General features: G+C 42.5%; 1 protein-coding gene across 2 annotated transcripts; it reads right to left on the bottom strand.

Moving 5' to 3' along the window:
- Positions 1 to 68,542: 68,542 nt before the first annotated feature.
- Positions 68,543 to 119,393, bottom strand: zfand3 (zinc finger, AN1-type domain 3). Of its 2 annotated transcripts, XM_014126162.3 has the most exons (6): positions 118,592 to 119,162; positions 87,188 to 87,228; positions 84,922 to 85,110; positions 79,898 to 79,966; positions 75,553 to 75,723; positions 68,543 to 70,388 (listed from the first exon to the last, which is right to left on the bottom strand). In XM_014126162.3, exons 1-6 carry the CDS (start codon positions 118,651 to 118,653, stop codon positions 70,234 to 70,236), a joined length of 687 nt encoding a protein of 228 aa, XP_013981637.1. In that variant the 5' UTR covers positions 118,654 to 119,162; the 3' UTR covers positions 68,543 to 70,233. The 2 variants fall into 2 exon arrangements, 1 of the variants encoding a protein (XP_013981637.1); XR_014379333.1 differs by lacking the exons at positions 68,543 to 70,388; positions 75,553 to 75,723; positions 79,898 to 79,966; positions 84,922 to 85,110; positions 87,188 to 87,228 and adding an exon at positions 99,746 to 100,396 and having other exon boundaries at positions 118,592 to 119,393.
- Positions 119,394 to 144,179: the final 24,786 nt, after the last annotated feature.

Below are 144,179 nucleotides of genomic sequence, written 5' to 3'. Positions count from 1 at the left end.
TAACAACTTATGCCTCACTGATTACACACTACCTTACTCCATTGTCAATAATAGACTGAATATTTAACAATGGCCACACCTATACGATTACTCTCCTGGAATGTTAATGGCGTAAATCATCCAATTAAGAGGAAGAAGGTCCACAACTACCGTAAGAAGAGCAAGTCATATTTTTGTTTTTTTACAGGAAACAAATGTATCTGCAAAAGAACATGAGAAGTTAGGCAGGATTTGGGGAGGTCAGATTTTTTTCAGTTCCTTTTCATCAAGTTCAGGAGGGGCCTGTATTTTGGTAAACAAAAAACTGCCCTTCCTACCTGATAAGGTTGAGAGTGATGCTGGAGGATGATACATAATTGTCAAAGGTAGAATCTTCTCTGAAGTGATCATTCTAGTTAATCTATATGCTCCAAACCATGATAATTTAACATTTGTTCAATCCCTCTTCCTGAAGCTAAGTAGTACACATGGTGAAATCATCATAGGAGGGAACTTTAATCTGGCCTTGGACCCAAGTTTATACCGATCCTGGCTGGCTCTAGGAAGAGTCTTGGTGGTTCCAAACTTCTTCCATTTAAGAATGATGGAGGCCACAGTATTCTTGGAGACCTTCATTGCTGCACAATTTCTTTGGTACCCTTCCCCAGATCTGTGCCTCGACACAATCCTGTCTCAGAGCTCTACGGACAATTCATTCTACATCATGGCTTGGTTTTTTGCTCTGACATGCACTGTCAAATGTGGGACAGTTGCAGGTGCCTTGCAAAAGTATTCGTCCCCCGTTTGTTGCATTACAACCTGTTATTTAAATATATTTCTATTTGGATTTCATGTAATGGACATACACAAAATAGTCCAAATTGGTGAAATGCAAAAAATAACTTCTTAAAATAAAATAAAAGACTGAAAAGTGGTGCGTGCATATGTATTCACCCCCTTTGCTATGAAGCCCCTAAATAAGATCTGGTGCAACCAATTACCTTCAGAAGTCACATAAGTATTTAAATAAAGTCCCCCTGTGTGCAATCTAAGTGTCACATGATCTGTCACATGATCTCAGTATATGTACACTTGCTCTGAAAGGCCCCAGAGTCTGCAACAACACTAAGCAAGGGGCACCATCAAGCAAGCGGCACCATGAAGACAACTCAAACCTTCAGCTCCCTCCACAGATTTTCTATGGGATTAAGGTCTGGAGACTGGCTAGGCCACTCCAGAACCTTAATGTGCTTCTTCTTGAGCCACTCCTTTGTTGCCTTGGCCGTATGTTTTGGGTCAATGTCATGCTGGAATACCCATCCACAACCAACTTTCAATGCCCTGGCTGAGGGAAGGAGGTTCTCACCCAAGATTTGACGGTACATGGACCCGTCCATCGTCCCTTTGATGCGGTGAAATTGTCCTGTCCCCTTAGCAGAAAAACACCCCCAAAGTATAATGTTTCCACCTCCATGTTTGATGATGGAGATGGTGTTCTTGGGGTCATAGGCAGCATTCCTAATCCTCCAAACACGGTGAGTTGAGTTGATGCCAAAGAGCTCCATTTTGGTCTCATCTAACCACAACACTTTCACCCAGTTGTCCTCTGAATCATTCAGATGTTCATTGGCAAACTTCAGACGGGCATGTATATGTGCTTTCTTGAGCAGGGTGACCTTGCAGGCGCTGCAGGATTTCAGTCCTTCACGGTGTAGTGTGTTACCAATTGTTTTCTTGGTGACTATGGTCCCAGCTGCGTTGAGATCATTGACAAGATCCTCCCGTGTAGTTCTGGGCTGATTCCTCACCGTTCTCATGATCATTGCCACTCCACGAGGTGAGATCTTGCATGGAGCCCCAGGCCAAGGGAGATTGACAGTTCTTTTGTGTTTCTTCCAACTGTTGTCACCTTCTCACCAAGCTGCTTGGCGATGGTCTTGTAGGCCTACAATCTTGTCCCTGACATCCTTGGAGAGCTCTTTGGTCTTGGCCATGGTGGAGAGTTTGGAATCTGATTGATTGCTTCTGTGGACTGTTGCCTTTTATACAGGTAACAAGCTGACATTAGGAGCACTCCCTTTAAGAGTGTGCTCCTAATTTCAGCTCATTACCTGTATAAAAGACACCTGGGAGCCAGAAATCTTTCTGATTGAGAGGGGGTCAAATACATATTTCCCTCATTAAAATGCAAATTAATTTATAACATTTTTGACATGTGTTTTTCTGGATTTTGTTGTTCTTATTCTGTCTCTTACTGTTCAAATAAACCTACCATTAAAATTATAGAATGACCATTTCTTTGTCAGTGGACAAACGTACAAAATCAGTAGGGGATCAAATACTTTTTTCCCTCACTGTACATGTAGATATCGTTAAAGTGACTATGCATATATGATGAACAGAGAGTAGCAGTAGCGTAAAGAGGGGTTGGTGGGTGGCAGGACACAATGCAGATAGACCGGTTAGCCAATGTGCAGGAGCACTGGTTGGTCAGGCCAATTGAGGTAGTATGTACATATGTACATGAATGTATAGTTAAAGTGACTATGCATATATGATAAACAGAGAGTAGCAGCAGGGTAAAAGAGGGGTTGGGGGGGCACACAATGCAAATAGTCCGGGTAGCCATTTGATTACCTGTTCAGGAGTCTTATGGCTTGGGGGTAAAAACTGTTGAGAAGCCTTTTTGTCCTAGACTTGGCACTCCGGTATCGCTTGTCATACGGTTGTAGAGAACAGTCTATGACTGGGGTGGCTGGGGTCTTTGACAATTTTTATGACCTTCCTCTGACACCGCCTGGTGTAGAGGTCCTGGATGGCAGGCATCTTAGCCCCCGTGATGTACTGGGACGTACGCATTACCCTCTGTAGTGCCTGGCAGTCGGAAGGCCGAGCAATTGCCATACCAGGCAGTGATGCAACCAGTCAGGATGCTCTCGATGTTGCAGCTGTAGAACGTTTTGAGGATCTGAGGACCCATGCCAAATCTTTTTAGTTTTCTGAGGGGGAATAGGCTTTGTCGTGCCCTCTTCACGACTGTCTTGGTGTGTTTGGACCATTCTAGTTTGTTGGTTATGTGGACACCAAGGAACTTGAAGCTCTCAACCTGCTCCACTACAGCCCCGTCGATGAGAATGGGGGTGTGCTCGGTCCTCCTTTTCCTGTAGTCCACAATCATCTCCTTAGTTTTGATTATGTTGAGGGATAGGTTGTTATTCTGGCACCACCCGGCCAGGTCTCTGACCTCCTCCCTATAGGCTGTCTCGTCATTGTTGGTGATCAGGCCTACCACTGTGGTGTCATCTGCAAACTTAATGATGGTGTTGGAGTCGTGCCTGGCCATGCAGTCGTGGGTAAACAGGGAGTACAGGAGGGAACTGAGCACGCACCTCTGAGGGGCTCCAGTGTTGAGGATCAGCGTGGCAGATGTGTTGCTAGGCCTAAATAGGAAAATACTGTGTGTGTGATGTTAGCTGTTAACTATTGTCGGGTCTGCCAATCATTGAAATATCGTACTCATGAAAAATACGGCCTAGATAATGGACTTTGGATGAACAATCTTCTTAATTGCCCTTCTTTGCAAAAAAGTAACTGGGTAAAGAAAGAGATTAGGAATTTATGAATGAGAGCCTGATCAAGTGACCTTCATTGAGGACATGAGCTGTGTCGGCCATTAGACTAGTTAACCTCTCTAGGGTCGGCGGGACGAAATCGTCCCACCTACTCAACAGCCAGTTGAATCCTGTGGCGCGTTATTCAAATACCTTAGAAATGCTATTACTTCAATTTTTCAAACATATGACTATTTTACACCATTTTAAAGACAAGACTCTCGTTAATCTAACCACACTGTCCGATTTCAAAAAGGCTTTACAACGAAAGCAAAACATTAGATTATGTCAGCAGAGTACCCAGCCAGAAATAATCAGACACCCATTTTTCAAGCTAGCATATAATGTCACATGAACCCAAACCACAGCTAAATGCAGCACTAACCTTTTATGATCTTCATCAGATGACACACCTAGGACATTATGTTATACAATGCATGCATGTTTTGTTCAATCAAGTTCATATTTATATCAAAAACCAGCTTTTTACATTAGCATGTGACGTTCAGAACTAGCATACCCCCCGCAAACTTCCGGTGAATTTACTAAATTACTCACGATAAATGTTCACAAAAAACATAACAATTATTTTAAGAATTATAGATACAGAACTCCTCTATGCACTCGCTATGTCCGATTTTAAAATAGCTTTTCGGTGAAAGCACATTTTGCAATATTCTCAGTAGATAGCCCGGCATCACAGGGCTAGCTATTTAGACACCCACCAAGTTTAGCACTCACCAAAATCAGATTTACTATGAGAAAAATGTTATTACCTTTGCTGTCTTCGTCAGAATGCACTCCCAGGACTTCTACTTCAATAACAAATGTTGGTTTGGTTCAAAATAATCCATAGTTATGTTCAAATATCCTCTGTTTTGTTCGATGCATTTCGTGACAAAAAAATTCTAAATATTACATTACCGTACTTCGAAGCATGTCAACCGCTGTTTAAAATAAATTTTTATGCAATTTTTCTCGTAAAAAAGCGATAATATTCCGACCGGGAATCTGTGTTTAGGTTCAAAGACGAAAGAAAATAAAAACATGGGGTCGACTCGTGCACGCACCTCAGCCCATTGTCCTCTGATAGAGCACTTGCCAAAAGCGCTAATGTTTTTCAGCCAGTGGCTGGAATTACATCATTCAGCTTTTTCCCGCCTTCTGAGAGCCTATGGGAGCCGTAGGAAGTGTTACGTTACAGCAAAGATCCTACGTTTTCAATAAAAAGAGTCAAGAAGCCCAAGGAATGGTCAGAGAGGGCACTTCCTGTACAGAATCTTCTCAGGTTTTTGCCTGCCATATGAGTTCTGTTATACTCACAGACACCATTCAAACAGTTTTAGAAACTTTAGGGTGTTTTCTATCCAAAGCCAATAATTATATGCATATTCTAGTTTCTGGGTAGTAGTAATAACCAGATTAAATCGGGTACATTTTTTATCCGGCCGTGTAAATACTGCCCCCTACCCCCAACAGGTTAAGTGGATTAGAATAAAAGGAATAAAATGTAAAAAAGTAGAAGTAAAAGTAATACTGGGTGAACTATCCCTTTAACTGCCCCATTTCCTCACACAAGCACATATACACACACAAGGACTAGGTATGAGACTTCAGTTACAATCAAAAAATAAATAAATTACTAGTATTTGGGTGGACTATTACTTAAATGTGCCCATTCCACAGCTAAACATAACACTAAACACTAAAACAGACCGATCAGTAATGCTGCTGTTTATAATGCTATAGGGAAAAAAAGAAAACAAAAGAAAGGGTAGGTAGATTCGGGCTATAATAAAGAGATTATCATGACTTGCAACATTACTGTCATGAGACCTTTTAGCCTATATATGTGCTGACAGGAAATAGTCACATAGCATCATCTAGCGGTTGCTAGTGGAACTACAATGTACTTGACCCAAAGAACGTTAGTTGACACGATATGATGGGCACGCTCATCCGTCTAAGCCTAACACCCCCGGGAGGCAAAGACCGCACCCCAAGAGCAACGAGATTGTCCGCAATGTACACAGCACACCCCCCGGAACCCCGGGCAACGCAAAACTAATGCGCCCTCCAGAAACACAATACTCAATCAGCCCATCCGTACGCTAATCCGAGTAACATGATTATATTCTATGAAGGTTTCATCATTCCGATGTCCCTGGTAAAAAGCAAATAAATAACCAAATCAAAACTTAAATAATGGCGAACTCTTGTTATTGGTTTGACCTAGCATTACAACACATACATACGTTACAACACATAGTAGTTATCATGTTGTGTTGCTACCAAGCTGTGTTATGTGTTGCTGCCATGATATGTTGTCTTATTTCTCTCTTTATGTAGTGTTGTGGTGTCTCTCATGTCATGATGTGTGTTTTGTCCTATATTTGAATTTTATTTTTAATCCCAGCCCACGTCCCCGCAGGAGGCCTTTTGGTAGGCCGTTATTGTAAATAAGAATTTGTCCTTAACTGACTTGCTTAGTTAACCTGTTATGGCTAGGGGGCAGTATTTTCACAGCCGGATAAAAAACGTACCCGATTTAATCTGATTATTACTCCTGCCCAGAAACTAGAATATGCATATAATTATTAGCTTTGGATAGAAAACACTCCAAAGTTTCTAAAACTGTTTGAATGGTGTCTGTGAGTATAACAGAACTCATTTGGCAGGCCAAAACCTGAGAAGATTCCATGCAGGAAGTGCCCTGTCTGACATTTTCTTGCCCTTCTTGATTATCTCTATCCATTACAGAGGAACTCTGCTCTTACGTGACACTTCCTACGGCTCCCATGGGCTCTCAGAAGGCGGCAAAAAGCTGAATCGTGGCTTTGCAGGCTCTGGCTGAAAAAAAGTAGCGCGTTTGGGTAGTGGCTGGTTACAGTACTGTGAGACTCAGGCGCGAGCCCGCGTCGACCCCATGCCTTGTTTTCTTTCGTCTGTTTACCTAAACGCAGATTCCCGGTCGGAATATTATCGCGTTTTTACGAGAAAAATGGCATAAAAATTGATTTTAAACAGCGGTTGACATGCTTCGAAGTACGGTAATGGGATATTTAGAAATCTTTTGTCACGAATTGCGCCATGCTCGTGACCCTTATTTACACTTCGGATAGTGTCTTGAACGCACGAACAAAACGCCGCTATTTGGATATAACGATGGATTATTTTGAACCAAACCAACATTTGTTATTGAAGTAGCAGTCCTGGGAGTGCATTCTGACGAAGACAACAAAGGTAATCAAACTTTTGTAATAGTAAATCGGAGTTTGGTCAGGGCTAAACTTGGTCGGTGTCTAAATGGCTAGCCGTTATGGCTGGGCTATCTACTGAGAATATTGCAAAATGTGCTTTCACCGAAAAGCTATTTTAAAATCGGACATATCGAGTGCATAGAGGAGTTCTGTATCTATAATTCTTTCAATAATTGTTATTTTTTTTGTGAACGTTTATCGTGAGTAATTTAGTAAATTCACCGGATGTTTGCGGGGGGTATGCTAGTTCTGAACGTCACATGCTAATGTAAAAAAGCTGGTTTTTGATATAAATATGAACTTGATTGAACAAAACATGCATGCATTGTATAACATAATGTCCTAGGGTTGTCATCTGATGAAGATCATCAAAGGTTAGTGCTGCATTTAGCTGTGGTTTTGTTTTTTGTGACATTATATGCTAGCTTCAAAAATGGGTGTCTGATTATTTCTGGCTGGGTACTCTGCTGACATAATCTAATGTTTTGCTTTCGCTGTAAAGCCTTTTTGAAATCGGACAGTGTGGTTAGATTAACGAGAGTCTTGTCTTTAAAATGCTGTAAAATAGTCATATGTTTGAAAAATGGAAGTTTTCGGATTTTAGAGGAGTTTGTATTTCGCGCCACGCCCATCATTGGATATTGGAGCAGGTGTTCCGCTAGCGGAACGTCTAGATGTAAGAGGTTAAACAAATGTTAAATAAAAATAAATACCTCATTAATGTTTTAACATGCGTACTTAGCTTAGATTGTTGCCTAGTAGTATCAATTCATATCTCACTGAAACTGATAAAACTTTGCAACTTGTGAAGAGGTGGACACTTACCCAAATAGTATGTGGCTTTTGTGGGGGGAAAGTAGGGAAAAGCCAGTAGAGCAATGTTACCCAGAGTCAATAAGTCCAATTGGGAAGACGTGCCATAACCAGTTCTTGTTTTCCAACTAAAATGTTTCCTGTTACCCAGTGAACCAGCCAAATGTGGCAGTAAAAAGCACAAATCCAGTGTAACCCAGAGTTTAGTTGAAAATAAGTTCTATGCAGTCTTTGTTTTTTCAGTGATAATGCTCCTAGTTAGTGGTCTAGACAAATGTGTGCTGTCGAACACTCTATAATCCAAAGACACCGAGACTTTGGTTTTCTAATGGCAGCATTTCCAGTATGCTAGCAAGCTAGGTAAATGTTCCGTTTTCACCACTCATCCTGTTGCTGATCAGTTTTCTCCATCCTCTCGGCTACTTTGCCGGCCTCCTCTGGGTCTAGCTTATTTTCCTCCATGCCAGATTCGGAGAGGGGCCAGGTAGAGCAGCACATATTCAATGTGTTTGTCTCTCAGGATCCTCTTCATCTCGTTGAAAAGCCTCCTTTTTAGCTGTGCCTCCAGTGTGTAGTCCGGGAAAAAAACAAATGATATTGTCGTAGAATTCAATGTTGTCGAGCAAGCTCGAGTACCTTTTCCTTATCTTGGTATCTCAAGAACTGCATAACCACCGCTCTCGGTGTCTCATGCAAGCGCGGATTGCGGGCCAGGGTTCTGTGGGCTCTCTGGATGCCATTAGGACATTTTCAGGCCAAAACAAGTCCACTATAAACATTTAAAATAGTTTGGTTGACCATTTACACTCCAAATCTTCTCTCGCCACTGTCATTAGACTTCAGTGCACCTTTTGACATCATCGATCATAGTCTGGAAAAACATATGTGGTATGGCTTTACACCCCTGCTATATTGTGGATAAAGATTTACCTGTCTAACAGAACACATAGGGAGTTCTTTAACCCCTGGTCGGGCTCGGGACGGACATCCAGCGAAAAATCCTATCGCCATTAGCATAACAAAATTTAATATATATTTTTTTCAAATATAGGACTATGTTATATCGTTTTATAGATACACCTCTCCTGAATCGAACCACGTTGTCCGATTTCAAAAAGGCTTTACAGCAAAACGTTAGAGGAGTATATTGTAAAAGTAGCCACATAGCCATTTTCTGACCAACCACATGCATCACAAATAACCAAAAAACAGCTAAATTCAGCACTAACCTTTGACAATCTTCATCAGATGACACTCCTAGGACATCATGTTACACAATACATGCATTCTTTTGTTCGATAAAGTTCATATTTATATATAAAAACAGCATTTTACATCGGCGCGTGACGTTGACTAACTAGTTTCCCTCAAATGCATCCGGTGAAACAGCGCTACAATTTACTAAATTACTATTCGAAAACATTTTTAAAATGTAATATTGTCATTCTAAGATTTATAGATGAATATCTCTTGAAAGCACCTGTAATGCCAGATTTAAAAATAACTTTACTGGGTAATCACACTTTGCGATAAAAGGGGATGCGATACTCAGAAAAATAGGCTACCGTTACAGGTCAACGCCATCTTGGAACAATCGCATATCAAATCTACTCTTGTATACTATTGTCAATAATCCCTTACCTTTGATTATCTTCCTCAGAAAGTACTTCCAGGAATCCCAGGTCCACAACAAATGTATTTTCGTTCGAAAAAGTTAATCCTTTACGTCCCAATAGCTTGCGCGTTCTGAAGGCTGCTCCAAAACTTCCGTCGGCTGCGGGACTCCTCTTTCAATAAAATGCATTTTTTTTAAATGTAGGTTCGTTCAAACATGTCAAACGTTGTATAACATAAATCTTTAGGGCCTTTTTCAACCAGAGCTCCAATAAGATTCAAGGGGGACGATTGCATTGTCTTTCAAAACGTTTCGAAAGGGGAGGGTAGCCAGTGGCGCCGGCGTCATAATAGTGATGGCCCTCCTCATGTGACCACTTTCCACAGCGTCTCATTCAGTCAGTTTTCACAGTAGGAGACTCAAACCACTTTGTAAAGACTGGGGACATCTAGTGGAAGCAATAGGAAGTGCTCAATGAACCATTGCTCACTGTGTGATTAGTAGGCAAAGTGATGAAGTTGAGTCCGCAATTCAGAATTTCAGAATTCCACATCCTGTTACGATCGGTCTCGGGGTTTTGACTGCCATATGAGTTTTGTTATACTCACAGACACCATTCAAACAGTTTTAGAAACTTTAGGGTGTTTTCTATCCACAAGTATTAATTATATGCATATCCTAGCTTCTGAGTTTGAGTAGGAGGCCGTTTAAAATGGGCACGAATCTTTTTCAAAAATCGCTGTAGCGCCCCCTATCCTAGGCGACCGTCAAGAGGTTAATGGAAGCCTATCCAACATAATCCAGGTAGAATCAGAAATTTCCCAGGGCAGCTGTCAAGGCCCTTTACTTTTTCAATCTTTACTAATGACATGCTACTGGCTTTGAGTAAAGCCAATGTGTCTATGTATGCGGATGACACAACACTATACACGTCAGCTACTACAGTGACTGAAATGACTGCAACACTTAACAAAGAGCTGCAATTAGTTTCAGAATGGGTGGCAAGGAATAAGTTACTCCTAAATATTTTAAAAACAAAAGCATTTACTAAACTCTAAACCTAAATCTTGTAATGAATGATTTTGAAATTGAGCAAGTTGAGGTGTCTGTCATGGTCAACACATAGTGATACAACAGTAGCTAAGATGGGGAGAAGTCTGTCTATAATAAAGCGCTGCTCTGCCTTCTTAACAGCAATATCAACAAGGCAGGTCCTACTCTTCAGTCGTGTGGTCAGGTGCCACAGAGGGGCTTAGGAAAATTGCAATTGCCTCAGAACAGGGCAGCACGCCTGGCCCTTAAACGTACACAGAAAGCTAACATTAATAATATGCATGTCAATCTTTCCTGGCTCAAAGTGTAGGAGAGATTTATTTCATCACTACTTATATTTGTGAGAGGTATTGACATGTTGAATGCACCGAGCTGTCTGTTTGAACTAATCGAACACCCATGCATACCCCACAAGACATGCCACCAGAGGTCTCTTCAGTCCTCAAGTCCAGAACAGACATTGGGAGGCACACTGTACTACATTCCACATCAAGTAACTCATGCAAGCAGCAAAATTAGATAAAGAAAACAGATAAAAATACACCTTATGGAACAGCGGGGACTGTGAAGCAAAGACACATGCATACAAACACATGATAACATACCCACACGTACACATGGATGTTGTGTTGTAGATATGTGGTGGTAGAGTATTGGCCTGAGGGTTCACACTTAATGTGTTGTGAAATCTGTGAATGTTGTTGTTTTTTTAATTAAATTGTCAAGGCAGCAGCTAATGGGTATCCATAATAAAGACAAATACAAAAATTGTGCAGTTCAGCATCCTGCTTCTCCCGGCCAGGTCAGTCAGCGAGGCCTTTAGCTTCTGTATTTCTGGGTCTGTGATTCGAGGGTTCCCTCCAACTTCACTATTCTCTCATCTATACGACTCAGGTCTGCACCCATGTCATCTTGTCACGCCTATAGCATTAGTTCTGTTTTTGAGGGACTTCAGTGTAATTGTCAGACCTTCAATCTTTTCAGATATGCCTTTGTTTCCATCGTTAATTGCTGCCATGAGCTCAGCTGAGCTATAGTTTTGTTCTTTGGCTAAATGACGAGGCAGCAATGTTGGTTGGCGATGTTGTTTTTTTCAGGGGGGTTAGAACGGCAACTTTTAGTTTAGATATTCTTTGTTTGTTCAGCTCTTGGTCTTAACTTAGTCAACATCAGATGATAACTATGGTACTCGTATGTCTTTTAAAGTGATTATTATTTCGTAGTTTTTCAGCATTATTTGTTTTAAAAGTAAATAAAACTGAACTGTGTTAAGATGCGTCCTTCTCCTAGCCTGACATCACGTGACCCTATAAGTAAATAAAGGTAAAAAAAATGTTTAAATTAATAATGGTGGAAACAAATGTAACAGCCATTTTGAAGCAAATGGGGACAACAGACTGGGATATGGAGAAGTTAAATATGTCCATAAAACACTCCAGCCAGCTGGTCTGCACATGCTCTGAAGACGTAGCTTGGGATGCCGTCTGGACCAGCATCCCTGCGAGGGTTAAGACACTTAAATGACTTACTCATATCGGCCACAAAGAACAAGAGCACACAGTCCTTGGGGGCCTGCGTTGGCCGCTCAATGTTTTCCTCAAAGTGGGCGAAGAGGATGTTTAGCTCGTTCAGTAGTGGGGTGTCAGTGTTCGCAATGTGGCTGGCTGACCCTTTATAATCAGTGATTGTCTGGAGTCCCTGCCACATATGTACAGTGGTTTCCAAACTTGACGTTGGGCCCCCATGTGGGGTCCCCTGAGAAATTCTGTACAACTCTTATCAAACAAGTTGGGAACTTAAAAAAATAAGATGTTTTAACAGGAACATCTCCACGTGGCCTATCTTCATTATATAGGCCTAATGGGCACATGAACCGTTAGCGGGACACCTACGACAACATCCGGTGAAATTGCAGAGCGCGAAATTCAAAATACAAAAATCATAATATTAAACATTCATGAAAATACAAGTGTCTTACATCATTTAAAAGCTTAACTTCTTGTTAATTCAACCGCGTTATCAGATTTCAAAAAGGCTTTACGGTGAAAGCATACCATGCAATTATCTGAGGACAGCGCCCCACATCAAAATACTTTTTCAACCAGCAGAGGCGTCACAAAATCACAAATAGCGATTAAATAACTTACCTTTGAAGATCTTCCTCTGTTTGCAATCCCAAGGGTTCCAGCTACACAATGAATGGTCGTTTTGTTCGATAAAGTCCTTCTTTATATCTAAAAAAGTATGTTTAGTTAGCGCCAATGATCTCAGTAATCCACTCGTTCAACATGGCAGACAAACGAATCCAAAAAGTTACTTGTTAAGTTCGTCCAAACAAGTCAAACGATGTTTCTAATTAATCCTCAGGTACTCTAATATCTAAATAAACTATAATATTTAAGACGGAGAATAGTATGTTCAATAGGGAAGATAAATAACGAAGAGCGTGCGTCTCATTGACGTGCACAACAAGACTACTTTTCTAATGAGAGACCTTGGAAAAACTACAAGTACTTGTTCATTTTTCAAGAAACAAGCCTGAAACCCTGCCTAAAGACTGGACATATAGTGGAAGCCATAGGAACTGCAATCTGGGTCCTATCTATTTGTATATCCCATAGGCTAGCATTGAAATGGCCTGTGACCTAAAAAATATATTCTGGATGGATTCTCCTTGGGTTTTCTCCAGTCTGTCCAGAAGGACATCATGGTCAACAGTGTTGAATGCAGGTGTCACGCCCTGACCTGAGAGTCTTTTTATGTCTCTATTTAGGTTTGGTCAGGGTGTGATTTGGGTGGGCATCCTATGTCTTTTTTTCTGTTTTTGTATTTCTTTGTTTTGGCCTGGTATGACTCTCAATCAGGGACAGCTGTACTTCGTTGTTGCTGATTGGGAGTCATACTTAGGCAGCCTGTTTTTCCTTTGGGTTTTGTGGGTAGATGTTTTCTGTATAGCTACTTTGCCTTTTGGAACTGTGTAGTCATTGTTTTGTTTATTTTGGTAAGTGTTCACTTTTCTTAACCTGTTATGGCTAGGGGGCAGTATTTTCACGGCTGGATAAAAAACGTACCCGATTTAATCTGGTTACCACTCCTACCCAGTAACTAGAATATGCATATACTTATTACATATGGATAGAAAACACCCTAAAGTTTCTAAAACTGTTTGAATGGTGTCTGTGAGTATAACAGAACTCATTTGGCAGTCAAAAAACTGAGAAGGTTTCATGCAGGAAGTGGCCTGTCTGACAAGGTGTCGTTCTTCTTGTCTCTGTTTATTGAAGAGTGAGGATCTTAGCTGTCCCGTGACACTTCCTACGGCTGCCATAGGGTCTCAGAAGGCGGTAAAAAGCTGAATCGTGGGTTTGCAGGCTCTGGCTGAAAAAAAGTAGCGCGTTTGGGTAGTGGCTGGTTACAGTACTGTGAGACTCATGCTCGTGCACGCGTCGACCGAAAGCTTTGTTTACTTTCCTCTGTTTAGCTAAATGGACATTCCCGGTCGGAATATTATCGCTTTTTTACGAGAAAAATGGCATAAAAATGGATTTTAAACAGCGGTTGACATGCTTCGAAGTACGGTAATGGAATATTTAGATTTTTTTTGTCACGAATTGCGCCATGCGCGCGACCCTTATTTACCCTTTCAGATAGTGTCTGGAACGCACAAACAAAACGCGGCAATTTGGATATAACGATGGATTATTTTGGACCAAACCAACATTTGTTATTGAAGTAGCAGTCCTGGGAGTGCATTCTGACGAAGACAACAAAAGGTAATCAAACTTTTATAATAGTAAATCTGATATTGGTGAGTGCTAAACTTGCCGGGTGTCTAAATAGCTAGCCCTGTGATGCCGGGCTATGTACTTAGAATATTGCAAAATGTGCTTTCACCAAAAAGCTATTTTAAAATCGGACATATCGAGTGCATAGAGGAGTTCTGTATCTATAATTCTTAAAATAATTGTTATGCTTTTTGTGAACGTTTATCGTGAGTAATTTAGTAAATTCTTAGCAAATTCCTCCGGAAGTTTGCGGGGGGTATGCTAGTTCTGAACGTCACATGCTAATGTAAAAAGCTGTTTTTTGATATAAATATGAACTTGATTGAACAAAACATGCATGTATTGTATAACATAATGTCCTAGGTGTGTCATCTGATGAAGATCATCAAAGGTTAGTGCTGCATTTAGCTGTCTTCTGGGTTTTTGTGACATTATATGCTAGCTTGAAAAATGGGTGTCTGATTATTTCTGGCTTGGTACTCTGCTGACATAATCTAATGTTTTGCTTTCGCTGTAAAGCCTTTTTGAAATCGGACAGTGTGGTTAGATAAAGGAGAGTCTTGTCTTTAAAATGCTGTGAAATAGTCATATGTTTGAAAAATTGAAGTTTTTGTATTTTTGAGGAATTTGAAATTCGCGCCACGCCTATCATTGGATATTGGAGCAGGTGTTCCGCTAGCGGAACGTCTAGATGTAAGAGGTTAATATTAAAAAGATGAGCATTCATATTCCCGCTGCGTTTTGATCCTGTGTTCACGACGACCATTACAGATCTACCCACCATAAGAGGACCAAGCAGTGTGGGAACAAGGAGCAGAGGGTTCAGGATTCGTGGACTTGGGAGGAAATTCTGGACGGAAAGGGACCATGGAGACAAGCTGGGGAATATCGCCGCCTGAAAGAGGAACTGGAGGCAGCGAAAGCTGAGAGGCGGCGATATGAGGCAAGGGAGCGCAGCAGGCACGAGAGGCAGCCCCAAAAAATATTTTTTGGGGGGCAAACGAGAAGTAGGCCTGAGTCAGGAAGGAATTCTGAGCCAACGTCCCGTGCTTACAGGAGGCAGCGTAGTACTGGTCAGGCACCGTGTTATGCGGCAGAGCGCACGGTGTCCCCAGTATGCGCTGAGCGCCCGGTGCGCTACATCTCAGCTCCTAACATCTGCCGGGCGAGGGTGGGCATTGAGCCGGGGTTGAGTGTTCCAGCTCAGCGCATCTGGTCTCCAGTGCGCTGTCTCGGTCCAGGTTATCCTGCGCCGGCGCTGCGTACTATGTCTCCGGAGCGCTGGGAGGAATCAGTTCGCCCTGTGCCTGCGCTCCACCCGCGCCGGGCTAGGTTGGTTATTCACCCTGGAAGATGGGTAACAAGCCTACGCACCAGATCTCCAGTGCGACCTCACAGTCCAGTACGCCCTGTTCCCGCTCCTCACACTGGCCCTGAGGTGCGTGTATCCAGTCTGGTACCTCCATTACCAGCCCCATGCATCAGGCTTCCTGTGTCTGCGCCCAGAGCCAGGCCTCCTGCATGTCTCCCCAGCCTGGTGAATCCTGTGCCTGCGCCCAGAGCCAGTACGGAGCCGCCAGAGCCGCCCGCCAGTCCGGAGCCGCCAGAGCCGCCCGCCAGTCCGGAGCCGCCAGAGCCGCCCGCCAGTCCGGAGCCGCCCGCCAGTCCGGAGCCGCCCGCCAGTCTGGCGCCGCCAGGGTCGCCCTCCAGTCCGGGGCCCGCTGCGAGGGTCCCCAGTCCGTGGTCGGCGGCAGGAGATCACGCTCTAGGGGAGCCATTGAAGTGGGGTGAGCCAGTGGTGGAGCGGGGTCTGCGTCCCGCTCTAGAGCATCCACCGCGGAGAAATGCCCACCCAGACCCTCCCCTATAGGTTCAGATTTTGTGGCCGGAGTCCGCACCTTTGGGGGGGGGTACTGTCACGCCCTGACCTGAGAGAGCCTTTTTATGTCTCTATTTAGGTTTGGTCAGGGTGTGATTTCAACCAGTGACTCAATCACTGGTTGAAAACTGTTTTCTGTCCCTCCCAAAAGATAGAATTTGTAGATAATTGGCCCTCTTTCTGGGACTCACTCACAAACAGGACCAAGCCTGGCCTGTTGAGGAGTGACGGACTCCATCCTAGCTGGAGGGGTGCTCTCATCTTATCTACGAACATAGACAGGGCTCTAACTCCCCTAGCTCCACAATGAAATAGGGTGCAGGCCAGGCAGCAGGCTGTTAGCCAGCCTGCCAGCTTAGCGGAGTCTGCCACTATCACAGTCAGTGTAGTCAGCTCAGCTATCCCCATTGAGACCGTGTCTGTGCCTCGATCTAGGTTGGGCAAAATTAAAGATGGCGGTGTTCGCTTTAGCAATCTCACTAGTATAAAGACCTCCTCCATCCCTGCCATTATTGAAAGAGATTGTGATACCTCACATCTCAAAATAGGGCTACTTAATGGTAGATCCCTCACTTCAAAGGCAGTTATAGTCAATGAACTAATCTCTGATCATAATCTTGATGTGATTGGCCTGACTGAAACATGGCTTAAGCCTGATGAATTTACTGTGTTAAATGAGGCCTCACCCCCTGGTTACACTAGTGACCATATCCCCCGCGCATCCAGCAAAGGCGGAGGTGTTGCTAACATTTATGATAGCAAATTTAAATTTACCCCCAAAAAAACAACGACGTTTTTGTCTTTTGAGCTTCTAGTCATGAAATCTATGCAGCCTACTCAACCACTTTTTATAGCTACTGTTTACAGGCCTCCTGGGCCATATGCAGCATTCCTCACTGAGTTCCCTGAATTCCTATCGGACCTTGTAGTCATCGCAGATAATATTCTAATTCTTGGTGACTTTAATATTCACATGTAAAAGTCCACAGACCCACTCCAAAAGGCTTTCGGAGCCATCATCGACTCAGTGGGTTTTGTCCAACATGTCTCTGGACCTACTCACTGCCACAGTCATATACTGGACCTAGTTTTGTCCCATGGAATAAATGTTGTGGATATTAATGTTTTTCCTCATAACCCTGGACTATCGGACCACCATTTTATTACGTTCGCAAAAGCAACAAATAATCTGCTCAGACCCCAACCAAGAAGCATTAAAAGTCGTGCTATAAATTCTCAGACAACCCAAAGATTCCTTGATGCCCTTCCAGACTCCCTCTGCCTACCCAAGGACATCAGAGGACAAAAATCAGTTAACCACCTAACTGAGGAACTCAATTTAACCTTGCGCAATACCCTAGATGCAGTTGCACCCCTAAAAACTAAAAACATTTGTCATTAGAAACTAGCTCCCTGGTATACAGAAAATACACGAGCTCTGAAGCAAGCTTCCAGAAAATTGGAACGGAAATGGCGCCACACCAAACTGGAAGTCTTCCGACTAGCTTGGAAAGACAGTACCGTGCAGTATCGAAGAGCCCTCACTGCTGCTCGATCATCCTATTTTTCCAACTTAATTGAGGAAAATAAGAACAATCTGAAATTTCTTTTTGATACTGTCGCAAAGTTAACTAAAAAGCAGCATTCCCCTAGAGAGCATGGCTCTCAATTCAGCAGTGATGAATTCATTAACTTCTTTGAGGAAAAGATCATGATCATTAGAAAGCTAATTACGGACTCCTCTTTAAATCTGATGTATTCCTCAAAAGCTCCGTTGTCCTGAGTCTGCACAACCCTGCCAGGACCTAGGGTCAAGGGAGACACTAAAGTGCTTTAGTACTATATCTCTTGACACAATGATGAAAATAATCATGGCCTCTAAACCTTCAAGCTGCATACTGGACCCTATTCCAACTAAACTACTGAAAGAGCTGCTTTCTGTGCTTGGCCCTCCTATGTTGAACATAATAAACGGCTCTCTATCCACCGGATGTGTACCAAACTCACTAAAAGTGGCAGTAATAAAGCCTCTCTTGAAAAAGCCAAATCTTGACCCAGAAATTATAAAAAACTATCGGCCTATATCGAATCTTCCATTCCTCTCAAACATTTTAGAAAAAGCTGTTGCGGAGCAACTCACTGCCTTCCTGAAGACAAACAATGTACACGATACGCTTCAGTCTGGTTTTAGACCCCATCATAGCACTGAGACTGCACTTGTGAAGGTGGTAAATTACCTTTTAATGACGTCAGACCGAGGTTCTGCGTCTGTCCTCGTGCTCCTAGATCTTAGTGCTGCTTTTGACACCATCGATCACCACATTCTTTTGGAGAGATTGGAAACCCAAATTGGTCTACGTGGACAAGTTCTGGCCTGGTTTAGGTCTTATCTGTCGGAAAGATATCAGTTTGTCTCTGTGAATGGTTTGTCGTCTGACAAATCAACTGTAAATGTCAGTATTCCTCAAGGTTCCGTTTTAGGACCACAATTGTTTTCACTATATATTTTACCTCTTGGGGATGTCATTCGAAAACATAATGTTAAATTTCACTGCTATGCGGATGACACACAGCTGTACATTTCAATGAAACATGTTGAAGCCCCAAAATTGCCCTCGCTAGAAGCCTGTGTCTCAGACATAAGGAAGTGGATGGCTGCAAACGTTCTACTCTTAAACTCGGACAAAACAGAGATGCTTGTTCTAGGTCCCAAGAAACAAAGAGATCTTCTGTTGAATCTGACAATTAATCTGGATGGTTGTACAGTCGTCTCAAATAAAACTGTGAAGGACCTCGGCGTTACTCTGGACCCTGATCTCTCTTTTGAAGAACATATCAAGACTGTTTCAAGGACAGCTTTTTTCCATCTACGTAACATTGCAAAAATCAGAAACTTTCTGTCCAAAAATGACGCAGAAAAATTAATCCATGCCTTTGTTACTTCTAGGTTGGACTACTGCAATGCTCTACTTTCTGGCTACCCGGATAAAGCACTAAATAAACTTCTGTTAGTGCTAAATACGGCTGCTAGAATCCTGACTAGAACCAAAAAATTGGATCATATTACTCCAGTGCTAGCCTCCCTACACTGGCTTCCTGTTAAGGCAAGGGCTGATTTCAAGGTTTTACTGCTAACCTACAAAGCATTACATGGGCTTGCTCCTACCTATCTTTCCGATTTGGTCCTGCCGTACATACCTACACGTACGCTGCGGTCACAAGACGCGGGCCTCCTAATTGTTCCTAGAATTTCTAAGCAAACAGCTGGAGGCAGGGCTTTCTCCTATAGAGCTCCATTTTTATGGAATAGTCTGCCTACTCATGTGAGAGACGCAGACTCAGTCTCAACCTTTAAGTCTTTACTGAAGACATATCTCTTCAGTAGGTCCTATGATTAAGTGTAGTCTGGCCCAGGGGTGTGAAGGGGAACGGATAGGCTGGAGCAACGAACCGCCCTTGCTGTCTCTGCCTGGCCGGTTTCCCCTCTTTCCACTGGGATTCTCTGCCTCTACCCCTATTACGGGGGCTGAGTCACTGGCTTACTGGTGTTCTTCCATGCCGTCCCTGGGAGGGGTGCGTCACTTGAGTGGGTTGAGTCACTGACGTGGTCTTCCTGTCTGGGTTGGTGCCCCCCCTTGGGCTGTGCCGTGGCGGAGATCTTTGTGGGCTTTACTCGGCCTTGTCCCGGGATGGTATGTTGGTGGTTGGAGATATCCCTCCAGTGGTGTGGAGGCTGTGCTTTGGCAAAGTGGGTGGGGTTATATCCTACCTGTTTGGCCCTGTCCGGGGGTTTCATCGGATGGGGCCACAGTGTCTCCTGACCCCTCCTGTCTCAGCCTCCAGTATTTATGCTGCAGTAGTTCATGTGTCGGGGGGCTAGGGTCAGTCTGTCACATCTGGAGTATTTCTCTTGTCTTTTCCGGTGTCCTGTGATAATTTAAATATGCTCTCTCTAATTCTCTCTTTCTCTTTCTTTCTTTCTCTCTCCAGGAGGACCTGAGCCCTAGGACCATGCCTCAGGACTACCTGGCTTGATGACTCCTTGCTGTCCCCAGTTCACCTGGCTGTGCTGCTGCTCCAACTGTTCTGCCTGCAGCTATGGAACCCTGACCTGTTCACCGGACGTGCTACCTGTCCCAGACCTGCTGGAACCCTGACCTATTCACCGGACATGCTACCTGTCCCAGACATGCTGTTTTCAACTCTCTAGAGACAGCAGGAGCGGTAGAGGTACTCTCAAAGATCGGCTATGAAAAAGCCAACTGGCACTTACACTTGTGTTGCTGACTTGTTGCACCCTCGACAACTACTATGATTATTATTATTTGACAATGCTGGTCATTTATGAACATTTGAACATCTAGGCCATGTGCTGTTATAATCTCCACCCGGCACAGCCAGAAGAGGACTGGCCACCCCTCATAGCCTGGTTCCTCTCTAGGTTTCTTCCTAGGTTTTGGCCTTTCTATGGAGTTTTTCCTAGCCACCGTTCTTCTACACCTGCATTGCTTGCTGTTGGGGTTTCAGGCTGGGTTTCTGTACAGCACTTTGAGATATCAGCTGATGTAAGAAGGGCTATATAAACAAATTTGATTTGATTTGGGTGGGCATTCTATGTCCTTTTTTCTATGTTTTGTTGTTTCTTTGTTTTGGTGTACTTCGTTGTCGCTGATTGGGAGTCATACTTAGGCAGCCTGTTTTTCCTTTGGGTTTTGTGGGTAGATGTTTTCTGTATAGCTTCTTTGCCCTATAGAACTGTGTAGTCGTTGTTTATTTTGGTAAGTGTTCACTTTTCTTAATATCAAAAAGATGAGCATTCATATTCCCGCTGCGTTTTGGTCCTGTGTTCACGACGACCGTTACAGCAGCGCTCCTAGATTACAAGGACAGATAGAGCCAAAACAGCTAAGATCATTTACCACTTTAACTAAAGCTGTCTCTGTGCTGGGCACGAAAACCAGAGATTTTTTTTTAAATACAGTTGGCACTTAACTTTTTTTTTAAACTGTATGAAAACCAATTTCTCCAGAATTTTGCTTAAGAATGGAAGGTTGGAGATTGCTAATTGATAAGAGCTGAATAATCTATTACATTACTTTTCTTCAGAAAGGGTTTCACCATATCAGTTTTTAGTGCAGTGTGGAAAGTGCCTGTGAACAGGGAGTGATTAACAATAGCTTGCACATCTTCAGATATTCAATTAAAAACTGGTTTGAAGAAGGTGATGGGGATAGGATCGAGAATGCAGGTATAAATTGTGATATCACTTTCCTGAGCATGCCTGTGTCAACCAGGGAAAATAACTCCATAGTGCTTTTAAGTGGTAGGCTAGGGCACATATCACCAAACTTCTCAATAGGTCTTGCTTGACTGATACCCAGCCAAATGTTTGCTATCTTATCTCTAACAAAAAACGAGCTGGCGCACACCCAGAGAAAATGATTTTATGTGGAGGTACTGACTAACGGTTAATAAACTATAAGCTATCAAAATAAAGAGTTGCACACTCTAATATATAAACTCCCAATAATATATTGTATAAGTCACCAATGTTTCGGCATGACTGTGCCTTCTCTCTGAAAAATGCTGCAAACGCATCACATTTAGATGTGGAGGAAAGTTCACACAAGTTTCCAGGGGTAGGATTTATCAGGCCATCAATGGTTGAGAAGAGCTCTCTAATTATTCTGATTATTAGTTATCAAGTTAGAAAAATGAGCCCGTCTGGCATTTCTAATTGTCTTGTTATATATGCCAAGTTGCTCTCAGAATATCATAATGGACCTGCAACTTTGACTTTCTCCACTTTCTCTTTAATTGATTTGTTTCTTCACTCATCTAAGTGGGTCTCCATTTGGATGTGGTCTTTTTCAACTTTACTGGAGCTATGGCATCAATGGTTGCCCTTAATTTGCTTTTAAAGTTATCAACTACAAGAGGAAGGCAGAGTAGGTGATGGCGTATTGTTCGTACACTCAGTAAAATCTGTAGCAACTTCAGATGTAAGACAGTGTTTCTTAATACTGTGTTCAGTATTACCCTGTGCTATGGGTAACAAGGTAGTAATAAATCCACGGTGGTGATCAGATAAAGCAACATCAACAATAGAGGATATGTCAATAGAAAGCCCATTGGTAATAACCAGGTCCAGAGTATGGCAACGGTTATGGGTGGGCCGAGTAAGATGTTGGATATTGTCCATAGAGCTCAAAAGATTAATACATTCAACATGAATATTAAAAGCTCCCAACAGAATGTTTTTATCATAGTTCTCAAGCACAATAGACAGTAGTTCAGAAAAATCAGCAAAGAAAGTCTTGGCCTATACAGGGTTATAGCTAGCACTGGTGGCTGACATTTAAACAGTATAGCATGATACTCAAATGACCCAAAGTCGCCAAATGAAATGTCCTTATAGCTGAAAGCATTAGTAAAAATAGAGGCTGTCTCCACACCCTTTTCCCCTTTTCTGATAGAGTTTGAAAAGCTGTAGTCCAGGGGGAGTCTTCAATGAGAGCAGCACTACAGTCTGAAGATAGCCATGCTTCAGTGAGAAACATGCAATCAACTTTGCGCTCAGTAATGAGGTCATTCACAAGAAAGGTTTTACTAGCGATTGCTCTAACATTTAAAAGCTCCATATTCAATGAGTGTGGGCCACTCTGCCCCTGGGGCATCTGCCTCGAGGTAACCAATGTAATAACAACCAAATTATTAACGTTACAACCATGTTTTCTGACAGTCTCCAATCTACCAGAATGGTGGGATATTACAGTTTGTATAAACTCACTAGAAGGTGGAGTTAGAGGAACATAAATTAGGTTTCTCACAATAACCATAGTGCCATTTCTACAGGAGTTGTTATGCTTTCCAAGTCCTCTGACCCTGTCTGTCAGTCTCTAAAACAGTTTGCAATGTTGCTGGAATTAATCCTGGTATCCATGCAGTTAGGGTGAATCCCGTCTCTTTTAAAAAGTGCTGGTTGCTCCCACAGCAAGTCAAAGATGTCACAAAAGGAGTCATTCCTGTCGTTTCATCAGGTACTCGTTTAGGGCAACGAGTCGGCTGAAACGTTCCAAACGGGAGGGGGCCAGAGATAATTATTCTCTTCCCTGTGCTAGCGAGAGTGTTTAAAAACAATTGTAGTCCTCCCTCAGTTCCTCAGATCGCATAAAGCGAAGGTTGTTAAAACCTACGTGAGTGGCGATTTTATCAAAACTGAAGTGGGCAGGAAGGGGCACCTGGGTGACAGTGGACCTTGGTCAGTTCACAGACCATAGGCAGGCCAAAATCTCTTACCATCGAGCTGCCCACAATGATGGTGCTCATGATGGGGAAGGAAGAGGGTGAGCGGGATTCCTCAGGCAGGGGGGGGATGGAGGCTTCGAGCCAGGCTAGGCTGACCATTCGCAACAGTGGATGGTTTTGGAAATCAAGGTAGAAGATGGCCTGAGACCCTTCTGTCTTAAGTCAGCGACCTGTTAAACTGTGGTGGCCGTGGGGGAGGGTGCCACTGGGTAGATCCGTCTCAAGCGGGCCAAAGACGTTTGGTAGCTGGTTCAGATCTTCTTGGATAGATGGGTGGCCAGACTGCCTCCCCGATGTCCTATGCCTTGCGAGTGTCCAGTCTCCCATTGGCTGTAGAATTGAGCTTAACATCTGTCCGTTGGATTGGGACAGATAAACGCCGGCCAACTAATCGACAGCTTTGTTATAGGAGTCATTTATAACTGATATTCGGATTGCCTGGGTTACATCAAGGTCGGTATACTTAGAAAGCAGGTTATACTTTTCTCGCAGGCAAGCGAGCAGCCGGAGGATCTCATTTTTTATGACGACTAGCAGCTAACTGCTACTTAACAGGAATCCGGAACACAAACTTGCAGTCCCAGCTCTAAAGGCTAACCGCGTCGTGGAATCTGTAGCAATAAAAACTTTAGCTATGATTAAAAACTATTTATTCAAAACTATTTCATAAAAACAACAAACCAAGTCTAGACAGTACACTGTTCTGTTGCACGCTCTGATCAAATCAAATCAAATGTATTTATATAGCCCTTCTTACATCAGCTGATATCACAAAGTGCTGTACAGAAACCCAGCCTAAAACCCCAAACAGCAAGCAATGCAGGTGTAGAAGCACGGTGGCTAGGAAAAACTCCTTAGAAAGGCCAAAACCTAGGAAGAAACCTAGAGAGGAACCAGGCTATGAGGGGTGGCCAGTCCTCTTCTGGCTGTGTCGGGTGGAGATTATAACAGCACATGGCCTAGATGTTCAAATGTTCATAAATGACCAGCATTGTCAAATAATAATAATCATAGTAGTTGTCGAGGGTGCAACAAGTAAGTAACACAAGAGTAAGTGTCAGTTGGCTTTTTCATAGCCGATCTTTGAGAGTATCTCTACCCCTCCTGCTGTCTCTAGAGAGTTGAAAACAGCAGGTCTGGGACAGGTAGCACGTCCGGTGAATAGGTCAGGGTTCCAGCAGGTCTGGGACAACAGGTCTGGGAGAGGTAGCACGTCCGGTGAACAGGTCAGGGTTCCATAGCTGCAGGCAGAACAGTTGGAACTGGAGCAGCAGCACGGCCAGGTGCACTGGGGACAGCAAGGAGTCATCAAGCCAGGTAGTCCTGAGGCATGGTCCTAGGGCTCAGGTCCTCCGAGAGAAAGAAAGAAAGAAAGAGAAAGAGAGAATTAGAGAGCATATTTAAATTCACACAGGACACCGGAAAAGACAAGAGAAATACTCCAGATGTGACAGACTGACCCTAGCCCCCCGACACATGAACTACTGCAGCATAAATACTGGAGGCTGAGACAGGAGGGGTCAGGAGACACTGTGGCCCCATCCGATGAAACCCCCGGACAGGGCCTAACAGGTAGGATATAACCCCACCCACGTTGCCAAAGCACAGCCTCCACACCACTGGAGGGATATCTCCAACCACCAACATACCATCCCGGGACAAGGCCGAGTATAGCCCACAACGATCTCCGCCACGGCACAGCCCAAGGGGGGGGGGCGCCAACCCAGACAGGAAGAGCACGTCAGTGACTCAACCCACTCAAGTGACGCACCCCTCCCAGGGACGGCATGGAAGAACACCAGTAAGCCAGTGACTCAGCCCCCGTAATAGGGGTAGAGGTAGAGAATCCCAGTGGAAAGAGGGGAAACCGGCCAGGCAGAGACAGCAAGGGTGGTTCGTTACTCCAGCCTATCCGTTCACCTTCACACCCCTGGGCCAGAATACACTTAATCATAGGACCTACTGAAGAGATATGTCTTCAGTAAAGACTTAAAGGTTGAGACTCAGTCTGCGTCTCTCACATGGGTAGGCAGACTATTCCATAAAAATGGAGCTCTATAGGAGAAAGCCCTGCCTCCAGCTGTTTGCTTAGAAATTCTAGGAACAATTAGGAGGCCCGCGTCTTGTGACCGCAGCGTACGTGTAGGTATGTACGGCAGGACCAAATCGGAAAGATAGGTAGGAATAAGCCCATGTAATGCTTTGTAGGTTAGCAGTAAAACCTTGAAATCAGCCCTTGCCTTAACAGGAAGCCGGAACCTTGAGGAACACCGAAATTTACAGTTGATTTGTCAGAGGACAAACCATTCACAGAGACAAACTGATATCTTTCCGACAGATAAGACCTAAACCAGGCCAGAACTTGTCCACGTAGACCAATTTGGGTTTCCAATCTCTCCAAAAGAATGTGGTGATCGATGGTGTCAAAAGCAGCACTAAGATCTAGGAGCACGAGGACAGACGCAGAACCTCGGTCTGACGTCATTAAAAGGTAATTTACCACCTTCACAAGTGCAGTCTCAGTGCTATGATGGGGTCTAAAACCAGACTGAAGCGTTTCGTGTACATTGTTTGTCTTCAGGAAGGCAGTGAGTTGCTCCGCAACAGCTTTTTCTAAAATGTTTGAGAGGAATGGAAGATTCGATATAGGCCGATAGTTTTTTATAATTTCTGGGTCAAGATTTGGCTTTTTCAAGAGAGGCTTTATTACTGCCACTTTTAGTGAGTTTGGTACACATCCGGTGGATAAAGAGCCGTTTATTATGTTCAACATAGGAGGGCCATGCACAGAAAGCAGCTCTTTCAGTAGTTTAGTTGGAATAGGGTCCCGTATGCAGCTTGAAGGTTTAGAGGCCATGATTATTTTCATCATTGTGTCAAGAGATATAGTACTAAAACACTTTAGTGTCTCCCTTGATCCTAGGTCCTGGCAGGGTTGTGCAGACTCAGGACAACGGAGCTTTGGAGGAATACGCAGATTTAAAGAGGAGTCCGTAATTTGCTTTCTAATGATCATGATCTTTTCCTCAAAGAAGTTCATGAATTCATCACTGCTGAAGTGAGAGCCATCCTCTCCTGGGGAATGGTGCTTTTTAGTTAACATTGCGACAGTATCAAAAAGAAATTTCGGATTGTTCTTATTTTCCTCAATTAAGTTGGAAAAATAGGATGATCGAGCAGCAGTGAGGGCTCTTCGATACTGCACGGTACTGTCTTTCCAAGCTTGTCGGAAGACTTCCAGTTTGGTGTGGCGCCATTTCCGTTCCAATTTTCTGGAAGCTTGCTTCAGAGCTCGTGTATTTTCTGTATACCAGGGAGCAAGTTTCTTATGACAAATGTTTTTAGTTTTTAGGGGTGCAACTGCATCTAGGGTATTGCGCAAGGTTAAATTGAGTTCCTCAGTTAGGTGGTTAACTGATTTTTGTCCTTTGACGTCCTTGGGTAGGCAGAGGGAGTCTGGAAGGGCATCAAGGAATCTTTGGGTTGTCTGAGAATTTATAGCACGACTTTTAATGCTTCTTGGTTGGGGTCTGAGCAGATTATTTGTTGCGATTGCGAACGTAATAAAATGGTGGTCCGATAGTCCAGGGTTATGAGGAAAAACATTAAGATCCACAACATTTATTCCATGGAACAAAACTAGGTCCAGAGTATGACTGTGGCAGTGAGTAGGTCCAGAGACATGTTGGACAAAACCCACTGAGTCGATGATGACTCCGAAAGCCTTTTGGAGTGGGTCTGTGGACTTTTACATGTGAATATTAAAGTCACCAAGAATTAGAATATTATCTGCGATGACTACAAGGTCCGATAGGAATTCAGGGAACTCAGTGAGGAACGCTGCACATGGCCCAGGAGGCCTGTAAACAGTAGCTATAAAAAGTGATTGAGTAGGCTGCATAGATTTCATGACTAGAAGCTCAAAAGACGAAAACGTCGTTGTTGTTTTTTTTGCGGTAAATTTAAATTTGCTATCATAAATGTTAACAACACCTCCGCCTTTGCGGGATGCGCGGGGGATATGGTCACTAGTGTAACCAGGGGGTGAGGCCTCATTTAACACAGTAAATTCATCAGGCTTAAGCCATGTTTCAGTCAGGCCAATCACATCAAGATTATGATCAGAGATTAGTTCATTGACTATAACTGCCTTTGAAGTGAGGGATCTAACATTAAGTAGTCCTATTTTGAGATGTGAGGTATCACAATCTCTCTCAATAATGGCAGGAATTGAGGAGGTCTTTATACTAGTGAGATTGCTAAAGCGAACACCGCCATATTTAATTTTGCCCAACCTAGATCGAGGCACAGATGATTGTTTGAATAAATGACAAAGTCTCTCTCAGTATGAATTTCCACGACACTTTCTACTACATATAATAATACAATTAAGTTCCAGTCATTCCAATAAATGTTATACCCCTTGATCTTCAAGAATAGGACTTGGAAATATGAAAGTATAGATTAGCCAAATTGTTTTACCTGAGCACAACCCCAAAACTAAGGACTTATTTGCCAGTTCTACTCTGTTGTTTATGATTTTATTGTCATGGAGGATGATTGGGCTCATTGATTTGAGTTGAAAAATAAATGCTTCACTCCTGGAATGGCATTCTTTGAGCATTACTGAAAAGTGCTATTTGCTATAGGCCTATTGTTTAACTTTTTGTTGGTGACACTTTGATATCTTGACAATATGCAGCTGTTTAAAGGGCAAATCCACAGATGAAACATTAACAAAGCGTTCTGTTTTGGTAAAAAGCTGGAGAAATGTAATCACTCTCAGATTAATAGACAGAGCTATGACCATCCATGAAATTACAATTATTGTTTTAACTATGTTATGAGGCTATTACAGACCACAAAAGGGAAGCACATCCGAGAGCTGCCCAGTGACACGAGCCTACCAGACGAGCTAAGTTACTTCTATGCTCACTTCGAGGCAAGTAACACTGAAAGATGCATGAGAGCGTCAGATGTTCCGGACAACTGTGTGATCACGCTCTCTGCAGCCGATGTGAGTAAGACCTTTAAACAGGTCAACATTCACAAGGCCGCAGGGCCAGACGGATTACCAGGACACGTACTCTGAGCATGTGCTGGCCAACTGGCAGGTGTCTTCACTGACATCTTCAACCTCTCCCTGTCCGAGTCTGTAATACCAACATGTTTCAAGCAGACCACCATAGTCCCTGTGCCCAAGAACACTAAGGTAACCTGCCTAAATTACTACCGACCCGTAGCACTCACGTCTGTAGCCATGAAGTGCTTTGAAAGGCTGGTCATGGCTCACAACAACACCATTATCCCAGAAACCCTAGACCCACCCCAATTTACATACCATCCCAACAGATCCACAGGTGATGCAATCTCTATTGCACTACACACTTCCCTTTCACACCTGGACAAAAGGAACACCTATGTGAGAATGCTATTCATTGACTACAGCCATAACAAAAGGGGTTGAATATTTATTGACTCAAGACATTTTAGCTTTTCATTTGTAATTCACTTGTAAATGTTTTGAAAATCGTAATTCCACTTTGACATTATGGCGTATTGTGTGTATCCCAGTGACACAAAATCTCAATGTAATTAATTTAAAATTCAGTCTGTAACACAACAAAATGTGGAAAAAGTCAAAGGGTGTCAATACTTTCTGAAGGCACTGTATATGCGACCTGTGGTCACTAATGATTCACTCTGACTCGCCTGTGTGAATAAACGCAAGCGCTCAGCTTATAAAGGCAAAGCCTTATTTGCCAACGAGGCAAACTTGACAGGAAAGACAGAGGAGAAAGCTTATTATTAGCGTCCACCAGTCACATTAGGATATAGCATGCATTTAGTAATGTGGTTTTACCAGTAACTGATGTAAACTTTTGGATTTCACTCATGCTATCACTGTAAACAAATAAATACCTGTTGCAGTAGTTATGCAGCAGTTCTTGCCACCACAGTAATAGTTCATGCTTACCAAACTCACTTCTTACGAGAAACCTTTTCAGTCAGTATTCCTTTTTGAACCTAAACCATTTCCCCCTAATTTTAAACCCAGGTTTTAGAACTTGCACATTTTTGCTACAGACATTTTTCTCATCTGATCCTGTATTCTCTAATGGGGCACTGGTGCAAATCACTCTGTGTTATAACACTTCACTGTGTTCATCTGACATTAAAAAGGCATAATGGTACAATTACAAAAGGGTTTGACAAGGATTCTATTGTCTAATAAATATTATTAGAATTATAATACATATGACACATGCAGCATGCCGCGTGTGCACTACCCCTGAAAGAATTCCACTTGACCAAAGTAATCTGAAAGAAATGTTTAAATGCTAATGCTCTCCCAATGATACAGTTTATTGACAGGTATAACCCACCCCTTGCATTCAGAGTTTTCATTGAGAACAAGCAAATTTCATTCCAAAAACTTTTTTCAATACGATTCAGGTGTTTATGAGAGTGTTTTATTCAGAATTAGCTCTTATTCCTTTAATGGGTATTGTTTTAGGCTGCATATAAAACTGGTCAAGCTAGGGCATAGCCAAAGGGTTGTGTTGTGTAAAATGTAAGCTTCATTAAAAGGAAGGGTATTGCTCACTTGAACATCACCAGCGTCATCGTGACACATCATCAGATAACAATATTCATCATTATTGAAAGATAGATTCTAGAATCAATGGCTATATTGTTCATTTAAACGACCATAAAGCAACTTTCAATTGCATGTTCCTTGCATTTTAGTTACTTTCAGTTGACAGATTGCAATTCAAACGTACAGCGTGTTTTAATGAGGATGACATTTTTTTTCCTGAGATTGACACCAAATTCAAATAAGGATCAGATAACTTTCCCTGACTGACAGCAAGTTCTTATGAGTAATGGAGAACTTTTCCTGAGACTGACTATTTTTTTTGCATCATCCTCATATACATTTTAACTTGTGTTTTCAGAAAAAAACAAACATCTTTATTGTTGATGCATTTTCAACCTAAATTGCAATCAATCAACTGAAAGTAATTCAAACGCAAAGAACAAACAATTGACAGTTGTTTTAGGGTATTTTTTTTTTAAATTCTACTATATAATAATAACATATCCATCAATCAATCTATCGATTTATCGATAATGATAAATATTGTTATCAGATGATGATTCATGCTGGAGATGTTCAAGAGAGCAATATCATGCCTTGTCCTGTGTGGCTCAGTGGGTAAAGCACGGCACTTGCAATGCCAGGGTTGTGGGTTTGATTCCCATGGTGGGCAAATAAGTTGCTCTGGACAAGAGCATCGGCTAAATGACTACAATGTAATGAAGCTTACATTTTTTTAGGGACAGCAGGGCCACGTTCTGTAGCCCGATATTGTCGAACAATGCAGATATTGTCACGACTTCTACCGAAGTCGGCTCCTATCCTTGTTCGGGCGGTGTTCAGCGATCGACGTCACCGGCTTTCTAGCCATCGCCTCTCCATTTTTCATATTTCTATTTGTTTTGTCTTGTTTCCATACACACCTGGTTTTCATTATCTAATCACTGCATGTATTTAGTCCTCTGTTCCCCTCCATGTCTTTGTGTGTAATTGTTTATTGTTATGTGCGATGTTCACGCGCTATACTTTTGTACATGTTCCGCACTTTGATGTCATTTTGTGCCTATTTCTTGACCGGAATAAAAGTGTGCCTGTTAAATCTACTCTGCTCTCCTGCACCTGACTTCGCCTCCCGTACACAGCCATAACAGATATAAATGCCACGAATAGAGTTGACGTGATACATTATTCAGAGAGGGGTGTTTGTTGTCGATAGCATATTTATATCTGAGCATTCCAAAAAGTTACATTCCTGCTCAATACGCCCTTGGTCTATTTGTCGGGTGGGAAATCACGTGTTTGAGATCAGAGGACCACTAGTTCGAGCAAAGTAGCAGGACAAGGACAGTGGAGGAAGTGAAGCTGGTAGCAGCACAGTGACACAGGTTACATATACACACATTTCTTTAGAAAATAAGGAGAGTAATAATTACATGATCATTATGCTTCTACCTTTTGGTGACAGCTGTATTTACTAACAGGCTACTCTTATGTTGAGCTGCTACAAGCTTTGCTTCTTCCACTGTTCCTGTCTCCATACCGGGCTCGAACCAGTGGTACTCCGTTTGCAAACACGCATGACAGCCCGCATGACAGATAGACCAGGAGTGTATTCAGCAGGAAGCAATGTTTTGAAACGTTCAAATAAAAATATGCTATGTAGAACAAACACCCCTCTCTGACATTCAGAATATGGAATCACGGTGCCTCTAGTCGTGTGATCTACATCTGTACATGTAATATTTGACAATACTCAGTTATCGAACGTGGTGAAAGACAGAAAGACAGACGGACTGACAGAGAGAAAGATAGATGTTATTATTCTTCTTCTATCTTAGCATCATGCTCATAATTTATTTGACCATAAAAAATCCTTTAAAAACATCCTGCTGACTCAACTATAACTGACAAGTCCAGATGACACAACTCCCGATAACACAACTCCAGGTGATACAGCTCCAGATGACAAAACTCCTGCTGACTCAACTCTTACTGAGAAAATAGTAAAAAAAAAAATCTTAATCATATCACAATTAACTTTTACCAGTTGAATGTATACACAAATAATACCTTTTGGTATTACCTTTTGGTATTACACATTTGTAGATTTTTTTTATATGCAAATCCTCATTAAATATGCACATATTTGCATATCGCACTAATCCATTTTTATGGACATTGGATGAAGTAATTCTAAATATTTGTTAATACATTTTAGAGTAAGGCTGTAACCTAACAAAATGTGGAAAAAGGCAAGGGGTCTGAATACTTTCCGAAGGCACTGTATGTCTGCATGTCTGTGTGCCTGTTTGCATGTCTGTATGTGTGTCTCTGTGTGTGTTTACAGTCTAATCATTGCGTACATGGGCCTGTATATTACCTCACTGGATATTGCAGTTACATCCCAGCTGCTCATGTTGTCAAAGGAGGTGAGCAACGATAATTATATTATATGTCATGTTCCACTTAGGAGGGAGGGAGAGAGCGAGGGAGTGAGGGAGGGATGCAAACCTCTATTCTATTCTTAGATGCCAACAAAATTCCTCTCCAACTCTCATTAGTGCGGTGTGTCTAATGTGGGGGTTATACTGTATTTCGCAATGAAAACAAAACGTGTAACTCAAGTGGGCTTTTCTGATAGCAGTTTAGGGGGTGGAGGTGGTGGATTCCTGAGGGAAGGCAACGAAACCATCGAGATTTGCTATAGCTAAATACACGCAGTTGCTGTCATTTGTTTTCGCATGGGGGCCAAAGAGCCATTGACTGAAATTGCCTGGGAAGAAAAAAAGGTGAAGGCTGGAATAAGGAATTTCAAGTACCCGTTGTCAACTTGCCCATGGAAACCTAAAAAGCGATTGCTTTTCCCCCATTTTGTATAATTTGATTAACCTCTAAGAACAATGTTCACGACCCTGTGGAAATCAAATTAGCATAATACAAATTCCCTATAAAAATCAGTCAGTTTAAGCTAGAGATAGGGTATATGTTTTTTGCATTGTATGCATCTCAATCCACCACATCTGCCTATGTCGCACTTCCGCATTTGCAGTGAAAGGTGACAGAGCTAGAGCGGTGTTTGTCAGATCATGAGACCCCTTGAAAATCAGTCTTCTCACAAAATCATCTGTAGCGTCCGAATGGAATGGACTCACGAATACAATGGTACTGTCCGTTTTGCTCTACGATCCCCACAAGCATCTTGGGACCCGTCTGAATTTAGTACAGCCGATTTGACAACTTCTGTCTGTAGCGTCCAAACAGTTTTGGCTACACACTAATATGACCCGTTTCCTGATGATTCTTAAATACAGTTGAAGTCGGAAGTTTACATACACTTAGGTTGGAGTCATTAAAACGAATTTTTCAACCACTACACAAATTTCTTGTTAACAAACTACAGCTTTAGCAAGTCGGTTAGGACATCTACTTTGTGCATGACACAAGTAATTTTTCCAACAATTGTTTACAGACAGATTATTTCACTAATAATTAATTGTATCACAATTCCAGTGGGTCAGAAGTTTACATACGTTAAGTTGACTGTGCCTTTAAACAGCTGGGAAAATTCCAGAAAATGATGTCATGGCTTTAGAAGCTTCTAATTGACATCATTTGAGTCCATTGGAGGTGTACCTGTGGATGTATTTCAAGGCCTACCTTCAAACTCAGTGCCTCTTTGCTTGACATCATGAGAAAATCAAAAGAAATCAGCCAAGACCTCAGAAAAATATTGGAGACCTCCACAAGTCTGGTTCATTTTCAGGCAATTTCCAAATGCCTGAAGGTACCACGTTCATCTGTACAAACAATAGTACACAAGTATGAACACCATGGGACCACGCAGCCGTCATACCACTCAGGAAGGAGACGCGTTCTGTGTCCTAGAGATGAACGTACTTTGGTGTGAAAAGTGCATATTAATCCCAGAATAACAGCAAAGGACCCTGTGAAGATGCTGGAGGAAACAGGTACCAAAGTATCTATATCCACAGTAAAATGAGTCCTATATCGACATAACCTGAAAGGCCACTCAGCACTGCTCCAAAACTGCCATAAAATGCCAGACTAGTTTGCAACTGCACATGGGCATAAAGATCGTACTTTTTGGAGAAATGTCCTCTGGTCTGATGAAACAAAAATTGAGCTTTTTGGCCATAATGACCATCGTTATGTTTGGAGGAAAAAGGGGGAAGCTTGCAAGCTGAAGAACACCATCCCAACCGTGAAGCACGGGGGTGGCAGCATTATGTTGTGGGGGTGCTTTGCAGCAGGAGGGACTGGTGCACTTCACAAAATAGATGGCATCACAAGGAAAGAAAATTATGTGGATATTTTGAAGCAACATCTCAAGACGTCAGTCAGGAAGTTAAAGCTTGGTCACAAATGGGTCTTCCAAATGGACAATGACCCCAACCATACTTCCAAAGTTGTGGCAAAATGGCTTAAGGACAACAAAGTCATGGTATTGGAGTGGCCATCACAAAGCCCTGACCTCAATCTTGTAGAAAATGAAAAGGTGTGTGCAAGCAAGGAGGCCTACAAACCTGACTCAGTTACCCCAGCTCTGTCAGGAGGAAGGTGCCAACATTCACCTGGGAAGCTTGTGGAAGGCTACCCAAAACGTTTGACCCAAGTTAAACAATTTAATGTCAATGCTACCAAATACTAATTGAGTGTATGTAAACTTCTGACCCACTGGGAATGTGATGAAAGAAATAAAAGCTGAAAGAAATCATTCTCTTTACTATTATTCTGACATTTGACATTCTTAAAATAAAGTGGTGATCCTAACTGACCTAAGACAGGGAATTTTTTAATTTTTTTATTTTAAATGTCAGGAATTGTGAAAAACTGAGTTTAATTGTATTTGGCTAAGGTAAACTTCCGACTTCAACTGTATTTCTCAGATATAGGACAGACACTTCAGAACAAACTTCCTTTAGATTTTTGGGGGGACTATCTGTTGTTCCATGTTGTGAATCTGTTATTCAATGCGTTTCTATGGGCCTATAGCAGTAAGGCTCAAGAAATGTTTCATCAAATATTTTGGGGGGGATACTTCAAGGGGTCTTAAAATCAAATAGCAAAATTATCCTTGTTTTGACTTTCTTAAAACAATTTGCATGAGTGTATTGCTTGGTGCCAGCTCAAATCTCTCCTCTCACTTATTGTCTGTCCCAATCCCAGTATTTAATTTATGTTTAATTTGCTTCTCGAATGTGGAGCGCATCGGTCCACAGGTAGAATATTGCCTGAGCAAACTGACCTTTTCCTTTCCACAGGCGGTTTCCCCTTTAGAAAAGCAGTTTTTCACTTCAGCCTCTGTTATCATAAGTGTTAGTCTGCTTCCCTGCCCTCTGATCTAGCTTTGTGTGTTGGAGGAGTCTTGCGTCCCAATTGGAGGTAATAGGGTGCCATTTGGGACACTGTCATAGAGTTGAGCAGGCAGGATAAAGGAGGGCGGTCAATGTACTGTATAGCACAGAGGGAAGAAAAGGCTTTCCGAGAACAAAGCTTGGCTGGCAGGTCTCTCTCTCAACAGATTTGTCCCTACTCTTGCTGACTGCATTACCTGGGCAAAGGGGAGAAGGGAGAGGGGGGAACTTATCCATGTCTGCCACTCTCTTCTTTCCCAGGTGCTCCACCTCTTCATCGATCTTTCTTCCTCTCTTTCTGTGTCTCTAAACTCTCTCCATCTCCTCCTTCTTTCGATCTCTCTCTACTTTCTCCCTTTGATATCACCTACTCCTCTCTGTCTTTCTAAGCCTCGCCATCTCTCGCATCCCGCTCTCCTCTGTCCCCACCTTTCTATACCTCTCCCTTTCTCAATCTCAAACCCCCTATCTCACCCATGTCTCTCATCTCAATCTCCCTCCCTCTGACATGCATGTTCTTCACCGTCTTTCTCAACGCTCTCCATCTCTCTCCCTTTCACTCTCTCCACTCTCAGTATTGGAGTCAATTCCCTATTTCTGAGTTTAATTAAATTCATACAATGAATTTGAATTGAAGGAAGGAGAATTTTATTCAAACCGATATAACTAGGACATAAAACATGAGTTTCATTCATTTGACAAATGATTTATCAAAAGGATACGCATACCATTTCAAATATTAGTTTATAACTCAAACAGTACTTTGTCATTAGTTGTTAGATTGTTCCCTTCCATACTGCAGTTTGATCAATGTATTCTGATAATATTACATTTTTGCACTAATCATGGCTCAATAATAACACATTGTGGATGTCGTTGTACACAGGCTTCTCAGTCAAGGTTGCTTTCGATCCAGTCATAATTCTGGAGCATGGGGCAGTCATGGGTGGTTTAAAGGTACAATTTGGCGTTTCTACCTAGCTAGTTGTGCTTGTGTCAAGGTTAGTTGGATAGCTAGAGAGCTAACTATCTTTGGTAGCCAGCAAGGTAGTGCCTCAGAGTCATGGCCACGACACATGGTTTTGTTTTCTTCGCTTTGTCCATCACAACCATGTTGTTGACTTGTGGCTTGTGTGAATTTCAAAGCGTCTCGGCTTGGCATTCAGGCCAAAGAGATGAATTTTGGTTTCATCCTCTAATGTAAAGCACTACAGGTTACACAGACATGTCAATAATGGCTCTTTTCCATGTGGTTACCGTGATTGTGGTTGAAGGATTTCTTCTTACAATTCTTTCAATGTTCACGTTCAGAAACCACCATGAAACAAAGGCACCTCCAGGTTTCAATCACAGTGTATCTGTGCAGTTAAAGTGTTCTTGGGAGTAATGTATTAAATAATTTGAAAGTTCTCACTTGAATTGCCATTTGCAAGAGGGCCTAGACATAATGTGTTCTTTCATGGATGTGCCAAGACTTTTAAAGTCAAGTCATCCTTTTCCTCTCATTTGTCCTGATATCACAAGAAGTGGGATGCAACACAAATTGCAGCCGTTTATCTCAGAGATGCAGTTGAACAGGCACCCACTAATCTTTTTCATGGCTCATACAGGGACTGTTTATATCAAACAATACAGGAGGAGGAATATGTTGATGATGTTGACCCTGGTATAGTGCTGAAAACATGTCTCTTTTTTCTGTCTATAAGCAAAGTATCTTGTCCCTGCCTCCACTATTTTAGAGATTGCAAGTGAAATGAGAACACTACAGAACATATAACATGAGTGTACTATGAGAATGATGTGTCTGATTATGCACAAGACTTGAGATTCATGACAATATTCCTCTTAAATGTTACCACAGAGGTGCCAGGTTGCTTTTCCCATTCAAGCTTATGCCACTATGGAGCCCAAATTAGAACTAACAAAGAGGGCTCTGCCATCCCTTCCGAAGGGTCAGCTTGCCACTGTTATGGAAAATTACATATTGGAGTTGCCACCATTGATGAGGAGGATGTGGAGGCTGGAGCTTTCGTGGTAGTTTTAAGCCTCAAGAGCTGGAGGGACATTGTTGAGAATTTCTAGATTTCCAATCCATTCATTATCCAGCAATATGACAGATTACCATGTCACAACGGCAAGCTAATTTAGTTCTGAGTAGTAAATGCTGCGTTCTGTGCATACTTCTCTACATGGTTGTGCTTTGTTTACTAATCAGTAATCACATATACAATGCATTCGGAAAGTATTCAGACACGTTGACTTTTTCCACATTTTGTTACGTTACAGCATTATTCTAAAATTGATTAAATTGTATTTTTTCCTCATCATTCTACACAAAATACCCCATAATGACAAAGCAAAAGCAGGTTTTTAGAATACATTTGAAATAAGTTACAGGAGAGAGGGTTGGGGTGGAAGAAACAGAACGTTACTGTTGCCCCGCAATAACTATTTTTTTTGCACAGAAATAGGGTCAGAACAACAGAGAGTGGTTTCATCCAGAGACCTTTGAGAGAGCTTTCCAAGATTTGCTGGTAGCGGGGCAGTCAGTCAGGAGTAGGGCTGTAGTGTCACAAAATTTTGTCAGCCGGAGATTGTCAAGCAAATAACTGCCGGTCTCACGGTAATTGACCGTTAATTAACATAAACATATTTAGCATCTCCTGGCTTCCACACATAGCCTACAAGCCACTGATGCTCACCTTTGGAACATGTACATTTTAAAAGTTCTAATAAATCCATGTAATATGTCCATTATTTATTTTAGACAGGTCTAAAGAAGCATGATATGAAGAAAATGTAGTCTATTTCAGAATAACAGAATAGCATACTCTGAGTTGTCCTTATGTTAGGTCCTGATCTGGCTATGGCAAATGGCTGTGGGCTACATTAGTTCCTTTAGCATACAAGATTTGCTTAGAACTCCGTGGCATTTAACAAAGATGAATAAAATAGAAAGGATATTGTCTCCAAAAGATTTGAGGGAGTGCGCACTATTCTGTGTTGAGCGGTTAACAAATAAATAAGTATTCCTATATGCTTAAATATAGAGTTAATGTAACTTTAGTGGTTCTACAAACATTGGGCTATACGTTTAGATTTTTGAATACATTGTAATGCTGCATAATGCGACTGCATGATGTGACTAAGTCGCTTGAAAGGCATGAGCTCTGCTTTGTTTTTTTGTGTAGGCTGTACACACTACATTAGTCACTCATTCACAATTTGACAAGCACTTGATAATGCCTTAATGCACTCTTAAAAAATCCATTCCGTTTGCGTTGTGCCCTTCTCCCTGAGTGATACATGCTCCATCACGTAAACAGGTCTTTCTCACAGGTTACAAGTGAAGACAGACACATCGGGGACACAACTGCACGCATCCTTATCCAATTCCGAGGCGCATATTGAAGATATTGGAAGAATTTACTTTTCGTCAGCCAACAAGATGAGTAGGCCTAACGAACCGCAAAAGCACTAGCCTATGTCAATCTACTATTCCCCATAGGAAAAAGGTCGACCTATTCTATTCTGTGCGAGGAATAAATATTCCAAACATAGTCTGGGACAGTTGTGGGATGCATTAGATTCCAAATTAATACAACCATTAACATTAAAAAAAAAAATTACGCCATGTGGCTGCCGCAACAGATCAGAATGTTTAGCTTAAAATGTTGATAATGTTGATATTTTCTATTAGGCTATTTCTTCACATTGTAAGCGCAGCAATGTGCACATGGTAGTAAGCTACAGTATAAGCGAAAATGTTACATTAGCAGAAAACAGCATTATCAAAAGTGATCGCAAATGCAATTATGCATGTAACGCTTTTATTATAAAGGTGCATTTTTACGGTGAAAAAATTATTCCCCAACTTGAAACTTACGCGCTGCTTATGTATACCAGTTAGGTTCTACACCCCTTGTAAAGTGGATTAATGTGCTTCATTTTAAGAAGTTATTTGGCCACTTAATTGTAACACAAACCTTATTAAAACATATAGGCCTATGGGCTAGGCTACAGTAGGTGAGGTGTGCGACATTGTTTCTCGCCCTTCGAGTGTTCCTTGGGATATCAGCCTCCGCTCTTCCCCGAGCAAGAGGAGGAAGTCAACAATCCCTCTGCCCAGATGTTCATCCACCGCTGTCACCGTACCTGGAAGAGAGCCTGGGCCGCTCTGTTGAAGACCACTTCCAGGTACAGGAAAACAAGCGAATCGCCACCGGACCCCTGCTCCACGCTATCGGCTTGGGTAGAGGGTATGGCTCTCCACCCGGGACCTGCGTCTCCCACAAACTTTCCCCCCATTTCATTGGCCCGTTCCCCATCCCTAGAGTCATTAGCCCCACTGCTGTTTGTCTTTTGTTACCCCGTACCCTCCATATTCACCCTACTTTCCCATGTGTCTAGGATTAAGCCCGTGTCTCACAGCCCTTTGTCTTCTGTTTCGACCATGGGGAAGGGGTTTCCAGTACCTAGTTGACTGGGAGGGTTATGGCCCGGAGGAGAGGTGCTGGTTCCCCGCTAGAGACATCCTGGACCCAGCCCTCATCGCCGACTTCCACCGCCGGCACATTTTTACATTTACATTTTAGTCATTTAGCAGACGCTCTTATCCAGAGTGACTTACAGTAGTGAATGCATACAATTCTTTTTTTTTTTTTTTTTGTACTGGCCCCCCGTGGGAATCGAACCCACAACCCTGGCGTTGCACACACCATGCTGGCGTTGCAAACAGGGCGCCACCTAGAGGGGGGTACTGTCACACCCTGATCTGTTTCACTTGTCTTTGTGATTGTCTCCACCCCCCTCCAGGTTCCGCCCATCTTCCCCATTATCCCCTGTGTATTTATACCTGTGTTCTCTGTTCATCTGTTGCCAGTTTGTCTTGTTTGTCAAGTCAACTTGTGTTTTTGCCTCAGCTCCTGCTAGTCGCAGTCTCTCTTTTTCTCACCCTCCTGGTTTTGACCCTTGCCTGTCCTGACTCTGAGCCCGCCTGCCTGACCACTTTGCCTACCCTGACCCTGAGCCTGCCTGCCATCCGGTACTGTTGCCCCACCTCTGGTTTACTGACCCCTGCCTGCCTTGACCTGTCTATTGCCTGCCCTTGTTGGATTGTTAAACCATTGTTATTTCGACGTTGTCTGCATCTGGGTCTTACCTGATATTTTCTAATGATCAATTAGCCTTTTAAAATTATAAACTTGGATTAGCTAACACAACGTGCCATTGGAACACAGGAGTGAACGTTGCTGATAATGGGCCTCTGTACGCCTATGTAGATATTCCATAAAAAAATCTGCCATTTCAAGCTACAATAGTCATTTACAACAGTAACAAAGTCTACACTGTATTTCTGATCAATTTGTTGTTATTTTAATGGACAAACAAATTGTGCTTTTCTTTAAAAAACAAGGACATTTCTAAGTGACCCCAAACTTTTGAACGGTAGTGTAAGTATTTGGTACCATCAGGACCTAAATGTATTTCATCTCATGACTGCCTGCTAATACGTTTCTCATAACATCAGTCAGTTGGCCAGACCATGGTCTTGACTTATTGGGCAGTTAAAACCTCTCATTAACTGAACTGAATGGCTTTGATTGTTGGTCTTCTGTTTACCTTATGAAACCATTTGCTCGCTCAAATGGAAAGCTCCGGAAACCATATACTGGACCATAGTCCAAAACGCATTTCTTCAAGTGGCTATGGATGTGCATATTTGGTGTGCAATACTGTTTTCCATACAACCTTGGAAAGCTCTCACAGAACTGTTCCAGGTGGAAATTAGCCTCTCCAACTCGCTCCACTGTGATACATCTTGTACATAAGATGATACAGGCAAAATGGGTCCAGCAATCATAATTGGCATCCTGCACAAGTCCCTTAAGTGCAAATAAGGAATAAACGCATGTTAATAAATAAAAAAAATTGTGCATTGAAATGAGAAAATCCTGAAGAGTTTTTAGCTCTGTAGGTGGATTACGTGCATCAATATTCTTCCAGACGGTAAAAAACGGTTTTGCTGTCCCCAGTAAAAGATAATGCATAAGGTCCATTACAGCCATGGCTATTTAAATAACTCAGAGAATATGGACCCAGTTTCAGTCTCTATTGTTTTCCTCGCTGCCTTGATCTTCACCTGTGTCCACATACTCCCTTGCATTTTGTGAACTTCACCCTTACAAAGGGAAGCACAGCCGAGAGCTGCCCAGTGACACGAGCCTACCAGACGAGCTAAACAATTTATATGCTCTGTCACGCCCTGACCTTAGAGAGCCTTTTTTCTCTATTTTGGTTAGGTCAGGGTGTGACTAGGGTGGGTACTCTAGGTTTTTGTATTTCTATGTTAGCCTGGTATGGTATAACATTTTTGACGTGTTTTTCTGGATTTTTTTGTTGTTATTCTGTCTCTCACTGTTCAAATAAACCTACCATTAAAATTATAGACTGATCATTTCTTGTCAGTGGGCAAACGTACAAAATCAGCAGGGGATCAAATACTTTTTCCCCTCACTGTACATGACTTACAGCATGGTCAAGCAAGGTCAATTTCCGACATTTTCGAACTACTAAACAACTATTGATTTAGAACCACGGAGAGTTACCGGAAGTCAAAAAGAAAACAGGATCTGCCTCCACTATTCCAGCATCATCTCAACTTCAATATCATCTAAATCAGTTATGAATAGTCTAATACAGTGACCAAAAACTATTTAGTCCAATCAAGGTAAGCTAAATATTGATGTGGCTGTCCATGGTACTGATTTATGTGTGTGTGTGTGAGCAAGTAGAAAAAACATGTTAACTCACCCTACTTGTAGAGCAACGCCAATGCCATCCTCCTCTTTCATGTTGCTTAAACGGTCAATCACTCTGTCATACAGTACACACTTTTAGTTTGTTGTCCTACCTGGCCAAAATACTTGCTCGCTAGCCTAACTTCCTTTCATTGCAACGGCACATACAGTGCCTTCTGAAAGTATTCAGACCCCTTGACTTTTTCCAAATTTTCTTACATTACAACCTTATTCTAAAATGGATTAAATAACAAAAAATCCTCAGCAATATACACACAATACCCTGTAATGACAAAGTGAAAACATGTTTTTACCAAATTTTGCAAATGTATTAAACTTAAATATTTACACAATTTTCTATGAGACTTGAAATTGAGCTCAGGTGCATCCAGTTTCCATTGATTATCCTTGATGCTTCTACAACTTCATTCTTAAATGGAAAAAGTTTGGAACCACCAAAACTCTTGCTAGAGCTGGCCGCCCAGCCAAACTGAGCAATCGGGGGAGAAGGGCCTTGGTCTGGGAGCTGACCAAGAACCTAATGGTCACGCTGACAGAGCTCTAGAGTTCCTCTGTGGAGATGGGAGAACCTTCCAGAAGGACAACCATCTCTGAAGCACTCCACCAATCAGGCCTTTATGGTAGAGTGGCCAGACGGAAGCCACTCCTCAGTAAAAGGCACATGACAGCTCGCTTGGAGTTTCCCAAATACAGGTGTGCCAAGCTTGTAGCTTCATACCCAAGAAGCCTTGAGGCTGTAATCGCTGCCAAAGGCGCTTCGACAAAGCATATCATATTTCAGTTTTAAATTTTTTTAAATACATATTCACAATTTTTTTTTTTAAAACACTGTTTTTGCTTTGTCATTATGGGGAATGATGTGTAGATTGAGGGGGGAAAACAATTTAATACATTTAACACAATCAAACACTTGTAAAGCGTATAGATGCAGTAGGTTCCTCCCTTGTTTTGCTCCACAAAAAATACTGATGAAAGCCTTCATCTAGTGTAAATGAAAATGCCCCCATAGATGGGTTAGCTGAGCTGGTCACTCAGCTAGCCCAGGAATAGGGAGCTCCATTAGGGAAGAAATACAGAGTGGGAGGTCCAGCACTCACGAGCCACCAGTAAGTCCAAAGAAGATAAGCGATCATCACTAAGAGTCAGCAGGATATGTAGAAAAATGAAGTTTATCATGCAATCATATGTGAAGGAACCTCCTAAATGTAGAGGAGATGGTACAGACAAATGCTCCATTCATGAATGAGAGGAGTTGAAGAGAATATACTTGAGGAGGAAGGGATGTCCTGTTGGGGAAAAATCGGATGAGATGATTAGTCGGTTATCTGGCAAAGCAAAAGACATGGTAAAGATGCATGTACACAATGAGACATCTGTTGATCCTGAAGAGAAACCAGAGATCCTATTCACATTCTGAAACAGAATTTCAGCAAGTTGGCCTACTCATGCGTCCCTTTTGCTGATTTCTACAATACTAAACACCGGAGAGTACCCGGAGAGGCTGTTATGGAGTATTGGGTTCGATTGAACAAGGCTGCAGATATCTCTGACGAGGGCTTTCAGATACGAGGTAAAAAGATTGACAGCTGGGGGCCTCCCGAGTCGCACAGCGGTCTAAGGCACTGCATTGAGGCTTCACTACAGACACGGATTCGATCCTGGGCTATGTCACAGTCGGCCGCAACTGGGAGACCCATGAGGCTGCGTACAATTGGCCCAGCGTTGTCCGGGTAAAGGGAGGGTTTGGCCGGATGGGATGTCCTTGTCCCATCGTGCTCTAGCGATTTCTTGTGGCGGGCCGGTCGCATGCACGCTGACACAGTCGCCAGTTGTACGGTGTTTCCTCCGACACATTGGTGCGGCTGGCTTCCGTGTTAAAGCAAGCAGTGTGTAAAGAAGCAGTACGGCTTGGCAGGGTCACGATTTGGAGGACGCATGACTCTTGACCTTCGCCTCTCCCGCCTCTACCAATTGGATATCATGAAATTGGGGAGAAAAAGGGGGTAAAACGTTTTTTAAAAATGATTGACAGCTCCAACTCAGATGTCCTCATGATTCTTGTAACATACTGCCCTGACCCGAAACTGGCAGCAGTATTCCAATACAATTCTGCTGAGAAATGGACTGCGAGTTAAGTACAGGTGGGAATCTATGAACATGAATGCCGCAGAAAGGCCACCATGTCTCAATCTACCACTGTATCATCAAAGCAAGTAACAGTACATCCCCAGACAACTCCGTTTGAAGGCGGGTCAACACGGATGCGTGCAGTGACACTTCTCTCACATCAAACCCAAGACGGGCAGAGTGCAAGTATCAAGAGACTCATTCACCTGCTTAAGTATGCCTTAGAGAACAGCATACCACCTGTTATGGTTTCACAGACACAGACTGAGGTGTCATCTTTCCCCACCCAGCCCTTCAGCCCTTTACCCAGATCATTGGAAGTCAAATTGTCCAAAACAGGAGGAACACTATGCTAATACCGGCGGTGAGAGACGCCCAACACAGGAGCAGAGAAACCCACCACAGCAGCAACTGTTAAACTGACACGCCCACAGGTGAGGGGGTGGAAATGTGAGTGTTTCACTGTCTGCCCCCCAAAAATTATCTGATGATCTTGAGAAAACACGAGAGTTTGTGCTCCGATCCAAAAGGAGAGAAAATTGTTATGTTAGGTTCACAAGAGGTTGAGGCTTTTTCAGATTTGTTTTACACGTCTGTGTCTGTACAGGGGAAAGTGAAGCTTAAGGGCATGCTTGACACTGGGTCTATGGCATGTACAGAGTGAACATGCTGAGCAGAGACTTTTGGTAGCAGGTTCCCTTCCTCAGCATTATCATCCTCCAAAAGAGTTAGTATTAGTGGGTTTGGGGGGGGAGAAGGCCTCACCAAATTGTTTCTATGACTTGGAGATGCAAATCTATAGGACGGATGTTTTATTGCACACCCTAGTTGTTCCTGGACAGCGCAATGATCTTATCCTGGGATCGAATGCCATTAAGCATCTATTGCATGAGATTAAGGGCACTGATGAATACTGGAAGGTAGTCAACAACATGGATGGCCAGACTCACCAGAGGGTGAGCAGTTTCTACAGATGATGTGTCACAAAGTTGGAAGGGACAGGACGTTGATGGCAAGATTGGGACCGTGAAGCTCACTCAAACTGTGACTCTTTTTCCACAAGACTGAACACTTATTTTTGGGTAAACTTCCTAAAAATGTGGTGTTGTCTCCAGGCAGCACTGTAATAGTCAAGCCTACCAGGTCAATGGTTATTCCCAGAAACATACTTGTGGGTAGAGTTATTACGCCCATGTGGGGAGATGGCTGGGTCCCCTTAAAGGTAGTAAACTGTTCAGATAAACATCTCACTCTAACACGTAACATGAAGCTGGCCGATGTGTCTACATGCTTGAGGTGGGGAAAACTTCAATGGAACAGAAGCAGGATGACAATGGCTACCACAACCTGAAACAAAGACTGTGTTCTAGGATTACAAGACATCAACATTGATGGATACCAAGTGACTTACCAATGGAAGGAGAAGCTTGTGAATGCCATCACAAAATATGAAGACATCTTCTCAAGACATGATCTGGACTGCGGAGAAGCCAGGGGTTATGTTCACCATATCTACTTGTTTGATGACAGACCCTTCTGGCTACCATACAGAAGAGTTCCGCCTGCTCATTACCTGAAGCTGAGAAAGGTATTGACAGATATGGAAGAAGTAGGTCTTATACGCAAGTCGGTTAGTGAGTATGCCTCCCCTTTAGTCATGGTATGGAAGAAAGACGGGAGTCTGAGGTTATGCACTGACTTCAGATGGCTGAATGCGTGAACGGTGAAGGACGCCCATTCCCTTCCTCATTAAGCGGAATGTTTAGAAGCCTTTGGTGGCAGTGCATTTTTTAGCACCATGGACTTGATCTCAGGATTTTATAACATCCCAGTTCATGAAGACAACAAGAAGTACACAGCCTATACCACACCAATGGGACTTTATGAGTACAGTCGCATGCCACAAGGTCTGTGTAACAGTCTGGCCTCTATCATTAGAATGATGTTAATTATATTTAGACACCTATATTTCTCAAATCTCCTTTGTTACCTTGATGACATGTTGGTCTTTGCACACACCAAGGAACTGGCTCTGCAGCGACTTGAAGTTGTGTTTAGCCGTCTACGTGCCATCAACCTCAAACTAAATTAAATAAAATTAAATCACATTATATTGGTCACATACACATGGTTAGCAGATGTTAATGTGAGTGTAGCAAAATGCTTGTGTTTCTAGTTCCGACAATGCAGTAATATCTAACAAGAAATCTAACAAATTCACAACAACTACCGTAAACACACAAATGTAAAGGTATGAATAAGAATATGTACATGTAAATATAGATGACCGATGGCCGTGCGGCATAGGCAAGATTCAGTAGATGACATAGAATACAGTATATACAGTTGAAGTTTGCATACACCTTAGCCAAATACATTTAAACAACATTTTTCACAATTCCTGACATTTAATCCTTGTAAAAATTCCCTGTCTTAGGTCAGTTAGGATCACCACTTTATTTTAAGAATGTGAAATGTCAGAATAATAGTAGAGAGAATGATTTATTTCAGCTTTTATTTCTTTCATCACATTCCCAGTGGGTCAGACGTTTACATACACTCAATTAGTATTTGGTAGCATTGCCTTTAAATTGTTTAACTTGGGTCAAATGTTTCAGATAGCCTTCCACAAGCTTCCCACAATAAGTTGGGTGAATTTTGGCCCATTCCTCCTGACAGAGCTGGGGTAACCGAGTCAGGTTTGTAGGCCTCCTTGCTCACACACTTCACTTCTGCCCACAAATTTTCTATAGGATGGAGGTCAGGGCTTTGCGATGGCCACTCCAATATCTTGACTTTGTTGTCCTTAAGCCATTTTGCTACAACTTTGGAAGTATGCTTGTGGTCATTCTTCATTTGGAAGACCCATTTGCGACCAAGCTTTAACTTCCTGACTGATGCCTTGGGATGTTGCTTCAATATAGCCACATAATGTTCCTTCCTCATGTTGCCATCTATTTTGTGAAGTACACCAGTCACTCCTGCAGCAAAGCACCTCCACAACATGATGCTGCCACCTCCCTGCTTCACGGTTGGGATGGTGTTCTTCGGCTTGTAAGCCTCCCCCTTTTTCCTCCAAACATAATGATGGTCATTATGGCCAAACAGTTCCATTTTTGTTTCATCAGACCAGAGGACATTTCTCCAAAAAGTACGATCTTTGTCCCCACGTGCAGTTGCAAACTGTAGTCTGGCTGTTTTATGGCGGTTTTGGAGCAGTGGCTTCTTCCTAGCTGAGCAGCCTTTCAGGTTATGTCGATATAGGACTCGTTTTACTATGGATATATATATTTGGTCCCTGTTTCCTCCAGCATCTTCACAAGGTACTTTGCTGTTGTTCTGGGATTAATTTGCACTTTTCGCACCAAAGTACGTTAATCTCTAGGAAACAGAACGCATCTCCTTCCTGAGCGGTATGACAGCTGCGTGGTCCCATGGTGTTTATACTTGCGTACTATTGTTTGTACAGATGAACGTGGTACCTTCAGGCGTTTGGAAATTGCTCCCAACGATGAACCAAAATTGTGCAGGTTTACATTTTTTTTCCCGAGGTCTTGGCTGATTTATTTTGATTTTCCCATGATGTCAAGCAAAGAGGCACTGAGTTTGAAGTTAGGCCTTGAAATACATGCACAGGTACACCTCCAATTGACTCAAATGATGTCAATTAGCCTATCAGCAGCCTCTAAAGCCATGACATCATTTTCTGGAATTTTCCAAGCTGTTTAAAAGCACGGTCAATTTAGTGTTTGTAAACGTCTGATCCACTGGAATTGTGATACAGTGAATTATAAGTGAAATAATCTGTCTGTAAACAATTGTTGGAAAAATGACTTGTGTCATGCACAAAGTAGATGTCCTAACCAACTTGCCAAAACTACAGTTTGTTAACAAGACATTTGTGGAGTGGTTGAAAAATGAGATTTAATGACTCCAACCTAAGTGTATGTAAACTTCAGACCTTAACTGTCCATTTGAGATGAGTAATGTAGGATATGTAAACATTATTATAGTGGCATTATTTAAAGTGACTATTGATACCTTTATTAAAGTGGCCAGAGATTTGAGTCTGTATGTTGGCAGCAGCCTCTCTATGTTAGTGATGGCTGTTTAACAGTCTGTTGGCCTTGAGAAAGAAGCTGTTTCTCAGTCTCTCGGTCCCAGCTTTGATGCACCTGTACTGACCTTGCCTTCTGGATGATAGTGGGGTGAACAGGCAATTGCTCGGGTGGTTGTTGTCCTTGATGATCTTTTTGGACTTCCTGTGACATCGGGTGATGTAGATGTCCTGGAGGGCAGGTAGTTTGCCCCCGGTGATGCGTTGTGCAGACCGCACTACCCTCTGGATAGTGCCTTGCGGTTAAGGTTGGTGCAGCTGCCGTACCAGACGGTGTTACAGCCCGACAGGATGCTCTCGATTGCGCATCTGTAAAAGTTTGTCAGTGATTTAGATGACAAGCCAAATTTCTTCAGCCTCCTGAGGTTGAAGAGGCACTGTTGCGCCTTCTTCACCACACTGTCTGTGTGGGTGGACCATTTCAATTTGTCCGTGATGTGTACGCCGAGAAACTTAAAACTTTCCACCTTCTCCACTGTGGTCCCGTCGATGTGGACAGGGGGGTGCCCCCTCTGCTGTTTCCTGAAGTCCACGATCATCTCCTTTGTTTTGTTGACGTTGAGTGAGAGGTTATTTTCCTTGACACCACACTCTGAAGGCCCTCACCTCCTCCCTGTAGGCCGTCTCGTCGTTGTTGGTAATCAAGCCTACCACTGTGGTGTCATCTGCAATCAAGATGGCCAACAACTGTTAATGTATGTGTTTCTATGCTGTATTGTCTAATTGTGTCCATAACATTTTTAACTCTGTCATGTGATGTACTGTAGACGTATAGAACCTATCTAACATGTTGTGTAGCTTAAAGCCAGGGTTGGGGTAAATTCAAACTGAAAGTAGTCCATTCAGAAACTGATTTGAATTCAAACTGAAGTGGGTCTAGGGTGGCCGGTAAGGTGGTGGTGATATGGGGACAGTAGACTGTGATAGGGACTGGTTGAATATGTCCATAAACACACCAGCCAGCTGGTCTGCGCATGCTCTGAGGACGCGGCTTGTGATGCCGTCTGGTTCAGCGGCCTTGTGAGGGTTAACACGTGTAAATATTTTACTAATGTTGGCCACGGAGAAGGAGAGCCCAGAGGCTTTGGTAGCGGGCTGTGTCAGTGGCATTGTATTGTCCTCAAAGCGAGCAAAGAAGTAGTTTAATTTCTCTGTGAGCAAGACGTCGGTGTCCACGGTGGGGTTGTTTATCTTTTTGTAAACCGTGATTGACTGTAGACTCTGCCACATACGTCTCGTGTTTCAGCTGTTGAATTGCAACTCTACTTTGACTTTATACTGACGCTTTGCTTGTTTGATTGCCTTGCGGAGAGAATAGCTACACTGCTTGTATTCGGTCATGTTTACAGTCGCCTTGTCATGTTTAAAAGCGGTGGTTACATTTACATTTTAGACATTTAGCAGACGCTCTTATCCAGAGCGACTTACAGTAGTGAATGCATACATTTGATATATTTTTTTTTTTTGGGTCCCCCGTGGGAATCGAACCCACAACCCTGGCGTTGCAAACACCATGCTCTACCAACTGAGCCACAGAGGAGACTGGTTCGCGTTTTTAGTTCAGAGCGAATGCTGCCATCAATACACAGTTTCTGGTTAAGAAACGTTTTAATAGTCACAGTGGGAACCACATCTCCGATGCACTTGTTAATAAACTCGCTCACCGAGTCAGCATATACATCAATATTATTGTCCGAGGCTATGTGGAACATATCCCAGTCCACGTGATCTGATCGAAGCAATCTTGATGCGTGGAATCCTATTGGTCAGACCAGCGTTGGTTGGACCTGAGCACGGGCGTTTCCTGTTTTACTTTTTGCCTATAGCAAGGGAGCAATGAAATGGAGTCATGATCAGATTTGCCAAATGGAGGACGGGGAGGGCTTTGTATGCATCGCAGAAGTTAGAGTAGCTTGGAACCACCAAGACACTTCCTAGAGCTGGCCGCCTGGCCAAACTGAGCAATCGGGGGAGAAGGGTCTTGGTCAGGGAGGTGACCAAGAACCAATGGTCATTCTGACAGAGCTCCAGAGTTCCTCTGTGGAAATAGGAGAACCTTCCAGAAGGGCAACCATCTCTGCAGCACTCCACCAATCAGGGTTGAATGGTGGAGTGGCCAGACGTCAGCCACTCCTCAGTAAAAAAGCACCTAAAGACTCTCAGACCATGAGAAACAAGATTCTCTGGTCTGATGAAACCAATGTTGAACTCTTTGGCCTGAATGCCAAGCGTCATGTCTGGAGGAAACCCGACACCATCCCTACGGTGAAGCATGTTGGCGGCAGCATCATGCTGTGGGGATGTTTTTCGGCCGCAGGGACTGGAAGACTAGTCAGGATCGAGGGAAAGACGAACAGAGCAAAGTACAGAGAGATCCTGTTCCAGAGCGCTCAGGACCTCAGACTGGGGTGAAGGTTCACCTTCTAACAGGACAACAACCCTAAGCACACAGCCAAGACAACACAGGATTGGCTTCGGGACAAGTCTCTGAATGTCCTCAAGTGGCCCAGCCAGAGCCCGGACTTGAACCCGATCTAACGTCTCTGGAAAGACTTGAAAATAACTGAGCAGCGACACTCCTCATCCAACCTGACAGAGCTTGAGAAGAATGGGAGAAACTTACAGAGAAGAATGGGATAAACTTACCAAATACAGGTATGCCAAGCTTGTACAGGTATGTTCGCTCATACCCCAGGAGTCTTGAGGCTCTAATTGCTGCCAAAGGTGCTTCAACAAAGGACTGAGTAAAGGGTCTAAATACTTATGTAAATGTAATGTTTCCGTTTTTTGTTGTTAATCAATTTGCTAAAATTTTGGAAAAAACTGTTTTTGCTTTGTCATTATTGGGTATTGTGTGTAGATTTTTTTTTATTGAATTCATTTTAGAATGAGGCTGTAACGTAAAAAATGTCGTCAAGTCAATTGGTCTGAATACTTTCCAAATGAATTGTATAGTGTATATCCTCTGCAGCTGTTAATCAATTTGCTAAAATTTCTAAAAAACTGTTTTTGCTTTGTCATTATGGGGTATTGTGTGTTGATTGATAAGGATTTTTTTTTATTCCTTTTAGAATGAGGTTGTAACGTAAAACATGTGGTAAAAGTCAAGGGGTCTGAATACTTTCTGAATGTATTGTATAGTGTACATCCTCTGCAGGTGCACTGCTGCAGCTACTTTGTTGTGCTAGATGCTTGGGCTTTTGTGAAATGGATTCACAGAACTGGTAATACTGCCATGTGACATTTTTTGAACTCATGGGTTGTGTTGTTTAACTGCTTGTGCATCTTTCCCTATGTTTGTTTGTGTTGTTTAACTGCTTGTCCATCTGTCCCTGTGTGATTATGTCTGATCAGATGGGGGGAGGCATTTAGGACTGTTGCCACTGCAGTCCATGGAGTCTGTGGCTTTCCGGATTGGAAAGGGTCGTGATTTGAGGTAGTTTTGAGGAGACTAGGCCTGTAGTGAGGTACATTGTGGAGGCGTCACTTTTACATTTCGAGCATTCTCTACTCATCTTGATGGCGAAATCAGCTAGTTTTGCATAGCTAATTATCTAAGCTAGTTGTTGTGAAGCATGGTGCAAGTGGGTACTGGCCAGACCTGCACGGGCACCAGCAAGTCGCTCTTGCCCAGGTTTGCCCTAGGCTTTTATCACCACTTCTGTGAGAGGGGACCCATGGTAAGAGTGCAGGTATTGGCAGGTACTGGGTATTTGTGAAATGGAATTCTTCCTATGTGAGAAATGGTCCTTTTACTGGTATGTTGATTTAAAAAGGGTGTACACTCAGCACCAAAGAGGGACAGAGCTGCTGCTGTCTTCAATTCCTCTTACCAGCGTGTCTTTTTGAACCAACCACTCCACTTGTTTGTCTATGACTCGTCCAAACAGAACGAGGAGTGCCAGTTTAGGGGCATTGACACCTTTGATGATCCTCCGGACGCTCCGTTTTTATACATATTTCTTATTTGTTGAGACAAATACATGTCGTTTTTTTTTCTCTAAAGACAAACTTATCAATCCAAAGAGGAAAGGCATGAGCGTACGTTTCTTGTGGCTATAAGCTTACAGCTGTTTCATGTGCAGCTGCTCCACGGACAAGGTGGAGTCCTACCACATTTACATTAAAAGACAGAGAACTGCCAAAGCAAACTCAGGTTGTCAAATAATTCTCAGGACAATATCAGATATGAATGATGGACAAAAGAAGCAAAGTCAGACGACAGACCTTCAGGTGACAGATCATCACACAATCTTCTTGGACTGGTGAACTTAAGGGATCGTTTTAAGAGATGGTATAGCAGCTATATGTTTCCGGTTTTCAGTGATACAGTATTTAACCAATACAGTATCCCCTGAAAGCTGGATTTGGGGACTCCACTTAGGCGTTTCTTTTACGTCTGTTACGTTAGGTTACCCCCAACCAATGGTCCAGGTTAGAATTCGGGAAGGGATCTTAGATCTGTGGCAAAGGCATCTTCTACCAAAAGCTATCATACGTCAGCCAAACATTCACTACCATGCAATGCCTTGAATGGTGAAGGTCACATGGCTATTGTGTGCTTTCAAACCGGATCAAGGTGTCCGATACCGTGGATCATTCCAGATAGGGTGTGCCCCCTCCCACCCTGATCATGCTATTTGTTAGCACCCGCTGCATGTAATGTGAGATTACAGCAATTAGGCGCTAACGCTCCGGCAAACAGGAATTTATGTTTTCTATCTGCACATTTTGGTAGATGCCATAGAGCTGGGGTGTCATTACAGGAATTGTATCACTGTGCCGGGTAATGGAATCCGGGGTGGGCTGAGAGATTGTGTTGTCACCTCTTTCTGACAGACGAGCACTGGTTTCCTCACAGACACCATCCCCCACCCCTCCTTCTTGGGGTCCTTGTGAGACCAATTCTGCGGATCATAAAGGGAGAGAGGTGTGTTAGAAGGCTGGGGTGTGTTGGCCTGAGGGGGTTACAAGAAATTGAGTGGAGAGGTGGGGGTGTGTATGTGTGTGCATGCATTTGTGCGTGTGTGATTGGGGCCTAGTTTGGGTGGGCTTTTCCATTTACCCAGGAGCAGCTCCCACAGGAGGTGAGATAGTGACTACACACACACACACACACACACACACACACACACACCACACACACACACAGGAGGGGAAATCAGGTGCGGGCGGGTCATTAATGTTCACAGGTTTTCACAGCAGGATAATGGATAATGGGCTGGTGCGTATGGATGCATTTGTAGGCTGGGACCCCGGGTTTCCATTAACTAGCCCCATCCGTGGCAATATTTATGAGTGTAAAATCACACGGGGAGGGAGAGGCAAACAAGACAAACGTATGTATATCTGCCCTGTCTCCCGCCTGACTGAAGCACCTTTGACCCCCAGTAGTCACTTTTGGGGTCTGTTTAGAAGGCTAGAAACGTAACAAAATGTAAACAGATACATATTTTGTAGAAGAGACGTGATTTTCGGTACAATAGCAGACATGCATTAAGATGGTAGCTTGTTTCTGGTCACAGGTTCAGGAATGGTTAAAAAAATCACAACATGCACTTAACAACACGGACCTACAAATAGCAGTGTTGGACGATTTGGAAAGCCATAGTCAGCTTATGTTTGGTAATGTATTGTTATGTGACTGCGTTATATAAAAGTACCATGTATGTCAAATGTGTATGTAAACTGTGAATGCAAAATGTATGTATGCATATATATAGCAGAAAAGCTGTAAAAAAAAAGAAAAAAAGATATTTGTATATATATTTTTTTTATTATTATTAAATGGTTGCCCCCATTTACTTACCAAAAATGCCTCGTTTTCTAAGTTTGCCGTATTGTACGTTGTTCTCTTTTACGCTTCTTTTGTATCAGCAGTAGCACAGTATTGTATACTTTATTAGAGGCTGGTGGGCGGAGCTATAAGAGGACAGGCTCCTTGTAATGGCTGGAATGGAATATATTGAACGGTATCAAACATATGGAAATCACATGTTCGACTCCGTTCCATTAATTCCATTCATTACAATGTGTCCTAAAGCAGTCTCTTCTGTCCCAGAGACACATTTTTTTCAAAGAGTAATTTGGATTAACTATCTTCTCAAGCTCGTTGGGACTGGCTACTCAGCCTGCATGAGATTCTCTGGCTGTCCTGCTCTCGCTCCAAACTGTTCTATTCAACCAGACCCTCAGAGCTCTGGACACCCAACCAGATGACCTAACTTTCCGCCATCAAGAGAAAAAGAAGGAGAGAGGCGAGAACCGCTGAAAAGCAAACAAACTGCTTTGGCTCGTGCTAAGAGACTGAGAGACAGGAAAATCAATAATGGCAGCCACCCAGACAGCAAAATAAAGGAGGCCTTACAGCAGTGCGTCGCCTGCAAGAACTACAAATTAATAAGTAAATGTTGTTTAGAGAAATATTACCCCTGCAGTGGCTGTGGTGCAGTCGACAGACGTGGAGCTGAAAGACGTGAAAAAGAAGCAGGGCGGGCGGGTGTATTGGGGATGACATACACAGAGTTTCTTTCATTTTGGTTCCTACCAGAATTTGTATTTGTATACCCATAGGGAATTGTGAATCCACATGTATTGTAGCTTACAGATATATAGGAGACACAAGTTTCCCTGCACGCAACACAGGGATATCATACACAGTGTCAGTCATAAATGTGGATACACCTACTAATTCAAGGGTTTTTCTTTATTTTTACTATTTTCTACAATGTAGAAAAAATTGTGAAGACATCAAAACAATGAAATAACACATATGGAATCATGTAGTAACCAAAAAAGTGTTAAACAAATCAAAATACATTTCATCTTTGAGATTCTTCAAAGTAGACACCCTTTACCTTAATGACAGCGTTGCACACTCTTGGCAGTCTCTCAATCAGCTTCACCTGGAGTTCCAACATATGCTTAGCACTTGTTGGCTGCTTTTACTTCCTACTGCGGTCCAACTCAACCCAAACCATCTCAATTTGGTTGAGGTCAGGTAATTGTTAAGGCCAGGTCTTCTGATGCAGCACTCCATCTCCATCACTCTCCTTCTTGGCCAAATAGCCCTTACACAGCCTGGAGGTGTTGGGTCAAATCAAATCTTATTAGTCAAATACACATGGTTAACAAAATGTAAGGCTAGTATAGTGAAATACTTGTGCTTCTAGTTCCAAAGTTATTATCTAACAACCTCTTTTGGCTGGGGGGCACTAGTTTCACGTCCGGATGAAAAGTGTGCCCAAAGTAAACTGCCTGCTACTCAGGCCCAGAAGCTAGGATATGCATATAATTGGTAGATTTGATAGAAAACACTCTAAAGTTTCTAAAACTGTTAAAACTATGTCTGTGAGTATAACAGAACTTATTTGGCAGCCAAAACCCTGAGGACAAACCATCCAGGGAAAGAAAAATTGAAATCACTGTGTTTTCAATTAGATTTATAAGGCACCTGGTTACAGTTCCTATGGCTTCCACTAGATGTCAACAGTCTTTAGAAATTGGTTGAAGTTTTTCTTTTGAGAAATTAAGAAGTACGGCTGTTCAGTATGAGTGTCAAGCCAAGTGGACTCTATTGTGTTTTGCGAGCGACCTGGAGCTCGCTACACGTTGTTTTTATCCGCTATTGAACACAGTATATTCCGCCTTAAATTTTATCGATTATTTACATTTTAGGATAGCTAAGGTTGGATTACAAAAGTTGTTTGAAATGTTTGGACCAAGTTTACAGGTAACTTATTAGATCATTTGTAGTCATGTTGGGCGAGTTGGAACCGGTGTTTTTCTAAATGGACATTTTGGGAATATAAAAAAGGAATTTATCGAACAAAAGGACCATTTGTGATGTTTCTGGGACATTTTGGAGTGCCAACAGAAGAAGATCTTCAAAGGTAAGGCATGAATTATATTGTTATTTCTGACTAACGTGTCGCACCTCCCTGGTTAAAATATGTTTTTCATGCATTTGTATGATCCTCAGATAATCGCATGGTTTGCTTTCACCGTAAAGCCTTTTTGAAATCTGACACGGTGGCTGGATTAACAAGAAGTTAAACTTTATTTTGATGTATTGCACTTGTGATTTTATGAAAGTTAAATATTTCGAATAATTTAATTAGAATTTTTCGCTCTGCATTTTCACAGGATGTTGTCGAAATGTTCTGCAAGCGGAACCCCCAGCCGTAACAGGCTAACAAGTGATGAAAGAATTCCACAACAACTACCTTATACACACAAATACACACAAATCTAAAGGGATTAAGAATAACAATATGGATGAGCGATGACCGAGCGTCATAGGCAAGATGCAATAGATGGTATAAAATACAGCAAATACAGTTGAAGTCGGAAGTTTACATAGACCTTAGCCAAGTACATTTAATCTCAGTTTTTCACAATTCTTGACATTTAATCCTGGTAAAAATTCCCTGTTTTAGGTCAGGTATGACCACCACTTTATTTTAAGAATGTGAAATGTCCGAATAATAGTAGAGAGAACGATTTATTTCAGCTTTTATTTATTTCATCACATTCCCAGTGGGTCAGAAGTTTACATACACTCAATTAGTATTTGGTAGCATTGCCTTTAAATTGCTTAACTTGGGTCAAATGTTTCGGGTAGCCTTCCACAAGCTTCCCACAATAAATTAGGTGAATTTGGGCCCATTCCTCCTGACAGAGCTGGTGTAACTGAGTCAGGTTTGTAGGCCTCCTTGCTCGCACACACTTTTTCAGTTCTGCCCACAAATTTTCTATTGGATTGAGGTCAGGGCTTTGTGATAGCCACTCCAAAACCTTGACTTTGTTGTCCTGAAGCCATTTTGCCACAACTTTGGAAGTATGGTTGGGGTCATTGTTCATTTGGAAGACCCATTCGCGACCAAGCTTTAACTTCCTGACTGATGTCTTGAGATGTTGCTTCAATGTATCCACATCATTTTCCTACCTCATGATGCCATCTATTTTGTGAAGTGCACCAGTCCCTCCTGCAGCAAAGCACCCCCACAACATGATGCTGCCACCCCGTGCTTCACAGTTGGGATGGTGTTCTTTGGCTTGCAAGTCTCCCCTTTTTCCTCCAAACATAACAATGATCATTATGGCCAAACAGTTCTATTATTGTTTCATCAGACCAGAGGACATTTCTCCAAAAAGTACAATATTTGTCCCCATGTGCAGTTGCAAACCGTAGTCTGGCTTTTTGATGGCAATGTTGGAGAACTTTCTTCCTTGCTGTGTGGCCTTTCAGGTTATGTCGATATAGGACTTATTTTACTGTGGATATAGATACTTTTGTACCTGTTTCCTCCAGCATCTTCACAAGGTCCTTTGCGGTTGTTCTGGGATTGATTTGCACTTTTCGCACCAAAGTACGTTCATCTCTAGGAGACAGAACGCGTCTCCTTCCTGAGCGGTATGACGGCTGCGTGGTCCCATGGTGTTTATACTTTATATTTTTCTGAGGTCTTGCTCATTTCTTTAGATTTTTCCCATGATGTCAAGCAAACAGGCACTGAGTTTGAAGGTAGGCCTTGAAATACATCCACAGGTATATCTCCAATTGACTCAAATTATGTTAATTAGCCTATCAGAAGCTTCTATAGCCATGACATCATTTTCTGGAATTTTCCAAGCTGTTTATAGGCACAGTCAACTTAGCGTATGTAAACTTCTGACCCACTGGAATTGTGATACAGTGAATTATAAGTGGAATAATCTGTCTGTAAACAATTGTTGGAAAAATTACTTGTATCATGAACAAAGTAGATTTCCTAACAGACTTGCCAAAACTATAGTTTGTTAACAAGAAATGACTCCAACCTAAGTGTATGTAACCTTCTGACTTCAACTGTACATATGAGATGAGTATGTAAGATATGTAAACATTATTAGTGCAGTTTCTGTACCAGGTGCGGCAGGTAGTGGTTAGAGTGTTGGACTAGTAACCGAAAGGTTGCAAGATCGAATCCCCAAGCTAACAAGGTAAAAATCTGTCGTTCTGCCCCTGAACAAGGCAGTTAACCCACTGTTCCTATGCTGTCATTGAAAATAAGAATTTGTTCTTAACTGACTTGCCTAGTTAAATAAAGGTAAAAAAAAAAAGTGGTGATGCAGCCTGACAGGATGCTCTCAATTGTGCATTTGTAAAAGTTTGTGAGGGTTTTAGTTGACAAGCTACATTTCTTCAGCCTCCTGAGGTTAAAGAGGCGCCACACTGTCCATGTGGGTGAACCATTTCAGTTTGTCCGTGATATGTACGCCGAGGACTTTCCACCTTCTCCACTACTGTCCCGTTGATGTGGATAGGGGGGTGCTCCCTCTGCTGTTTCCTGAAGTCCACGGTCATCTCCTTTGTTTTGTTGACGTTGAGTGAAAAGTTGTTTTCCTGACACCACACTCCGAGTTCACCTCCTCCATGTAGGCTGTCTCGTCGTTGTTGGTAATCAAGCCCACTACTGTTGTGTCGTCTGCAAACTTGATGATTGAGTTGGAGGCGTGCATGGCCACACAGCCATGGGTGAAAAGGGAGTACAGGAGGGGGCTGAGCACGTACCCTTGTGGGGCCCCAGTGTTGAGGATCAGCGAAGTGGCGGCCTGTCAGAAAGTCCAGGTACCAATTGCACAGGGCGGGGTCGAGACCCAGGGCCTCAAGCTTAATGATGCGTTCGGAGGGTACTATGGTGTTGAATGCTGAGCTGTAGTCAGATGGGATTTCGTTTCGCTGCAGAATGCTATGGTAGCCATGCTACCAAGTGTGCCTTGAATTCTAAATAAAATCACAGACATTGCCACCAGCAAAGCACCCTCACATCATTACACCTCCTCCTACATGCTTCATGGTGGGAACCACACATGGAGATCATCCGTTCACCTACTCTGCGTCTCACAAAACCACGGCGGTTGGAACCAAATATATCAAATTTGGACTCATCAGACCAAAGTACAGATTTTCAATGGTCTAATGTCCATTGCTCGTGTTCCTTGGCCCAAGCAAGTCTCTTCTTATTATTTGTGTCCTTTAGTATTGGTTTCTTTGCAGCAATTCGACCATGAAGGCCTGATTCATGCAGTCTCCTCTGAACAGTTGATATTGAGATGTGTCTGTTACTTGAACTCTGTGAAGCATTTATTTGGGCTGCAATTTCTGAGGCTGGTAACTCTAATGAACGTATCCTCTGCAGCAGAGGTAACTCTGGGTCTTCCTTTCCTGTGGTGGTCCTCATGAGAGCCCGTTTCATCATAGTGCTTGATTGTTTTTGCGACTGCACTTGAAGAAACTGTCAAAGTTCTTGAAATTTACTGCATTGACTGACCATGTCTTAAAGTAATGATGGACTGTCGTTTCTCTTTGCTTACTTGAACTGTTCTTGCCATAAGGACTTGGTATTTTACCAAATAGGGCTATCTTCTGTTTGCTACCCCTATCTTGTCACAACACAACGGATTGGCTCAAACACATTAAGAAGGAAAGAAATTCCACAAATTAACTTAACAAGGCACACCTGTTAATTGAAATGCATTCCAGGTAACTACCTCATGAAGCTGGTTGAGAGAATGCCAAGAGTGTTCAAAGCTGTCATCAAGGCAAAGGGTCACTACTTTGAAGAATCTCAAATATATTTTGATTTGTTTAATGCTTTTTTGGTTACTACATGATTCCATGTGTTATTTCATAGTTTTCATGTCTTTACTATTATCCTACAATGTAGAAAATAGTACAAATAAAGAAAAACCCTTGTATGAGTAGGTGTGTCCAAACTTTTGACTGTTACTGCATATATATATTACAGAGAATTATGATTAAAATAGCACAACAGGGTTGTAGTGGTGGGCTTTTAAAGCTTCTACAAGCGTGTGGGCTTGTAAAAGAGCACATTGAGTCTCAGGTCCTCTATACAAAAAGTGTTCACATGCAATTTTCAGTTGTCAAATAATCAATGTATCCCAAAAGGCACAACAAATCTTAAAAGTAGGCACGGAAAACTTCACACACAATTCTACAAGTAGGGATGAATATCAAGTGTCAAAGACTAAAGTGCTCATGCAATAAATAAGGCCTTTGTACTAGGTCCAGGACAATACTAGTATCGCATGGCAAAAATGTTAACACAAAGCAGACCAAACTCTTTGGACCTTTAAAAACCTGTTGTATGTAAAATAGTGTGCTATAGCTTGGAAAATAAATAAATGTGACTCTGGATGACAACATAATATTGTTTGTTTGTAACATTACTGCTGTTTTCCTGAAGAAGTTCCATCCTCTGTGTGTTTTGTTTCCTGTATCGCAATTCTGGTATCATCCCGACCCTACTTTATACATATATACAGTACAACCACAAGACAAGTTGTACTCAGAATACTCACAATGAACACTTTCAAATGAACCGACTGAAATAGGATTGTCAAATGCAGGGACTTTGAGACAGCAGCATTTCTGTCCCTGTTCTTTCCCGGCTCCAGGAAATGCAGCCATTTTAAAGGTCAACTGCACTTCCTGATTTGGCCTGGTTTTTAATCAATGCTCATTTAGAAATGCTAGCGGCCATGACAGAAGGCCAACAAGAGTTGTCTTGGGGGTGGGGTGGATGTGGGTGTGTCTTTGCCATTCACAACAAACAAGGGCTAGCCAGTTCAAGTTTATTGATAGCTACAGTAGCTTACAACAAGCAACAAATATGTCATCAGGTTTGCTTGATTATGTTAGCTAGCAAGGATCAAACATGTCTTCAGGTGTAATGACAGCGATGTTAATCTCCCTCTCACGTTACACGTTAGATAGAGGCTATGCATCTAGCTAGTTATCATAGCGGCATAGCCTATCAAATAATGACATGTAACTAGTTAGCTATAAACAAAATGTAGCTCCTTACCAACAACACACCAGTCGCAGGTTTAACGGTTGACAGCCCAAGTAGAAGCTAGTCGGATTTAATCAATATCCTGAGGGGTATACTACAAAGCAGGATCAATGAGTTAGGCAGCAAACTTTGATAAAAAACTGAACTATTGCTTTTCTGGTTCATTAAGTAAGCTAAACTTATGTGTTTTTTGTTTTTGAGTCAATTAGACCATGCCCATTTCAAGCCAACTCATTGATCCAAAAATTGTTTATACCCCTCTGGCATCTGCCCAAGATTGTTGAATAACTTTATGGAAGTCCATTTTCACTAAAGTATCTATTTCATGAGCAAGGGCAAGTACTAACCACTGTCTGGGGAAGACATTCCAGTGGGTGAGTTTGTTTTGCATGAACCTGTGCGCCGGGTGGGTGGGTTTACTAGTTTTTGACCTAAAGAGAAGTCTCTGCCTGCCCGGTGCAACGGGAAATGCAAAGCGAACTCACCCAGTCTTTTGCCAGAAAACATGGTGCCACTAGGTGTTAATAGGTATAAGGGGACAGGAATTGTTGAATTTTTTTTATCCAAACCCAACCTTAAATTACTCGTTGTGACGCACTCAGGTTCCAAATGCCGTTCAAGACGAGACTGACTTTATGACAAAAAATTATCTTATTTACACTTTGTTTTCAATTTTGACACTAGAATTAATGTTCCTGACTAATATTGATGCGACATAAGCTGTTTTCAAAGGAATGAGTTGTTTTTTAGGGGCAGTCATTCTTTAAGATACCAGTTAGATGTGCTCATCACAATCACACCTGCAATCAATCAACACAAACAGACCAATAGCAAGCTCACAGTTCACAATCTCATGATTACCATAATGAATCTAATAGAGGCACCTCCCTATACATGGTCCATGTCCAAGGCTAATGGCATTGCCATTTTTGTCACTTTTATAAAAAGCAGTGGACACTCAAGTTTGTGCTAGGACACAAGATATTGTTAACTAACCTGAATTCAATGTGAAATAAACCAAACGTTCAGACATGTCACAGCCAGATGGGGCCGACAGAGATGGTTGCCTTGGTTCGAGTCCTTACAAAACTATGCAGTATTTCGTTTTTTTTATGCATTATTTCTTACTTTGTTAACCCAGAAAACTGGACATAAGAGCGATGTCAACTTACCATACGGATACGACTTACCCGAAGCGGATCCTTTGTTCGGAACACCACCCAGGACATTGGATCTAATCCCAGAGCCCGAAACAAAACAACGTCGCCGCAGAAGAGGTAGACGGAGCAGCCTCCTGGTCAGACTTTGAAGGCATGCACACCACCCACCGCTTCTGAGTATATTACTCGCCAATGTCCAGTCTAGACAACAAGGTGGACGGAATTAGGGCATGAGTTGCCTTCCAGAGAGACATCAGAGATTGTAACATTCTCTGTTTCACGGAAACATAGCTCTCTCGGGATTTCTTCATGCGTCGCGCTGACAGAAATAAACATCTCTCTGGGAAGAAGGGCAGGGGTGTATACTTCATGACTAATGACTCATGGTGTAATCATAACAACATACAGGAACTCAAGTCCTTCTGTTAACCTTACCTAGAATTCCTTAAAATCAAATGCCGACCACATTATCTCCCAAGAGAATTCTCTTCAATTATAGTAACAGCGATGTATATCCCCCCGAGCAGATACCACAACAGCCCTCAAGGAACTTCACTGGACTCTATGTAAACTGGAAACCATTTATCCTGAGGCTGCATTTATTGTAGCTGGGGAGTTTAACAAAGCTAATTTGAGAACAAGGCTACCTAAATTTTATCAGCACATTGACTGTAGCACTCGCTCGGGCAATACTAAGGACCACTGCTACTCTAACTTCCATGATGCATACAAGGACTCCATTTTGCTCCTATGTCCTATAGACAGAAACTCAAACAGGATATACCCTTGACTAGAACCATTCAACACTGGTCTGACCAATCGGAAAATCCATGCTTCAAGATTGTTTTGATCACGCGGACTGGGAAATGTGTACGCTGATTCGGTGAGTGAGTTTATAAGGAAGTGCATTGTACCCACTGTGAATAGAACCTTCTTTGCCAGCTTTGAGGAAAATACAGTGCCACCGACACGGCCCGCTACCAAGGACTGCGGCCCCCCCCTCTCCTTCTCCGTGGCCGATGTAAGACATTTAAACACGTTAACCCTCGCAAGGCTGTTGGCCCAGACGGCATCCCTAGCCTTGTCTCAGAGCATGCGCAGACCAGCTGGCTGGTGTGTTTACGGACATATTCAATCGCTCCCTATCCCAGTCTGCTGTACCCACATGTTTCAATATGGCCACCATTATTCCTGTTCCCAAGAAAGCAAAGATAACTGAACTAAATGACTACCACCCCGTAGCACTCACTTCTGTCATCATGAAGTGCTTTGAGAGGCTTGTCAAGGATCATATCACCTCCACCTTAACTGCCACCCTAGACCCACTTCAGTTTGCATATCACCCCAAGAGGTCGATGCAATTGCCATCACACTGCCCTATCCCATCTGGACAAGAGGAATACCTATGTAAGAATGCTGTTCATTGACTACAACTCAGCATTCAACGCCATAGTAACCTCCAAGCTCATCATTAAGCTTGAGGCCCTGGGTCTCAACACCACCCTGTGCAATTGGGTCCTGGACTTTCTGACTGGCCACTCCCAGGTGGTGAAGGTAGGAAACAACATCTCCACTTCGCTGATCATCAACATTGGGGCCCCACAAGGGTGCGTTCTCAGCCCCCTCCTGTACTCCCTGTTCACCCATGACAGCGTGGCAATGCACACCTCCAACTCAATCATCAAGTTTGCAGACGACAAAACAGTAGTGGGCTTGATTACCAACAACAACTAGACAGCCTACAGGGATCGTGGACTTCAGGAAACAGCAGAGGGAGCACCCCCCTGTCCACATCAACGGGACAGTAGTGGAGAAGGTGGAAAGTCCTCGGCGTACACATCACGGACAAACTGAAATGGTCCACCCACACAGACAGTGTGGTGAAGAACCTCAGGAGGCTGAAGAAATTTGGCTTGTCATCTAAAACCCTCAAACTTTTACAGATGCACAACTGACAGCATCCGTTCGGGCTGCATCACCGCCTGGTAAGGCAACTGCACCAGCCTCAACCGCAAGGCTCTCCAGAGGGTAGTGCGGTCTGCACAACGCATCACCGGGGGCAAACTACCTGCCCTCCAGGACATCTTCAGCGCCCGATGTCACAGGAAGGCCAAAAAGATCATCAAGGACAACAACCACCCGAGCCACTGTCTGTTCATCCCGCTACCATCCAGAAGGCAAGGTCAGTACATGTGCACCAAAGCTGGGACCAATAGACTGAAAAACAGCTTATATCTCAAAGACTGTTGAACAGCCATCACTAACACAGAGAAGCTGCTGCCTACATACAGACTCAAATCATTAGCCACTTTAATAAATGGATCACTGGTCACGTAATAATGTTTACATATCTTACAGTATGTACATATGAGATGAGTAATGTATTTTATACCATCTATTGCATCTTGCCTATGCCGCTCGGCCATCGTTCATCCATATTTTTATATGTACATATTCTTATTCCATCCTTTTACATTTCTGTGTATTAGGTAGTTGTTGTGAAATTGTTAGATTACTTGTTAGATATTACTGCACTGCCGGAACTAGAAGCACAAGCATTTCGCTACACTCGCATTAACATCTGCTAACCATGTGTATGTGACCAATAAAATTTGATTTGGTTAACAGTTGGGTTGAAACAAGTCAAAATATTTGAACTTCAATTACTTTTCCAAAATCAAATTAGTCTTTTGTTGAAACAATGCATTCACGCTGAAAATGTTGGTTAAAATAACATGGAAACAATGTAGATTCCACCCGTCTTTGCCCAGTGACAGGCCTACACTTTCCAGTCACGACGAGCTGAAACCTTACCACCTCTGTCACCCATGCCTGCCTGTTTCCCAGACTCTGCAGGAACCCAATCCCGTATTCATCGCTAATGCTTCATTAAAGATTCATTCATTTTAGTGGTTTATTGAGGGCAGTCCAGAAACTGTACTGTCAGCGGCATGGAAAGGTCACAAGAAAAACTGATATTAATAGGTGCACTGGGATTCTTCGGCCATCACCATCGATTTTCTCTTAAATGTGACTAAATATCAACGGGTCTACAGGTGGGAGAGCGGCTTCTATGTAACCTGTGTGGGGGGAAAATAGTTAAAGTAAATTTGGTATGGAGTTTTTGGGCTTTAACTGGAATAGCAGATATTTCCTATCGGTGAAATTGTATGGTCGACAATTTGGTGTATAGATGTTTATGTGTGTTTGAAAATGTCTGTTTATAGGCTACTGTGCCAAAAATGGGATATTGGGCTTCCATACAAGAACCAGTTTCCTGGATTAATATGACCAATTCTGGACCAAGAACTGATTTTTAAAAATCTGTGTCCGTTAAAACTGGCCTACGAGATGCATTACATACAATGTCACAAAATGTTACATCCATGAAACACTTGCTGTCTGTGTCCCAATGGCACCCTATTCCCTACATCGTGCACATATTTTGACCAGTGCCTTATGGTCAAAAGTAGTGTACTATGTAGGCAATAGGGTGCCATTTGGGACACAACACACTTTCAATACTTGGTGCACTGCTAAGGGGCCTTTTAATGCCGTCTCAGATATCAATGCTCGTCTAGTATCGTCGCCATCCTCACAGAATGAAATAAGCAAAAAGCATCTAATGAAACTAAAACAGGTCGACTATGGTTTACACAGATTTTAATAATAGTCCTGAGAGCGTGGCGCTAGCAATGCTAAGGTTGTGGTTTCAATTCCCGCAGGGATCAGACAAACTGTATTCACACACTGTACTTAAAGGGGAAGTTTCCTGGCACAGATTAAGCCTAGTACTGGAAAAAAATGTAAAATCAATGGAGATACTCCATTGAAAATGCTTTTTAGTCCAGGATTAGGTTGAATCTGTGTCCAGGAAACCACCCCGAAATTGCCATAAAGGATTAATATAACAATAGCTGACTAATCATACACTTTGCTGATTGACTGGTTATCACAGACATCATTAGTTCTGAAATGGGCTCAGTGGGTAATAATGTGTTTAAGATGTAACTGAGCCCATGCTTTTGTGATAATTGTTCTGGAATCTAATATAAGTCTAATATGCTTGGGTTTCACTCGCTGCCCGGATATCAGCCCTTCTATTGCATTAGTAAATGAAGACTACTGTGTCCACCTCGAGTCTTAAGGGAACACTTTCGTGTACACCTGGGCAGAACTAGCAATTTGGGGCCTCGTTTTAAAATGCATTGAAGGGCCCCCTTAACTGAAATTATCCCCCGTAAATGAACTGCTATGATTATTATCTGACAATTAAAAATACCTTGTTCATATAAGTGTTTAATTTCTTTGAAGCTGTTAAATCAGTGGCTAACATACATTTTACATTAAACAGTCAGGTTTTAAATTAAGCTGGGGCGCACACTATGAAACATAGCTAAGGCCGCCTGTGTGTACATACACACACTGGCTCTCAAACTCTACAATTTTCTACATTCACTGCCTTAAATTGCACATTCCAAAAACATTTGTGTTCAATTACCTTCTATTAGACCTTCTATTAAACAAAATTGGAGGTTAAATTGTGTGAATGGATTACACTTGCATGGCCGGCCAAGACCCAGCTAAATGACAGGCCTCCTTGTTTGTTGTGCTGCAAATGGATGTCTTTACCCTTAACAGCATTTTATCTTCAAATCCACCTTTACCACTATTGAGCCACTGGCAGCTACAGATCCCATTTCCTAATAACCAACACACAAACTCACAGGCTACTCCCTCTCTCACACACACACACACACACACACACACACACACACACACACACACACACACACACACACACACACACACACACACACACACACACACACACACAGTGGTAGTAACAGTGCTAAGATGTAAGCATGAACAGAAAATCAGCTCTGACGATAATGGATAAGATCAAATGAATGATCTTGATTTCAGATTTCTTGAATCGCTTGATTTAAAATAGAACGGATACCAACCTTAAAAAGAGATAGGGAATAGGGCAGAAAGGTAACTAGGCTGTGTGTAGACAACTGAGCATATCGGTAGGCTAAGCATCTCTTATCCAAATTGGGGATAGTGGAGTACTACAAATTCTGCCCATGTGATGTTGGCTGCTGGCCAATGTTGGCGTTTGTTTGAAGCCACCTTTTGATCATACATAGGTTTTCCTTTTTTCGAAAACACTAATTAGTGGATATGAGGCCCACAAGATAGACGCATCGCTGGCATCAAATACCCACCTTGCCTGTTTGTAAAAATCTCCATACACAAAAGCACGGGGCACCACACACGCAAGCACACGTAAATGCGCACACAAACACACACACGGATACAACAGACAGATTCACACACACACACACACTTAACAAATTATTTTAGTAATTCAGAGCAGCTGCAAGTGGGTATACTGTCGCCAATAAACAGCTATTTACATCACCATAAAACTCTGTTACAGCATGGCACAGAGCCAACAGCACGCACAGTGCCAGCAACGATCAAACACTAAGTAGCAAACTACCTGTTAAATGTGTGAATGTGTGCAGACTGCACACAGACACCATACACACTCGCCGTTGGAATAGGATGTACGCACATTCATACAAGAGCTGACGACATACGCATGTTTGTTCTGAGTTGCATATTTCTACCGAAACGTTCAAGTTGTGCCCCGCTGAACACGGCCCAGTGTTTGTTCATGCTCCTCCCTCCATCCATCTCTCCAGCAGACATGAGACATTGACCACACTACACCTCCTCTCATCCAGTTTATTACTTTATTTTTCAGCACAAAAGGGAACAAAAGAAAACGAAGGCTACAGAATTCTCTTATCCATTTTTTCTTACAAAGTAAAACAAAAAATGCAGCACTATGCTAATGTGTAAGTAAAATAACATTTCAAAAAACAAAGAGGGTTAAATAAGGATTTTTCTTTAAGATACACAATATTATTTTACGACAATTCAATTTCTATTCAATTTTTCCTCCGCGCTCTGCTTGTAGCCCTACAGCCCCACCTATGGCCAGGCCCCAACCCCTCACTCAGTGTTCGCTCTTTGGCAAGAAAGAAAAAGGTAGGTGTGTGGTGTGTGTGTGTGTGTGGTGGGTGTGTGTGTGTGTGTGTGTGTGTGTGTGTGTGTGTGTGTGTGTGTGTGTGTGTGTGTGTGTGTGTGTGTGTGTGTGGCGCGCGTGCGTGTGTGTGTGTGTGCGTGCGCGCGCGAGAGAGAGAGAGAGAGAGAGAGAGCAAGTGAGAAAATCAATACTGTGGAGAAATGAGAATGAAAGAGGGAAGGATTAATGGAGAGTAAGGTGGGTGAGAGCAAGACATGCTGTCTGGAAATGGAATGGAGAGAGTGAAAGGAGAGAGGGAGAAAGACAGTGGTGTGCGTCGGGCAAGGGCAGGAAGAAGAGAATCTGTGAAAGAAAGAGGGCGTTAGAATCCCAACTGAGGTGTCGGGGATGGCATCGAGAGACAGAGGCGTCGCAGAAACATTTCAAACAGTGGGGGCTGATGGGAAATGAAGTCCATGGCTAAGATATTATGGGTTATATCGAGTGAAACCTGAACAACCATGAGCGTCCTACTGAAGAACTTTGTCAAAGTTTCTCCACAAATTCAGCACAGTCCAATGTGTACCAATTGATTTTGCTTAACTGTCCTTGTGCTCTGCGCTCGTGGGCTGAACCGTAAGTAAAAGAGTGTTTGTGTATGTATGTGCGCATGTGAACTGTGCAGGGGGAACCAGATTCCGATAGAGGCACATATAGAGGTCTCGTGAGAGCTCTTTGCTTTTGTGTCCATCTTAGAAGTTTATCCTTGGCCAGCACCCATAGTAGCATGAACATCATGGCCAAAGGAAAACTCAAGGGGTGTGTTTTCCGTCTCCATAGCGACTAAAACTCACTCGGGGAGATGGATTAAATCCCTGACAGACAGACTGTTCCATTTTGAATCCAACCCCCTAACTTGGGGACGATCGGTGCCTGTTGTCTAGAAAGAAAGTTCTCTCTCCCAAGTTACAGAAAATGGCTGCTGTGTCAACAGCAGCAGGCAGGTCAGAAAGGGAGGGGGTAAGGGGAAGGGAGTTGCAATAGTCCAACCCTCCCCTTACTCTCCCCCCTATAAACCCCTCTCATTGGATTCTCCCACAATCTGAGGTGGTGGTGATGATGATAGGGACAGTAGCAATAAGCAGCGGAGGGGTATAGTTTTTTCTGAACAGGGATGTCCCTGATCTGGAGATGGGAGGGGTTAAGGCTGAGAAGCAGAGGTGGGTAAGACATGCTCAAAAGTTATAGGTCAAAATCACAAAACAGTGGAGGGAGAGGGATTCAAGAGATGTCTTAGGATGGTAGGTGCCCCTTAGGTACAGATCTAAGATCAGCTTAACCTCCCTTGCATCATACCCTTAATCACTGGGTTGACTTGAACTAAAAACTTCATCCCACTCTGTGATAATAGTGATAAAATGAGGGGGCTCTGGTCTTTATTATGAGGTTGGCAGACAGGGAAGTTCCAGATAGGTGGCTTTAGCAGTCCTTTGTCAGGGCGCGAAAACTAGAAGTGCTTTGTCTGCTTATTTGAGGTAAGAGCATTGTCACAACAAAAAGGGGCACTGGGGAAAAAAGTGAGTATAAAGTGAGCATTTGTCTCCGTCCCCATTTGCCACCTTTTCCCCGAAGTCTCCACTTACACACTTTCTCACATTGATTAACAACGCAGCCAATGCTTTACACCAATCCTATACTTTTATGAAATCCATGACGGGGTCTGTACAAGTGCACATTTCTGGATAAAGATGAATGATTTAGGACGCAGTCTCTTTCCTCTTCCTCGCTCTCATCGTCGGGGTTGGGGATGGGGGGGGGGGGGGGGGTGTTCAGGAGCACTCCTCACCGATGCGCTGGCATGAGCGACCCACCTTGCGATCCAGCTTGACCATCTTGAGGACGGCCTCTTCGCGCCCGCGCCCCAGGTGGTCGAAGAGGCAGTCGTGTTGCTCGGGCAGCCGGTGGAGCATGCAGAACACATAGCCTGTTGGTGAGAAAGTGATATGTTTTTTACTTTTTATATAGAGCATGAGTTGACACACACCCAAAAATGTTGAAGAGGTGCTGACTATGCTCTTTGCCGAACGGAACGAGTGTGATCGTATACTCCCTTAAAAGACCTTTGCTTGAAAAATGAGAAAAAAGCATTATCAATAGTAATGTTTGTCCATTTTGAGAAGCTGTAGCCAGTATACACTCTCTCAAAATAGTCTGAATTAATCTAACAAGAAATCTGTCATTCATTTTGACATTTTGCACGAATAGATCTTAGTCGCACAATTTTACATCTAAGTAAGATGTTTGGTGAAGCATTTCTCAATGAAAAATGTGCATGAAAATGAGTCGTCTCAGTGAAAGACTTTATTGAAGAATCCATACTGTTGACCAATCACCGTTGAAGGGGCGTAGACTTCGGCTCTGAACTTCGGCTTGCCTCCAGAAAAAATGTGTGCCCAAACAGCCGAAAAAACCCTCACCGAAGTCCAAAAGTAACAAAAACATCACAAAATGTCATCATAATATATGTACAAACTCTACCGAACTGTTTCGGCGGGGAAGCATACACCTTATGGACATTTCCAAACCTAAATACATGTAATGCATTCTTCAACATAGGGGAGTGGTGGAGTGGGGAGAAAATGAGGCAGGAGTAACGTTGTTCTCCTTTTTCAATTGGTTGACAGATGTGTCGTTGCACCAATAGTTAAACTCCCTTACTTTTCTGGCCCTCCCCCAGTATTTTTAGGCATCATTTTGTCCTGTTTGGGAGCATCCTTGTTGTTAGGCTACATATTTTGATAGTAACGGGCAGGAAAGGGGGACAAAGAAGATTAAATGAAGATGTGAATAGATAGAAAGGAGATTAAGAGAGGAGATGGAGAAGGGGAGCAAGGGCGCAGGAGAGTGTACTTTTAAAAATTCTTTCAAAAGTTAAATTGGGCACAGACCACGATCCCAAGTTAGCTAGCTACAGTATAGCGGCAACATTTTCTCTAATACGTCAATACATCCAGATCCAATTCAATAGAACAGAGACAAGCAAATGCATCTCCACATTGTATAGCTTCAACCCCAGCTAATGCAATTGCAGCTAATGCAGCTACCAGGGCTTTGTGGAGGGCTGACACAATGGAGACTCAGTGGGGAGGATCGCTGGTGGTAGTGTCTTCACTGGCAATGATACTCAGGCAGCTTAACTCCTAAGGGCTGATTTGAAATCAGGTATCTTTGACTGACAATGATACTCAGGCTGGAGTGCATTGAAGAAGGTGGGTGTTGTACCTCCTAATGACTGACTCGAGGTCAGTCCTAGCTCCTAAGAATTGATTTGTGATGACATGTTTCAGGTGTAGAGTATTGAAGACAGGCGTTGTAGCTTCTAAGGACTGATTTGAGATTCGGTGTTTGATGTACTCATTGGTGTTCTCGTGAGCACAGAACTGAGAACAGAGTATAATAGCATTAGAATACTTTATTCTCTATACTCTGTTCTCAGTTCTTCAAAGTATTCTAATGCTATTATACTCTGTTCTCAGAGTATAATAGCACACTCCAGCCTGAGTATCATTGTCAGCCAAAGATCCCTGATCTCAAATCAGCCCTTAGGAGCTAAGCTGCCTGAGTATCATTGCCAGTGAAGACACTACCACCAGCGATCCTCCCCATTGTGTCGGCCCTCCACAAAGCCCTGGTAGCTGAAAGGAGTCTCAATAATACAGAGAGCGAGAGCGACTCGTTAGTTACGTTGGGAGTCTTAATGTATTCGTTAATATGCATAATGTTCCTGACAGCGACGAACACTGATTAAAGTCTCAGAGCGACAGCGACCGAAGCGCCCTTTAATTGAAGAGTGGCGGAGGCAATTATTAAGCCATGCACAGGAATGAATAAAGAAAGATGTGGTAGTGTGTGGGGTGGTGTGTTGCTACAGCGGGGCTAGCATGGAGCCGAAGGTAAAGGTGGAAGAGGGAGTGGCTGATAGACGCAAAAGGAGAGTGGGATAGGGGAGAGCGGGGCTTGGTGGGAGTATGAGGAGAAAGAGGTTTGGTGACTAAAGTAACTGATGTGTGTTAACAGTTAACACACAACTTCAAATAGAGCATGGTTAATATAAGATAAAGGGACAAAACTATTGCTATTGTACACAAAAACGTTCACAGCCAAAAACAAAGCACAGCCAATAGATAAACGGATCAAGTGAGGTACTTCTACTGACAAACGGCAGGGAAAACGCTTTCTCGAGTGATAATTTTGCTGTGAAAATGTTGCTAGCTCTAAACAGAAGGTGCCATCAATTTGGCGGCGAAGCATTCAGTCACTAACAGCGAGACGTGTCATTAAGCCATCATTAGAATGACTCGTTGTCATAATAAATAGCAGTGCTTCGCAAGCACCGGCGTTGGCTTCAGTAATGACACATTAAGTAGCCTACAACTACTGCTTTGTGGCTGAAATGATAGGCTTACTAACATGATATGACTTATCAGATATATATATATATAGCTAAGCCTTAAAGAGGTAGCTCATTCAAAGTGATTTAGACTATTGATTTGTACTTGCTGTTGACAACATGAAAATAGGGGTAGTCAACTATGCTAGTGCTAAATATTAGTAAAGTAATCAACACCAAGTTAGTTTAGCTGATTATCTATGTCCATCAAGTTGTCTCTAAGCTGAGGTATGGCCAATCAGAGTTGGGGGTCACTTCCCTTTTAATTCAGTCAATTCAGGACGTGACCTGAAATTCCATTTAACATTTTCTTAATAAAATAAAAAAGTTACGAATATTGGAATTTCAGTTAACTTACTGCAATGAAATGGAATTTACCCCAACCCTGTGGCCTATTTCTTTGAGTGAGGCCTCCGTCTAAATCTATGCCTCCAGGTCTGCAGTTCTAGAAGACGAGGGTAAAGCAACTTATACGTCAGTTCTTAACTCTGACGAGTTGAGCCTTTAAGTATGAAGTTTCATTTTTATGAAAAACAAGTTCATTAGCTCAAAGTAGGTTTCTTAAAACAGTATTACAGTTTTGTGTGTCAAGTACAAAATCTCAGTCCAGTTCTAATGCTCTCGAGGCAAGTAAAGAAAGAGTATCACCTTTTTGTCCCGGAATGAGGCCTAAACAAAAGCAGAAATGTGCTGTTCGATTTGTATTACCACTGAGAAATATCAGCACAGTATATTTGTCAAGTTTGAGTATATACAGTGCATTTGGAAAGTATTCAGACTCCTTGCCTTTTTCCACATTTTGTTACGTTACAGCCTTATACTGAAATGGATTAAATTGTTGCTTTTCCTCAATCTACACACACTTCATAATGACAAAGCAAAAACAGGTTTAGAATTCTTTGCAAATGGATTAAAAACAAAAACACTGAAATATCACATTTACATAAGGATTCCGACCTTTTCCTCAAAACTTTGTTGAAGAACCTTTGGCAGCAATTATAGCCTTGAGTCTCCTTGGGTATGATGCTGCAAGCTAGGCACACCTGTATTTGGCAAGTTTCTCCCATTCTTCTTTGCAGATCCTCTCAAGCTCTGTCAGGTTGGATGGGGAGCGTCGCTTCACAGCTATTTTCACATCTCTCCAGAGATGTTCGATCAGGTTCGAGTATGGGCTCTGGCTGGGCCACTCAAGGACATTCAGAGACTTGTCCTGAAGCAACTCCTGCGTTGTCTCAGCTGTGTGCTTAGGGTCATTGTCCTGTTGGAATGTGAACTTTCACCCCAGTCTGAGGTCCTGAGCGCCCCGAAGCAGGTTTTCATCAATAATCTCTCTGTACATTGCTCTGTTCATCTTTCCCTCGATCTTGACAAGTCTCCCAGTCCCTGCTGCTGAAAAACATCCCCACAGCATGATGCTGCCACCACCATGCTTCACCGTAGGGATGGTGCCAGGTTTCATCCAGATGTGATGCTTGGCATTCAGTTCAAAGAGTTCAATCTTTGATTTATCAGACCAGAGAATCTTGTTTCTCATGGTCTGAGAGTCTTTAGGTGCCTTTTGGCAAACTCCAAGCGGGATGTCATGTGCCTTTTCCAGAGGAGTGGCTTCCGTCTGGTCACGCTACCATAAAGGCCTGATTGGTGGAGTGCTGCAAAGATGGTTGTCCTTCTGGAAGGTTCTCCCATCTCCACAGAGGAACTCTGGAGCGCTGTCAGAGTGACCATTGGGTTCTTGGTCACCTCCCCGGATTCTTGGTCAGGCCCTTTTCCCCGGATTTCTCAGTTTGGCCGAGCAGCCAGCACTAGGAAGAGTCTTGCTGGTTACAAACTTCTTCCATTTAAGAATGGAGGCCACTGTGTTCTTGGGGACCTTCAACGCTGCAGAAATGTTTTGGTGTCATTCCCCAGATCTGTGCCTCGACACAATCCTGTCTCGGAGCTTTATGGACAATTCCTTCAACCTCATGGCTTGGTTTTTGCTCTGACATGCACTGTCAACTGTGGAACCTTATATAGTGGTGTGCCTTTCCAAATCATGTCCAATCAATTGAATTTACCACAGGTGGACTCCATTCAAGTTGTAGAAACATCTCAAGGATGATCAATGGAAACAGAATGCCCAAGCTCAAATTTGAGTTGTATAGCAAAGGGTCTGAATACTTAGGTAAATAAGGTATATTTCTTTATTTTTAATACATTGTCATTATGGGGTATTGTGTGTAGATTGATGAGAAACATGCTTTATTTAATCCATTTTAGAATAAGGCTGTAGCCTATCAAAATGTGGAAAAAGTCAAGGGGTCTGAATACTTTCCGAATGCACTGTACTGTGTGTCAACACAGGAATGTTAGCATACCTGCATTTGTATGAGAACGAGTGTGTGTGAGTGTAAGCATGTATGAGCCTCTGTATTTGCTTGCATGTGTATAAGCGTCCCATATGTCTGTGTAACCTTTATTTTAAATAGGAAAGTCAGTTAAGAACAAATTCTTATTTACAATGACGGCCTACCCCGGACGACACTGGGCCAATTGTGAGACGTCGTATGGGACTCCCAAAACCGTCCGGATGTTATACAGCCTGGATTCGAACCAGGGACTGTAGTGACGCACTGCAAGTCAGTGCAAGAGGCCTTAGACCGCTGAGCCACTCGGGAGACATGTAGGCCTATGTTTTTATGAGTGCATGTGTACTGACCACAGCGGCAGGAGCCCAGCTCTTGCTGTACCAGCTCCAGTTTGGTTTGGCATCGGTGGCAGCGCCGGCTTCTCTTCTGCTTGGGACCCCCGTGGGTAGATAACGACTCCTTAGACCCGGGGCCCACCCGTGCTCTCTTCTCTGGGGATGCGTCACTCTCTGACTCAGAGGCTGCTCGCACACAAAAAGAAAACACACACAAAAAGGCCACACCAATCCATTAATAGTGTGTTTTAATGAAGGGTCGTTTGCGAACAAACGGCTCTTTTTGAACAAATCTTCATGGTGAACGTCAGGAACCTAATCACATCGATGAACGAGATGTTCATTTGGCTCGCTGATTTGCATACTGCTAATTGAGGTCAAAACAAAGTTTTACTGAAGATAAGTTACAAAATAATTATAAGTCTAAGCCTTCGGTGGGTTCTATGCTGACATATGTAATTTTTTAAAGATCGCTAAATGATCCATAGAATGACTATTAGCAATAAAATATTGAATTTGACCTTTACTATAGTCCAGTGAAATGAACATGATTCCATGTGTTATTTCATACTTTTGATGTATTCACTATTATTCTACCATACAGAAAATTAAGAATAACCCTAATATGTACACATATATACACACACACACACAGACAGTTGAAGTCGGAAGTTTACATACACTTAGGTTGGAAACCCTAAGTGGAAACCCCAACACCACTCCACAAATTTCTTGTTAACAAACTATCGTTTTGACAAGTCGGTTAGGACATCTACTTTGTGCATGACACAAGTCATTTTTCCAACAATTGTTTAGACAGATTATTTCACGTATAATTCACTGTATCACAATTCCAGTGGGTCAGAAGTATACATACACTAAATTGACTGTGACTTTAAACAGCTTGGAAAATTCCAGAAAATGATGTCATGGCTTTAGAAGCTTCTGATAGGCTAATTGACATCATTTGAGTGAATTGGAGGTTTATATGTGGATGTATTTCGAGGCCTACCTTCAAACTCAGTGCCTCTTTGCTTGACATCATGGGAAAATCAAAAGAAATCAGCCAAGACCTCAGAAAATAAATTCTAGGCCTCCACAAGTCTGGTTCATCCTTGGGAGCAATTTCCTAACGCCTGAAGGTACCACGTTCATCTGTACAAACAATAGTGCGCAAGTATAAACACCATGGGACCACGCAGCCATCATACCGCTCAGGAAGGAGACGCGTTCTGTCTCCTAGAGATGAACGTACTTTGGTGCGAAAATTGCAAATCTATCCCAGAACAAGAGCAAAGGACCTTGTGAAGATGCTGGAGGAAACAGGTACAAAAGTATCTATATCCACACTAAAACAAGTCCTATATCGACTTAACCTGAAAGGCTGCTCAGCAAGGAAGAAGCCACTGCTCCAAAACCGCCATAAAAATGCCAGACTACTGTTTGCAACTGCACATGGGGACACATGGCCACAGTCAACTTAGTGTATGTAAACTTCTGACCCACTGGAATTGTGATACTGTGAATTAGAAGTTACATAATCTGTCTGTAAACAATTGTTGGAAAAATTACTTGTGTCATGCACAAGGTAGATGTCCTAACCGACTTGCCAAAACGATAGTTTGTTAACAAGAAATTTGTGGAGTGGTGTTGGGGTTTCCACTTAGGGTTTCTAACCTAAGTGTATGTAAACTTCCGACTTCAACTATACATACCCCAACAAGAAGCCATGGATAACAGGCAACACTTGCACTGAGCTAAAGGGTAGAGCTGCCACTTTCAAGGAGCGGGACTCTAACCCGGAAGTTTATAAAAAATCCCGCTATGCCCTCCGACAAACCATCAAACAGGCAAAGCGTCAATACAGGACTAAGATCGAAACGTACTACACCGGCCTGACGCTCGTCAGATGTGGCAGGGCTTGCAAGCTGCCCAATGGCACTAGCCTACCAGACGAGATAAATAACTTCTATGCTCGCATTGAGGCAAGTAACACAAACGTGCATGACAGCATCAGCAGTTCCGGACAACTGTGTGATCACGCTCTCTGCAGCCGAAGTGAGTAAGACCTTTAAACAGGTCAACATTCACAAGGCTGCTGGGCCAGACGGATTACCAGGACGTGTACTCCGAGCATGCGCTGACCAACTGGCAAGGGTCTTCACTGACATTTAACCTCTCCCTGTCTGAGTCTGTAATGACTACCTCTCCCTGCCTAAATGACTACTGACCCATAGCACTCACGTCTGTAGCCATGGAGTGCTTTGAAAGGCTGGTCTTGGCTCACATCAACACCATTATCCCAGAAACCCTAGACTCACTTCAATTTGCATACCACCACAACAGATCCACAGATGATGCAATTTCTATTGCACTCCACACTGCCCTTTCCCAACTGGACAAAAGGAACACCTATGTGAGAATGCTATTCATTGACTACAGCTCAGCGTTCAACACCACAGTGCCCTCAAAGCTCATCACTAAGCTAAGGACCCTGGGACTAAACACCTTCCTCTGTAACTGGATTCTGTACTTGTCAAAGACTCCAGCCACCCTAGTCATAGACTGTTCTCTCTGCTACTGCACGGCAAGCGGTACCGGAGTGCCAAATCCAGGTCCAAGAGGCTTCTTAACAGCGTCTACCCCCAAGCCAGAAGACTCCTGAACAGCTAATCAAATGGCTACCCAGACTATTTGCATTGCCCCATCCTACGCTGCAGCTACTCTCTGTTACCTATGCATAGCCACTTTAACAACCCTACCTGCATGTACATAATTACCTCAATTACCTCAACACCGGTGCCCCCCGCACATTGACACATTGACTCTGTACCGGTACCCCCTGCATATAGCCCTGCTATTGTTATTTACTGCTGCTCTTTAATTATTTGTTATTCTTATCTCTTACTTTTTTAGGGATTTTCTTCAAACTGCATTGTTGTTTAAGGGCTTGTGAGTAAGCATTTCACTGTAAGGTGAAACACTTACTCATGTTGTACTCGGTGCGTGTGACAGATAAAATTTGATTTGAGACGTGTTTGTGCCGTCATGTGCATTAGTAGCACAATTTCAAACCTTTTTACATTCGTTTTTACTTATGTTGACTTTCCCATATTGATTTTAAGTTTCGGCAGACTTTTCTTAGCGGATGTACAATCATCGCAAATTCAATTATGGGGCGTTTCAGGCCCCGAAGTGAACATAACTGTACACTTGCAAACTCGATCAAAAACAAGGGCTGAGGAGCTTACGTTGCGAACTTCCCTTGTTTGGCTAATCGTTTGGACCAACTTCCAAGATGGTGACGGGGATTCCCCCAAGGGCATAAGACGAGGGTAAGTGGACGAGGGTGTCTTTTATGAGTTTGAAATGCAGCCAAGGGCTTGATGATAAGTTGAATCAGGTGTCCTACATCAAATACAAGGAACGGCTGAGGGTCCCCAAGGAGATGTTTGAGAAATGCTGCATTGGGATAATTAAAGCATTTCCCCCATCACATTCTACAACAAAATAACAGACAACAATGATACCCATATACAGTACTTTAGTTAAAATGGCTGCCATTGAAGAAATTAGTCAAGCATCTGCCCAGTAGTCAATTTTAGGTCAGGATTTTTCTCCTCCATCCCAGAGACGTTTCTTTCCTCCCTGGTTCGGCTGTGGAACAAAGATCTTGGCTCGATACATATCTGAGAACTAGGCGAAGTTGACCGGCGAATCTTTGGCATTCACGATCGATTCCTCCGCGCCCGTTATCCTATGGAATCTCTCTGGGTGCACCATGTAAGGAATAAGGTGCAATTTGGAATGCAGAACTCCCTTTGGTATCTCCAGTCTTTCTGCCTTTTTAATGGGTCTTCTTTTTAGCAGCGAGGGTAGAAACATGTGATCTCCAGCAGGGGAAGTGGAGTCCCTTAGTCGTTTAAGTCTCGCTGACAAATGTGTGTGTGCGTGCATGTGTGTCCACTCCTTAATGTCAACCTTAATAAGATAGAAAGGCCAAATATTGCAGCCATATTACATAATACTGGAGAGCCTAAACTATGGTCACTTCACTTACTTTCTCACTGAAATGCGGGTGGTGTTTCAATTGCATGGGGAATATACTTAATGAAAACTACCTAACAAATGTGAGGTAGTCTACTTTCCCCATATCGCCCCTTATTGCTTTCAATTTACAGTCTACCTATCGGGTCAATTAACTCTGCCATTTTGGATCAATTAACAGTGGTTGATTCCAATTCCCTCCGACACCAGTCTCACTCCATTCCGGCTCCGTTAAGTAGAGTTGACAGGCCCGTAGTGGGAACACGGCGCCTGACACGGAAACCTAGTGTTAGGTCCGTCGAGGCGTAGCTACCTGAGTTGCAGGGCCGTTTTGTGGGGGTGGATACTAGTATGCCGTGGGCTGTGTCTGTGCTGGAGACTTCTGGAAGAGAAAGGGAAAAAAGAAGGAAAAGAGAGACTTGTGGTTGGTGCAATCCATCAACTACAAAGAGCAGACTGACAGACATGGAGGGTCAAGGCATGATGCAATCTTGTTATTTTCTGACTATGTGTATGTATATATATATATATATATATATATATATATATATATTTTTTTTTTTTTTTATTATTATTATTTTATTTTTTTCTTCCCCCATGTATTTTTCCGTGGAGGCATTTAATAGACTAATGTTGTTTTGTGGCCCTAGGCATTTTACGTTTGGATAGAGTCACCTATTTAGAAGTGAAACAACACAGTTTTACAGTTCAATTTGTAGAATTGTAGATAATTGTCAGTGTCAGTTATGTGGAGGTGAGGATAGAGTCAAGCGCAGGACACAGAACTGAGTAAAATAACGTACTTTTACTCTCAAAGAAACTCATAAGTCAAAATCCACGCAGGGATAAATAATCCTGACACAAAACAACTAACACGATGACAAGAAAACAATCAGGCACAAAACATAATGAGAACCAGAGGGTTAATATCAAGACATAACAAATGGAAAAAGAGGTAGCTAGAAAGCCGGTGACGATCACCGCCGAACAAGGAGAGGCATCAACTTCGGCGGAAGTCGTGACAATAATTATATAGGCGTAAGGCGGCCAATGCTGAATCTCTGACTTACTCAAACCTTTCTAGACTTCCTGGAACAGCAACTTGGCAGCATTAATCCTTTTCGTGACATATAAATGGTATCCAATGAATGGGATCCAAATTAGCTTTACATTTGGCTTACTTAGCTACCTATGATATATTTTATTTTATTATTTCTCCCCAATTTTGTGGTATCCAATTGGTAGTTACAGTCTTGTCTCATCATTGCAACTCCCGTATGGACTCGGGAGTGGCGAAGGTCGAGAGCCGCGCGGCCTCAAAACACGACCCAACCAAGCCGCACTGCTTCTTGACACAATGACCGCTTAACCCGGAAGCCAGCCACACCAATGTGTTGGAGGAAACACTGTACACCTGGCAACCGTGTCAGCCCGGCCCACCACAGGAGTCACTAGAGCGCAATGGGACAAGGACATCCCTGCCGGCCAAACCCTCCCCTAACCCAGACGACCCTGGGCCAATTGTGCGCCGCTCCATGGGTCTCCCGGTCGCGGCCGGCTGCGACAGAGCCTGGACTCGAACCAGGATCTCTAGTGCCTTAGACCACTGCGCCACTCGGGAGGCCCTAGCCTGATATCTAATCTGCGTCTGACATGTCTTGGTCTTACAGAGGATGAATTGATGTTGAAAAACCAAGAGTCGATATGTGACTGACAAGTCAAGTATCTCACACTAAATCGCTACAGAAATCCGTTTTTTCGTTCATTTAAATGGGTCCCAGTCATGACAGATCGCTAACTTAAAAGGGGACTGTAACCACCTCTTTGTATACATAACCTGGGCAGATCTTCCAGATAGTGGAAGATCTGCCCAGTACTCCAACTGCCTTCCTTTCTCCCACCTCTCTCTCCTATGTATGCCAGGACAGATATAGACTGGTCTGGGCAGCTCCACCGTTGTTGCAGAAAATAGCAGATGTGTCCTTGGCAATAGCAGGCTCCTGGACTAAAGGAGTAAGTGTGTGTGTTTATTAAAGAAAGCAGACTGTGTGTCTGTCTCATGGAAACACGCAAAATCTGTATTAACTGGAGGTCTAGGAACCACAACGTCTCTGACTTTATCGTGCAATCCCGGTTATGTTTTTTAAATGTACTGTGTATATGACTCGTTTCAGGAAACTAAGTGTATGTCGCACTTCACTACTTCACAGGAGCAGCATTTGAACATAAACATTTATTTTTTATCAAAATGCGTTTTTTGGGCTGAAATGCCTTCTGGAACGTTAACTTTCTTGTGCTTTAATAACAAACTTGCATTCCATCCATAAATACGAATACAATTGGTCAATTAGTTGGTTTAGCCACAGAAAAAGTCAGGAACCTTCCCGCTAGCCATGATTGGCTGAGATAATGGGTGGGCTGGACATGCCGAGAGATGAGTTTGGATTGGTCTGCCATGTAGCATGCTTCTGTCTATAACGTGAGCTGTTCAGTACATCTTGACAGTCCTTTTTATCACACTGTTGTTGAAAGATATAACATTAGCCATCAAGAACTACACAAGTTTTGCTACTTTCTATACCACATTGATGCCCTGAATTCAGCAGGTGCTATCGACAGATCAGTTGGAAAAAGTGATGGGCTAATTTCTGCACACGCCACGGTAAGTGTGAACCGGAGTGACTTGACACAACGCTGGCCAAACAGCTACAAACAAAAAGTTAAATGGTTCCAATCTGCCACAAAAGCATTCATCCATGTATACGGGTAGGAATCTAGCTACATTTGCAGATAAGTTTCTAATTTTGTAATTTAAAGCGTACTGTTAGATAACTATCAAACGTTGCTGGCTCGCTAGCTAACGTTAAGTGTATGATCTGTGAAGTAATATGATTCGAATCAGGAATCAATTTACATTGTTAGTTATAGCCTAAGGTTAGCTAGCTAACATTGAAGCTAGTTTGTTAGCTTTAGCTACCTGCAGATTCATACTACAGCTATGACAATGTTTGTACTGGTAGTAGTATGAGTTGGGATTATGCCGGTTCATTGTTTAGCTAGCTAGCTACCTAGCTACATGTCTAAACAAGACTCCACATCGGTCAGATTATTACATGACCCATCAAATTAGCCAAGTGTGTCTGGGTGATTACGGCCATTTCATGAACATGTGTACACGTCTTTACAATAGTGACCCATTCACTTATCTAGATTTGGCTGGGGGTTGGTTACAGCATTTCCTTCACATTACCCATCAACTTAGACAAGTGTGTTGAGTAAATGTCATCAAATAATTATAAAATATTTTATCTGGACACTCTGTTTTTGAATTTCTACTATGCAAGTAACCACTTCACTGTACCGTTTACATGTTCTGTATCCTGTGCATCAATAAACTTCAATTTTATTTGATATAGGGTGGGATTGCCACATAGCCTTACATGTGAATCCTTAAAGATATGGATGGGGCTAAGGCTTAAGAGTACGGAACGCCATTTGGGTCTTTGCATGTAAAAAAAGATCCGTGTCAAATAAGCTTGTTGACCAATCAGGACCTGAATATGACTGCACGTCACATAATAATTTAACGCTTTGATACATTTTTTACGTAGTTACTACACATTAATTACACTATCACTCGTATTTCATATGTCACAACGTTTCATCGATACGTATGCTATGATGCTGGTAAAGTTGTCTCGCATACCTACAGTGCTGGTTATAAAAAAAACTAGCTAGCGCATGGATGCAAACGATGTTCTTCCCCAAAAACATAGCAAAACGACAATCTGTTTCAGTAGCTATAGTTAGCAAGCTAACTATCTAGCTTGGTGTCATCATCTAAAATAACCCTAATTTATATGACAGTTCTTATTTGATCAATGGTGGTCTGACCCATCTATGTGAAGCTACCCACAATAATGATTAGCCACAATAGTGAACTTTGCGGTTAGCCTTCAAAATAAAAGTATGTCATTGACAGTGATGCAAATGAATACAAATAGTATAATTATGGCATAATTGAATAGATCATGCTAAACGCGGTTGGAATGTTATATAAAAATCAACAAAAGACAAGCATTTGTTAATTTGACAAAAATCTGTTGAAATCACACTGGATGTATTAGACTTTAGAATTGCATGAGGGGCATACTTATTTCACTGTACAGCCTTACCTATAGATTGTGGATCAATGACATGGGGTATCAGTCTACTCAGTGACACCCAGAGAACATTAGCGTCGTAGCTCTTATTGTGGGACTCTGAAAGAACTGAATTGAGACACATTTATTGTCAACAATAAAGGAAAAACAACACTGCGTGGATGTTTTGGAGTCTGATAACTCTGAGGAGGATGTTGGGAAAAATATATATTGGGTAGACTGATACCCCATTTCATTGAGCCCCAATCCTTGAGCCCCAATCCTTAGGTAAAGCTGTACAGTGCAACATGAATGTCAATACACTCAATAAGCTGACTGGGGAGGAAATTTCCGTCACAGTCCCGCGATAAGAGCTACAACGCTAATATTTGCGTAATCTTTTCACAGTTGTGTTCTGTGGGTGTCACCGAGTTGACTGATACCCCATTTCATTGCTTCACATTCAAACCTTGTTTGACATAGTCTAAATATGGCATGATTCCACCAATTGTAACCTTTTGCATTACTTTTAAATAGGATTTTATTTTGAAAGCAAACACCAAATTCCAAAATTGTGCCTAATCCTTATTGTGGCTAGCTTCACAACACATAACCTGGTCCAGTCGAGCCTCATGAAGCTAGCTGACTGCTTATAATGCCAGCTTTGGGAAACAGGGTTTAGTAGCTGGCTAGCTATTTATTTTCATGACCTGAAGTTCAATTTCAATAGGCTAACAATAAGTTACTACCGAGCTAATACCAGAAGTTGCAGTCCAACACAACATTCTACAATTAAACGGTGTTATTTTACTTGCCAAATTAAAAGCTTATTTAACGCGTCAACGCGTTATTTGACGTGTATCTTTTTTGACACGCAAAGACCCAAACGGCGTTCCATATAAGAGGGTGTGAATGATGCTGAATGGGTATACAAAGACCTCTCCAGTATGTGTACCAAAACAATCAAGGGTCATTTTCTCAAAAGTTACCAAATTCCAAATCAGAATTACTTCCCCATTGTTCCTCAACTGCAGTGTATGATAAACAATTTTCTAGCTTGGAGTCTCTACTTTTATCCAATGTAAAAAAAAAAAAAATACATTTTCACATAAGACGAATCGAGGCGGTCGATCACATAGGTATATATAAAAAAAAAAAACATTCCAAACTGCAGGACATAGGCTCCTGTCCTTACCATCTTGTTCAGGTAGAGGCGTGGCTTCTGTGTTTCCGAGCAACGGGTCCTCTGAGCTGACAGGCGCTGACGAAAGGGATTGGCTACTGCTGCTGCTTGATTCGCTATAGAAGATGACTGACTGGCTGTTGCTTGAGCTGGGGGCAGGCTCTGGGGCACAGTCCTCGCCTGGCTGCTTCTTCTCAATGTCTGCGGTTATACAAGAGAGTGACTAGCGTGGGTGTGTGTTTGTATGTGTGAGAGATGCTGGATTCCAAAATAACTCCTACCCTCTAGACATTTCATTGTGAAGGGGGAGATTGAAGTGTGTGTGCATGTATGTAAGAGAGTATATGTGTGCGTACTGTATATGCTTACTTAAGCGTGTGTGTATATACATACAGTGCATTCAGGAACGTATTCAAACTCCTTTAATTTCCCCCCCCCAAAACATTGTTACAGCCTTATTCTAAAATTAATTAAATTGTTTCCCCCCCCATCAATCTACACACAATACACCCATAATGACAAAGCAAAAACAGGTTTTTTGAAATGTTTGCAAATTGAAAAAGTGTAATATCACATTTACATAGGTATTTAGACCCTTTGCTCAGTACTTTGTTGAAGCACCTTTGGTAGAGATTACAGCCTCGAGTCATCTTTGGTATGACGCTACAAGCTTGGCACGTGTATTTGAGGAGTTTCTCCCATTCTTTTCTGCAGATGCTCACAAGCTCTGTCAGGTTGGATAGGGAGCGTCGCTGCACAGCCATTTGTTGCTTAGTTAATTGTCCCGTTGGAATGTGAATCTTCGTCCCAGTCTGAGGTCCTGAGTGCTCTGGAGCAGGTTTTCATCAAGGATCGCTCTGTTCATCTTTGCCTCGATCCTGACTAGTCTCCCAGTCCCTGTCGCTGAAAAACATCCCCACTGCATGATGCTGCCACCACCATGCTTCCTCTAGACGTGACATTTGGCATTCAGGCCAAAGAGTTCAATCTTGGTTTCGTCAGACCAGAGAATCTTGTTTGTCATGGTCTGAGAGATGGTTGTCCTCTGTCAGTGACCATCGGGTTTCTTGACCAAGGCCTGACCAAGGCCCTTCTACCCCGATTGCTCAGTTTGTCCAGGCGGCCAGCTCTAGGAAGAGTCTTGGTGGTTCCAAACTTCTTCCATTTAGGAATGATGGAGGCCACTGTGTTCTTAGGGACCTTCAATACTGCAGAATTTATTTGGTACCCTTCCCTAGATATTTTCCTCGACACAATCCTGTCTCGGAGCGCTCACGGACGATTCCTTCGACCTCATGGCTTGGTTTTAGCTCTGACATGCACTGTCAACTGTGGGACCTTATATAGACAGGTGTGTGCCTTTCCAAATCATGTCCAATCAATTGAATTTACCACAGGTGGACTCCAATCAAGTTGTAGAAACATCAAGGATGATCAATGGGAACAGGATCCACCTGAACACAATTTCGAATCTCATTGCAAAGTGTTTGAACACTTATGTAAATAAGGTATTTCAGGTTTGCAAACATTTCTAAAGACCTGTATTCACTTTGACATTATGGACTATTGTGTGTAGATAAGGAATTTTTATTTGATCAATTTTAGTATAAGGCTGCAACATAACAAAATGTGGAAAAAGTCAAGGGGTCTGAATACTTTCCGAATGCAATGTATGCCTCTGTGTATCTCCCCGTGTGTGTGTGTGTGTGTGAGAGTCTGCTTGTTGTGTATGTGTTTGAGAGAGTAGTCGAGAGGTCACACTTAGCCACACACGGCAGGACAGTATGGATCCACTATCCAGCAGTAGGTCTGTGGAGCGTAATGGTGGAGGAGAGAGGGTTTCTCCTCCCTCATCTTCACACAATCCCCCTGTTTACACAGCGTCACTAAAGCCACTCCATGCTGGCCACAGCAGCAGAGCGGGACACCAACTTGTGACAACACAGCAGCAGGGACGTGAACAAACAGATATACGTTCAGTCATGATGGCACTGGCACACACACGTGGGGTACAGGCACGCATACATGCACTCACTCAGGCACTATACCCTCTTACATGCACTCAGACGCCCATGCTCACACTCACACAAACTATACATTTGCATACTCACCTATGCTAACACACACTGCAATTCACATAGTCTCTCCCACGCACGCACACTCTCTCCCCAACACACACAAATCTTTGGTATTGCTGCATGACTCAAAGCCATCTGCTTTAAACTCCCTTAACTCGAGGGGAAAGGGTGTGTCAGGGGAGTTGAGTGGACGCACCTACCCGTAAAACATTTGGAGCAAAGGTTCATGGTTTTGCTGGACCTAAAAAGAAGAGACAATGACAGGTTAGAAAAGGAGATCAGCCCATCACATTATTATTCACAGGACAGGTGTACTTCGGCAAGCCTGATCGCTGCATTCAATATTTTATTTTACTTCATCAGTCTGGCATTCCTCCTTATGGAAACAGTTTGATACTATGTCTGTAACAAAGGAAATTCTTTAAAACTAACTTGTCTGGGATTGGATGGCCTTTAACCAACCAGAGGAGGGCCTAATTCAAAGCACAGTGTTTAGCCACATAGGATTTTGTCCTACACCCACCTGAGAGGATGCTGATTGGACCGGTATTGGACTTATACGTGAAGTGAAACAGAATGGTGAACGCAGAGATCAGGCTGGTTAACCAGGCTGTAATTTTGCATCAATATTGCCTACAATGAAAATGTCCACAAGAGAGACAGCTTGTGGGCCAGTTTTAACATTGGGCAGTGCGGTTTCCTTTATCTGCAGTTAAAAAATGTAAAGTCTTCAGTTCTAAGCAACTTATTTCTCCACATGTAACACGACCACCTAACCAATGCCAAAAAAATTGGCTAGATAAAGACCAAATAAATCGTGCCACATTCAGTATATAAAAATGGACACCCTAAAACAACATAATGTGACAAATAGCCTAAATAAAATAAGTAAATTCTTTCATTGTGTCCAATCCATCATCCTTCACAGTGGACCTGTATGTCCCTTACCTCTGCCAACTTCATAACTTTAATCTACGAAACTTCGCCAGCTAAAGAGGGAGGCTGGCTCGGCTGGTGCTAGCACATGCATAGATCAAATACACCGCTGGAATGCAGATTAAAGTGTTTACATATCCTAAACTTGAACGATTGCTCAGAAAACCAGGTGTTTTAATCAGCATTTGCTTACTTCGAATTTGACCTCACGCCGATTAAGATAAGCAGAGTAAGGAGTTTACATCACTATTGCATAATCTGCCTACTGCCATAATGAGTTTAAAATCGAATTATTACTGTGCATATAAACGTACTCAATGGTGCAGCTGTAGAACTTTGAAGATCTGAGGGCCCATGCCACATCTTTTCAGCCTCCTGAGGAGAAAGACGTGCTGTCGTACCCTTTTCACAATTGTTTGGGTTTGTGTGGACCATGTTCAATTCTTAGTGATGTGGACACTTGATGGTCTTGATCTGCTCCATTACAGCCCCATCAATGTGGTTTCCTGTAGTCCATGATCAGCTCCTTTGTCTTGCTGGCATTGAGGGAGAGGTTGTTATCTTGGCACCACACTGCTAGGTCTGACCACCTCCCTATAAGCTACGTCATCGTCTTTGGTGATCAGTCTTACTATCGTCGTGTCGTCAGCCATGCAGTCATGCCACACAGATGTTGCCTACCTTCACCGCCTGGGGGTGGCCCATCGGAAGTCCAGAATCCAGTTGCAAAGGAAGGGCTTCAGTCCCAGAGTCCTGAGCTTGGTGATGAGCTTGGAAGGGACAATGGGTGTTGAATGCTGAGCTGTCATCAATGAACATAATTCTTACATAGGTATTCCTTTCGTCCAGGTGGGTGACGGCAGTGTGGAGTGCAATAGAGATTGTGTCATCTGTGGATCTGTTGGGGCGGTATGTGAATTGGAGTGGGTCTAGGGTTTCTGGGATAATGGTGTTGATGTGAGCCATGACCAGCCTTTAAAAGCATTTCATGATGTGAGGCAATAATCACTTAGGCAGGTTACCTGGGCGTTCTTGGGCACAGGGACTATGGCAGTCTGCTTGAAATAAGTTGGTCAGGATAGGTTGAAGACACTTGCAAGCTGGTCAGTGCATGCTCTGAGTATATGTCCTGCTATTCGGTCTGGCCCTGTAGTCTTGCGAATGTTCAGCTGTTTAAAAGGTCTTACTCATGGGCCTCCCGAGTGGAGCAGCTGAGGTGCCACTAAAGCCTGGTGTTCGATCCCGGGATGTGTCACAGCCAGCCGTGAACGGGCACCCCATAGGGCGGTGCACAATTGGCCCAGCGCCGTCTGGGTTAAGGGAGGGTTTGATCGGGGGTCTTTCTTTGGCTCATCGTGCTCTAGCGACTCTTTGTGATGGGCTGAGCACCTGCAAATTGACTTCGGTTGTCAGCTGAATGGTGTTTCCTCCGACACATTGGTGCGGCTGGCTTCCGGGTTAAGTAAGCAGTGTGTTAAGAAGCAGTAGTTTGCCTGTCTGAAAAGTAGTTGCATCTTGTGTTTATATTGTTGGTCAGTGTAGAATAGTTTGGATTACTTCCTGACCAATATTGCTGCAACTTTTACCCCCTTCTGGAACGTTGAGGGTTTATCACAGAGATCTTATTTAATTACTAGAGGGGCTAGGGTTTAACCTACATTGAATCGGGTCCCATAGCCCATTTATTGTCCAACTGCAACAGCGCAAATGATAAACAGCCCAAATGACCATTGTTTTTACATGCAGAGCAAAGTATTCTCTCTGCTCACCTTGGCAGTTGAGCTCAATCAAGCCTCAATGTTTCTCTTCCATGGGGAGCAATTTACTCTGTGCCTGGAGTAAAATGCACCTTACCTAGGCTAAGGTTCTTGAACATGGCACCCAAGGCATTGTTGCTCTGTGTTGGCTCATGAAAAGCCTGCTGCGGTGAGGAAGACCTTGCTTGACTGGCAGGCCTATACATTGGACCAGATACCACGCGGAGGGAAATTAATCAACATTGACCGTTAGGCTAGAAAGGTAGGGATTGTTGAGAGGGTGTGACAGCGGCTGTGTGTTTTGTTTTATGGAATTGATGTATCCTAGTTTTAGAGGCTGATACTGTACCTTAGTCTACCACAAACTATCCAGCTAGATAAAAAGAGCAGACATTTATAAAAGGAAAGGCTGTGAATGAATAGGTTGGCATAACATTCTGATGACCACTCTGATAGCACAGCCTCAGACCGTATGTGTGTATTTGTTTCAACTTCTGCTCAACAAAACAGGTGTCGGGATATAACTTGTGTGTGTTGACATTCTCTAAAATCTTAAGCCCCTTCCCTTCCCTCACATTTCTTCATTCTGGAAGGATGAGCTCCTCAGAGCCCTTGGAAGCTTTTATTTTTGCTGCACCTAATTTGGAGGCAAACCAATAAAACATGCTAGGGCTGAATCTTAAACCGAACACTTTGACCACTCGATCATGCGATATGCGTGTTCACCAGTCAATCAAGTCAATCTCCATGGCTAATTGTCGAGTGACCGAGGGCTCCATTGAGCCCTTCAGGCAGCCTCTCTACCAAGTGGGCATCCTGTGTCAACTCGCTGCCCTTGGCAGCAAGTGCTACCCATGAATCTTCATAGTGAATTATGCTACAAGATAGGTTGTGGTAGACTATGCTTGGGAATGGGTTTAGAATATTGGAATATTGACAAAGTGGAAGATAGGATGGAAGTGCGCATCGTCTCAATTCTCTTTTGGCCTGAAACGGTAGCAGACTCGAGTGATCACTATCAATACAGATCAGAAAGTGGCCACTCAATAAAGGGCTCATCGGCCAAGTGTTCAGTTTGAGATTCAGCATAGTAGTCTGCAACTCCAGGCTCCAAAACAACTCAAATCAGTTTAAGCACCTCAGTTTATTTCGTGTGTTTTCTCTACAGTACATTTCACCCCTTAGTGGGGCACACACAGGCCCCCGAAGCACCATTCAGGGCTGCAAAACAAAAACCACCAAAGAATGAAATTGAAACCAAGAGGTCAAATGTTTTTACACCTGGGGGAAACAGAGTGGGGTGACCCACCTGAGTAATGGTAGCAGAAAAGCTACCTGTTGGAATTGCCATTGGAGACCATACTCTGCACCAATAGGCTACTTTGGCATGCACACACACACACTTTATTCTCCCACCACCCATCTTTGATTTGCCTGAAGAAGGTTAACTAACGTGGGCCGCCCGGCTGGCGGAATCTTGATTGGCGCTCTTTGCCGACGCCAGCACTCATAAGCCTTAATTGCGGATGACATTTAACGGGAGATGTCAAATTAATCCCGGTCTCCTGCCTTGTTATACCCCCGGAGTGCTGCCGGCTTGATTGGCATTGAGTGATGGGTTAAAATGAGAGTGAAACTAAGAAAGACAGGGAAAAGGAGCAAGAGCCTTCTTTTCTTCCTTCTCTCTTTTTTCCTCTCAAATTCAAAGTCCGGCTCAGAGGTGTTGCTGTGGTCAGTAAATGTTTTTAACCACAAACCATACCTGGATTAAAATAGGCACAACCTATCAAATACTTAAGCTGTGCTTGATTGAGCTAGCAATAGAGTCAAGGGAATAGCTCAGTCCTAAAAAAGCAAACCCTGCACTCCAGGCAGGCTCAATCAAATGCTCAAACTCCTGGTCTGGTCCAAAACATTTGTTGACTAGCCTAGGCTAAGGCTATTTGACCCCTGAAAATCCATTTAAACCTACCTTAAGGATCTTCCTTTGCCATGGGTGAGCCTAAAACTGGGATCTTAAGCACAACAAATGCATAACATATTGCACAAATTGGATTGGTAACATATTACACAGATTTCAAAATTCTAATATCATACAACTTTCAAAATATATGACACAATGATACATTTGTATGATATCATAACACTGCAAAATGTATAATGTATCACACAAAATGGATGACGTAGTAGGCCTACACATTGGATTACTTCTTACACAAAAAAAGGGGACCACTTTTGGCTTGTGAGAGTTACTTTCAGAACTACTGACTAAAAAGTATACGAGAGTGTCTCTTTAACTAAGAAACTGGCAATGGCTGTAAAAGGCATCACACACATTCAACCTGCTGTTGTGGCACTGAAAACATGAGTTCAGTCTGTGCACTCTATAGCCCTTTGAGAGGCTTGCTAATGATGTTCTGATCAAATAATATTTTCATAGACCTACAGGTGTGGGTTGAATGCATCACTGGCGTCCCATGCTTGTTTGTGTTAGGTTAGTAAATTAATGTGCGTGTGTGTGTTAGATTAATGAGAGTGTGTGTGTACACGTGTTTATCTGTGTTAGATTAGTGCACGTGTTTGTGTGTTAGATTAGTGAGAGAGAATGTGTATGTTTGATGTGTGTGTGGGTCATTAAGCTTCCTCAGTAACCACGTTTCCATCCAACCATTTCATGCAGATTAATTACCTGACGCAGGAAAAAAGACATGACCGGGATGATGGAAACATGAAATGTCGGTACAAGTTTATAAAAAGCTGACAGACATATTTCTTTGTTCGACATGGTGGTATCTTTTTGAGTCTGTAAAATTGATTATGCGGTGGAAAAGCCTTTATGCACAAATATTGATATAATAACCATCATATCGAAGTAAACTTGGAGTCATGTGATGATATGTTGTTTGGTCCACCCACTACGACTTGGGAAAGCATGCAGTTTATTAGGTGACAGATGAAATAAGTTATGATGAACTTCACAGGGTAGTGAATTTGTAAGGTGATGAGCTTGATGCTCCTTTTCAATAAATAGAGGGTCTTATTCTGGTGACATGATGATCGAAGCTTGGCTGCAGTTTGACAAAAACAAATAATATCACTTTAATTAATAATAACCTCATGAAAGTAGCCTGCCTACACTGTATCTATGAGCCGTTGGCTAGAGCACATGTGCCAAGACCAATTGCTATATAACAGTTTTTGTGACAAAACCATATGTAAAGTTGAAAATGCGATGGAAACCCATTTAACTTGTAATTTTCATTCGGTACATGGGAATTTAACGGTAAAACATTATGTGCATTACGTCATCACGCACAGCCATTTATCCGCAAAAAGTCAGATAGAAACATCTCTGGTGTGAAAATATGCAGATTTTTTAATATTGGCATGGAAATCTGTTGCAAGCTGGATGGAAACCTAGCCAGTGTAGCTGGTGCTATCTGGCAAAGCCTATAGCTCCTTTTCATGTCTTTTAAGGCTCTGCAACTGATGACTGAAAAAAAAACACACATTGTAACAGCCATTTCCTTCCTATGTTTCTAGAACCAACTACATTAAAATGGTGTCAGCAGTTCCTGGTCAGCAATACCCCACTATAAAACAACATTGCAGCAACTGACAGATCTAAGAATCACCTTGCATCGTAAATCACTACAATATTATTTGTAGATCAGTCAGTCACAATTTACCCACATTGAATCGAAGATTTGATTCTCTTGAGCACGGTCAATATCTCTGAGAACAAGGCTGTCCCTGACAAAAACAAAAATTTAAGTTGTGTTTTTTCCATATTATATAGACATGTTTGAATAAAATCAACTATACGTAGGTTACTGAGCTTGTCTAATGCTTTAAGCACTGTGATTAAAAATGTACACACAAAATACTGAAGAAAAAGACAGAGATCAATATTGCCTAACCAGAAGAAAAAAAAACATGTTGCCAACCCTCTTCCCGCTGCTGCTGGCCTTTGCTTCTGAAGTTCCCGATCGGCAACCTTTTCCATTTGGAATGTCAAGTTATCCTACCATTTCTACTGATCTGCATGCCAGTATGATTTTCATATGCACATTTATAATAAAAGTCTGCATATCTCAAAATCAATTTCACATGGTTAATAAAAATTATACAAATCTAAAAGTAATTTCTATTGCCATTGCCAATATGTAAAAATAGCATACATAATGCCAACAAATAAAAAAAAAATGCAGCCCGCAGGTAGAAAATACCCTGATAAAAATAAATATGCTACAAATCGCATAGGCTACGCATGGCCTGTCTGCAAGAAACTTGAAACTGTGTATCAACTATTAACTTGGTCCTGCCTGAAGCGGTGCTAACAAACTTGCAACATTGTATAAAATATTCTGGGCCCTCAGTTTCCCATGCCAGTGTGCTCCAGACAGACAGACACAGCTGTAGTCTATTTGCGCAAAGGATAAGAAGTAATCAGGTAGGCCTTTTTTATGACGCTTCGACCTGATCAGAGCATTTTTTCCCCCCTTTCATGCTGAGTGGTTATCAAAAGGGAGATAGCTAGAAATATTTTTCAAATAGGCAACATTGAGGAACTACTGTCATTTTCAATGGATGCAAAAACAGACTTTGTTTATTTGCTCTTTGATGCAAAGAAAAAAAATCCCTTTGAGATGCTCCACAGTGCTCGTGAGTTAAGGCAATCAGAAATAGAATCAGATCCCAAATGGACACATTTATAAGCCTGTATTTGCGTGCAGGCCAGGTAGCCTAGGCCTAATCAGGTGTGTGTCCTTACTCAAGATTTACAGGAGCGCTCCAAACAAAAGACAATTCATAAATTGACAACTCGAAAATAGAATTAAATCTACCCAAACTTTCTCCCAAGTGTAGCCTAGGTTGTGTGCTCTGCAAACAACCTGTCCACTCCTACAATGACAATGGTAAAACTGTAATAATAACAATAATAAATTGAATGCATTTGCAGAAATTACCGTAAGCAAACAAACATTGTAGATTAGAAATTATGGTATTTAACAGTAAATGTAATACTGATGTGCCATCCCTGCGGCCTCTGCAATGGATTAGGCCACTCAAGACAGGTGTGAATCAGACAGGTGTCTCGTGTGCCATAACATTTTCTTTATACAGTTGCCACTGCTGGACCAACAGCCTATCGACCAAACAATCAGTCAACTAAATGGTGTCAGCCCTACTGCGAACAATGCCTAGTCTGTCACCATCGCTCAATAAAGCCACCTCTTTGCTCACCACTTCGTCCTCTTTATACGTCTCCACCTCTCATCCTCCTCCGTTTTGCATCCTTCCTTCACCACCACCCTTTGCTCTCTCCCATGTCACTCAAGTCTCGCCCCCATAGCGACAGAGCCCAGCCTGCCAGTCTACCCCAATCAGAGAGCTCTGTCTCTCGTTCACCATGGCTTGCCATTAGCCCTCGCTGCCTACTTAAAACTCTCAGGGTGTCCTCTCTTCCTGTTTCCCTAATGTCTTAATAAGCATTATTCCTTAACCCCCTTCCACACACGCATGCACAGACATACACCATCCGTACTTCCTGATTGGCCTATGATTATGACGATTACCCGTGATTGCCAAATCACTACGTTGCCGTCAACTCAGTGATTGTTGTTACCTGCGCGCCCCTTCCAAAACAGCATCTATATCGGTTCACTTAGTTGGTTATGGACCCCCTCATTTAGAAATGGGGACAAGGTCGCGGAGACACCCAAAATAATTAGGGTGCGAGTCTGATAGGAGTCTGTCGATCATCACGCCAGGCTAATATGCCTGGAGTGGAGAGCGCTTGACAGTGACGAGCGGAGAACTGTTATCCCAGCAAATAGACTCACCCAGCACAGTCAAGTGACGTAGCCTATTTGTTTCTCCCACCTCTCATTTCTAAAGTACGACACAAGGTCAACTCTACCAGGCGTGAGGTCTAGTAGAACAAACAAAAAGGAGTATCTTAGATTTAGGTAGTGTCGGGTAGGCTACACAATCCAAAAGCAAAGCATGAGCAAAAAACTCAATGATGAAAGTAGGTGGGCTGTGTGGTTCAGCCCACTCAACGGATTACAAAGGGAAACCCAGCCGCGAGCTGCCAAGCAACGCGAGCCTACCAGACAAGTTAAATGGAGTGGGTTAAAAGCTTCAAGTTCATCGGTGTGCACATCAATGACAACTTGAAATGGTCCATCCACACAGACATCGTGGTGAAGAACACAACAGCGCCTCTTCAACATCAGGAGGCTGAAGAAATTCGGCTTGGCCCTGAAGACCCTCAACTTAAGGATGCACCATTGTGCACCCCCCTATCCACAGACGGGACAGTAGTGGAGAAGGTGGAGTTTTAAGTACCTCGGCGGACACATCGCGGACAAACTGAAATGGTCCACCCACACAGACAGCGTGGTGAAAAAGGCGCAACAGCGCCTCTTCAACCTCAGGAGGCTGAAGAAATTTGTCTCGTCACCAGAAACACTCAAACTTTTACAGATGCACAATCGAGAGCATCCTGTCGGGCTGTATCACCGCCTGGTACGGCAACTGCTCCGCCCATGACCGTAAGGCTCTCCAGAGGGTAGTGAGGTCTGCACAACGCATCACCGGGGGCAAACTACCTGCCCTCCAGGACACCTACACCACCCGATGTCACCATCCATCTGGTTTGGGCTTAGTGGGACTATCATTTGTTTTTCAACAGGACAATGACCCAACACACCTCCAGGCTGTGTAAGGCCTATTTGACCAAGGAGAGTGATGGAGTGCTGCATCAGATGACCTGGCCTCCACAATCACCCGACCTCAACCCATTTGAGATGGCTCGGGATGAATTGGACCGCAGAGTGAAAGAAAAGCAGCCAACAAGTGCTCAGCATTTGTGGGAACTCCCAAGTCTGTTGGAAAACCATTCCAGGTTAAGCTGGTTGAGAGAATGCCAAGAGTGTGCAAAGCGGTCATCAAGGCAAAGGGTGGCTACTTTGAAGAATCTAAAATATATTTTGATTTGTTTAGTACTGTTTTGGTTACTACATGAATCCAGGTGTTATTTCATTGTTTTGATATCTTATTCTACAATGTAGAAAATAGTCAAAATAAAGAAGAAACCCTTGAATGAGTAGGTGTGTCAAAACTTTTGACTGGTACTGTCTATATAGTCAATAATTCAGGTTGGACACTGTTGCCTATACCACTAATTTAGTGAGATGGCTAATACTCCAGAACTGGAAAATGGTGGTTTCCCTATCTTATATTAGGTGTGAGATGTGATGTGTTCTCTGAAATTAGAAGAAAAAAAATGTTTAGTACACATGGGAACTCCAAACTGTTTTAAGACTTGGGCTGCGTACCGGTCTTACTTTTAACAGTACACCCGCTGATAGCATTCTTATATTAAAAATAAAATCTGTATTTTGTGGCTGACTTTGAACTTGGTGATGTGCCCATTGATTCTGGGAGAGTGTGGCTTGTGGTTATCTTATGGGCTTGTTTCAACTGGCTTGCCCCTGTGGTGCCTAAGATTTACCGTAAAAATGCAATTAATAGCCCAGACATTTGCTTAAATCACTCTACACAACAGGCGCCTATTCGAGACAGGCTTCTATTTGAGCCATTTCCTTAATGCAGAGCTTTTGCTCATTTGCATAGTTAATTGTTTAAGTCCAGCATTTTAATACATTTCCTGCACTAATGTGTTATCATTTACAAACTGTGCCACACTTCTTTTGTCTTAGTATTCCTTGACAGAATAATTACTCTCCTCTGACATTGCATTTTTGGCAGTTCTTTCGCCACTAGAGAGCGATCGACCGATTTCTAAGGGTCTGTACTCAAAGTTGTTGGCAGCACCCAGTATGGCACCTCTCAGACACACACACAGGTTTTATCTTTTGGAGGGGTTGGGCTAGAAGCAGAAGTCAAATTTCAGTTGGACTTTGTGTGCAGTTGACCAATAAAGCAACCTGATCTTAATGTGCTTGCCAGTTAGCAAGCAGCTCACAGCTGTTAGCAGCCAATGGTTAGCAGTTTCATACTGGAGATAAAAACAGACGATTGGCATTTTTTCAAGTCATTACTGAATTATTTAATGTAACAAATCAAAACATTAAACCTCAAACAATTCATGGCAACCTCGTTAACAATTCCAATAAACCCGGCATTTATTTGAAAAAAGGTGTTTACTGAAATGTGTGCTATTGCCTGGCTATTAAAAAAGGGACAGGCAGCTATTTGAGACACTGAGTAAGTTTACAGTTAAACTTGGTCTATGAATGTAATAGTGGTTCCATTGCTCCACCCCATCCCTCGGCTGTTTGCGGGGTGACCGTTTTACTCTCGTTTGAACTGCAGATATTTAAAGACCCATGCGGTCTTTTTTTTTTTTTTATCATCACTTGTCTAATAAATCATTGTTTCATATATTTAAAAAAAGCAAATATATTTTTTACAATTTATTTCCTGAGCCTCCTTGGGCCGCTGAAATACAATTTGAATACATTTACAGAATCGCCTAGAGCCCACTCCCTTACCATAAAAAAAACCCAAAGGCACATGGTACTCAACCTGTCAGTTTCAGCTGGACACTGAAGTCAGAACTTCCACAGGTGTGTGGGCTAGTTTGTTTTGTTAACAAAACGGCAAACATAATGCATCTTTATTTGCAATATCATTGGTGTAGCGTTTTCAAAAGGTCAGCAGTAGATGCAGATCACTAGAAAACACAGAGGATGCAGGTACATAAGCCTTTTTTCACAGTGGACCATCCTGGCCTATACCCTGCTTGCCATCTATTCATTGCAGAATGCCATGATTATCTACAGGGCAGACTATATGGTATAATCTTCAGTATCAGAAAGTAAACATTTTTACGATATTGACTTTGTGATAATGGAGAGAACTTATTTAAATTACACATTTTTAAATGTTTTCTGTTGTAGAAAGTAAAAAGCCAGACTGCAATGAAAGTGTCATTCTTCATACATTTCTTTGGTAACATAATAAAAAAATAATAGGTTATAATGAAAGTGTAAATCATGGCATGCAAGTTCACTACATGACCAAAAGTACGTGGACACCTGCCCGTTGAACATCTCCTTCCAAAATCATGGGCATTAAGACGAACTTGTTCCCCTTTTGCTGCTATAACAGCCTACACTCTTCTGGAAAGGCTTTCCACTAGATGTTGGAACATTGCTGCAGGGACTTGCTTCCATTCAGCCACAAAAGTATTAGTGAAGTTGGGCACCCAAAATGTGTTCGATGGAGTTGAGGTCAGGGCTCTGTGCAGGTCCGTCAAGTTCTTCAGGGCAGGTAGTGTTCTCCTGGCATCCGCCAAACCCAGATTTGTCCGTCGGACTGCCAGATGGTGAAGTGTAATTCATCACTCCAGAGAACGCATTTCCACTACTGCAGAGTCAAATGGCAGCTAGCTTTACACCACTCCACCACCAACGCTTGGCATTGCTCATGGTGATCTTGTGTGCGGGTGCTCAGCCACAGAAACCCATTTCATGAAGCTCCCGACGAACAGTTCTTGTGCTGACATTGCTTCCAGGGGCAGTTTGGAACTAAGTAGTGAGTGTTGCAACCGAGGAGACTATTTTTTTTTTTTTTTTACACGCTACATCACTCTGCGGTCCCCTTCTGTGAGCTTGTGTAGCCTACTACTTCACTGCTACGCCATTGTTGCTCCTAGACGTTTCCACTTCACAATAACAGCACCTACAGTTGACTGGGACAGCTCTAGCAGGGCTGCCAAGTTGAAAGTCACAGTTCTTCAGTAAGGCCATTCTACTGCCAATATTTCTCTATGGCGATTGCATGGCTGTGACCTCGATTTGATAACTCTGTCAGCAACAGGTATGGCTGAAATAGCCAAAATTCACTCATTTGAAGGGGTGTCCACATACTTCTGTATATATAGTGTCTTTCAAGTTAATAGTTCACATGTGCTCAAGCTCTGGAAGTGGATCATGTGTGAGGAAAACAAATCATGGTGAAAGTAAAGAGGGTGTAGCTAAACAAATCAATTAGCAGGTGTAGAGCAGCAACAGAATAGTCATCGATTGGTTAAAGTACAAAAACTTGTGTTTTTATTTACATTGTCATCACCTGCTTTCTCGAACACCAACATCACTTTACACAACTATAATCTCATCCCATGACAGGAAAGGTGGAAGAGTTAGTATTGTACACAAAATTACACGTAGCTTCTAAACAAGAACTTGCTTGACAGAATCTGATGTGATGGTTGGGAAGAAAATTTACCGGAGAATATATCTCCAGAAAGGTTGGTGACGACTGCCCCTACACAAAGTCATACATTCAATCACAGATGCACCAACCCATTGACAATTCCTACTAAAATAACTGGTTCAACCACTACAGTGAAAAATGTAATATCACTTTTCGTCCCCATAGCAGAACAATCTAGGGTGTATATAAATTACTATCTTTCAGTACATGTAATGGCTAAACAATGCCCTTTGACACTTAGTGGGAATTGTCAATGGACAGGGTCTACTTGTGATTGACTGTATGACCAACAGAAGACATGGTATTAATTACAGGTATCTGGCCTATATGAGCTTTGTTAGTTGGTGCTAGGTCCATCTGTGCCATAGGTCTAGGAACAGAGTAGTGCTGCAGCCTGCGTAGTCCTTTGCATCCACCAGGAGTTCCAGGATGTCAAGAGAACCATACTGGATGGGTTTGGGAGGTCTGCAGAAAGAAATGGACAGAAACAAACCATGAGCTGCAATACATCTCAAACACTTTCATATCCATACTTTACTAGATTGAAACTGAATATTCACTGCCCTCTCACACCTTACCTTTTCATTTATGTGGTGACATAAAAATGGTTATTGCTAAGTGTTAACACAATCAACAGCCAAAGTATATTTTATTTGGGGCTATGACAGTCTATCATTACATATCAGTCAAATAACATTTTATTAGTCGCATGCGCCGAATACAACAGTGAAATGCTTACTTACGAGCCCCTAACCAACAATGCAGTTTCCAAAAATATGGATAAGAATAAGAGATAAAAGTAACAAGTAATTACAATATATACAGGGAGGTGCTGGTACAGAGTCAATGTGTGGGGGCACCGGTTAGTTGAGGTAGTCTGTACATGTAGGTAGAGTTAATTAAAGTGACTGTGCACAGATGACAACAGAGAGTGGCAGTTGTGTGGAAAGGGGGGGGGGGGGGGGCAATGCAAATAGTCTGGGTAGCCATTTGATTATCTGTTCAGGAGACTTATGGCTTGGGAGTAGTAGCTGTTAAGAAGCCTCTTGGACCTAGACTTGACGCTCTGGTACCGCTTGCCATGCGGTAGCAGAGAAAACAGTCTATAACTAGGGTGGCTGGGGTCTTTGACTATTTTTAGGGCCTTCCTCTGACACTGCCTGGTACAGAGGTCCTGGATGACAGGAAGCTTGGCCGTTCGCACTACCCTCTGTAGAGCCTTGCGGTCAGACGCCGAGCAGTTGCCATACCAGGCAGTGATGCAACCAGTCAGGATGCTCTCAGTGGTGCAGCTGTAGAACCTTTTGAGGATCTGAGGACCCACGCTAAATCTTTTTCAGTCTCCTGAGGGGGGAATAGGTTCTGTCGTGCCCGCTTCACGACTGTCATGGTGAGCTTGTATTTCAATCTTAAGGAAGTACGGTTTGAAGTGAAATGATTCATAAAAAAGGTATTGGGAAGTGATAAGAAGATCACCAGGCAATAATTGTGTATGATCTTCTGTGTAGAAAATAACATCATGGTGCCCCCCACCAGTCTGATTATTCCTATTATGCCTGGTCCTGTCCACTCTCTGTTCTAACGAGTCCTGCACAGCTTGTGAGCAGCTTGTGTTCCTGACAATCTTTCAGGAATGGGGTCATAATAGCTTGTAGTTCCAACCATTTAAAAAGTTAGAGCCACATTTGCAGGAGAAAAAAATAAAAAATTAAACTGACTGCATTCTATGACAGGTTCTTCTCGCAACCCCCTTTTCAAAATCAAGCGAACACTTTGAGAAATGCGGTGAGGCAGTCGGGTTGCCTCCCACAATGTAAATCTTCCAGCCTACACTTTCCATGGGGATCCAGTTAGCAAGGTAGCTAACTAGCGTCGACTGCAGGATATTGACTTGACATGGACTAAGGTACATGTACATAATAAAGCAATGTGAGAATCGCAAATATAGCTAAATGTCACATTAGTATCCTAGCTAACTGCCGTCGAAATTAGCTAGCTACCTAGAGGGAAGACGTGTAGCTGGCTATGCGGGGAACATTGTTTACATTGTGGGAGGAAACATCTGCCCAGGCCAGTATTTCCCCTTTACGATTCTGACATTACTTTAGACGTAACATTAGCTAGCTACAAGTACCTAGCTATGGAAATATAATAAATCAGCTCAGTAGCCAACGGTAGCTAGCTATGCTGGTTGCAGTTTGTAGTTAGCTAGCAGCACCACAACATCATCATCATCACCTTTACAGGGCTCGACATTAACACCTGTCCTGGATAAATAAATAAATGTCGGACAAGAATATAGATACATTTCCCTGACTGATTTTGTGTTTCTATTTTCTTTTTCTTTTTTTTTGTCCAAACAATTACTCCGATCAAAATCAGAGGCCAACATTGGAATAATTTAAATATTTTTCCATATACAGCAACAACAAAAAAATGTAAAGGCTACAAAGTGTAGGTGATATGAATATTGGCTACAGCTTTATGTCCAAGCCAAAGATGACACGAGGGAGGTGCCTGATAACGTAGCCAAACAGACTTACATAAATATAGGCTAAACGCCAGTCATGTTTGACAAGTACAATGACGGATAATTAACATTAACGTCTAAAGGCTTGATTCTGTCAACTACTGGAGGCACAGTTTGGTCTTGTTACAATTTGGTCTGAACATACATAGAGTGAAGGTCAGTGGCTGTTGCACACTGCACATCACCAACATTGAAACTGAGCGGAGGTGGTCAGCATTTTGAAAATATAAAAGTAATTTTATGATGCAAGTCTTATCTTGTTTTAAAGAAGCCTAGACAAAATACAACCATAGAAATGTTGAGGGAATTATTTTATTAACACTTAATATGCAATTGAAACCAGCATTTCTCTCATGTTCTACTGGTATTCAAATCAACGTTCTTTATTGACCAGCAGCCAAAGGCATAACCCTAGTCATATTAGTAACACATGCTAGTTGATGCATCTTTAGATCTCCCCTTTTTCTAACTTCTAAAAGGATATTTATCTTGGTCACATGAAACCTGCGCTTTTGAGAATGGTGTTTTCCAGCTAAATGCATTTTGGGACATTCTCGAATAGCCTACAGCCATTTTCAATTTTTTTGAGCTTATAATATGAAACTTCAACATTTTAAGCTAAACAGTGATCTGTTGCATCAGCCTTATAGCTTTTTAAAACAAAATTATGCTGTGGTTGTATACATTTTGGATCTTTCGTCCCAGACTCTGTTATGAACCGAAAATATATACAAAAGTTTTTGGTTGTAATTATAATATTTTATAGGTTACTAAGGGTGGCCAACCATCCTCCAGAATAGCCTAAATAACCCTATCAGTACCGAGATCTCAGAAAGATCTGCTTTTCACTTATCTACATGTCCAGAACTGAAATTTAGCCTCAAAGTATTTTTATTTTCAGGACAACCAGTACACAAAACATCAAAAAAAATAAAAGGTCCACCATAGCAAAATCCTGATAGAAATGGATTTGTAAATGTTTATTTTTTTCACCTTTAATTGAACCAGGTAGGCCAGATGAGAACAAGTTCTCATTTACAACTGCGAACTGGCCAAGATAAATCAAAGCTGTGCGACAGAAACAACAGAGTTACACATGGGATAAAGAAACGTACAGTCAATAACACAATATAAAAATATGTATACAGTGTGGCAAATGAAGTAAGGAGGAAAGGCAATAAATAGACCAATAGTGGCGAAGTACTTACAATTTACACTGGAGTGATATGTGCAGATGAGGATGTGCAAGTAGAAATACTGGTGTGCAAAAGAGCAAAATTTTGGGGGGGGGGAATAATGGGAATGGGGTAGGTAGTTGGTTGGATGGGCTATGTCCAGCTGTAGCGATCAGTAAGCTGCTCTGACAGCTGACGATTAAAGTAAGTGAAGGAGATCTAAGTCTCCAACTTCAGTGATTTTTGCAATTCGTTCCAGTCATTGGCAGCAGAGAACAGGAAGGAAAGGCAGCCGAAAGTGGTGTTGGCTTTGGGGATGACCAGTGAAATATACCTGCTGAGGCGCGTGCTACAGGTGGGTGTTGCTATGGTGACCAGTGAGCTGAGATAAGGCGGAGCTTTACCTAGACATATAGATGAACTGGAGCCAGTGGGTTTGTAAATTACATCGCCGAAGTCAAGGATCGGTAAAATATAGTCAGTTTTACGAGGGTATGTTTGGCAGCAGGAGGCTTTGTTTGTGAAATAGGAAGCCGATTCTAGATTTAACTTTGGATTGGAGATGCTTAATGTGAGTCTGGAAGGAGAGTTTACAGTCTAACCAGACACCTAGGTATTTATAGTTGTCCACATATTCTAAGTCAGAGGGCGGGAGGTCCTGTACAAACATAAACTCACTTCCTTGACAACAGCTCTGCGCTGTTCAGCGAAGCGTAAGAAGTATGAATGCCCTGACTTCTGCAGACGCCGTATCACCGTAAATGCTGCACGGCGGGTGGGTGCATGCAGCGATTGATTGAAGAGCATGCATTTCATTTCAATAGCATTTAAGAGCAGTTGGAGGCCACAGAAGGAGTGTTGTATGGCGTTGAAGCTCGTTTGGAGGTTTGTTAACACAGTGTCCAAAGAAGGGCCAGATGTATACAGAATGGTGTTATCTGCGTAGAGGTGGATCAAAGAATCACCCGCAGCAAGAGCAACATCATTGATATATACAGAGAAAAGAGCCGTCCCGAGAATTGAACCCTGTGGCACCCCCATAGAGACTGCCAGAGGCCCGGACAACAGGCCCTCTGATTTCACACTGAACTCCATCTGAGAAGTAGTTGGTGAACCAGGCGAGGCAGTCATTTAAGAAACTAAGGCTGTTGAGTCTGCCAATAAGAATGTGGTGATTGACAGAGTCGAAAGCCTTGGCCAGGTCGATGAAGACGGCTGCACAGTGCTGCCTTTTATCGATGGCGGTTATGATATCATTTAGGACCTTGAGCGTGACTGAGGTGCACCCGTGACCAGCTCGGAAACCAGATTGCATAGCGGAGAAGGTACGGTGGATTCAAAATGGTCAGTGATCTGTTTGTTCACTTGGCTTTCGAAGACTTTAGAAAAAGGCAGGGCAGGATGGATATAGGTCTGTAACAGTTTGGGTCTAGAGTGTCTCCCCCAATCTTTAGGAATCTCAGACGATACGAAAGAGGTTGAACAGACTAGTAATAGGGGTTGCCACAATGGCGGCGGATAATTTTAGGAAGAGAGGGTACAGATTAGAGGTCGACCGATTAATTGGAATGGCGGATTAATTAGGGCCGATTTCAAGTTTTCATAACAAATCGGTAAATCGGTATTCTTAGCCACCGATTTGCCGATTTAAAAAAATATATATATTATATTATGACCCCATTCCTTTATTTAACTAGGCAAGTCAGTTAAGAACACATTCTTATTTTCAATGAAGGCCTAGGAACGGTGGGTTAACTGCCTTGTTCAGGGGCAGAACGACAGATTTTTACCTTGTCAGCTTGGGGACGCAACCTTACGTTAACTAGCCCAACGCTCTAACCACCTGCTTTACGTTGCCACGGTAAGTTGCTAGCTATCATTAAACTTATCTTATAAAAAAAACAATCAATCATAAACACTAGTTAACTACACGTGGTTGATGATATTACTAGTTTATCTAGCCTGTCCTGCTTTGCATATAATCGATGTGGTGCGCATTCGCAAAAAAGGACTGTCTTTGCTCCGACGTGTACCTAACCATAAACATCAATATCTTTCTTAAAATCAATACACAAGTATATATTTTTTAAAACTGCATATTTAGTTAATATTTCCTGCTAACATGAATTTCTTTTAACTAGGGAAAATGTGTCACTTCTCTTGCAAACAGAGTCAGGGTATATGCAGCAGTTTGGGCCGCCTGGCTTGTTGCGAACTGTGAAGACTATTTCTTCCTAACAAGACAGCAGACTTCGCCAAACGGGGATGATTTAACAAAAGCGCATTTACGAAAAAAAGCACAATCGTTGCACGACTGTACCGAACCATAAACATCAATGCCTTTCTTAAAATCAATACACAGAAGTATATATTTTTAAACCTGCATATTTAGCTAAAAGAAATCCAGGTTAGCAGGCAATATTAACCAGGTGAAATTGTGTCAGTTCTCTTGCGTTCGTTGCACGCAGAACCAGGGTATACAGAATCTGGCTCGTTGCGAACTAATTTGCCAGAATTTTACGGAACTATGAAATAACATTGTAGGTTGTGCGATGTAACAGGAATATTTAGACTTATGGATGCCACCCGTTAGATAAAATACGGAACGGTTCCTTCCGTATGTCACTGAAAGAATAATGTTTTCGAGATGATAGTTTCCCGGATTTGACCATATTAATGACCTAAGGTTTATTATATTATAGTTAAGTCTATGATTTGATAGAGCAGTCTGACTGAGCGGTGGTAGGCAGCAGCAGGCTCGTAATAGTCAAAGATATGGTTTAGAGAGAAATAGTCGACGCGTCATAATTCCTGTAATAACTTGCGGCTGAACTTGAAAGGGGTTCCTTCGTTATTTTACCGTTCATGTCTTCCATAGAGAATGTCTTGATCTACTTCAAATAAGGTCTGTGTTTTGTGCTTAAACTGCCTCGGCGTTTTGATACCCGTGTAAATCTCACTAGGTAACGTTTGTCAACATATTTTCATAAATCCACTCTACAAAAAACATTATCTTCGCTTATATTGATCAGAGTTATATCCTATGGATATCTACACAGTTATAAAATTGGCAAGGTGGTGTAAGCCTAAACCAAACACAGACCTTATTTTAAGTTAATCTAAAAATATCCTATGGAATAAATGAAGGAACCGCTTTTCAGATTTTGCTAGGGTGTCATGGGAATTATGACTCGCACTTTGTTAGTCAATTCTTACCATGCCCATTATTAAAATAGGATTTCCTGCATATGGAAATTACAGTTTTTGTTTACAGCATTCATCACAGGTAACTTAAACTCTATTTTTATTATTCAAACAGTTGAGAGTATTTGTCTCCTAAGCAGCTCTTCAGTATCGTTGTCACATCAGAGCTGTGTGTGTGTGTGTGTGTGTGTGTGTGTGTGTCCACACACACACACTTAAAAAAAATCCTAATAATAATAATAATAATAATAATTAATAAGGCAGATTAAAAATCGGGAGCGGCTTTTTCGGCCTGCAAATAATCGGTATTGAAAAATCATAATCTGTCGACCTCTAGTACAGATTGTCTAGCCCAACTGATTTGTAGGGATCCTGATTTTGAAGCTCTTTCAGAACATCAGATGTCTGGATTTGGGTGAAGGAGAACCGGGGGGGGGGGTACAGAGCTGAAAGAAATGCTTATTAAAATTCAATTATAGTGGATTTAAATCAGTGGTGACAGTGCTTCCTAGTCTCAGTGCAGTGGGCAGCTGGGAGTAGGTACTCTTATTCTACCTGGACTTTAGTGTCCCAAAACTTTTTGAAATTAGTGCTGCAGGATGCAAATTTCTGTTTGAAAAAGCTAGCCTTTGCTTTCCTAACTGACTATGTGTATTGATTCCTGAGTTCCCTGAAAAGTTGCATATCGCGGGGGACTATTCGATGCTAGTGCAGTCCACCACAGGGTGTTTATGTGCTGGTCAATGGTAGTCAAGTCTGGAGTGAACCAAGGGCTATATCTGTTCTTAGTTCTACATTTTTTTGAAAGGGACATGCTTATTTAAGATGGTGAGGAAAGCACTTAATAACCTGTTAGGGCTAGGGGGCAGTATTTGCACGGCTGGATAAAAAAAAATGTACCCGATTTAATCTGGTTACTAATCCTACCCAGTAACTAGAATATGCATATACTTATTATATATGGATAGAAAACACTCTAAAGTTTCTAAAACTGTTTGAATGGTGTCTGTGAGTATAACAGAACTCATTTGGCAGGCAAAACCCTGAGACATTTTCTGACAGGAAGTGGATACCTGATGTGTTGTATTACCTTTAAACCTATGCCATTGAAAAACACAGGGGCTGAGGAATATTTTGGCACTTCCTATTGCTTCCACTAGATGTCACCAGCCTTTACAAAGTGTTTTGAGTCTTCTGGAGGGAGATCTGACCGAACAAGAGCCATGGAACGATGATGGCCCATTAGACACCTGGCGCGCGAGTTCATGTTGGGTACCCTTCGTTCCAATACGCTATAAAAGAGAATGCATTCGTCCACCTTGAATATTATTCATGTTCTGGTTAAAAAAGGCCCTAATGATTTATGCTATACAACGTTTGACATGTTTGAACGAACGTAAATATATTTTTTCCCCTCGTTCATGACGAGAAGTCCGGCTGGCTTAGATCATGTGCTAACAAGACGGAGATTTTTGGACATAAATGATGAGCTTTTTTGAACAAAACTACATTCGTTATGGACCTGTGATACCTGGAAGTGACATCTGATGAAGAGAATCAAAGGTAATGGATTATTTACATAGTATTTTCTATTTTAGATCTCCCCAACATGACGTCTAGTCTGTATCGCAACGCGTATTTTTCTGGGCGCAGTGCCCAGATTATTGCAAAGTGTGATTTCCCAGTAAGGTTATTTTTAAATCTGGCAAGTTGATTGCGTTCAAGAGATGTAAATCTATAATTCTTTAAATGACAATATAATATTTTACCAATGTTTTCTAATTTTAATTATTTAATTTGTGGTACTGACTTGACTGCCGGTTATTGGAGGGAAACGATTTCCTCAACATCAATGCCATAGTAAAACGCTGTTTTTGGATATAAATATGAACTTGATAGAACTAAAAATGCATGCATTGTCTAACATAATGTCCTAGGAGTGTCATCTGATGGAGATTGTAAAAGGTTAGTGCATCATTTTAGCTGGTTTTATGGTTTTGGTGACCCTGTCTTTGAATTGACAAAACATTACACACAACTCTTGTAAATGTACTGTCCTAACATACTCTAAATTTATGCTTTCGCCGTAAAACCTTTTTGAAATCGTAAAACGTGGTTAGATGAAGGAGATGTTTATCTTTCAAAGGGTGTAAAATAGTATGTTTGAAAAATTTGAATTTTGACATTTATTTGGATTCAAATTTGCCGCTCTTGAAATGCACCTGCTGTTGATGGAGTGCACCACGGGTGGGACGCTTGCGTCCCACCTAGCCCATAGAGGTTAAAGAACAACCAGGCATCCTCTACTGACGGGATGAGGTCAATATCCTTCCAGGATACCCGGGCCAGGTCGATTAGAAAGGCCTGCTCGCAGAAGTGTTTTAGGGAGCGTTTGACAGTGATGAGGGGTGGTCGTTTGACCGCGGACCCATAACGGACGCAGGCAATGAGATCCTGGTTGAAGACAGCAGAGGTGTATCTGGAGGACAAGTTGGTCAGGATGATATCTATGAGGGTGTCCATGTTTACGGATTTTGGGTTGTACCTGGTAGGTTTTTTGATAATTTGTGTGAGACTGATCTAGCTTAGATTGTAGGACGGCCGGGGTGTTAAGTATATCCCAATTTTGGTCACCTAGCAGTACGAAATCTGACGATAGATGGGGGGCAATCAATTCACATATGGTGTCCAGGGCACAGCTGGGAGCTGAGGGGGGTCTATAACAAGCGGCAACAGTGAGGGACTTATTTCTGGAGAGATGGATCTTTAAAAGTAGAATCTCGAACTGTTTGGGCATATACCTGGATAGTAAGCCTGCAGAGTTCTGTCAATATCCACAGTAGATTGCAATTCCACCCCCTTTAGCAGTTCTGTCTTGATGGAAAATGTTTTAATTGCGGATGGAAATTTCGGAATTTTTGGTGGCCTTCCTAAGCCAGGATTCAGACACGGTCAGGACATCAGGGTTGGCGGAGTGTGCTAAAGCAGTGAATAAAGCAAAGGGAGGAGGCTTCTGATGTTAACATGCATGAACCTAAGGCTTTTACGGTTACAGAAGTCAACAAAATGAGAGCGCCTGGGGAATGGGAGTAATGTTGGGGGCTGCAGGGCCTGGGTTAACCTCTACATCAAAGGAACAGAGGAGTAGAATGAGGGTACGGCTAAAGGCTATAAGAACTGGTCGTCTAGTGCATTGGGAACAGAGAAAAAAAAGGAGCAGATTTCTGGGCGTGGTAGGATAGATTCAGGGTATAGTGTACAGACAGGGGTATGGTAGAGTGCGGGTACAGTGGGGGTAAACCTAGGCATTGAGTGACGATGAGAGAGGTTGTCTGTCTCGGCACCAGTTAAGCTAGGTGCGGTCTCCGCATATGTGGGGGGGGGGGGACGACAAGGGGGCTATCTGAGGCATGTTGAGCAGGACTAGGGGCTCGACAGTAAAATAAAACAATGGGAGCTTCCCTAAACAACAGTATACAATGCATATTGACAGAGAGGCATAAAGCAATCACCGGTGTTAATTGGGAGAGCTAAGACAACAAAGGGTAAACAGCTAAGACAACAACGGGTAAATGGCGATGAATGGGCAGAGAGGGTCAGTTAGCTATACACAGGGCCTGAGTTTGAGGCTGGGGCAGACAGATAAACAAAGTGAAGTACCGTGTTAATATACAGTCCAGCAGGCATCAGCTGTGTAGCCGAGTGATTTACATTTACAGTCATTTAGCACACGCTCTTAACCAGAGCGACTTACAAATTGGTGCATTCACCTTATGATATCCAGTGGAACAACCACTTTACAATAGTACATCTAAATCTTTTAGGGGGGGGGGGGGGGTTAGAAGGATTACTTTGTCCTATCCCAGGTATTCCTTAAAGAGGTGGGGTTTCAGGTGTCTCCAGAAGGTGGTGATTGACTCCGCTGTCCTGGCGTCGTGAGGGAGCTTGTTCCACCATAGGGGTGCCAGAGCAGCGAACAGTTTTGACTGGGCTGAGCGGGAACTGTGCTTCCGCAGAGGTAGGGGGGCCAGCAGGCCAGAGGTGGATGAGCGCAGTGCCCTCGTTTGGGTGTAGGGACTGATCAGAGCCTGAAGGTACGGAGGTGCCGTTCCCCTCACGGCTCCGTAGGCAAGCACCATGGTCTTGTAGCGGATGCGAGCTTCAACTGGAAGCCAGTGGAGAGAGCGGAGGAGCGGGGTGACGTGAGAGAACTTGGGAAGGTTGAACACCAGACGGGCTGCGGCGTTCTGGATGAGTTGTAGGGGTTTAATGGCACAGGCAGGGAGCCCAGCCAACAGCGAGTTGCAGTAATCCAGACGGGAGATGACAAGTGCCTGGATTAGGACCTGCGCCGCTTCCTGTGTGAGGCAGGGTCGTACTCTGCGAATGTTGTAGAGCATGAACCTACAGGATCGGGGCACCGCCTTGATGTTAGTGGAGAACGACAGGGTGTTGTCCAATGAGCAGCAATAGATGAAACAGGGAGCCGTTCGGGAGTTGATTATTACGCTAGGCGAGCGGGAGACACGGCGTTCAGGAAGCTAGCGGGCCGGGGCTAGCAGATGGATAATTTCCAACATCCACGACACAGAGGTCGGTTGAGGGCACATCGGCCGAATTACGTCAGCAGACCAGTCGTGATGGATCAGCGGGGCTCCGTGTCGACAAAGGGTCCAGGCCAATTGGCAAGAGAGGTATTGTAGTTGGTGTACTTCGTTTGCTAGCCGGGAGATGGGCCTAGCTCGAGGATAACTGGTGCATGCTTCTGGACAAGGGCGTTAGCCACAATAGCCACTCGGTAGCAGCTAGCTAGCTGCGAAGATCCGGTGTAATGGTCCAGAGCTTGCGGCAGGAATTCAGTGATGAGGTGGGGGAAAAAGCAGTCCGATATGCTCAGGACTGATATCGCGCTGTGCAGACTGGCAGGTATTATCCGGGCTACTGGGGCTAAAGCGGCTGGTGTCTGAGCTAAAGGTTAAGACCGCTAGCAGTGGCTAACAATGACTAAATAGCTAGTAGCTAATTAGCTGGCTAGCTTCTGATGGAGGTTCCAGTTATAAGGTCTAAAAAAAAATGTTGCAGATCCGTACCACATTGGGTGAGGCGGGTTGCAGGAAAGTATATTTCAATCAAAAATGGAAAAAAAAGATAATGAAGTGTATACAAAAAAACTAAAGACTGAATATTTACATGGGACAAAAACGTTTTACTGCTGCGCCATCTTGGAGTTGCTGTAAGTACAGAAATGGTTTGCTCACTAGGAAATTAATATTCAATTATTCAGTGACAGCTGTGTTGAGTTTGTGACGGCAACTATGTGAAATTAAAAAAGTATTATGGACACGATGTCCTGGGATTTCCAATGATCTTCCATGTAGAAGAACCCCTTACCTTCTAACAACTCGTGTAGCTTATGAGTGTCAGAGCAAAACATGTGCATAATAATCGCAGCTGTTCATAGATGGCTTTTAATGGTTTATAGCTCAAATCATTGACTCTACAGAAGTTTTTGGAGAGAAAAAAAAATAAAAAAAATAAAAACAGGCCCCTTGTCTCACAAACACCGCTGTACCCCCCCCCCCCCCCCCCATTAATCACTGACAAATTAATGTTTGGTATCTACAGATGCAGAAGAAATAAACTAATCCAATTAGTGGGTGGGGTTATATCCTTCCTGTTTGGCCCTGTCCGGGGGTATCGTCGGATGGGGCCACAGTGTCTCCTGACCCCTCCCGTCTCAGCCTCCAGTATTTATGCTGCAGTAGTTTGTGTCGGAGGGCTAGGGTCAGTCTGTTTATATCTGGAGTATTTCTCCTGTCTTATCCGGTGTCCTGTGGGAATTTAAGTATGCTCTCTCTAATTCTCTCTTTCTCTCTCTCAGAGGACTTGAGCCCTAGGACCATGCCTCAGGACTACCTGACATGATGACTCCTTGCTGTCCCCAGTCCACCTGGCCGTGCTGCTGCTGCATTTTCAACTGTTCTGCCTGCGGCTATGGAACCCTGACCTGTTCACCGGATGTGCTACCTGTCCCAGACCTACTGTTTTCAACTCTCTAGAGACAGCAGGAGCGGTAGAGATACTCAATGATCGGCTATGAAAAGCCAACTGACATTTACTCTTGGGGTGCTGACTTGTTACACCCTCTACAACCACTGTGATTATTATTATTTGACCATGCTGGTCATCTATGAACATTTTAACATCTTGACCATGTTCTGTTATAATCTCCACCCGGCACAGCCAGAAGAGGACTGGCCACCCCTCATAGCCTGGTTCCTCTAGGTTTCTCCCTAGGTTTTGGCCTTTCTAGGGAGTTTTTCCTAGCCACCGTGCTTCTACACCTGCATTGCTTGCTGTTTGGGGTTTTAGGCTGGGTTTCTGTACAGCACTTTGAGATATCAGCTGATGTAAGAAGGGCTATATAAATACATTTGATTTCATTTGTATAACGCAGGAGTCTGTAGCTCTAACACACGTTAGAAGTCCAAAACACTCCGGTGATACGGTGGGACTCATTAGGTTAAAGGGACAGTGCTTTATTTTGAGACAGGCTTGAATATGTAGCCTACGTTTGTCGTCTAACTACGTTAAAAGATAGTAATGCAAATTATTTTGTAAAGTGGTTTCTTGTGTCATACAATGATGTAAAAATGGTGTTAGACCTTTTTTACTTTTGGACAAGTAAAAAAAAAAAAAATGTATCCTTACTTGTCCAAAGGACAAGTGGCAATAAAAAGTTAAGTCATGCCCTGCTTAACTTTTAATAAATTATATCTAGCTAGAAGAATAACTATTTAGACTTACTTCTTGAAAAGGTTGCTGCTGGCTGCCACCGCCGGATGCAAGATGTATGGGACAGAAGCTTGGAGGGGGATGAAAGCTGCAAATCCACTGGCTAGTGTAAGTGTAGCTAGCTTCCTACCTTGTCGAAGTGTGCTGTGCATATGCCATATCAAACAAAGTGATTGTTCTGATGGAAGACCGTGCAAAGAAACAATTGCTGCTTTGCAGCCAGCTACTGCACAATCTCTTGCTTTTGGCCGTGGATAACTAGATACCTCTCCTGTGAATGTCAATATGAGGAGTACCAGTTTGATAGGGCAAGACCAGCAGCAGGAGCAGCAGGAGTAATGCAAATGAAAGATGAACTATTACAAATCAGACCGCTGGGTGATGATATGACGGGCTGAAAACACAAGGGCATTATTATAAAATTCACAATTTCTTGTTATTTCGACCTCCGTGTGGACATAAAAATAAAAAAAGGAAAAACATGTTTAACAACACTGTGCCTTTAACTTGATCTCTATAGCTTTGTTTTCCTTTTTGGTTGATTTTATACAAATTGAATTGTCTGTGTGTGAATTGTGTATAAAACAGAATAAACAGTTTGCAAAGTCACTTTCTGACTGCTTCTTCCATGTGCAAACATGTATGGATTTACCCAATATCCCTTTGCGTCAAATGCTTGTGTTGGGGAATTCTGAGCCATCTGCTTTTGAAATCAATGACACAGTCTGCACGACAAACAAAGTCTGCAAGCCTTGCTAACACAGGTTCTCAACTCAAAATACAAGGGTTTCTTTCCCTTCATAAAGGCAAAAAGGATAGCCAATGTAGGGCTGTTCCTTGTTCCGCACAACGGCAACACAGATGTCAAACTGCTTAAAATGTAAAATAATTATTGTTCTGACACTGCAATAGTGGTCATGCAGAGCAAAAGAGAAAGGAATGTATCAATCCTTTTTTTTTTTTTTTGTACAGAGCATGTTTTGGAGTAGGCCAAGCCTGTACAACCCACTTCACCAATAAAAATTACTGATGTTCCAGACTAGGCTAAATTTAGCTGAAAAAAGGCCTCGTGGTTGACAAGCTCATGTCAATATCGGTCCTGAGAATTTACATACAGTAGCCTAACGAGTAGGCTAGCCTAATGTTAATCTCGTTTCACAAACACACTAGAGATCCCTTCAGTCTCCACAGATTTGGGAAAATCTGCATTTTGAATTTTTGCCCCCAATTTGTGGAACAATATACAGAGTTCACTGCAGTTACATGTGCTGGTGCCACTCAGGCAGTTAAAATTATTGATTAAGGACCTCTATGTAGTTGAATGTGTATGCTTTTATTTTGTGTTTGTTATTGTGTGCTGAATTATATTTTTTTATACTCGTGTATGTTTTTATTGTAATGTATACAGGGCTCTAGTAAAATAATTGGAATCTCAATGTGACCCCGTTTAAATAAAATGTAAAATCTGAACAAGCTATTCAGCAACAACTCGCCTCTTGCGTCAGTCACCCAGCGAGAGACCATTGAGAACGTAACAAAGTAACCTACTGCAGTCTATTAATAAGATGGTAACACCATTCAGTGACTTAAGGGTTTTTCATAGTGAAAACTGCAACAACAAAAAAGGCTACTTCAATGTACATATAGGCCTAATGAACAATTACATAGTAACTCGCATTAAAAAGTAGCAATTCAATAAACGTAATTTAGCCTGCCCATCTGCTACAGCATGTCAACAGTGTCTCATTGTTCAAGAGGTTAGCAAATCATTTATATTTTTCTAATTATTGTCTATTCCTTTGGGTCTTCTTTTTCACCATGCTCATCTCACTCGGACTGTCCTGTGCAACTATTTGCAATGCATCAGTGCTACAATTTTATCATAACTGGACAAAAGTGTTCAAAACACCACTCAACTTTCCCGACAGGTAATTTGGCCTACTAGGCTATTAAGCCTAGTATAAAAAAAAAAAAAAATGTCCTATAGCTTTTCCTGGGATATCACGAGTAGGGGAATGGCCTATTGCGGAGAGGCTTGTGTATAGCCCATTGTACACGAAAACAGCTGGAAGAGAAAGGCAATTTTTTTTAGAGATTAAAGTTTAATAGTCACATGTACAACGTCCATAGGGGGAGCAGTTAATCTGACTAGTGGTGGCTATTCAGCAGCCTGATGGTCTGGGGGTAGAAGCTATTGGCTAGTCTGACAACTTGCCATGAGGCTTCTATACTGCCTGCGTCCAGCTGATGGAAAAGGGGAGAACAGGCCATGAGTGACTGGGGTCCCTGATTATATTTTTTGCCTTCCTGTAACACCTGGTGTTGTAGGTGTCCTGGGGGCAGGCAGTGTGCACACAATGGTGCGTTTGGCTGAGCGTACCGCCCTCTGTAGCACAGCGGTGTTTTTGCCGTACCAGGATGTGATGTAAGCCGACAGTATGCTCTCGATGGTGCTCGCGACAGAGAGAATTTCTTCAGCATCCTGTGGTTGAAGAGTAGCTGTCGTGCCTTCTTCACAATGGTGTCCGTGTGGTTTGACCATTTCAGCTCCTCAGAGATGTGAATGCCGTCAGAGTGCCTACCTCCTCCCTGTAGGCCATCTCATCGTTGTTGGTTATCTGGCCTACTACAGTCGTGTCATCAGCAAACTTAGAACTTTGTGAGGCAACACAGTCATGGAGGTACAGGAGGGGAATGAGGATGCACCCTTGAGGTGCCCCTGTGTTGAGAATCAGATGTCTAAATTCACCACCTGGGGGCAGCCCGTCAGGAAGTCCAGGACCCAGTTGTATAGAGAGAAGTTCAGTCCGAGGGCAGGATGCCTTCTGGGCCGCAGCCTTCAAAGGGTTAACATATTTGAATGACTTACACATGTCCTCCGTGGAGACCATAAGCACATAGCCCTCGTTGCCCGGGCCCCCGACCTCGTCGTCGGGCGAGCGGAGGGTGCGCTCCCCGGGCGCAGGTGCAGCCGTGGCGGCGATCTGTGTCGTAGGGCCCCTGCCATGCCTTGGCACCGCAGGCCCACTCCCCAAAGCGCCATCTGGCGTCGCAGGCGCAGTCACCTCTTGCCCCAGCCGGTGTTAATAAGCAGCATCTTTCTCCTTCAGTTTCCCTACAGGCTGCCATCAAGCCACATTTTTTGAGTCAGGTAAGTTTTGAAAGACTATCAGAATCACATCTATGAATTGTTTGATGAATCCAGTGACTGAGTCGGCGTATTCATTGATGTTATCCCCAGAGGCTACCCGGAACATATTCCAGTTTACGTGATCAAAACATTCTTGTAGCATGGATTCTGATTGGTCGGACCAATGCTGTACAGACCTGACCACCGGAACTTCCCTCGAGTCTGTTAGTAGGAGGGAGAAGCAAAATGGAGGTGTGGTCAGATTTACCGAAAGGAAGATGGGAGCGGGCCTTATACCTGTGTCGAAAGAGTGTCTAGCAATGATCAAGCTCGAAAAGCTACCCTATTGATTCCGTTTTTTAGGGACAACACATTTATCCTTTCTAGGCCACACACAATGTAATGAATAATATTATTGTTTTCAAGTGGGTACAAAACTATAGCCTAAGGCCTAGGCTGTAAACTGCAGTGAATAGCCATTGTCATTTCAATAATCGCTCAAAGGCCTGGCGTTTTGAATGCTTAATTTTCTAGCATGCCTGATTAGGCAACCATTTGGATCAGTTATGGGTCTTTTCTCTGTAGTTTAACCTACAAGGTCCAAGCAGATTAGCAGGCCATTAATATGGTGCATTTTGTCAGGACGTATAGCCTAACAGAAATATGTTAATGCAGGGATTTCTAGTGGTGTGGAGTAAATTGCATCCATAGGTTTTCCAGTTTGGCTTCTGTTTCAAAAGCGTTCGAAAATGAGGTAGATACAATGGTCACCAACGGTTATACATACGAGTTCATAAAAACATTGTCCTATAGTAACTATAGGTCTACTCTGGTCGACATTTTGGATAAAGATTGAGCTCTCAAGGCTAATAAAACAATAACCCTCATGAGAATTCGGTAGTAGAACACTAACAGTTAGCTAGCGGCATATACATCAGTCCCCCTATCGAGACGTATTGTGAATATTTGTTGTGACCTCGGAAATATGACCCATACATATGTAACAGTGTAGGTTCCGTTCCGTCCCTCTCTTCGCCCCAACCCGGGCTCGAACCAGGGACCCTTGCACACATCAACAACTGACACCCCACGAAGCATCGTTACCCATCGCGCCACAAAAGCCGCGGCCCTTGCAACGCAAGGGGAAACCCTAATTCAAGTCTCAGAGCGAGTGACGTCACTGGTTGAAATGCTACTACCGCGCACCACCGCTAACTAACTAGCCATTTCACATCGGTTACACATACATAATTAGGTCTACTAGCTAACTTAACTTCATATTATACAAGCTTGCAACATACCGCTGACATTCTCAAAACGTGGCTATAGCTTGGATTGAATCTGGCTTGTAATTATAGTTACACATTGGCTTAGCTATCAAACTATCGTCACAGCAGCAACCGGCAGCAGCACCAAAAGCAGATATTGATATGTTTGTTAGATCGCTCCGGTTAGCTTTAATATTAGCTGTCAAGCTGATGCTATCATTAGCTAACCAGTCGGTTAGCTAGCTTAATAGCATTAAATGGAGTTAGTAGTTAATGTACGGCAGACATTAATATTGAAAAACAAAAATGACAATTTCCATGAAATTAGCCAGTTAACATCTAACTAGATGCTACATTTCATAACTTTAGCTAGTTGAAACAACACATCCCCCACATTCTACTTCTGGCCCTCTGTACCTAGCTAACGTTAACTAGCGACACACGACAGGCGTCAAGCTATGAAAGACCGGGGGCTATTGTACATTTCAATAGCTGTACCAAGCTAGAGCTAACTACATAGCTATATTTATTATTCATAACTAACTAGTTAACGCTTACCCCCAAAATCCACAGGAACAGCGTGGTGGCGGCTTGCTTCGTTCACTGCCTGTGTCCCCCATGGTTGTCTCCAGTCGATGGCTAGTTAACGTTAAATGCACGTAGGGGACACCGGAGATTGGGTTGCGGCCTAGTTATGGTACTGTAGAGAGATTCCAAGACACGAACTAAAGAAATAACATCCACAGTAAAAACTAAAATAAAAAATATCCGGATGAAAATGTCAACGAACATGGAGTGCTATCCCGACACGAGCGGCCGCTGTCAACCATACCGTTTTTAATTGATAATGTATAATTAACGGCCGCGGAAAGTCCGACGGACCGCACCGGGTGAAGGCGGAACCAATGCGGAAAAGATTGCCGGTGAATATCGAAACCTTTGTGATATGCACGCGCGTCTAAATACCGAGGTAAAGTTGGTTTTATATTCACACATTCGGACATTCAACAGTCATTCGCCAAAAGCCATTTAAAAATGTAAAAATCAGTAACTAATTCACCGTTTGTCACAGAATCATCGAACTAGATACGATGTATTCTATAAATGTCTAGCATACGTTTACAACCTTTGTTTTGAGTAGAAATTCCAGTTTTGACTTGATAGAAATACATATCTATAAAATGCAATTTAAAGTGGTATAAATAAATAACTAATTCACCGTTTGCCACAGAAGCATACAACTAGGTATGATTTATTCTATAAATGTCTAGCATACTTTTACAACCTTTGTTTTGAGTAGAAATTCCAGTTGACTTGATGGAAATACATACAATTTATAAAATGACATTTAAAGTGGTATAAATCAATAACTCAGTGATTGTCACAGAAACATCAAACTAGGTATGATTTATTCTATAAATGTCTAGCATACTTTTACAACCTTTGTTTTGAGGATAAATGTCAGTTTTGATTTGATAGAGGGCATGTAGTGCGTCTAGAGGGCGCAATACTTTTTTATCAGGGTTATCCTTGTATTATTGCACTAATGTTCTATTATCATGACTCTATTTTATTATTCTACTATGAGCAATACTAGATACATACTATGACAGCAATTCACTGTAATAGGTACACACGTTGTATCTGGCACAAGTGACGAGTAAACTGATTTGATTTTCAAAGACTGCCATTATTGTAATGTTTGATATTACACCAGGGGCGGAAATCCCAGGGGGGCGGGGGGACACATCCTGGGAAAAATATGATTTGCCCCCCCAATATATCACTGTAAACGTAACTATGTAATTTAAATAATACGCAATGAAAGCAATTGTGCTGATTATAGACACTTAATAGCGCGTTTTTAAGTTTCAAAAGATTGTGACCCCCCACCCTTTGCCACAATGGTTTGATCCACTGCCAGTTCCTTAGCTTGCTAGGTAACAGAGGGTTCGTATCTACTGTCTGAAAGGCACTCAATGCGCGTAACTGAAGTGAGGTTAATCCAGTCAATCGCGCCATAGCAATGTTTTGTTTTATGTTGGCAGGGTTCATACACACACTAGCTGAATTTGCAGAGCTAGCGCGCAAATATTAACTATTAAGCTAGCTAGTACCTATTCCATTTATGTTGCGTCGTCAAAGATGGAATCTTTGCTATCAATTTATTCCAAGATCAGTATGCAGATGTAAGTTAGTGCTTCAAAGTCCCTGTGATAAGGTTAGTGATAAACTGAAGTCCAAACTGAACAGAACTACACTCTCTTCTACCATTGTCTTAAATATATTTCATGGTCTCGTTGCAAAAGCTAAATTGTCTCAAGGGAACTTTTATTTATTTATTTTATTTCACCTATTTTTAACCCCGGTAGTAAAGATTATAGCAAACTGTAAGTCTTTAGCTGACACTCTAGGATTCTTCTTAACCACATTGAGCATTCTGTGCTGTGCTCTTGCAGTCATCTTTGCAGGACGGCCACTCCTAGGGAGAGTAGCAACAGTACTGAAACTTCCATTTATAGACAATTTTTCTTACCGTGGACTTTCTTTCAGGGATACTTTTGTAACCCTTTCCAGCTTTATGCAAGGCAACAATTCTTAATATTAGGTCTTCTGAAATGTCTTTGGTTCGAGGCATGGTTCACATCAGGCAATGCTTCTTGTGAATAGCAAACTCAAATTTTGTGTGTTTTTTATAGGGCAGGGCAGCTCTAACCAAAATCTCCAATCTCGTCTCATTGATTCGACTCCAGGTTAGTTGACTCCAATTAGCTTTTGGAGAAGTCCTTAGTCTAGGGGTTCAAACTTTTTCCAACCTACACTGAATGTTTATTCTGAGTAGACCAAGTAATTTAGCATCACTAAAACAGAAAGGTGGAATAAACAAGTCAGGAGTTGGTTTCTTGATTGAGAACACAGTTCTCTATTGAGGGATTTTGGTCAATACAAACACTCCAACATAATCAATGAAAATCTCCCAAGGAAAAACATACATCTTCTTCTCCAGATGAAACAGAAACACAATACGATTATCTTTAAACTACAACAAAAGTCACAGGTTTGTCACCGTCTTAATGGTTCTTCGTGGTTAGCTTCTCTCTCTTGGTAGCCATCTTCCAGAGATAGGTTTTCCCCCCATCTTGCTGGTTCCCTCCTCTCTCTTGTAGGGAAAAGATAATAGGTCATTAGTACCATCAGATGTGCTTAATTGCCTCAGGTCCCCTTGACTCACATGCCTAGTTGGGCTACTATCCGTGAGTCCAACCTGCCCTCTGGTGGTCCTTCCACATTATTCAATAAAAATACAATAATTTGTGTGTTATTAGTTTAAGCACAGTGAGTTTGTCTATTGTTGTGACTTAGACGAAGATCAGATAAAATGTTATGTCAAATTTATGCAGAAATCCAGGTAATTCCTAAGGGTTCACATACTTTTTCTTCCCACTGTATGTATACTGAATATAAATATGAACGCAACATGCAACAATTTCAGAGATTTGACAGAGTTACAGTTCATATAAGGAAATCAGTAAATTGAAATAAATTCATTAGGCCCTAATCTATGGATGTCACATGACTGGGAATACAGATATGCATCTGTTTGTCATAGGTACCTTTAAAAAAAAAAGTAGAGGCGTGGATCAGAATAACAGTCAGTATCTGGTGTGACCACCATTTGCCTTATGCAGCGTGACACTCCTTTGCGTAGAGTTGATCAGGCTGTTGATTGTGGCCTGTGGAATGTTGTCCCACTTCTCTCCAATGGCTGTGCGAAGTTGCTGGACATTGTCGGGAACTGGAAAACGCTGTCGTACACGTCGATCCAGAGCATCCCAAACACATGTTCAATGGGTGACATGTCTGGTGAGTATGCAGGCCATGAAAGAACTGGGAAATGTTCAGCTTTCAGGAATTGTGTACAGATCCTTGCGACATGGGGCCGTGCATTATCATGCTGAAATATGAGATGATGGCTGTGGATGAATGCCACGGGATCTCATCACGCTATCTCTGTGCATTCAAATTGCCATCAATAAAATGCATTTGTGTTCTTTGTCCGTAGCTTATACCTGTCCATACCATAACCCCACCGCCACCATGGGGCACTCTGTTCACAACGTTGAAATCAGCAAACTGCTTGTCCCCACACAATGCCATACAATGGTCTGCGGTTGTGAGGCCGGTTGGACGTACTGCCAAATTATCTAAAACAATGTTGGAGGCAGCTTATGGTAGAGAAATTAACATTAAATTCCCAGCACAAGGTGCACCTGTGTAATGATCATTCTGTTTAATCAGCTTATTGATATGCCACACCTGTCAGGTAGATGGATTATCTGGGAAAATAATAAATGCTTATTAACAAGGATGTAAACACGCTTTTTGTGCATATGGAACATTTCTGGGATCTTTTATTTCAGTTTATGAAACACTTTACATGTTGTGTTTATATTTCTGTTCAGTATATAATAACCTTGGTCCGGTTTCTCAGACCCAGAAATCAATTGAGCATGCTTTTTAGTCCAGAAGTTGTAGGAGTAATCAGGTTCCGGGATGTGGTTGTACTCAAATTATGAACATATTTAACTGGACATGCCGACTAGGACTATATCCCACAAAATGCATGTTTTTCAGGTAAACGTATAGAGATGTGCACTAAGCTAATATTGCTTTAATAATATCAAGGCAAATATAAGAAATCATGATAATACTTCAATTTAACAGCCTCTATACTTACCATTGTCAGATTTCAAGTAGATGTATGGTTAACTATGTTGTTAACAGTTATTTCATAGTCTTCTTTAATCTGGTATTACAGACTTTACACTGTCAATTGGTGAATATTTTGTTCTTAACTGATAATCACTCTAGCATAATTACTTTGGGGTTTCTTTGGGATTTATTAAAATGTTTTGTAGTAGTTGCAGATTGTGTTGAATTAATCACAATGCCTCATGAAATACCAGCTGAAACAGAACAGTGAGTGAAAAAAAAATGATACCCAAAAATATATTTTCAGTACTCCCTTCTTTACAACACACACTTGTAAGATACCACCAATACACATACTGTAACTAATGGCGTGAACCAACAGAGTTAACTACAGATACTGCAGCAGGGGATGGGAGAAGTGGTTAGGAAGATGGATGGATAGTTAGTTGGTGGTGGTGGTAGTGGTTGGGAGAAGGGAGAGGAATGTTGTGGAGGGTTTATTCCCTTCAAAAGTGCCATCATCCAGCCCAAGGCCTGAGGGTCTCTAGAGACTGCACAGCACAAACTTCAAAGCCTGATTTCCCCCATCACTACCACCTTCACACGTTCACTCTGCACAATAAATACAAGCACTTAAGGAATTAATTAGACACCGGATCAAAAGATGGATGCGGCCCACTTGCAATGAATGCTCACCTAGATAAACTACAGAGAATGAGAACACAAATGGCTGAAAGACATGTACAGATAACTGACAAAATAAAGGAAACACCAACATAAAGTGCCTTAATAGAACGTTGGGCCACCACGAGCCACCAGAACAGCTTCAATGTGAATTGGCATAGTGTCTGGAAATCTATTGGAGGGAATGACACCATTCTTCCAAAATAAATCCCGTAATTGTTCAATTCGGTTGAGATCTGTTGATTGATTACATCAATTTCATGTTCATCAAACCATTCAGTGACGACTCGTGCCCTGTGGATGGGGGCGTTGTCATCCTGGAAGAGACCACTCCCATCAGAATTTTAATTATTTACTATAGGTTGAAGGTGATCACTCAGAATGGCTGTGTATTTATTGCCACTTACCTTTCCCTCAAAGTGGCCGAGTGGACCTAAACCATGCCAGGAAGAAGCACCCCACACCATAACAGAGCCGCTAGAACCCTCATTTACTCAAGTGTTTCCTTTATTTTGTCAGTTACCTGTACATACATCATACTAAGAGTCACATTCAGTTGTACTTTGGAAAGAGCCAAAAGAGTCACTCCCTAGCTGCTGTGTGACTTCTTGTTGTTTGCTGCCCTGAGGAGGGCTATGGAAAACAGGCAACACACTCAGAGGAGTTTTGATTAATTTAATAGGAAGATATTAGGTGGTGAGGTTAGTTCAGGGAACTACTAGTATGTGTAATGCAGGTGGTTCCATGAACCATGCTAGCGTGATGAATAACCTTTCCTGAGACTTGAAGATTAGCGTTAGGTCCCCAGAGTAATGCCTAGGCTTTAGCTCAGCAGGTTAACTCAGTCTTGTGATGTAAGTGACCCAGTTCTAACCCAGGCGGTCACATACTGTAAGCAACACTTTGATGTGCAAAGGAGGCAGTGAGAACATGATGTTGCTGTGATGGCCATAATGAATGCTCACTCATGTGACACAAAGTTTATGACTATAGGGGAAATGCTCCCCAGCCATGTCATGCAAGGGCAAGGCTACATTCTTCTTTTCATGTATTCATCATCACACTGAAGAGCTTGAGAGGCAGTCTGTTATTTCCATTCAGATTGCTTTGCCTGTAGACCCTATGCCTAACATATACACAAAAGTATGTGGAAACCTCTTCAAATTAATGGATTTGGCCATTTCAGCCACACCCGTTGCTGACAGGTGTATAAAATTGAGCACTCCATAGAAAAACTCAGTGACTTTCAACGTGGCACTGTAATAGGATACCACCTTTCCAAGAAGTCAGTTTGTCACATTTCTGCCCTGCTAGAGCTGCCCTGGTCAACTTTAAGTGCTGCTATTGTGAAATAAATACGTCTAAGAGCAACAAGCCACACAAGCTCATAGAACGGGACTGCCGAGTGCTGAAGCGCGTCCTCGGTTGTAACTCTCACTACCAAATTCACAAGAACTTCTCATCGGGAGCTTCATGAAATGGGTTTCCATGGATGATCAGCCTCACACAAGCGTAAGATCACCATGAACAATGTCAAGTGTCGGCTGAAGTGGTGTAAAGCTTGCCACCATTGGAATCTGGAGGAGTGGAAACGTGTTCTCTGGGGTGATGAATCACTCTTCACCATCTGGCAGTCCGACAGACAAATCTGGGTTTCGTGGATGCCAGGAGTACGCTACCTGCCAAAATGCATAGTGCCAACTGTAAAGTTTGGTGGAGGAGGAATAATGGTCTGGGGCTGTTTTTAATGGTTTGGGCTAGCCCCCTTAGTTCCAGTGAAGGGAAATCTTAACGTTACAGCATACAATGACAAAGGAAGGCCCTTTCCTGTTCCAGGATGGCAATGCCCCTGTGCACAAAGCGAATTCCATACAGAAATGGTTTGTCGAGATCGGTGTGGAAGAACTTGACTGGCCTGCACAGAGCCCTGACCTCAACCCCATCAAAGACGCAAGCCAGGCCTAATCGCCCAACATCAGTGCCCGACCTCACTAATGTTCTTGTGGCTGAATGGAAGCAATTCCCTGCAGCAAGTTTTCAACATCTAGTGGAAACCCTTCCCAGAAGAGTGGAGGCTATTATTGCAGCAAACGGGGAACTCCATATTAATGCCCATGATTTTGGAATGAGATGTTTGACGAGCATACTTTTGGTCATGTAGTGTATATTGTAACATTCCATATGAAATAGTAAACAAAATAAACTGCACTGATGTCATACATTAGACATGACAGGGGACTGTAACCACCAGATGAGGAACAATGTCTTATTTAACTCCAAAGTCCTGTTCTTGGAAGGCTTGTATCAATATTAAGAATGCACAACCCCTTTAAAAAGTAGACCTGACAGATGAAACCTTGCATTGGCATCTATCCACTCTGCACAATTTAATCATGATTTGGAACACAAATTGTTAAGAGTGGCACCTGATGATAAAAATGGGTTGCATGGTTAAAGATGCATTCCGGGAGCTTAAGCACAACAAATTTGTAACATATCACACAAATTGCAAAATTCGCAGCATATCACACGAAATGGATGACGTAGTACACCTAAAAAACGGGAACCACTTTTGGCTCGTGAGCACCACTTTCAAAACTTCTGGCTGAAATTATCCAAATGATTGAGAGTGCATCTTTAAAGATGTAGAAGTCGTTCCGCCATTTCCTGTTTGCTAAAATTCTAATAGTTTGTCTAATTTCAGTTTATGTGACAAAACAAGCAAGTAAACTGTTGTCGTGTCTTTGGGGTACCATTAAACTGAAGACATGTTTATCAATTAACTCCCTGTAATTATTATCACGCGATCAAACTGATTCATCGTTTAATTGTAATTAACTAGGAGATCGGGGCACCAAGGAAAATATTCAGATTACAAAGTTATAATTTTCCTAATATAACTTTCCTATATTATAACATTATATATTATATTCTATTATAGTATAGGCCGATTATCTTCTGGTTTAAATGGTGTATTTTACCTCGCGTCCAGTCTCATTCCAAACGTCGTAAATTGTTGTATCTGCACGAACCCAGTCTTTACTAAAATCATCCATACATCAATTGTCTTAAAATCATTTATTTACTAAACTAAGTAATTCACAGAAAGTATACAAACAGTAATTATCATCACAAAGAATTGGTAGAGTAATGTGCCCTAGTGGTCTAAACAGGCCTGGCTGGTGTCTTGTAGAACAATGGGTCATAAAATGTTCAGCTGAGGAGGTACACAGAGTTCATTAATATTAACAATTGACAATTGAACGCTCACTCATTCGGGAACAATTGCAATCAATATATATTTACGCTCAGTGTGTCGTCGGGATCCTTGTTGGAGCGTCGTTCTGTTGGAGAGTTCTCTCTCTCTCTCTCTCTCTCTCTCTCTCGCTCTCTCTCTCTCGGTTAGAATGGATCTTTCAAAGCGACATTCATTAATGTCGTTATAGAATGGATGTTTCGTTGGTCTTCGCGTTCAATGATATAATTTACTTAGCTGCAGACTAATAATTAATATCAAAGACTTGTTCTTATTCTGTCGGTATCGATAGTCTAAAAGTTAACCACGTGGTATAGTTCACTTTCAGTAGAGTACTTGGATGGTCAAACCTATTGGCCAACTCGCAATGGAGTGGAGGCCGGGTCTGTTAGACAAGTAAATCAGGGTGGGTTTTATAATGAACATAGAACAGGCTTGTCAAATGACGCCTGGTCCTGTCTGTGTCCCTGGGGGCGTGCCGATGACTGAGTTAACCTCTATGGGCTAGGTGGGACGCTTGCCTGTGGCGCGATTTTCAAAATCTTAAAAATCCTATTACTTCAATTTCTCAAACATATGACTATTTTACAGCCATTTAAAGATAAGACTCTCGTTAATCTAACCACACTGTCCGATTTCAAAAAGGCTTTACAACGAAAGCAAAACATTAGATTATGTCAGCAGAGTACCAAGCCAGAAATAATCAGACACCCATTTTTCAAGCCAGCATATAATGTCACCAAAACCCAGAAGACAGCTAAATGAAGCACTCACCTTTGATGATCTTCATCAGATGACAACCCTAGGACATTATGTTATACAATACATGCATGTTTTGTTCAATCAAGTTCATATTTATATCAAAAACCAGCTTTTTACATTAGCATGTGACGTTCAGAACTAGCATACCCCCCGCAAACTTCCGGGGAATTCGCTAACATTTTACTAAATTACTCACGATAAACGTTCACAAAAAGCATAACAATTATTTTAAGAATTATAGATACAGACCTCCTCTATGCACTCGATATGTCCGATTTTAAAATAGCTTTTTGGTGAAAGCACATTTTGCAATATTCTAAGTACATAGCCCAGGCATCACGGGCTCGCTATTTAGACACCCGGCAAGTTTAGCACTCACCATAATCATATTTACTATTATAAAAGTTTGATTACCTTTTGTTGTCTTCGTCAGAATGCACTCCCAGGACTGCTACTTCAATAACAAATGTTGGTTTGGTCCAAAATAATCCATCGTTATATCCGAATAGCGGCGTTTTGTTCGTGCGTTCCAGACACTATCCGAAATGGTAAAGAAATGTCGCGCGCATTGGCGCAATTCGTGACAATAAAATTCTAAATATTCCATTACCGTACTTCGAAGCATGTCAACCGCTGTTTAAAATCAATTTTTACGCCATTTTTCTCGTAGAAAAGCGATAATATTCTGACAGGGAATCTCCTTTTCGGCAAACAGAGGAAAAAATCACAAAGGCGGGGGCGGTCGGGTCATGCGCATAAGCCCAGAGTCCCTTGATCGGCCACTCGAGAAAGGCGATAATGTGTTTCAGCCTGGGGCTGGAATGACGACATTCTGTTTTTTCCCGGGCTCTGAGCGCCTATGGACGACGTGGGAAGTGTCACGTTAGAGCAGAGATCCTTAGTAAAAGATAGAGATGGAAAAGAAGTTCAAGAAATGGTCAGACAGGCCACTTCCTGTAAAGGAATCTCTCAGGTTTTGACCTGCCATTTGAGTTCTGTTATACTCACAGACACCATTCAAACAGTTTTAGAAACTTTAGGGTGTTTTCTATCCATATGTAATAAGTATATGCATATTCTAGTTACTGGGTAGGAGTGGTAACCAGATTAAATCGGGTATGTTTTTTATCCAGCCGTGTCAATACTGCCCCCTAGCCCTAACAGGTTAAGCTTGGTACAGAAATACAATTCTATCACATTAACATCAGTACATAGCATCTCAATGTATTACAAATAGCTTTATCCTTATTAATACATTTTATACAACCATGTGGATGCAAGTCTCATCGCTGAGGCTATTATTCAAACAGTTGTATGGTAATATGGCTATATTGTCTCTTCTGAATATCACAAAATTGTACCAAGTGGACCAGTTCGTAGCTGGATTCTTCACCAATCTTCCATACCTTCTCCAGAACACAAATGTCGCTTGGCTCCCCAATTCTGTGAGTTGGAAGAATTTCCTGTGTCTCTCTATGGGCCATGTGGCCAGAGACTCTTCTCTGGAATTTTAGCACTCCTTCACACAGGGACTGGGTGGGGGAAGGTAGGTTGGGGGATGGTGCAAGGGGGGAGGGGGTCAACTGTCCTCCCTGTACTCAAAGAGGCCAACGTCATGACACTGTTGAGAAACATTGTACCATCTAAACCACTGTGAAATATATTTTCCATAACCCAAAATATTATATTTTCAGCTGTATGAAGCTGGTGTACAAAACCGAAAGTAATATAAGTAATATACGCTAAAACTAACTTAAGAACAGGAAGCATAGAAAGAATGCATCTCCCTTCGGCAAATCCGACCACGACGCCATCTTGCTCCTTACGTCTTATAGGCAGGAACTCAAACAGGATGTACCAGTGACGAGAACCATTCAACGCTGGTCCAACCAATCAGAAGCCACACTTCAAGATTGTTTGATTCATGCGGAATGGAATATGTTCCGGTCTGCCTCAGAGAACAACATCGACCTATACGCTGACTCGGTGAGTGCGTTTATAAAGGAGTGCATTGGAGATGTGGTACCCACTGTGACTATTAAAACCTACCCTAACCAGAAACCGTGGATCGATGGCGGCATTCGCGCAAAACTGAAAGCGCAATCCACTGCATTTAACCATGGAAAAAGAGGTCTGGGAATATGTCTGAATATAAACAGTATAGCTATTCCCTCCACAAGGCAATCAAACAAGTGAAATGCCAGTACAGGGACAAGGTGGAGTCGCAATTCAACAGTTCAGACACAAGACGAATGTGGCAGGGTCTACAGGTAATCACGGTCTACAAAAAGAAATCCAGCCACGTCACGGACACCGACGTCACGCTTCCAGACAAACTAAACACATTCTTTGCCCGCTTTGAGGACAATACAGTGCCACCGTCGCGGATTGCTAACAAAGACTGCGCCCCCCCCCCCCCTCCATCTCAGTGGCTGACGTGAGTAAAACATTTAAACATGCTAACCCTCGCAAGGCTGCTAGCCCAGACGGCATCCCTAGCTGCGTCCTCAGAGCATGCGCAGACCAGCTGGCTGGTGTGTTTACTGACATATTCAATCTCTCCCTGTCCCAGTCTGTTGTCCCCACATGCTTCATGATGGCTACCATTGTTTCTGTACCCAAGAAGGCAAAGGTAACTGAGCTAAATGACTACCGCCCTGTAGCACTCACTTCTGTCATTATGAAGTGCTTTGAGAGACTAGTCAAGGATCGTATCACCTCCACCTTACCGGCCATCCTAGACCCACTTCAGTTTGCATATCGCCCCCATTCAGGTCCACAGACAATGCAATCGCCATCACACTGCCCACTGCCCTATCCCATCTGGACAAAAGGAACACCTATGTAAGAATGCTGTTCATTGACTACAGCTCAGCATTCAACACCATAGTACCCTCCAAGCTCATCATCAAGCTGGAGGCCCTGGGTCTCAACATTGCCCTGTGCAATTGGGTACTGGACTTTCTGACGGGCCGTCCCCAGGTGGTGAAGGTAGGAAACAACATCTCCACGTCGCTGACCCTCAACACTGGGGCCCCACACGGGTGCACGCTCAGCCCCCTCCTGTACTCCCTGTTCACCCACGACTGCGTGGACATGCACGCCTCCAACTCAATCATCAAGTTTGCAGACGACACAACAGAAGCTTGATTACCAACAACGACAAGACAACCTACAGGGATGTGGTGAGGGTATTCTGAGTGTGGTGTCAGGAAAACAACCTCTTACTCAGCATCAACAAAACAAAGGAGATGATTGTGGATTTCAGGAAACAGCAGAGGGAGCACCCCCCTATCCACATCGAAGGGACAGCAGTGGAGAAGGTGGAAAGTTTTAAGTTCCTCAGCGTACACATCACAGACAAATTGAAATGGTCCACCAACACAGAAAGTGAGGTCAAGAAGGCGTAACAGCGCCTCTTCAACCTCAGGAGGCTGAAGAAATGTGGCTTGTCACCCAAAACACTGACAAACTTTTGCAGATGCACAATCAAGAGCATCCTGTCAGGCTCTATCACAGCCTAGTAAGGCAACTGCACCGCCCTCAACCGCAAGGCTCTCCAGAGGGTGGTGCAGTCTGCACAACGCATCACCGAGGGCAAACTACCTGCCCTCCATGACACCTACAGCACCCGATGTCACAGGAAGGCCAAAAAGATCAAGGACATCAAACACCCGAGCCACTGCCTGTTTACACCGCTGTTCACACCAGCATCAAAGCTGGGACCGAGAGACTGAAAAACAGCTTCTATCTCAAGGCCATCAGGCTGCCTACATTGAGACCCAATCACTGGACACTTTAATAAATGGATAACTAGTCACTTTATATAATGCACTCTAAATAGTTCCACATTAATAATGTTTACATATCTTACATTACTCATATCACATGTTTATACTGTATTTTATACCATCTATTGCAGCTTGCCTATGCCGCACGGCCATTGCTCATCCATATACTTACATGTACATATTCTCATTCACCCCTTTAGATTTGTGCATATTAGGTAGTTGTTGGGGAATTTTTTGATTACTTGTTAGATATTACTGCACTGTCGGAACTAGAAGCACAAGCATTTCATTACACTCGCATTAACATCTGTTAACCATGTGTATGTGACAAATAGTGTCGCAGGCTGTTTCCTGTTTCCGGTCACAACTTGCAGACTTGTTTACGCTACTGTGCGTTTTGTTGCCGATCTTACTTTGCTACCTGACGTTTTTTTACTTTTTCATTACCATATATTTTTACTTTTTCCCTCACTCAACTTTTTTCATTCAACTGTAGCACTCACTTCTGTCATTATGAAGTGCTTTGAGAGACTAGTCAAGGATCGTATCACCTCCACCTTACCGGCCATCCTAGACCCACTTCAGTTTGCATATCGCCCCCATTTTTGGTGACTTTATCATTCACATGGAAAAGTCCACAGACCCACTCCAAAAGGCTTTCGGAGCCATCATCGACTCAGTGGGTTTTGTCCAACATGTCTCTGGACCTACTCACTGCCACAGTCATACTCTGGACCTAGTTTTGTCCCATGGAATAAATGTTGTGGATCTAAATGTTTTTCCTCATAATCCTGGACTATCGGACCACCATTTTATTACGTTTGCAATTGCAACAAATAATCTGCTCAGACCCCAACCAAGGAGCATTAAAAGTCGTGCTATAAATTCTCAGACAACCCAAAGATTCCTTGATGCCCTTCCAGACTGCCTCTGCCTACCCAAGGACGTCAGAGGACAAAAATCAGTTAACCACCTAACCGAGGAACTCAATTTAACCTTGCGCAATACCCTAGATGCAGTTGCACCCCTAAAAACTAAAAACATCTGTCATAAGAAACTAGCTCCCTGGTATACAGAAAATACACGAGCTCTGAAGCAAGCTTCCAGAAAATTGGAACGGAAATGGCGCCACACCAAACTGGAAGTCTTCCGACTAGCTTGGAAAGACAGTACCGTGCAGTATCGAAGAGCCCTTACTGCTGCTCGATCATCCTATTTTTCCAACTTAATTGAGGAAAATAAGAACAATCCGAAATTTCTTTTTGATACTGTCGCAAAGCTAACTAAAAAGCAGCCTTCGCAAATGGAGGATGGCTTTCACTTCAGCAGTAATAAATGTATGAACTTCTTTGAGGAAAAGATCATGATCATTAGAAAGCAAATTACAGACTCCTCTTTAAATCTGGGTATTCCTCCAAAACTCCATTGTCCTGAGTCTACACAACTCTGCCAGGGCCTAGGATCAAGGGAGATACTAAAGTGTTTTAGTACTATATCTCTTGACGCAATGATGAAAATAATCATGGCCTCCAAACCCTCAAGCTGCATACTGGACCCTATTCCAACTAAACTACTGAAAGAGCTGCTTCCTGTGCTTGGCCCTCCTATGTTGAACATAATAAACGGCTCTCTATCCACCGGATGTGTACCAAGCTCACTAAAAGTGGCAGTAATAAAGCCTCTCTTGAAAAAGCCGAATCTTGATCCAGAAATTATAAAAAACTATCGGCCTATATCGAATCTTCCATTCCTCTCAAAAATTTTAGAAAAAGCTGTTGCACAGCAACTCACTGCCTTCCTGAAGACAAACAATGTATACGAAACGCTTCAGTCTGGTTTTAGACCCCATCATAGCACTGAGACTGCACTTGTGAAGGTGGTAAATGACCTTTTAATGACGTCAGACCGAGGCTCTGCATCTGTCCTCGTGCTCCTAGATCTTAGTGCCGCTTTTGATACCATCGATCACCACATTCTTTTGGAGAGATTGGAAACCCAAATTGGTCTACATGGACAAGTTCTGGCCTGGTTTAGATCTTATCTGTCGGAAAGATATCAGTTTGTCTCTGTGAATGGTTTGTCTTCTGACAAATCAATTGTACATTTCGGTGTTCCTCAAGGTTTCCGTTTTAGGACCACTATTGTTTTCACTATATATTTTACCTCTTGGGGATGTCATTCGAAAACATAATGTTAAATTTCACTGCTATGCGGACGACACACAGCTGTACATTTCAATGAAACATTGTGAAGCCCCAAAATTGCCCTCGCTAGAAGCCTGTGTTTCAGACATAAAGAAGTGGATGGCTGCAAACTTTCTACTTTTAAACTCGGACAAAACAGAGATGCTTGTTCTAGGTCCCAAGAAACAAAGAGATCTTCTGTTGAATCTGACAATTAATCTGGATGGTTGTACAGTCGTCTCAAATAAAACTGTGAAGGACCTCGGCGTTACTCTGGACCCTGATCTCTCTTTTGAAGAACATATCAAGACTGTTTCAAGGACAGCTTTTTTCCATCTACGTAACATTGCAAAAATCAGAAATTTTCTGTCCAAAAATGACGCAGAAAAATTAATCCATGCTTTTGTTACTTCTAGGCTGGACTACTGCAATGCTCTACTTTCCGGCTACCCGGATAAAGCACTAAATAAACTTCAGTTAGTGCTAAATACGGCTGCTAGAATCCTGACTAGAACCAAAAAATTTGATCATATTACTCCAGTGCCAGCCTCCCTACACTGGCTTCCTGTTAAGGCAAGGGCTGATTTCAAGGTTTTACTGCTAACCTATAAAGCATTACATGGGCTTGCTCCTACCTATCTTTCCGATTTGGTCCTGCCGTACATACCTACACGTACGCTACGGTCACAAGACGCAGGCCTCCTAATTGTCCCTAGAATTTCTAAGCAAACGGCTGGAGGTAGGGCTTTCTCCTATAGAGCTCCATTTTTATGGAATGGTCTGCCTACCAATGTGAGAGACGCAGACTCAGTCTCAACCTTTAAGTCTTTACTGAAGACTTATCTCTTCAGTAGGTCCTATGATTAAGTATAGTCTGGCCCAGGAGTGTGAAGGTGAACGGAAAGGCTGGAGCAACGAACCGCCCTTGCTGTCTCTGCCTTGCCGGTTCCCCTCTTTCCACTGGGATTCTCTGCCTCTAACCCTTTTACAGGGGCTGAGTCACTGGCCTACTGGTGTTCTTCCATGCCGTCCATGGGAGGGGTGCGTCACTTGAGTGGGTTGAGTCACTGACGTGGTCTTCCTGTCTGGGTTGGCGCTGTGCCATGTCGGAGATCGTTGTGGGCTATACTCGGCCTTGTCTTAGGACGGTAACTTGGTGGTTGGAGACATCCCTCTAGTGGTGTGGGGGCTGTGCTTTGGCAAAGTGGGTGGTGTTATATCCTGCCTGTTTGGCCCTGTCCGGGGGTATCATCGGATGGGGCCACAGTGTCTTCTGATCCCTCCTGTCTCAGCCTCCAGTATTTATGCTGCAGTAGTTTGTGTCGGGGGGCTAGGGTCAGTCTGTTACATCTGGAGTATTTCTCTTGTCTTATCCGGTGTCCTGTGTGTTTTTAAATATGCTCTCTCTAATTCTCTCTTTCTCTCTTTCTGTCTTTCTCTCGGAGGACCTGAGCCCTAGGACCATGCCTCAGGACTACCTGGTATGATGACTCCTTACTGTCCCCAGTCCACCTGGCCGTGCTGCTGCTCCAGTTTCAACTGTTCTGCCTGCGGCTATGGAACCCTGACCTGTTCACCGGACGTGCTTGTTGCACCCTCGACAACTACTATGATTATTATTATTTGACCATGCTGGTCATTTATGAACATTTTAACATCTTGACTATGTTCTGTTATAATATCCACCCTGCACAGCCAGAAGAGGACTGGCCACCCCTCATAGCCTGGTTCCTCTCTAGGTTTCTTCCTAGGTTTTTGGCCTTTCTAGGGAGTTTTTCCTAGGGAGTTTTTCCTAGCCACCGTGCTTCTTTCACATGCTTTGCTTTAAAAATAAATTTGATTTTGAAATTTGAAATAAGATTTGATTTGAGAACAGATCAGATAACTACATCACATCTGAGATGGCGGATAGCATCGACATAATCCTGCCAGTAGCATGTCTGGCCTAACACAACATTGTACTGGATTGGCTAAGTGAATATGATTATACCAGCCCATGCAAATCACTGTTCATGTACAACACCAGCTGATTAAGCTTCTTAATGCTTTGAAAACCTGTGTCAATAACAACAGTTGATTCATGGCGGCTAATATCAGATACAGGCTCTGCCAAAACAGCGTCGCCATGGATTGCATGGGAAATCCTTAAGCGTACATGTTTGTCCATAAATGAGACCCTTTATTATCTTTTAATACCCTCCCCAGACAACCAGGACCGACAGTTATTGACAGCGTAAGCAAGTGGCGTTTTAGTGGTTATCAATCCTCCAGTGAGATAAGGGGGTTCTTGCGGGCTGTATCCCTCCTGAGAGTTGTACCCCAACCTTACAGCAGCCAGGCCATTCGTTTCACTGGTTCTATATGTACACATGCTCGATTCTGGAATGCAATGGGTTGCGCAATGGAGTGTGATGTATTGCATGAGCACTGATCAAAACGAGAGTTCTCCCATGCTGGTATGGAACTCTCTTGTTGTTCTTCAGAAGTGCCTATTGACTGTTATTACAAGGCCAGAGTATGGTTTGTTGAGAGGCAGCTGGGATATACTGCCAAGGCTTAAGCGATCAGGCTCTTGGTAATGTTTAGAAGCACACTCACATATTTATTTTACCTTTATTTAACTAGGCAAGTCAGTTAAGAACAAATTCGTATTTAAAATGACTTCCAAAAGGCCTCCTGCGGGGACATATAAGAAGGGTAAATATCTGAAAGGATGCATGGCATGATGGAGGAAACAACAGCTGTTTGACTTGGAATTGCAGAGCCACACACATGTGAAGCAAAACGCCCCCAAACTCATCTCTCGCTTTCTCTCTTGTGCAAGGAAGCGGGGGGTCAATAGGCAAGCTTGCAGGGCGGGCCTCTCTCCCATCACTCTATCTGCTGATCAAAGTAGCGCTAAACAGCCAGAAACTACGGAGGGGGAAGCACAGGAGATTGCAGCAGTGCACCCTGCAATTAACGAGCGGGGGAGTTTATTTGTTGTATGCCTCCACCCCCCTCAGTATGGTTGTGGGGAAAAGCTACAGAACAGATAGATGAGATACAGAAATGTGTAATGCATAGGGACACGTCCCTGCCTATAGTTTGCGCTAGCTACAGCTACTTGGGTTTGACCGTAGTTGATGGCAAAGTTTGTGTGGGGGCCTGATTCGCCGAAACTGAGCAAGGAGGGAGGGAAGGAAGGAGGGAGGGCGGGGGAGATCAAAGAGAATATGAAGAGAGACAAACCTCCTGGCAAATGGGAGAGAGATGAGGATAGGGTGAGAAGAGGTGTGAAGGAAGAAGAGAAAACAGGGAGAATGTGGAATGAGTTTGATGTTGTAATGGAAGTTCATCAGGGGTCACAGTTGAGGAGAGTCCCTATGTCATGTTTCAGAAGATCAGTGAATATAGATGATGCAAGTCAAACCACATTAAAATAAAGCTTGGATAGAGTTCAACCCACTATAATGAAGAGAGCAAGGCAATAATGATGAATATGACTGTCCTCTGCGTGGAAGGGTCAAGTCAATCATATCTCACCAAGCTGGGCATGTTCAACCCACTATTATCTAGAAGGCGGAGACAGTACAAGTGCATCAAAGCTGTGACTGAGAGACTGATAAACAGCTTCTATCTCCAGGCCATCACTGTTAAACAGTCACCACTAGCCGTAGACACTGTTACAAGCCGAATACCACCCAGTACTCTACCCTGCACCTTAGAGACTTCTGCCCTATAGAGTCATTGAACACTTTAATGTTTACCAGTGGGGAACTGTCAGGACCTTCTAGGTTTTCAGGCCTCAGGATTTATAAAAATGTATAGATATATCTGCACAGTATGTTTGTCAGCTAACTAGCCAGCCAGTTTAAGTGGAATGATTAACTGACAATATTTGAAATGAACTGCCAACATTCAAGCAAGGCAACATCAAAGCAAAGGGCTACCTGCTATCCCGACATCTGGCATCATGCCTGGAACTTCAATGTTACCATTGTACTCCAAATTAGTAGTAAGTAGAGTTGATTAGAACACACCCTACGAAAATCTGGACTGCTTAACGAGAGAGAATGAGAGAGAGAGAGAGAGAGAGAGAGAGAGAGAGAGCATCTAAGGATGGGAGAGCCATCACTTCCAGCACATCTCCTTGCTGAGGGTGGTGTTGATCATGCACTGCTTCTAGTGGGGTAAGCCTGATGTTCCGCCTTATGTCTAAAACATGGGGAAAAGGGTACATCTATAAATTCAATGTTTTTTGATACACTATTGTATCATATTTGATGATTTACTGACCTGTTCGTCCACATGGCTCAATGAGTGCATCCCTGGTCTGAGGGATGCACTCCTGTTGGACTGAAAACAAAGAGACATTTAGTCAGTGGTGGGTCTTTTTTAATGCTGTATCCAACATCTGTATCACGTTTCAGGAGAAGACCTAGATGCAGACGGTGTCGAAGTAACAAAAGTTTATTACTAGGACAGGGGGCAGGCAAAATGACCGGTCAAGGGCAGGCAGAGGTGAGTAATCCAGATCAGAGTCCATAAGGTACAGAACAGCAGGCAGTCTCAGGGTCAGGGCAGGCAGAGGTCAATAATCCAGTGTGGTGTGACAAAGTACAGAACGACAGGCAGGGTCAAGGCAGGCAGAATGGTCAAAACCGGGAAAACAGGAACTAGAAAAAGAGAGGCGCAACGGGAAAACCACTGGTAGGCTTGACAAACAAACCGAACTGGCAACAGACAGAGAACACAGGTATAAATCCACTGGGGGATAATGGGGAAGATGGGCGACTCCTGGAGGGGGGTGGAGACAAGCACAAAGATCAGGGTGTGACAATCTTCATCTGGACAGAAAATGCATTGTTTATAATAACACAAACTCACCTTGGACAATGTGACAAGTCGTCCCTCAACACCCACTCTTCATGCCGCATTGTTTGTTCTTGTTTCCCAATCAACAGTCTGGATCTTCGTCTTCAGCTATGAGCTACCTTTTCTGGTAAATACAGGGCCATTTCTCTTTCCCACAGGAAAATGGCAGCAGCAGACCTGAATGCTGTCACTGGGTTTCCGGTCAACCCATCTGAAAAAAAAAGTTACTTTTACTAGCTAGCTAAGTTGATTACTAAAATGGTAACTTTTATTTTTTTATTTAACCTTAACCAAGTCTATATATCTATATCTTTATATATCTTTATATATATCTTTTAATCTATATTAAAATACCTTAGACCAAAGCCCAGTCTATTTTACCATTACTATAGACAAGTCTGTGGGTTATCTGCACATCTAAAATCCTACTATGTGGATGGGACATTTCTGCTGTGATGGAGGAATCATCTGGAATGACCAACTAGATGAACAGGACAGTCTAGGGTACTATTTGCCCGAAGAGGTGAAGTATTGCAATGAGCTATACGACTGTACTTCAGATTGTAATTCTCAAGAGGAAAGTTAAAACCCTCAGCCGTGAGGTCACGAAGGAGGACCAACACTGATGGGGGATCGTCTGAAAGGGACTGACATGCAGGGATGGAACAAAAGGTTTTTGGGCATTGGCCTGCAGACCTTTTTGAATTATGTGTGTATTGTTTGTAAAGACAAAATGTCACTGCTGTGTCAGGCTAGTTTGGCACATGTTCTACTAGCCATTTCACTGCTGTGTCAGGTTAGTTTGGTACATTGTCTACTATCCCAGTCTGAAAAGTACTTGCCTAGGGCTAGCTTAATTTCCATCCCTGCTGACATGTATAACTTCAGCGCCATGGAATTTACAGGTATTACAGTCGCTGTCCTTTCAGTACCATGATTTTGTCACCTTTGATGTGACACTGTTGTTGCTACTGGTGATAGTGTGTTGGCAACCATAAATTGTGTAAAAAGTGCATTATTTTATGTTGTGTGTCATGCTGTGTCCATGCCGGTTCTGTCTCTGTGTGTGCGGCAGCCTGAAGCCTGTTTGATTGATTCATAATGTCATCAAAAAGTATTGCTCCTCTTCCACTAGAACTAGAATGGTCTGACTACAGAAGATATAATACCGGGCGCATTAAGTGATGCTATGTTTTCTGTTATTTTCTCGATTTTCTTGTTTGATACAACATATTGGCGGAATTTTGGTCCATCAGAAGGCCTATGAAAATGGTGCGACAAACAAGAAACATCCAGTCAGTGGCAGTCCTGTGGATGTTGAACAGTCACAGTTCGCCACTGATGTTTACATATTGCTTTATACGTATACACTGTATTCTAGTCATGGCTCATCCTATATAACTACTGCTGTACACACCTTTCCTATTCATATAATGTCCATACACAATATACACTCACCTGCCAGTTTATTAGGTAGACCACCTTGTTCACAAAAACGGATTGCTCCAACAGACAGTGACTCACTATATAAAGCAAGGCATTCAGCATCGAGGCATTCAGTTACTGTGCGATTGAAAGTTAGAATGGGACAAATTTGTGACCTAAGCAACTTTGAGCATGGTATGATCTTCCGTGCTAGGCATGCTGGATCCAGTATCTCAGAAACAGCTGCCCTCCTGGGCTTCTCACGCGCAACAATGTCCACGGTTTCCCAAAAATGGTGCGACAAACAAGAAACATCCAGTCAGTGGCAGTCCTGTGGATGTTGAACAGCTCGTTGATGATAGAGGTCGAAGGAGAATGGCAAGAATCGTGCAAGCTAACAGGCGGGCCACAAACAGACAAATAACGACGCAGTGGTGTGCAGAACGGCATCTCGGAAGGGAACAACTCATCAATCCTTATTTCAGCAGACGACCATACCAGGTTCCACTCCTATCAGCTAAAAACAAGGAGCGGCTCCAGCGGGAACGCGATCACCAACACTGGACAATTGAGGAGCGGAAAAACATTGCCTGCTCCGGAGAATCCCAGTTCCTGTTGCATCATGCTGATGGCAGATCAGGATTTGGCGTAAGCAGCATGACTCCATGGACCCATCCTGCCTGGTATCAATGGTGGTGTACCGTCTTCGTATATGCAACAACTGCGTGATACCATCCCGTCAGCATGGACCAACATCCCATGTGGAACGTTTCTGACTTGTAGAATCCATGCCCTGAAGAATTCAGGCTGTTCTGAAGGGAAACTGTCAGGTGAGCGTGTATATACAGTACCAGTCAAAAGTTTTGACACACCTACTCATTCAAGGGTTTTTCTATATTTTTACTATGTTATACATTGTAGAATAATAGTGAAGACATCAAAACTATGGAATAACACATGGAATCATGTCCTAACCAAAAAATAGTTAAACAAATCAAAATATATTTTATATTTGAGATTCTTCAAAGTAGCCACCCTTTGCCTTGATGACAGCTTTGCACACTCTTGGCATTCTCTCAAACAGCTTCATGAGGTAGTCACCTGGAATTGTAGGGGTGGTATACTGAAGATAGCCCTATTTGGTAAAAGACCAAGTCCATATTATGGCAAGAACAGCTCAAATAAGCAAAGAGAAATGACAATCCATCATTACCTTAAGACATGATGGTCAGTCAATCCGGAATATTTCAAAAGCTTTGAACGTTTCTTCAAATGCAGTCGCAAAAACCATCAAGTACTATGATGAAACTGGCTCTCATGAGGACCGCCACAGGAAAGGAAGACTGAGTTACCTCTGCTGCAGAGGATTCATTAGAGTTACAAGCCTCCGAAATTACAGCTCAAATAAATACTTCATAGAGTTCAAGTAACAGACACATCTCAACATCAACTGTTCATAGGAGACTGCGTGAATAAGGCCTTCATGGGCGAATTGCTGCAAAGAAACCACTACTAAAGGACATCAATAATAAGAAGAGAATTGCTTGGGCCAAGAAACCCGACCAATGGACATTAGACGGGTGGAAATCTGTCCTTTGGTCTGACGAGTCCAAATTTGAGATTTTTGGTTCCAACCGCCGTGTCTTTGTGAGACGCAGAGTAGGTGAACAGTTGATCCCGCATGTGTGGTTCCCACCGTGAAGCATGGAGGAGGAGGTGAGATGGTGTCGGGGTGCTTCACTGGTGACACTGTCAGCGATATATTTAGAATTCAAGGCACACTTAACCAGCATGGTTACCACAGCATTCTTCAGCGATACGCCATCCCATCTGGTTTGTGCTTAGTGGGACCATCATTTGTTTTTCTACAGGACAATGAGCCAAAACACACCTCCAGGCTGTATAAGGCCTATTTTACCAAGAAGGAGAATGACGGAGTGCTGCATCAGATGACCTGGCCTCCACAATCACCCAATTGATATGGTTTGGGATGAGTTGGACTGCAGAGTAAGGGAAAAGCAGCCAACAAGTGCTCAGCATATGTGGGAACTCCTTCAAGACTGTTGGAAAAGCATTCCTCATGAAGCTGGTTGAGAGAATGCTAACAGTGTGCAAAGCTGTCATCAAGGCAAAGGGTGGCTACTTTGAATAATCTCAAATATAAAATATATTTTGATTTGTTTAACACTTTTTTGGTTACTACATGATTCCATATGTGTTTTTTCATAGTGCTGATGTCTTCGCTATTATTCTACAATGTAGGAAATAGTAAAAATTAAGAAAAACCCTGGAATGAGTAGGTGTGTCCAAACTTTTCACTGTTACTGTAAATATATGTTTTATTATGTCCCCACCACTTATAAAACCAAAGTTGCAACCCTGTCCAAAAGTATTGGGAAAGTGCCACATTTTTAGGTTTTTTGGCTCTGTACTCCAGCACTTTGGATTTTAAATGATACAATGACTTTGATGTTAAAGTGCAGTCAGTCAGCTTTAATTTGAGTTTTTTTCATCCATATCGGGTGAACCGTTTAGAGACTAAAGCAGTTTTTATACATAGTCCCCCCATTTTATGGGACCAAAAGTATTGGGACAGATTCACTTATGTGTATTAAAGTAGCAAAAAGTTAAGAATGTGGTCCCATATTCATAGCATGCAATGACTTCATCAAGCATTGCTGGATGCAATTTATCTTTGTTTTGGTTGTGTTTCAGATTATTTAGTGCCCAATAGAAATTAATGGTAAGTTATGTATTGCGTCATTTTGGAGTCACTTTTATCGTAGATAAGAATATAACATTTTTCTAAACACTTCTACATTAATGTGGATGCTTCAGAGTAGGCATTTCTCCTCAAATAGACACAGGCAGGTCATGTGAACCACGGTCCACAACTTGGTCGGTTTCTTCCTGGCTTCTCTCCTTCAGGCCATTCATCACCTTTCTGATCCGAATCCGAGAATTGTCCGTTGTGGTTGTGTTCTCCAGATAACCCCGTCAGTGAGGGTTATACGACCTCTGCATTCGAAAGCATTATATTCAGTGCACTTCCAGAATGACTTATTTTTGGTCTATCGTTCACGTCTGTAGGTGTAGCCTTCATGCGTCAGGATATTTTTTCCTAGCACAGAGAGGATGAATTCAGGTTGCATTGTTTGTTCTGTCCTCCTTTAAGAATATTGAAAGCTGAGGGTAGCAGTGCAAGATCTTTTTAAGAAGAATGTTTTGGTTATTAGCATATGAATGACTTGCCATTCGATTGCTGGACTATCGAAGCCATCCATCCAACTCATTTATTCAGATCCGGCAGTTCAAAGAGGATAGTTTCAAAGGTAATCAATTGGGCCTAGTTTTTATTCATTCATTAGCAGCATACAGTGTACATCTGCATTCATTCTATTAAATCTATTAAAATAGCATATATTCTTCTTGTGCAATGTATAGCCTACTCTACTGTTTGTCTCGCTCAACTGTCTGCCTGTCTTGGTGAGAATCTTAAGTTAATCAAATACAAAAATAGTTTTCTTTAGTTTGTGTGCCTATTATTATTTTACATTTCAGTATGACCTCATAAAACTAGAACCATCTTTTGGGCGTCATGGGAATGTAAGATGTAACATTTTTGGTCCAAAATGGTGTGAAATAAAACCCTTTTGGATCCTTGTATTAATGGCAGTGTTGTTTGCCTATTACCATAATAAGCATTTATCTGTGGAAGTAGACGTTGATATTGATGCCTGTTTCAATAATCATCAGCTGATTCAGAAGATCATTTTCCAAATGACAGTAAAGTGAACAGCTGTTGTGATAGCACGTAAGGCTTTTCTAGAATGTTTTGATGTCTTATAAATTATGAAAAGGATAGTCCAAACTATACAGGGTAAAAATGTAGAACTATAGCATTTTTAAAGAGGTTCAAAAGCTTAAAAGCGTTATTTCCGTGTAATTCAAATTATTCCATGTCTTCACCTGAGTGTCTCGCCAGCCATGGTTGTGCAAAGCTTTACAACATTATAGTCTTGAGAATGTCTGATGCATATTTTTTCATTGAAAATGGGAACAAATGGGAGAGATGGACAAATACTGATTTTCAAAACCAAATCGATTACATTCTCATTCATATTATAAAGACATGAGGTGAGTATCAAAATAGTTTAAAAAAGTTGAACCTTGGATAGATCTTTAGTATAATAGCTTATACAGTAAATTAAACATATGTTATTCAGTAAAAAAAAAAAAAAAGCCAACATTTTCCGAATCATAATGAGACTAAATGAAATGATTTTGTGATGTTGTACTATATGGACTTATTACAGTGTTAAAATGGGTAAAAAGCATAGATTTTTTTTATTTAATTTTTTATTTCTATTTTCAGGTGGTAGGCCTACCTGTGTCTCTCCTCACTCTGAAAGCCTCTTCACTGATGTCAATACCAAAGCTGATAACTGTGACTTGATTGAATTGGAATTATGTGA

This window comes from Salmo salar, chromosome 11, assembly GCF_965601325.2.
Source record: "Salmo salar chromosome 11, fSalSal1, whole genome shotgun sequence".
NCBI classification, from domain to species: Eukaryota; Metazoa; Chordata; class Actinopteri; order Salmoniformes; family Salmonidae; genus Salmo; species Salmo salar.
The sequence above is the reverse complement of the archived record's forward strand: the minus strand, read 5'-3'. Positions and strand labels throughout refer to the sequence as shown.

What these genes read in the sequence shown, in the direction of transcription:
- zfand3 (XM_014126162.3), bottom strand. Translation starts at nt 118,653, where the DNA reads ATGGGGGACACAGGCAGTGAACGAAGCAAGCCGCCACCACGCTGTTCC. An exon ending in TGTTCCTGTGGATTTTGGGG is followed by an intron (nt 87,229 to 118,591) that starts GTAAGCGTTAAC and finishes TCTTCTTTTTAG; the next exon opens with GTCCAGCAAAACCATGAACC. An exon ending in GCTGGGCTCCTGCCGCTGTG is followed by an intron (nt 70,389 to 75,552) that starts GTCAGTACACAT and finishes TCTCACCAACAG; the next exon opens with GCTATGTGTTCTGCATGCTC.